This window comes from Chiloscyllium plagiosum, unplaced genomic scaffold, assembly GCF_037043375.1.
Source record: "Chiloscyllium plagiosum isolate Xiang-an unplaced genomic scaffold, Cpla_swu_hap1 HiC_scaffold_34, whole genome shotgun sequence".
Classification (NCBI taxonomy): domain Eukaryota; kingdom Metazoa; phylum Chordata; class Chondrichthyes; order Orectolobiformes; family Hemiscylliidae; genus Chiloscyllium; species Chiloscyllium plagiosum.
The window spans coordinates 11,732,874-11,869,875 of record NW_028270172.1 but is presented as its reverse complement, the minus strand read 5'-3'; the positions used below and the strand labels follow the sequence as shown (position 1 = coordinate 11,869,875).

Sequence of the window (137,002 nt, the reverse complement as noted above, 5' to 3'; positions counted from 1 at the left end):
CTGCTACAAACAATGGCGTTTATTAATGGATGATTGACTGAATATCCAAGCCAAGAATGTCAGAAATAAGGGCAGTTGCTTGGAGTGTGGCGATCTATTTCCATTGGTGCCCTTGCCGTGTGACTGGCTACAGCATGCCTTCCCAAAGTAAGGTCAAAGATCGTGATGCCTACCGAGTCAAATAGCTGCCAGCTTACAGCTGAGGGCACCTCTTTGTGCTGGGAATGCAAGATTCATTAAGGGACTGGGAATGGATGTAATGGGTGAGGGGAGTGGTTTGATGATGCATGGCAAGTATGCTGTGAAAGTGAAATTCTGGTACAATGCATCATTGAAGTCGGAACAGAGAGAGAACCAGGAAGGGAGGAGGTGGAACCTAATGCTAGCTAACACATTCACAGAGAACGGAATTATAACAGATAGCGAGCAGGAACCAGTGTCAAATCCTCTATCTGTGACTAAACCTATTTTAAATAATTGAATAAAACAATTATCCTGAGTCATATTGATGAATCATAGTCATCTTCTTAGTCAACTTAAATTAAAAAAAATATTAGTGACAAAATATACAGGTTGCCAAAGCTTTCAGACTTGTGTTCATCAGGTCAAATGCAAGATGGCCATGGTTTTCAATGCCAGTGTGATGTCAGGTGTGTAGCTAATGTTCCAACGATTGACTGACCAAACACAGGAAAATATTTGTTCCGTTGTTCAAAGTGGGCAGAGTACAGCCAACCGATGGTGCCTACAAAACTTAGAGTTATTAGATGGGATTCCACAATTGGGCACCACTCGCTTAACAATCCCAAGTGTGCCAATGGCTGCATTGACAACCAATTAAAATAACCTGTTAGCTCATCAAGTGTCTTATTTATGCATCAGAGAAACAATATACCTTCCTGTGCAGCCTTGTACCTTTGGGAATTACCCATCAGGCTTTTGGGGCTTATAGTTTCCCATTCGTTTTTCCATTTGTTTATCCATGGCAACGTCTCAACCAATCAGAATGACCAATTGACACCCTTTACATTCTTAGCATAAATTATTGTCATCATTTGATTCTTGCATTCTTGCATTTGTCCTGATGACTGCAAAATGAAAAGATTTGGCAAAATGTTACTCTTGTCAGTGATATTCACCCCTCCACAACCAAACTGGTATAAGTAGCCAATGTCTTTGATCCCCACTCCCCGTTGGTATTTTTAGATTGATTTTCTACACGCCCAACCTTTTGCAGCATGACCACTCACTTCATGTCCTTCACCTTTGGACAGCTATGGTGACGCTAAGTATGATCGAAGACATCAATGATCAGATTGCTCAGATCATTAACGAGGTGAACGTACTGAAGGAGAAACAGGCACTGCAAACAGGTAAAGGGGAGTGGGCCGGGATGGTGCTGGCGGTGAATCATACAAGTGGGGAAGTCTCCTTACGTTTGCGAGACTGTACCTGGTGTACTCTGTACAGGTTGGTCTCCTTGCTTAAAGATGGATAATACTTGCACTGGAAATAGTTCGTCCTGGAATGGAAGGGGTTGTTTCATGAGGAAAGGTTGGGTGGGTTGGGCTGATACTCACTTGGAGGTGATGTTACTGAATGATGAGATTCTGAGGGGGCTTGAAGGGGTAGCTGCTCAGATAATGTTTCCTTTTAGGGGGTTTGGGGCAGTTTCAAAATAAGGAGTCCACTATAGATGGCAGAAATAAGCAGGACTTGTCTCAATCTTTGAAATAGTCTCTGTCAGTGTGCAGTGGAGGCTGGGTCAATGAATATGTTCAAGGCGGAATTATATTAATATTGATTGAGACGGGAGTCAAGGCTGATAGGGGATAGGCAGAGACTTAAGGCTGAGACCATAGCCAGGTTGAAACTTTATTGCTGGAACAGCACAGCAGGTCAGGCAGCATCCAGGGAACAGGAGATTCGACGTTTCGGGCACAGGCCCTTCTTCAGGAATATTCAGACCATAGCCAGATGAGCGAGGAACATATTGAAAGGTGAACATAGAACATAGAATATAGAAAAGTACAGCACAGAACAGGCTCTTTGGCCCATGATGTTGTGCCGGGGATTAATCCTAATGTAAAATAAAATAACTATGCACCCTCTAATGCCTGAACACTGCACCCCACCTTTCTTATAGGTACAGATGAACCTCAATTATCTGGCATTCAATTAACTGAATTTCAGATTATCCGAACAAGATCACAAGATCCCAATGCTTGGCTAACTGTGTTATCTGGCATTGATTATCCAGCATTCGACTAACCGAACAAAATACTCCCTTCCCATGTCCTTCGGATAATCGAGGTTCCTCTGTACATAGAAAATAAGAGCAGCGATAGGCCATTCAGCCCTTCGAGCCTGCTCGGCCATTCATTATGATCCTGGCTGACCATCCAACTCAACAATCTGTTCCTGCTTTCCCCCCATACATTTTGATCCTTTTAACCCCCCAAGTGCTATATCCAGCTCCTTCTCGAAAACATTCTGGGTTTTGGCCTCCGCTGCTCTCTTTGGTGGTCAATTCCACAGCTTCCCCACTCTCTGGGTGAAGACATTTCTCCTCATCTCAGACCTAAATGATTTATCCTGAATCCTTAGACCGTGACCCCTGGTTTTGGACTCCCCGGTCATCAGGAACATGGACTGAGTGAGGTCCCACCTTGGATCCTCACTTGGTCACAGACTATCTCCTTTGGTAGCGCAGGCAGTATTACACATTCTTCAAACTCCAGTGAGGATCCAAGATTTGGCTTTACTCAGGCTACTGATGGAGAGTAGAAGAACCAGGGATGTTCAAAGAGTGTAAGAGACAGGAGCCAGGGTCCACTATCTGACCATTGAGCCTGTTCTGCTAGTCACTAAGTCATGGCTTACCTCATTGTGGCCTTAACTCCACATTCCTGCCTGAGCCTGATCATCTCTCTTGTCAATCAAAAATCTGTCCTATTTGTCCTTGAAAGTGTTCAATGACCCAGTCTCCACTGCTCAGGGTAAGAGATTTCCAAACACGCAGAGAGGAAAAAAACACAATTTACCTCAGCTCTGTTTTAAATGGGAGAACCTCTATCTTGAAATGGTGCCCCTCGTTCCAGAAAGAGAGAGCCTCTCAGTATCTACCCTGTCAAAGCCCTTCAAGATCTTATATGTTCGATACAATGTCTCTGAGTCACTGGTTGGGTATATTCAATGTGGTCCCCTTATGGTTATGGAGGTGTAACAACTTGGACTCAAATATCACGTATGACAAATGATGAAACCGAATAATAATAATTTTAATAACTTGTGAAGTGGCACAGAGAAGCAAAGAATAAAATGACTGGATTGTTATAAAAACTCAATCTGGTTGATAAAAGCAGGCAGTGGCCTAGTGGTATTATCACTAGACGGTTAATCAAGAGACCCCCAGACAACATTTTGGGGACATGGGTTTGAATCCTGCCATGGCAGATGGTGGAACTTGAAACTAATTAAAAAATTCTGGCATTAAGATTCTCATGTTGATTGTTGACCACATTGAAACCCACCTGGTTCACTGAGGTCCCTTTAGGGAAGGCAACTGCTTTACCTGGGCTAGATTACATGTGAGGAGAAAGTGCAGATGCTGCAGATCAGAGTCAAGAGTGTGGCACTGGAAAAGCAGAGCAGGTCAGGCAGCATCCGAGGAGCAGGAGAATCAGCGTTTCAGGCATAAGCCCTTCATCATCATTCCTGATGAAGGACTTTTGCCCGAAACATTGATTCTCCTGCTCCCTCAGATGCTGCCTAACCTGCTGTGCTTTTCCAGCACCACACTCTCGACCTAGATTACATGTGACTCCTGTCCCACAGCAATGCAGTTGACTGTTAACTGGCCTCTGGACAATTAGGGACGGGCAATAAATACTAGTATTGCCAATGATGCCCACATCCTGTGAATGACTAGGAAAAATGAAGGGAGGCTAACTTCCCAGGCTGATAATGGAATTTGAATTTGATAAAAATCTGGAATTAAGATTCTATTGACGACCATGTCAGACCATTGTTGATTGTTGGAAAGCCCCATCTGGTTCATTCATGTCCTATAGGGTAGAAAAATGTTATCCTTACCTAGTCTAGCCCACATATGAATGCAATCTCAGATGATGGCGTTGACTTAATGATCATAAGCAACTAGACATGGCACAATATCTATAATGGTTTACTGGTGTTGGGTGCATCTTAAGAAGAAGCTACACAAAGTCTTCCTTCCAAAGTAAACCCAACGACGTCCACATTAGATAATGTTGGGGAAGCGAGTCATTGCATTATCACTAACCCATCCCACACCCCATGTTCTCTGTCCAGTGTGCCTGAGAGGGCTCAAGGTTTACCGTAAATGCTTCCTCCTCATGGACGGACAAAAGAACTTCCATGAAGCGTCTGACGATTGCATCATGCATGGGGGCATCCTCGGCGTGCCACACAACTACCACGAGAACAATGAGCTGTACAACTACGCCAAGACGACCCTGGGGGACGAGCACGACATCTGGGTTGGCATCACTGACATCGCAACTGAGGGAGACTGGGTGGATGTGTCTGGAAAGGCCACCAACTACACCAACTGGGAGACCATTCGCCGCCAACCCGATGGTGGCACAAAGGCCAATTGCGTGGCAATGTCAGGCCCGGCTAACGGCAGGTGGTTTGACGACTCCTGTGTGCTCCAGAAAAATTACTTCTGTCAATTTAACATTCTTTAATAGCTGCAGAGTTTCACCTCATGTATAGCCTGACTGGTTTAGTCTCGCTACGGATGCTTTGGGGTTTTTGTTTCAGTGATGATACCTTGCGAGCGGTACAGGTACAAAGTGATTCTCATTGACCCAGGTTGACTGTCCTCTTCATTCCTTAACATTCTGTCCATTCAGGACTATGTCTGTTTTGGAGATGGTAGACCAAGGTAACCACCATGATGCCAGGATGCCACCAATCCTGGACCCACATGAATACCACAGGCCATACGGATAAAACCCAGTGGAACGCCCCCTTCTCCCCTGCCCTTGTCTTTCTCTGTGCAGTACAGTGAACATCAGGAGCTGAGCAGAGTAGGGGAGGCTGGAAGGGGCAGTTAGGTTGGTCAAACCAACCCACCCCCATCATCTCTCTCCATGCCAGGCTGCTTCGACACTGAAGCACAGGTACACCTGGTTGTACTCCCCTTCTTGTGGTTTATTTGCTAACTCAGCTGTGCAGGAATTCATAGCTTGCTTGGCTCTGTGGCTAGTCCAGGTTTCTTGCCGTGCCCATTGTAAACACAGTAATGCATGCTACTGTTGTGACCAGAAATAAAACCATTCATTCAAAGACAAAGGAAGTTGCTGTATTGTATTCCCATCCAACTGAGTGTGAGTGAGTGTGTGTATGTATGTAAGTGCATGTGAGTGTGCACCTGTGTATGTTTGTGTGTGAATGCATGTGAGAGCAAATGTGTGTAAGATTGCGTGTATGTCTTGATTTATGTATATGTGTGTGTTCATGTCTATGTGTGAGTGTGTAAGAGTGTGTTTAGGTATGTGCATGGCTGTGTGTGTGTGTGAGTGTGTTTGTGTGTGTGTGTTTTTTGGTGTGAGCGTGTGTGTGTTTGTGTGTGTTTTATTTGGTGTGTGTGAGTGTGTGTGTGAGCGTGTGTGTGTGAGTGTGTGTGTGAGCATGTGTGTGTGAGCGTGTGTGTGTGTGTTTGTGTGTGTTTTATTTGGTGTGTGTGAGTGTGTGTGTGTGAGCGTGTGTGTGTGTGTGAGCATGTGTGTGTGTGTGAGCATGTGTGTGTGTGAGCGTGTGTGTGTGTGAGCGTGTGTGTGTGTTTTGTTCGGTGTGTGTGTGTGCCCTCCCACTAAAAAAGGTAGCTGTAATTCCTTCAGCTGGAGGTGCATCATTTAATCCTCCCTCATCACCACCCCATTTCCCCGGCACTGTCTTGAACACAAACTCTGCCCCTTGCCTCACAGACACACACTCTCTCTCTCTCTCTCTCTCTCTGAAATCTGAATTTACTTCAGGAACTACACACATTATGTCACATGTTCGCTCAAAACCTCCTGAGGGGTTTCCTCAGCTTCAGCTACTATTACAGTTTATTGAAGGTTGCATTATTATTATTACAGTGATGCCCAAAAAGTTATTCCAACCCCCACAATGAATGAATGTTGTCGCAGATCACTACCATTGCTCCTATTTCTCAGACAGCGGCTATTGATAAGATGTTTTGCCTGTGCCATTTGTATCTCCTCCAGCCATCTTTTATTTCATTCCATTACTCTCCCACTTCACCTTGCATCGTCAATAAATGCTGGCCTAGTCAACAACACCCAAATCCCTTGAATGAGAAGGGAATACACTTGTGGGATGTGGGCATTGCTGGCTGGGCCAGCACTTATTGCCCATCCCTAGTTGCCCCTTGAGAAGGTGGTGGTGAGCTGCCTTTTTGAATCGCTGCAATCCATGTGATATGGGTTGACCCACAATGCCCTGAGGAAGGGAATTTCGCGATTTTGACCCAGTGACAGTGAAAGAACAGGTGTTACATATTTCCAAGTCAGGATGATGAGTGGTTTGGAGGGGGGCATGCTGAAAGAGGTTGGTGTTCCCATGTATCTGCTGCCCTTGTCCTTACAGATGGAAGTGGTCGTGAGTTTGGAAGGTGCTGTTCTGAGGATCTTCGGTGAATTTCTGCAATGCATCTTGTAGCTGGTACACACAGGTGCTACTGAGCGCAGGTAAAGGGAGTGGATGATTGTGGATGTGGTGCCAATCAAGTGGGCTGCTTTGCCCTGGATGGTGTCGAGCTTCTTGAATGTTGTTGGGACTGTACCCAGACACATAGGGACTAATCCATCTTGAAGAAGGGCTTATGCCCGAAACGTCGACTCTCCTGTTCCTTGGATGCTGCCTGACCTGCTGCGCTTTTCCAACAACACATTTTCAGCACTAATTCATCCTGCTTATGCTCACTCTCCTCCACCCACCCCATCACAGACTTTATCTTCTGTAGTTACACTCCTTCCCTTGCATTTTATCCCAAATTCTGTTTTGATGAAAAATCACAAACGTAATGTGTTAACTCTCTCTCTCCCAACAGATGTTGCCTGACTCTGTGTTTTAAGCATTTTCTATTTATTTACTGTCAATAAATAATTTGCTCTCTCTAAATCCCCCTAATTATTATTAGCGCAATTGTATCGCAGTAAAAACAAAGGATTTAGGAATAGGAATAAAGAAAGCAGGAAATGAAAAAAAAAGCAAAACAAAAGAGGCCATTCAGCCCCTCCAACCGGTTCAGTAAAGTCATGGCTGATCTGAGCTTCTGCCTCTCGCCATAACCCTCAGCTCTCCAACAGTTCAGCAATCCCTCTATCCCAGATGAAAATATACTGAATTGCCCAGTCTCCGCTGCTGAGTGCGAGAAGATAACCCTCAGCTCTCCAACAGTTCAGCAATCCCTCTATCCCAGATGAAAATATACTGAGTTGCCCAGTCTCCGCTGCTGAGTGCGAGAAGATAACTGTGAAAACGATTGCCCCTCCAAGAGAAGAAATTCTTTCCCATCTCCATTTCAATTCTAGAGTCATCGAGTTATAGAGACATACATCACGGAAACAGACCCTTCGGTTCAACTCATCCATGAAGACCCGATATCCTAACCAAATCTAGTCCCATTTGCCAGCACTTGACCCATATCTCTCTAAACCCTTCCTATTCATGTACCCATCCAGATGCCTTTTAAATATTGTAATTGTACCAGCCTCCACCAATTCCTCTGGCAGCTCATTCAATACATATGCACCACTGTCTGTGTGGAAAAGTTTCCCTTTTATATCTTTCCCCCTCTCACCCTAAACCTATGACCTCTATTTCTGGACTCCCTCACCCCAGGGGAAAAGACCTTGTCTACTTACCCTATCCATGCCCCTCATGATTTTATAACCGTCTATAAGGTCACCCCTCAGCCTCTGACACTCCAGGGAAAAAAGCCCCAGCTTATTCAATCTATCCCTTTAGCTCAAATAGTCCAAATGGCTCAGTGTGAAACTATAACCCCTGTTTCAGATTCTTGCATTTGCTTCAAGACTGATCGAGAATCAAGTAAACCCTTCCTGGAACTCTGCGTCCTTCAAAGCTCACCACCTCCCCACTCCCACCCCTCCATGCCAACACTGGTGGCCTTGTGTCTAACAACCAGGGCCTTGAACCCCAAGGAAGGTGAAGAGGTTTTACAGCATGGGAAGAGGCCTGTTAGCCCATTGCATTTATGTCAAACGTCAAACATCAATCTATTCTAAGAGAAAGCAAAGAGTGCCAATGCTGGAGAATCAAGAGGGTGGTGCTGAATTAGAGAGATGGATCTGGGACAAGGCGGGGGCTGGGGTGATTTGGATGTTGATGCCGTGTGGTTGTAGGATCCCAAGACCCTCTTGATCTATCCTACCTGTCCATCTTCCTTCCCACTTATCTGCTTCACCCTCCCCATCGACCTATCACAATCACCTCCCACTTGTATCCACCTATCGCCATCCCACTTAACATCACCCTGAGTCCCACTCCCCCTAAATACCTCTCAACCACTTTCCCCTCCACATTCCTGATGAAGGGCTTATGCCTGAAACATTGACTCTCCTGCTCCTCAGATGCTGCCTGATCTGCTGTGCTTTTCCAGCACTACATTTTTCAACTCCAATCTATTAGATTAGAATAGATTAGATTGCCTACAGTGTGGAAACAGGCCCTTTGGCCCAACCAGTCCACACCGACCCTCCGAAAAGCAACCTACCCAGACACACTTCCCTCTGACTAATGCATCTATCCCTATGGGCAATTTAGCATGGCCAATTCACCTGACCTGCACATTTTTGGACTGTGGGAGGAAACAGGAGCACCTGGAGGAAACCCACACAGACACAGGGAGAATGTGCAAACTCCACACAGACAGTCACCCGAGGGTGGAATCGAACCTGGGTCCCTGGTGCTGTGAGCCAGCAGTGCTAACCACTGAGCCATCGTGCCGCCCCTAATCCCATTCTAACCCCATTTTCCAGCACTTGGCCCTTAGCATTACATAATAATGTGTACTCATCTAGTTAGTTCTTAAATAGCTTGAGGGTTCTTGCCTCTACCATTATTTCTGGCAGTGAATTCCAGATGCCCATAGCCCTCTGGGTAAAAAAAAATCTCTCAAATCACCTCAGAACCTCCTGCCCCTTTCTATAAAACTGTGCCCCACAATTGTTGACTCCACAAATAAGGGAAAGATTTCTCCATATTTATCCTGTCTATGCCCCTCAGAACTTTGTGCACCTCAACTGCAAACCGCCCTGCTACCCCCCCACACCCAACCTTCAGTCTTCTGTGCTCTGGAGATAACAACCCCAATCTAGCCAGCTTCTCTTCACGGAAACATCCCGATGAGTCTCCTCCGCACCCTCTCCAGTACAATCACATCCTTCCCATAGTGTGGTGACCAGAGCGGCACACAGTCATCCAGCTGTGGCCACACTATTGTCTTATACAGTTCCATTATAGTCTCCTTGCTCTCGTATTCAATGCCCCAACTAATAAAGGAAAATACCCCACATGCTTTCCTGATCCCACTTTATCCTGCATTTTTCAAGGATCTATGGACATGCATACCAAGGAACCTCCGATCCTCTGGACTTTTTATTGTCCTGCCACTCAATGTGTACTCCCTTACCTTGTTAGCCTTCACTATCAAAGGAGGCTAGAGAAGGTAAACCACATCGAATCTGTTGAGCAGCAAAGATTGTCCAAAAGACAAAACACCAAACAACTGAAAGGACGAAATTATTTCCTTCAACCTTTCTACCTCAAGGCCTTGCTGTCCTTCTTTAAAACTTTCTATAGAAGCTGCCTCGTTGACCAAACATCTTGGCTTCCTCTCAAACATATAGAATCCCTACAGAGTGGAAACAGGCCCTTCAGCCCAACAAGTCCACACTGACCCTCCGAAGAGTAACCCACCCAGACCCATTCCCCTATTACTCTATGTTAACCCCACTAATGCACCTCACCTACACACCCCTGAACACTATGGGCAATTTAGCATGGCCAATTCACCCTAATCTGCACATCTTTGGATTATGGGAGGAAACCGGAGCACCCGGAGGAAACCCACGTGGGCACGGGGAGAATTTACAAACTGCATAGAGGCAATCGCCTGAGGCTGGAATCGAACCCGGGTCCCTGGGGCTGTGAGGCAGCAGTGCTATTGATTCGCCCCTGATTCTCACCACATGATTCAGTTTTCACAATCTTGAGGTGTCTTTCTCTGTTGGAGGCCCTATGTCTTTAAAGGTTGTTGCTCCAATATGAGTTATGATTAGAGTGATGCTGGAAAAGCACAGCAGGTCAGGCAGCATCTGAGGAGCAGGAAGATCAACGTTTCGGGCAAAAGCCCTTCATCAGCAATATGAGTTATGTCAACCTACCTGCTGAACCTGTGTTTTTTTCTGCTATTGTTATTTTAAGGAAAAGAGACTGAGAGAGGACAGCATTAGGAATTGAGGATTACGGAATCCATTGCCAAAGTTTCCAGTTCAATACCTTCAGTCACGAACTGCTTAAAATTAACCAAATGTGTGGCTGTTCCTTGGATACTTTATAACCCAGGAATGGGCCATTCAGCCCGACATGTCCATGGCAGCGTTTCTGCTCAGCACTAGCTTCTTCACCTACTATTTATCTAACTTCAATGATGTAACCTAAGAACGTAAGAAATGTGGTGGAGTGCAGCCGATGGAGCACCAGAGGGGTTGGTGCTGGGCCCATAATTACTTCTAATATATATGAGGGCCTTGGATGAGGAAAGTGAATGTACTATTGTCAGGTTGTGGCTGACATAAAGATAGGTGGGAAGGCATGTGGGGAGGATAGCACACAGAGTTTACAGAGGGATATTGACAGGTTAAGAGAGTGGGCAAAAACTTGGCAAATGTAATGTAATGTTGGATAAATGCTCTTCACCGCAATAATTAACTGTTGTTTAAGTGGGGAAAGACTCCAAAAAGTTGCAGCGCAGAGGGATTTGGGAGTCCGTGTGCATTAATCGCAAAAAATGCCAGCATCCAAGTTCAGAGGTTAAGCAAATGGAATGTTGGGCTTTATTTCAAAGAGAATGGAGTATAAAGCCAAGGAGGTCTTGCTAAAGCTACACAAGGCAGTAGTTAGACCACAGTTTTGTTTCCCTTTTCTATGGAAAGATATATTGGCATTGGAAGCAGTCCAGAGAAGATGTATTAGGTTTGATTCTAGCTATGAGATTTTCTTATGAAGAGATTTTTAAGTCGGTTAGGCATGTACTCGTTGGAATTTGGAAGAATGAGAATGGACCTTATTGAAGCAAACCAAATTCTTATGGGGCTTCACAGAATGGATGTGGAGAAGTTGTTTCCTCTTTTAAGAGACTATTAGACCAGCGGGGCTTTATCCCAGAGTAAGGGGTCATCCATTTAAGACAGAGATGAGGAAGAATTTCTTCTCTCAGAGGGTACTGAATCTGTGGAATTCTTCATCTCCGGCTGGATAGTTTAGTGTATTCAGGGCTGAGACAGACAGATTTTTAATCAGCAAGAAACCAAAGGTTATGGGAAAAAGCAGGAAAGTGGAGTTGAGGACTACCTGATCAGCCATGATCTTATTGAATGGCAGAGCACAATTGATGGGCTGAATGGCCTACATCTGATCCTACGTCTTCCATTCTTAAAAAAAGAACATTGAGCTTTTTGAGCCTGCTCCAACATTCAATATATCACGGCTGATCTTTCACATCAATGCTGCTTTTCTGCCATTGTTCCTAAACCTTTTGTACTTTCCCCTCAGAAGAAAAAACCATCAATCTCAGGCTTGGATAGACAGAGGGACAGGGTTAATGTTTTACCTTTCACCCGTGGGCTGAGGATTCTGAAGATCCACAAGAAATTCCACTTTTGTCTATTGAAATCCACTTTCTAATCACACCCATTCTGTAAATCTGTTAATGTCAATGAATGCATTTGATTGGAAGCCTCCTCTGTACTAACTGCAAGCACATAATTTGGTATTCTAAAACAATTTTGAATTTGTCCTTGTGTCCTCAAGTTAAAATTCTTTCTGTAAATTGTTAACAACATGATCCCAGCATGGTCCACGTGCGAGTAACCACCTGAAGCCCATAGTGTCTGATCTTTGGTCATAGCCAAATAATGGTCCATTCTTCCTTATGTCCCCTGATCATGCAGTGTGTCCTCAGTCACAGTGTGGAACCTTATCGAATGCCATTGTGAACAAGCCGAGGAACATATGAAAATTGTGGGAAGATTGAATTCATTGTGCCCTGATGAGTGATTCTTTTTTTCTTAGAGATGAGGGCAGCTTCCTCAACAAAGTGGCAGTGGAAATCTGCCTTCTAAACAATACTAGCTCAATGCAACACAAACTCATCGGTGAGAGAAACATCTTTTGTTCCCATTATCAGCCAGACAAAGTGACAGAAACCACTGACGGAGGAATCCTTAATTTGTTTTGCCTTTTCAGGACACATATTGTTGAAGAATCTGCAAAATCAAGAAGTTATAAGTCATAAGTTATAATTAACTCTTCCTTTGACTAAGGGTGTCTGGCATATACAGACACTCAGCTCCCCACCTATTAATAAAATCCATGCAGACATTTAATTTTCTTGGCGATACAGAACATGACTATTGCTGATCAGAAAGACATGTTGCCAAAGCTTTTCATTTCGCACTCATTAGGACAAACACAAGAATGCCAAATTTCAATCGATCACAAAAATTTATGCTATCAGGAAAAGGTTGGCAACTCTGACTGGCTGAGGCATTTTCATGAAGAAAGCATCAGGAAGTGAAAAGCTTCCCAAGTTTACAGGTAATTAAAAAAAAAGCACAAAAGACTTGAAAAATATTCCTTTTGCTTGAGAATCGGTCCCTGTGTTGCTTCTAGCATAAATATAAATAGGCCACATCATGAAATCGACTTAAATTGGTTGTTAGCACATTGACTGTTTAGTGAGTGTTGTCCAAGTGTTGCCTCGCAGCACATGGTCTGTTTTGGGGTTTATAACCATTAGTAGGTTGTGTCTGGGCACTACTCGAGCTATTACAAACAACTGAAAGACCACAATGTTTGTGTTAATCAGTAAATCATTAAGATGGATGGCTTAAGTATCCCGCATCCAGTCACAGTCACAAACATCATTCAACACATCGTCAGTCCTGACTCCTGAAAAAGCACTCTGACCTAATATAGGCACTCCACTGGGCTCTGTAACACAGTGTGCATAATGTTAGTTAATCAAATTAATAACATTGTCTCCAACACAACCAATGATAATTATTGCCTTTGTTGTCTACCCCAGGAAAGCAATATATTAGTGAATTAAAACAAATGATGTTTTAAATGAAAACACAACATTAATGTCTTCCAGTCACTGTACACTTCTTACACATTGTAATTAATGCCAAGCAATTATTACAGAGACAATATAAATAGAAAATCTTATTTCTTAGATTTTTAGCAGGTCAGGCACTATCTATGGTGTGAGGAACATGTTAGCATTTCAGGTCTTTTACCTTTCATAGACAGATCTGACAATGAATCACAGATCTGAAGTGTTAAATCTGTTTCTCACTCTGCAGAGGCTGCCTGACATGCTGAGTGTTTTCAGCACTTTATGCCCATGCTTCAGATTTCCAGCATCCACTGATACATCTTTAACAGAACAATCTTAGAAATGGTTCCAATTAACAACCGCAGGCTGTAACTCTTTACTAGTTAGACTTGCTGGTTTGAAAGGGTCATGCAGAATTGAACAGAAATGTGTAACTTACCAAAGAATAATACCTACTGTAGCAATGGTGATGTGCCAAAATGGCAGATCCTCTTTTTTCTCTTCAGTTGCCTACAGGAAGTTGGTGACCCACAATATCATTAAGGTCTGGGGGAAATGCTGAACAATCTGTCTTGATCATAGTTATCTGATATGCAGATATTTGATGTTCTTTTTGCTGTGTTTAGACCATAAGACATAGGAATGGAAGTAAGGCCATTCAGCCCATAGAGTCCATTCTCCCATTTAATCATGGCTGATGGGCACTTCAACACCACTTACTCACACTCTCACCATAGCCCTTAATTCCTTGCAAGATCAAGAATTTATCAATCTCTGCCTTGAACATCCCAGCCTCCACTGTGCTCTGTGGCAATGACCATTTCCACAGTTTGCCTGTTGCACATATTTGCCTCAGTTTAAAACTTTCTTTGTCAGTAACCTTTGCACATTGACTTGAGTACGTTTTACTTGTGATAAATTACATGTTCACGTTAATGAAAAAAACTTGGTGGAATTATTTCTTAAATTAAACCAGATATAACCTGAAATCTGTATCAATTGCCATACTGTCACTCTGGTTAAACCTAAGATTTGTTATGGCAAAAGACAGGACTGCAGATGCTGATTGAGAGATGAAAGCGTGGTGCTGGAAAATCACAGCCAGTCAGGCAGCATCCAAGGAGCAGGAGAATCTATGTTTCCGGCATAAGCCCTTCATGGAGGAGTGAGAATAGAAAAATAAAGTCAACCTCAGTTCTAACAGTAGAGTTAATGATTGAATTTTGTCCTCACCCTCTGCGGTGCAGTGAGTAAGTGAATTGAAACAAAGCAATTTAGAAAGAGATGCTTCAGAGATAAGGAGTTTGGCCTCACTGAACAGAAGGATATCTGGTCTTTTGCTGTTCAACATGTCTCCCACCCTCTCTCCATACCCAGTGATCCCTTTAGCTGCAATGGCCATGTCCAGTTCCCTCTTGAATGTATCTAATGAACTGGCCCCAACACTTTCTTGTGGGAGAGAATTCCAAAGGTACCCAACTCTCAGTGAAGAAATTCTTCTTCAACTCAGTCCTGAATGACACTCCCCTTATTCTAAGATTGTGACTCCTGGTTCTGGACTTGCCCAACATTGGGAACATTCTTCCTGCATCTAGCCTGTGCAGTTCTATCTGGATTTTATGTTTCTGAGATCCCCATCCTGATTCTTCTAAATTCCAGTGGGTATAAACCCAGTCGATCCAGTCTTTCCTCGTATGTCAGTCCTGCCATCCTGGAAATCAGTCTGGAGAACCTTCGCTGGACTCCCTCAATAGCAGGAATATCCATCCTCAGACTAGGAGACCGACACTGCACATAGGGGCAGCACGGTGGCTCAGTGGTTAGCACTGCTGTCTCACAGCACCAGGGACCCGGATTCAATTCCCACCTCAGGCAACTGTGTGTGGAGTTTGCACATTCTCACCATGTCTGCGTGGGTTTCCTCCAGGTGCTCCGGTTTTCTCCCACAGTCCAAAGATGTGCAGGTCAGGTGAATTGGCCATGCTAAATTGCCCGTAGTGTTAGGTGCATTAGTCAGGGGTGAATGTAGGGGAATGGGTCAGGGTGGGTTGCTCTTTGGAGGGTCGGTGTGGACCTGTTGGGCCAAAGGGCCTGTTTCCACACTTTAATGAATCTAATCTAATAATAATAAAAAATAATACTCATAGTGTGGCCTCACCAAGGCTTAGGATAGCTGCAGCAAGTCATTCTTACTCTGACACTGACACGGTAATCCTCACAGGCTTGATCAAAGTGGGGATTTGGTGATAACAACTTTTGGGAAGGAGCTGCTGGTAACAATCCTGTGGTTTCCATTCACACCTTCTCTAGGCTCACCGTCGGTCCTTCATTTGTCTGATGGCCATCTCATTTTGCTCTGTACCCTATCCCATTCACCTTTTCAATCTCTACCTCCACCTCCTCACAAACCTTTCCAATTGTTCCTTCTTCACCCTCTCCTTTCCCAGCCCCTCGACGCTAAAACCTGTGACACCTCTCGAACATTTTCCGGTTGAGGAAAGGTAATTGAAAGGTCATAAGGGGAAAGGGGAAGATAAAGAAGTCTGGGCCCCTCATTGAGGCAGAATTGATTGACAGACAAATCCATAGTAAAAAAAGAAAATGACTTTATTAAAACAAAGAACAACTGCAATCCATCATTCCAAAAGTTTATTTTTTTCACGTTTTTACTAGGAAAACGTAACTGTCATTAGTCTCATCTGGTGAGTCATTGTCTCACAAATCCAAGCATTTTACACATGCAGCCTGAAAACAAGTGTTTTTTTTTTAAAAAAAACCATAAATAAATTACCAGTATATACTGTCCAGGGTTTACATGAATTCACATCCCGCCCACCTGTTTCACAATATCTGTCTAAACACGTTTGGTTAAAGTGGGGATTTGGCTGTGACGAATAGTATCTATGAAGGCAGGAGGCTACAAACAATTCAGACTCACTCCAGGATCGGGGGTTGGGAAGTGTCATGTGGAAAGTACAGTGAAAGACAAACACTTCACATTTACACCTCTGGTTTAAAGAGCATGATTACAGGGCAATCCTCTGATCTTCTCCCTCTGCTAATTTTGCCAGAGACTTTGTATAGTTTTACTAACAGTAAAGACTGAGGAATTTAAGGGATGAGCTCAGAATTGTGGTGTCAACATTGGATGTGTTGCTACAATTGGACAATATTTACTGAGCAATTATGTGTGTGTCAGAAATGACACGAACAAGCAATTTAAGGTCATCAGTTGGACTCAGGATGACCGATTGATGGTTAATAGCTAAACATTTTCTTACACAGACCTTCTGCAGACAGAAGGAAATTGTTCAGGTAGTGCACCTTTTGAGTTAAACAAAAATTTGTTCCCCTGGGGCACACCCTGATCACAGTCGATTTGCCTTCTTACAATTTAAACAAAATATTATTTGTGCCCTAGTGCATTCTCCATGGCAACCACTCTCCACTTGCCAACAGATCAGCAATCTGTTTTTCAATCAATATAAGCTGTTAGTCCCTTTGGAAATTGCCATTCTAGCATGTGTCCTAGATACAAAGCTCACTCGGCATCTTTCTATTGCCAATAACTGAGTGCTCATGGCCCAGTAGCTCTCTAACTCATGGTCAGGAGAGTCTGCCTGGTTTTGATTTCCAAGCCAAATCTTTGCAATAGGCTAATGTACAACATGTCAAATTCACACAGACATTCTGTGCTAAGAACTACAGGGTCCTGCACCAACACTTGCAAGTGCTTCACAGGCTACCAGACAGAGAGGTCCACCCAACCTGGACAATTTTTAGCAAGCCATTATTGGGTTTTGGATATGACTGGCTAAGTCAGCTATTATTCCCAATCTCTGGTTATCCTGGAGAAAGTAGTGGCAAGATGCCTTTATGAACCACTGCAGTCCTTGGATGTTGATACACCTACAGTGGTTTTCGGAGATTGAGGAGTGTTACTGTGTGTACAATTTACAGAATTTGGAAGTCACCAACACAACAGGAATTTACCATCATTTCTATTAACTGTACTGACCGATACAAGCTCTAGATAGGTGTAGCCTGCAACACACAACTACAAACTGAGGTACATTTGACACATTAATTATGTATACCACAAAACTCCTGTCACTTTAGGTGCAATAAATCATTTAGTTTTCTGGTACAAAAGGGACAACTTTTTTTTTAAAAAAAAAGACAATTTAAAAAGTAATCTTTACTCTCATCTGCCTCCTGTACAACTCAGTAACTGAAAATGATTTAGCTGTGAAGAGGCAGGAACTGAATCTTCACTGTACTCAGTCAGTGGGCATTCATGTTCCACGTGAACAGGGACGAGCTGTAACCTGGGTAAACCAGTTCAAAAAGATGACAACTAGTTATAATTAGTTTGAAGGACACTGCTCAGAGAGAGAGTGTTGGGTGAAGCGAGGAGCCAGACGTCTAAGAATTATTACAAACCATACGAAATAAAAAGAACAAATGCAATGTCTCGTTCAGTGGCTGATCAGGTTCAGTGTCTACAACAGGCTACATTAAGGAATTTGTGCTAGTCTGGACTTGCAGTCACAGATAATGAGCAGACAATCAAAACTACAGACAAGTGGCTTGTGCTGAATGCAATGCCACTTTCAATTGAGTGTAATGGCAATGGCCATCCCTAGCAATACCACAGAGAGGAGGTGCACCTTTATAAGTTTAAAACACTTCCCTCTGTGTTTCCCATTATCTGTGTTGAAGGGGACCCGTGAACAGTGCAGGTGATGTAAAGGTGATGTTCGGGATGATGTGGAACTAAACCCCACCACGGGACACAGCAAAAAGCAGAAGGCAGAACATTACATCAAAACAAAAATGTCCCAAAATGTTGCCACATTCAAAAAAAGGTTAAAACCAGGGAGGCACAGCCCATCAAAGTATAATTTCTTTGTCGTCGTCATGTGCATACGCACACACAGTTTGTTAGAACCAGGCAAATGGTTTGCTAGGAACTGGAATCTTGTTCACCCTTCTCAAGGATACTTTTCTCCACGTCTTGTTTCCTCACTGAGAACGTATACAGGTCATTGGATACCATGGACATGCCCTCTGGCCAGGTGTCTTTGGACACGGTGCTGCGGGGAGGAGGGAGAGAAGGTGGCACCTCGCCCATCGGACCATCGAAAGAACGATACACGTCCACCTCGGGGACAGTCGGCATTCCTGACTTGTTCAAGTAATCAGCGTAAATACGGTCCTCATCAATCACGGCGTAAATGTGCGATTCGTTGTCCTGTCTCCCCTTCACAAACTTCCGCCTCTGACCCGGCTTACGGCTGCTCACACCAGGATAGTACGTGCCAAGGGCAGTCAACCGTTGTTGCCTTTTCCTGTTTGGGTTAGGATTAAAGAAACCTTCATCCTCAAGGAATGTACATTGCACATTGAAAATTGATAAATACAGATTGGAACCAATTGGAATAGTAGAGAGGGATACAAATCTATGCATCTGTTTTATTCCCTCAAGGAATTGATTACTCCTGCTAACACCTCTCTCCCAAGCAGCCAACCTTACAATTGAATGCTGGAGTCAGCATTTTGAGAAATATAATTATGGTCTTGTTTCAGGATGAAGTTTAGCAAATGGTGGATTGGGAGGTCAAAATTTCAGATTCTGAACCATCTCAAATCTGTCCGTATCTTCTGTTGCGACAGGGACAAGGCATCCAATACAAAACAGCACAGGAACAGGCCCTTCAGCCCACCAAATCTGTGCTGATTCCTAAGCCTTATTTAGACTTGCAACTTACTGCCCATACTTGGTACCCATCCCTCTGTTCACTTCCTGTTCATATGTCTATCAAGATACACCTTAACCATTGCTAACACCACCTGATAGAGGATGGTGAGTGCCTGGAATGCACTGTGTACAAAACTTCCCTCCCAAAAACCTACCCCCCCCTCACCTTGAACCTGTGCCCTCTTAATAGTTGACCTTTACACCCTGGGGAGAAAGCCTGTGACTCTCCACCCTATCTATGCCTCTCATAATTCTGTAGACCTCTATCAGGTCATCCCTCAGCCTCCATCTTTCCAGTGAAATCAGAGATTATCCAACCTTTCCTCGTAATTAAAACCCCCCAGATCAGGCAAAATCCTGGTAAACCTTCTCTGCACCCTGTCCAAAGCATCCACGTCCGTCTGGCAGTGTGGCGACCCAAACTCTACGCAATATTCCAAGTGTGGCCTAACTAAAGTTTTGTACAGCTGTAATAACATAACTGGCTAACCTTTATATTCAATGGTCTGGCCAACGAAGGTAAGCCTGCTGCATGCCTTCCTGACCTTATCCAAACTGTGTTGCCACTCTCAGAGATCTATAGACCTGGACTAATGGAGCAAGTGAAGTCACATGTGTGCAGGGTGTTCTAGCTAGGTGGATAAAAAACTGGTTGAGCAACAGGAGACAGAGAGTTGTAGTTGAAGGGAGTTTATCAAAATGGAGAAAGGTGACCAGTGGTGTTCCACAGGGGTCAGTGCTGGGGCCACTGTGTTTGTGATATACATAAATGATCTGGAAGAGGGCACTGTTGGTATGATCAGTACATTTGCAGATGACATGAAGATTGATGGAGTAGCAGAAAGCATAGGAGACTGTCAAAGAATACAGGAGAATATAGATAGACTGGAGAGTTGGGCGGAGAAGTGGCAGCTGGAGTTCAATCTGGGCAAATGTGAGGTGATGCATTTTGGGAAGTCTAATTCTAGAGCGAACTATACTGTAAACCGAAGAGCCTTGGGAAAAGTTGATGAGCAGAAAGATCTGGAGTTCAGGTCCAGTGTACCCTGAATTTGGCTGCACAGATGGATAGAGTGGTCAAGAAGGCATGTGGTATACTTGCCTTCATTGGACGGGGTATTGAGTGTAACAGATGGAAGTCATGTTAAAATTGTACAAGACATTGGTTCGGCTGCATTTAGTATACTGTGTAGAAGTCTGGTTGCCACATTACCAAAAGGATGTGGATGCTTTGGAGAGGGTGCTGAGAAGGTTTACGAGGATGTTGCCTGGTATGGAAGGTGCTAGCTATGAAGACAGGTTGAGTAGGTTATGATTGCTTTCATTAAAAAAAAAGGGAGATGGAGGGAGGACCTGATTCAGGTCTACAAAATCATGAAGGGTTTAGACAGGTTTTTTCCCCCCAGAGTGAGGAATAATAATAATAATAACAACGCAAGGGCATGCATTCAAGGTGAGAGGAGAAAAGTTTAAGGGGGATATACACGGAAAGAACTTTACACAGAGGGTGGGAGGTGCCTGGAACGCGTTGCCAGCAGAGGTAGGAGAGGCAGGCACAGTAGATTCATTTAAGATGCGTCTGTTCAAATGCATAAACAGGTGGGGATCAGAAGGATACAGATCTTTAGGAATTGGGTGATAGGTTTAGACAGTGGATTTGGATCGGCACAAGCTCGGAGGGCCGAAGGGCCAGTTCCTTGGCAGTAGATTATCTTTGTTCTTTGTACTCTCAGATCCCTCTGTATGTCAATGCTCCTAAGGGTTCTATCATTTATTGTACAATTCATACCTAAATTTGATCTTCCAAAATGCTTCACTTTCAAACTCCATCTGCTATCTCTCTGCCCAAATCTGCAATCTATATCCTTTGACACAATCCTCCTCACTATCTGCAACTCTGTCAATTTTGGTGTCATCCACAACTTACTAATCAGACCACCTACATTTTCCTCCAGATTATTTAGATATATTACAAACAACAAATCCTTGTGGACCACTAGTTACTGATCTTCATTCCGAAAAGTACCCTTCCATCGCTACTGTCTTCGATAACCGAACCAGTTTTGTATCTGTCTCACCAGTTCATCCCAGATCAGAGTTAATTCTGGAATTTTTTTTTTTTTTTTTTTTAAGAACAGTCACCTAGACACCCAGAAAGCATAAACAAACTACAATAATTTACTGCTTTGTTAAATGTAAAATTGATAACATTACTGAGGGAAAAGACATTAACTACATTTTTTTTTGAAAATCACTAGAACATTGGAAAGATCTTAAATTGCAACAAAGATTTACTTAAACCACACGGGTAATTTGAATGATGCATTACCTACGTTTCTGTCACCCTCTCGGGCCTTCCTTCGATTATTAGCCTCAGACAGAAAACCATAAAATAAAACGGAGGCAGAGCACAATAGAAAGCAGTTCAAAGAATTGGGGAAGTTATTGTTGCGATTAATCAACTGTCCAGCTTTGATTAAAGAGCACAAGTTAATAAAACAGAATAATGCAACTGCAGTCTGCAGAGGTGGCAGAGAGATTGATGCAACCCACTTACGCCAACTGAGAGACAGAATCGAGGGAGTCACCTCATCTCATTCTGACCGAGTAATGTGCTGATTGATCCAGTTTAACCAGATCAGTGATTGCACAAAAAGCTCAGATCTTCATTAATCAATTTATAGCAATTACTCTGGAAAAATAGGACTGCAAAGTAGGGCCATAGCAGCAGATCTGGAAATGTGTTGCTGGAAAAGCGCAGCAGGTCAGGCAGCATCCAGGGAACAGGAGAATCGACGTTTCGGGCATAAGCCCTTCTTCGGGCTTATGCCCGAAACGTCGATTCTCCTGTTCCCTGGATGCTGCCTGACCTGCTGCGCTTTTCCAGCAACACATTTCCAGCTCTGATCTCCAGCATCTGCAGACCTCACTTTGTCCCCATAGCAGCAGATGCCAAATTGAAGGGATTATCCCAACAATCTACTAAAACAGTCAAATTGGATCTACAATTAAGCTTTGGTGACACAAGGAGCATGTTAGAGAAATGATAGAGACAATATATTACTGATAAAACACTAAATGAATCTGCTGAAGTACAGACACTGAGTCAGGTGACAAAGTTGTGCAAAGGTCAGGATGATTGAAGAAAAATAGAATATTTAAAAGGTGCTTCATTGTAGAGTTTTATAAAATGTCCCAACTTAGAGATCAATTTGCGAGCAACCTTTTTGAAGGAGAGAACTCACTTTGAGCTGCAAAATAAACAAGCAGCTGTCTTTAAAATAGAAACTGCTCCACGATGGGCAGAAGGGCATCAAAAAGACGCTTTGTGCTTTAGTCGATCCCCTGTGGCAATGCTCATGAGACAGATGATACAACAATTCAAGCAGATCAGGATTCTTTATAATCTCTTATGTTATAACCACAAAATCGGATTATGAAGCAAATATGAAGACTGGCCTTCAAGAATCGATTACTACTTGCTGAGGGAAACTGTCAAATTATGGTCACCAGCTTTGTGTTCAGGCCCAGTAATAAGTGGCTTTTGATAAAAAAAAGTCGTGTGGAATGGTTACAGTACAGGGACAGGCCATTTGCTTCATGTAGCCAATGCTGGCTCACTGCAAGAGAAGTCTTACTCTTCCCCCCTCTCCACCCCTGTAGCTCTGTACCTTTTCTTTCTCTGAAGCTTATCCAATTCCACATTGAAGGCCATGATTTCAGGCAGTGCTTCCCAGATTATAACCAGGCTCTCAACATTACAGTAGTCTCTCCAACCCTGCCTCCCCAACCTCCACCCCCATGTTGACAGATTTCTGGCCATTATGGAAATTAAGAGAAACGTGAGGGGGCAGGAAAGTGGAGTTGAAGTACATAATCAGCTGTTGGTCATGTTGAACTGGACAGAACCGAGGGGCAAAATAGTCTACCAATGCTCCAATTTCTCATTTAAAACCGGTACTTTTAATTATTGGACTTACAGAAGAGAAAAGGTCAAGAGGCTTGGTTCATGGCTAACGCCTGTCATAGAGTCAGAGATTTTTGGCATGGAAACAAACCCTTCGGTTCAATTCGTCCACGCTGACCAGATATCCTAACCTAATCTACTCCTATTTGCCAGAACGTGGCCCATATCCCTCTAAACTCTTCCTATTCATATACCCATCCAGATGCCTTTTGAATGTTGTAATTGTACCAGCCTCCTCCATCACTTCTTCTGGCAACTCATTCAATATACACACTGCCTTCTGCATGCAAAAGTTGCCCCTTAGGTCCCTTTTAAGTCTTTCCCCTCTCATCCTAAACCTATGCCCTCTAGTTCTGGATTCCCCCACCCCAGGGAAAAAGACCTTGTCTATTTACCGTGTGCATGCTCCTCAGGATTTTATAAATCCCAAAGGTCTTCGCTTAGCCTCTGATGTTCCAGGGAAAACAGGCCCAACCTATTTAGCCACTCCCTGTAGCTCAAATCCTCAAACCCTGGCAACATTCTTATAAATCTTTTCTGAACCCTTTCAAGTTTAACTACATCCTTCCAATAGCAGGGAGACCAGAATTGCACAGTGTTAAGTAGAACAGTATGGCCACTACCTGCAAAACTGGAGCAGCACTTGGAGTGGTGCCAGAAAATCAGAGGCCAGTTTACCAACATTTAGAGGATTAGGGTTATTTATTTAATTTGGGTTATTCAAGAGATGGATGGAAAGCATTTCCTGTGCTCCAGATTCAAACTGCTTGTCAAAACCTTTTGGAGTTAATGACATAGAGTCATAGTCATAGAGATGTACAGCATGAAAACAGACCCTTCGGTCCAACTTGTCCATGCCGACCAGATATCCCAACCCAATCGAGTCCCACCTGCCAGCACCCGGCCCATATCCTCCAAACCTTTCCTATTCACATACCCAACAAGATGCCTTTTAAATGCTGCAATTGTACTTGGAAAATGACTGTCATGGGTAGTGGTGAATGAACAGTTTGGGAGCCATTACAGAATATGCCTTGCATATCTGAAATAAAGACATCATTGTTTTGGAACAAATGAATATCTATACTCTATCTTCTTCGTTTTACCAGACCTTTCTCACAAAGCTATTCTTTCTCTCTCCCACTGATAGGGTCATGTGACAGGTGCAACATAGCACAGGTCAACAGATCACAGCGGCCATTTTAAAATGGCAGCACCACTCTCCTGCACTGGGAACACACACCTCAAAACTCATCAAAAACAGTAATTGCAGACTCAATGTACACGCTAACTATAAGTTTCCCTGACAGGCTGATGAGAAAATGTAAAGCGAGTTTGGACAGAGAGAGATGGTTGAAAATCCTGATGTTTTGGCAACTGGGAATTTTTAAACTGCATTTCAGCTGGACCCTCTGTGAGCAATAAACTCCAACCCCTTTAGAATTCCTGGCAAATCCTCCTGAAATTGATGCTGAAAGGAAGCCAAAATACAGAGAGACTTCTGCACCTTCTACATTCTATCTCAATTAATCTAACTGCCTGGGAAATGTTCCAGTTTCGATGGGCTTGGCTGCTGTTATTGTTGGAGCTTCGTCTGCTTCACAACGAGCCATTTGAATGGGTGGTGAAGGCAAGAAATGTTTAAAAGGAATTGAATAAACACTTGAAGCCAAAATGGAACATTTATCAGGCAAAGTACAGGGGAAAGTGAGACTAATTGCATTGAATCTCCACAGTGTGGAAACAGGCCCTTCAGCCCAACAAGTCCACACCAGCCCTCCAAAGAGTATCCCGCCCAAAACCATTCCCTTATCCTATTACTTGACATTTCCCCCTGACTAAAGGACCTAATTGAGAAAAGAAGCAAGTCAAACAGTCAGGGACAAAGCAGAGAACAAGGTAGAACTGATAAATTAAACTGCATTTATTTCAATGCAAGAGGCCTAATAGGGAAGGCAGATGGACTCAGGGCATGGTTAGGAACATGGGACTGGGATATCATAGCAATTACGGAAACATGGCTTAGGGATGGACAGGACTAGCAGCTTAAAGTTCCAGATACAAATGCTACAGGAAGGACAGAAAGGGAGGGGGAGTGGGTTTTTATAATTACATTAAAGACAAAAAGGTAATTAGGGAGAGAATAGGGCCCCTCAAAGATCAACAAGGCGGCCTTTGTGTGGAGCTGCAGGAGATGGGGGAGATACTAATTGAGTATTTTGCATCAGTGTTTACTGCGGAAAAGGACATATTACAAGGAGGAAATGCTGGATATCTTGGAACACATAAAGGTGGATAAATCCTGATGACTTGCTCTGGTGTACCCTAGAACTCTGTGGGAAGCTAGGTAAGTGATTTATGGGCCCATTGCTGAGATATTTGTATTATCGATAGTCACAGATGAGGTGCCGGAAGACTGGAGGTTGGCTAACATGATGCTACTATTGGAGAAGGGTGGTAAGGACAAGCCAGGGAACTATAGACCAGTGAGCCTGACGTCGGTGGTGGGCAAGTTGTTGGAGGGAATCCTGAGGGACAGGATGTACATGTATTTGGAAAGGCAAGATCTAATTAGGGATAGTCAACATGGCTTTGTGAGTGCGAAATCATATCTCACGAACTTGATTGAGGTTTTTGAAGAAGTAACAAAGAGGATTGATGAGGGCAGAGCGGTAGATGTCACCTATATGGATTTCAGTAAGGCGTTCGACAAGGCTCACCATGGGAGACTGATTAGCAAGGTTAGATCTCATGGAATACAGGGAAAACTAGCCATTTGGATACAGAACTGGCTCAAAGGTAGAAGACAGAGGGTGGTGATGGAGGGTTGTTTTTCAGACTGGAGGCCTGTGACCAGTGAAGTGCCACAAGGATCGGTGTTGGGTCCACTACTTTTCATCATTTATATATGTGAATCGAATGTGAGCATAAGAGGTACAGTTAGTAAGTTTGTAGATGACAAAATTGGAGGTGTAGTGGACAGTGAAGAGGGTTACCTCAGATTACAGCGGGATCTTCATCATCTGGGCCAATGGGCTGAGAGGTGGCAGATGGAGTTTAACTTAGATAAATGCGAGGTGCTGCATTTTGGGAAAACAAATCTTAGCAGGACTTATAACCTTAATGGTAAGGTCCTAGGGAGTGCTGATGAACAAAGAGACCTTGGAGTGCAGATTCATAGCTCCTTGAAAGTGGAGTCGCAGGTTGATAGGATAGTGAAGAAGGCCTTCGGTATGCCTTCCTTTATTGGTTAGAGTATTGAGTACAGGAGCTGGGAGGTCATGTTGCAGCTGTACAAGACATTGGTTTGGCCACTTTAGGAATATTGCATGCAATTCTGGTCTCCTTCCTATCGGAAAGATGTTGTGAAACATGAAAGGGTTCAGGAAAGATTTACAAGGATGTTGCCAGGGTTGGAGGGTTTGAGCTATAGGGAGAGGTTGAATAGGCTGGGGCTGTTTTCCCTGGAGTGTCGGAGGCTGAGGGATGACCTTTTAGAGGTTTATAAAATCATGAGGGGCATGGATACGATAAATAGACAAAGTTTCTTCCCTGGGGTGGGGGAGTCCAGAACTAGAGGGCATAGGTTTAGGGTGAGAGGGGAAAGATATAAAAGAGACCTAAGGGGCAACGTTTTCATGCAGAGGGTGGTGTGTGCATGGAATGAGCTGCCAGAGGAAGTGGTGGAGACTGGTACAATTGCAACATTTAAGAGTCATTTGGATGGGTTTATGAATAGGAAGGATTTGGAGGATATGGGCCGGGTGCTAGCAGGTGGGACTAGATTGGGTTGGGATATCTGGTCAGTATGGATGGGTTAGACCGATCCATATCCGTGCTGTATGTCTCAATGATTCTAACCTACACATCCCTGAACACTATGGCAATTTAGCATGGCCAATCCACCTAAACTGCATATCTTTGGATTGTGGGAGGAAACCAGAGCACCCAAAGGAAACACACACAGACGCAGGGAGAATGCACAAACACCACACATACAGTCACCAAAGCCTGGGCTCGAACCTGGGTCCCTGGCGCTGTGAGGGAACAGTGCTAACCACGGAGCCACCATGTTGCCCCCCCCCCCTGCTTGGGCTGCATCAAGAGCTTGCTATCTGTGATTCTACTTTCAGGGAGCTATGAACCTCGCTCCAAGGTCTCCTTGTTCAGCAACATTCCTTCGGACCTTACCATTAAGTGTATAAGTCCTGCTAAGATCTGCTTTCCCAAAATGCAGCACCTCGCAGTTATCTAAATTGAACTCCATCTGCCACTTCTCAGCCCACTGGCCCATCTGATCAAGATCCCGTTGTATCTGAGATAACCTTCTTCACTGTTTGCTACACCTCCAATTTTGGTGTCACCTACAAACTTACCAACGCTTATGCTCACATCCAAATCATTTATATCCAAATGACCTCCCTATCGTGCTGAATTATTCCATGCAGAGGATAGTAGCCTTCAGATTTCACTTCCATTGGAGGCACACAGACACACAGAAAATATGAGGCTTACAGCAGGAGTAGGCCATTCAGCTGTTCGAGACTGTTCTGCCATTCAATACAATCATGGCTGATCATCAGCTCCCTGTTCCTGTTTTTTCCCCACATTCTTTAGCCCCAAGAACTGTATCTAACTCCTGCTTGAAAATATTTTGTGTTTTGGCCTCAACTGCTTTCAGTCACAGAGGAGTCCATAGGGTCACCACTCTCTGGGTGAAGACATTTCTCCTCACCTCGGTCCTAAATGGCCTATCCCATACCCTTAGGCTGTGAGCTCTGGCTCTGGATTCTCTGATCACTGGGGACCATTTAGCCCTGTTAGAATTTTATAGGTTTCAATGATATCCCCCCTCATTCTTCAAAACTCCAGTGAATATAGTCCTATCAGATCTAATCTCTCCTTATACATCAATCCTGCCACCTCAGGAATCAGTCTGGGAAACATTCACTGCCCTCCCTCCATTGCCAGAACATCCTTCCTCAGATAAGGAGTCCAAAACTGCACACAATTCTCCAGGTGCTGTCTCAGCAAGACCCTGTATAATTGCAGCAAGACATCCCTTCTCCTATACTCAAATCCTCTCACTATGAAGGACAACATACCATTTACCTTCTTCACCACCTGCTGCATCTGCAATGTTTACCCTGAATGACTGATATACAAGGACACCCAGGTTTCATTGGGAAAGGGGAAAGTGCAATCTAACACCATACAGATAATAATACGCTTTCCTGTTCTCGCAACCAAAGTGATAACATCACAGTTATCCACATTAAATTGCATCTGCCATGCATGTGCCTACTCACTCACTTTTCCAAATCACACTGAAACATCTTTGCATCATCCTTTGCATCATCCTCCCACCCAGCTTTGTGTCATTATTGAATTATTAATATACAGAGTATCAAAATTCTGGGTTATGGCAATTTAGTCGATTCACCTTGATTAACTTGCACCCATCCAGAAGTTTGTGTATTTTTTAAGCCACGATTTGCAAAAAAAATTTAAAAATATTTCTGCTTTGAAGTGAAGTTGAAACCTTTATCAATCGGTGTGACGTGTCAGAGAGTTGGCCAGCAATAACCCAAGAGACACACGAGATTAGATGTGAAACATTCCCGGAAAGTGACTGTGTGCTGAGTAACAAACACGGGGTAAGCCATTAAGTAGGCAATGATGGGGAGTGGGGAGTGATACTGCAGACAATAAAAACTCCAAGTGAACAGGTACAAGACTGAAATCAAGTCAGGGGATCAATCAGATAGGTTTTGCCTGAACAATTTACAGCGATCATTAAAATGATGTTCTCGCCTGGAGGTCCTCTTGAATGCAGGAACTAACAGTTTATATAACAAACAGTTTATATAACAAACTCAATTCTTCACTAATTTTGAGAGTTTCTAATGCTCATCTTTTCCCCATGACTGTCAGTGGGGCCAAATGTGACTGGACTTAAAAATTCCACAAAATCCTTGTCATTGCACACTGGGTAAGACACCTTATCCAGTCTAGTGTGGACTTCTATTTAAAGCGGTGATTTAAATAGACAATTGTAAACACAATTTTGGTCAAGGGTGCATACATGGGCGTTTCAAAATGCAGATTTTCAGATGAGCAGATTAAAAAGTCTCCACCTTCCCAAACTCTATGATAAAGGTCACGCCCACAACAAACGCAGGAAACACTTGGCTGCTTTTCAAGATTGTTCGAATCCAAGCAACAGCACAAATGGAGAAATTGAAACCGAACAGGAAATTTTAGACCTATTTTGGACAAGGGAGCACTTGAAGGCTTGGCAAACTTGCTGATCCACGCTCATTCTGTCCAGTGGATAAGAAGTTTCCTAAAGTTTTGCTCCATTATTACAACATTTAATTATAAAGTTACAAAGTATTTACTGGACATGCGGCCCAATGGGGAGCATACTGCTGTTCAAGTTCCACACAAACATCCTCCATAATTGAACCCCATCACCATACTCTTTTGTTTCTCTGTCCTTCATGTGTTAATCAAGCTTCCCTTGGAATGCAGCTTTTAAAATTCCATTCATGGCCTTCACTGGTTAGGCCAGGGTTTATTGTCCATCTCTCTTTGCCCTGGGGAGGTGGTGGTGAGCTATATTCTTGAACTACTGGGGATCTCAGGAGGAGGCTGAGATAAATCAGCATTGACAGTGTGGTGCTGAAAAAGCACAGCAGGTCAGGCAGCATCCAAGGAGCAGGAGAATCCATGTTTCGGGCATATGCCCTTCATTAGGAAGGGCTTATGCCTGAAACGTCGATTCTCCTGCTTCTTGGATGCTGCCTGACCTACTGTGCTTTTCCAGCACCACACTCTCGACTCTGATCTCCAGCATCTGCAGTCTTCACTTTCTCCTCCCTGAGATGAATCAGTCACTCAGCACTTCTGGCTGAAGGTGGATGCACACACTTCACTCTCGTCATTTGCACTGAAGTGCTGGGTTCCCCATCATTAAGGGTGGGGTATTCATAAAGAGTCTGCCTCCAGTTTGTTGTTTAAATATCCACTACCATTCCTGACTGGCTGTACAGAACTGCAGAGCTGAGTCCTAATTGATTTGCTGTGGAATTGCTTAGCTCAGTTTATTGCATGCTACTTCGCTGTTCGGCATTTCAGTCATTTTGCTTTGGAGCTTCACCAGGTTTTGTGCTGCTCCAGGCATGGCCTCCTGCACTCTTCATCGAATCAGGGTTGATTGTACAGCTTGGTGGGAATGGTAGATTGGGGAAAATGCATGCTGTGAGATTATACATTGTAGTTGTAAGTCATTTGCAGCTAGCGTAAAATCCCTCAACTTTTGTGGATGCCATTTTGTCACTGCAATAGCACACAAATGACATTCTCTTGATTTAAAAGAATTTGTGCTCTCAGATAACAGTTACTTAGCTTCGTTAGGTTGGCCAGTAGTAACCTCAATCTTCTCATTGTGGTTGTGTGCTTGTTGGATGATCAGAATGACAAGCCTGAGTTAAATTATAACAAGTGACCCCTGAAGGTGTTACTGGGGGAACTAGCGACAATCATTCTTTTAGTTTTAAAATAGTTATGGAAAAGGATAGGTCTGGTCCACAAGTTAAAGTTCTAAATTGGGGCAAGGTCAATTTTGAAGGTATTAGACAGGAGACAATAGGGAAATGACCTCCTTCTGTGCTGTAATAATGCTGAGATTCCAGGAGGTAATTGTCAATATTTAAGAGGAGTTAACAGAAAATAGGTTGGAAAGTAAATGAGCATCATAATTCAATCGAGGTAATTGTGGATAAAGTTATGGGAGTCAAAGTCTCAGCATTTTCAGTATCTTGACAAAGCAAATTTTTGGCATTAGGGAAACGGCAGAAACAATTCATGAGGCATTCAATAAGGTTCCCCACAGTAGGCTATTATACAAAATGCAGAGGAATGGGATTGTGGGAGACATAGCAGTTTGGATCAGTAATTGGCTTGCTGAAAAAAAAACAGAGGGTTGTATGTTGATGGAACATGTTCATCTTGGTGTCCAGTTACTAGCGGCGTACCGCAAGGGTCTGTGTTGGGTCCACTGCTGTTCATCATTTTTATAAATGACCTGGATGAAGGCTTAGAAGGGTGGGTTAGTAAATTTGCGGACGACACTAAGATCAGTGGAGTTGTGGATAGTGACGAAGGATGTAGTAGGTTGCAGAGACACAGATAGGATGCAGAGCTGGGCTGAGAGGCGGCAAATGGAGTTTAATGTGGACAAGTGTGAGGTGATACACTTTGGACGGAGTAATCGGAATGCAAAGTACTGGGCTAATGGTAAGATTCTTGGGAGTGCAGATGAGCAGAGAGATCTTGATGTCCATGTACACAGATCCCTGAAAGTTGCCACCCAGATTGACAGGGTTAAGAAGGCGTGCAGTGTTTTGGCCTTTATTAATAGAGGGATTGAGTTCCGGAACTAGGAGGTTATGCTGCAGCTGTACAAAGCTCTGGTACAGCCACACTTGGAGTATTGTGTACAGTTCTGGTCACCGCATTATAAGAAGGATGTGGAAGCTTTGGAAAGGTTGCAGAGGAGATTTACTAGGATGCTGCCTGGTATGGAAGGAATGTCTTACGAGGAAAGGCTGAGGGCCTTGAGGCTGTTCTTGTTAGAGAGAAGAAGGTTGAGAGGTGACTTAATAGAGACATACGAGATAATCAGAGGGTTGGATAGGGTGGACAGGGAGAGCCTTTTTCCAAGTATGGGGATGGCAAACACGAGGGGACGCAACTTTAAAGTGAGGGGAGATAGGTATAAGACAGATGTCAGAGGTAGTTTCTTTACTCAGAGAGTACTAAGGGTATGGAATGCTTTGCCTGCAACGGTAGTAGATTCGCCAACATTAAGTGCATCTAAGTCGTCATTGAACAGGCATATGGACGTACATGGAATAGTGTAGGTGGGATGGGCTTCAGATTGGTATGACAGGGCGGCGCAACATCGAGGGCTGAAGGGCCTGTACTGCGCTGTAATGTTCTATGTTCTAACTTTCAAAGGTTTATGGGGGTGGGGGGAGGTTGTTCAGAGGTAAAGGGACATCTGGCAAGTAGGAGGCTTTCGAAAGCGAGATAATAAATTCAGTCTGGCAGCCCATTCCATAAAAACACCACTGTGTGTGGAAAAGGTGCTCCTCAGGTCCCTTTTAAATCTTTCCTCTCCCACCTGAAACCTATGCCCTCTAGTTCTGGACTCCCCCACTCGGGGAAAAAGACCTTATTTATGCCTCTAAGGATTTTATAAAACTCAATAAAAGGTTACCCCTCAGCCTTCTACTCTTGAGGGGAAAAAAATCCTAGCCTCTTCTCAAAACTCAAACCTTTCAGTCTCAGTAACATCCTTGTAAATCTTTATTGCACTCTTTCCAGTTTGACAACATCCTTGCTATAACAGGGCGACCAGAATTGTACATAGTACTCCAAACTGTGGCCGTACCAATATCTTGTACAGCTGTAATATGACATCGCAACTCCTGTACTCAGTGCTCTGACCAATGAAGGCAAGTGTGCCAAACACATTCTTCACTGTCTACCTGATGACGCCACTTTCAAGGAACTATTTTTTTGTATCCGTAGGACTCTCTGTTTGACAACACTTCCCAGAGCACTACCATTAACTATGTAAGTTCTGCCCTGGTTTGTCTTACCATAAAGTAATACCTGACATTTATCTAAAACTTCACCAGTCATTCCTCAGCCCATGTCCCAGTGGGATCAACAGCCCATTGTACTCTTAGATAATTTCTTCGCTGTCCACTATACTACCAATCTCAGTGTCATCCTCCTACAATCTCATCCAAATCATTTATATAAGTGATGAACAACAGAACAAGCACTGATCCTTGGGGCAAACTGTTGGTCACAGGCCTCAGTTTGAATAACAACTCTCTACCACTATTGTTGCTTTCCTATCATCAAGCCACTTTTGTATCCAATTGGCCAGCTGTCCCTAGATCCCATGCGATCTAACCTTATTAATATATGGAACGGGTTCCAGAGGAAGTGGCTAAAGAACTGTCTTCAGAAATCCCTATTGAATTTATTAGTGATCGTTCAATATGTACAAACTGGACTTGAGCAGCTCAGTTTTCTTGCCAAGACAAAACAGAAATTGTTGGAGAAACTCAGTAGGTCTGGCAGCATTGGTGGAGACAGAACCAGGGTTGAAATTGAGAGTCCAATACGACTCCCCTTCAGATATTCTGTTGTCGGTCCATCACCGAGCAGCATTCAAGTAAGTGACTGCCAACAAACACAGCACCCATCGTCTAAAGCCGGTTGGGCGGGACACTGTTAAAGAGAGGAGTCTCGAAGGAGAAGTGGGAAGGCAGAGGAAGAGGAGTGAATGGACGTACCGTTGTCTAACACAGCAGATAATCACAGCGATGACAATGAGAAGGACCACACCTCCAGCGACAGCAGCAGCAATCGTTATAATATCCATCGAATCTGTTTCAGAAAGAGAACATTGCTCAGTAACTTGCGTATGAGAAGAGTGCATTGTCTACTCTACATTGATGTCCTGGGTCTAACATTGGGGCATACCCCAGCAAGTGTCAGAACTGAATGGGAGTATACTTTGGCAGGATTCAGCCTCTCAAACCATTTGATGATATCATAGTTGACCTTTATCTCAACCCCTTAAGTTCACATCCCTTCCGTGTTGGACAGCATCAGGTATGAAGACCTCACAGCTGCAAAAGGAAGCTTCCAGATTGAAGGCTAAAGGTTACAGAACAATAGACATGGTTGTAATAAACATCTCACTGGAAAAGTATCAATGTCAACAGCAGTACGACATTGGGTCAATTGGTCCCATGAGGAAGACCAAACTTAGAATCCCTACAGCATGAAAGCAGGCCATTTGGCCCATAGAGTCCATATCAACCTCCTGAAGAACATTCTATACAAACCTATCCCACATACCATGGCTAATCCACCTGGACACTATGGGACAATTTCCCATGGCCATTCCACCTAACCTGCACATCTTTGGACTGTGGGAGGAAACTAGAGCAGACATGAGGAGAATGTGCAAACTCCACACAGACAGTCACCCAAGCAATGGGATCAAACCCAGGTCCCTTGCACTGTGAGACAGCAGTGCTAACCACCGAGCCATTGTGATAGCTATGGGATACTGATCAGAGTGGGAGAAGGCTCATTACTGGGTTTGATCGCTACCGCCGAAATTGTTGAATATTTCAGAAAGGGTTTTCTTTATTCTGAAGACTGCCCTGACCCATCACATCGCCAGCTCCAACAAGGTTGGTCAGTCCTGAATCCATCCCACCTGGAACAGGTAGCAAACCTGTTGTCCCCAGGCTAATCCACACTTCCTTTCAAACATTCCAACTTGTAAGTACAGTTTACGAAAAAGCTGACAACCCAAAAAAACCAAGTACTCTAAAACTAAGCTGATCAAGTTGAATTGTTTTATATTGCATTGAATTTTGATCTATTTTGGGATCACGTTTGGCAATTACATTTGTATACTGAAGCCCTGGGATCTCATGCATTACAAAAACAACATGCAGTATAACGGAAGTGCAGAACAAAGCCCCTATTCTGAATCTTTTGTAATATTTTGGGAAAAATAAAATCAACAAAACAACAAATTCATGGGTCTAAAACCTACCCTGAAAAGGCAATAGCTGTAAGATCGAATTCCTGGGCAGGGTAATGGACATGTCTCTGCTTTCCAGTGCTATTCTGAGTGCACTTAGCAGTACATTAAGAGTTGTACGATTCCTGATCAACATCAGAACACCGACTACACTTGCAAAAGTCCTTAGGAGCAAATTACTGCAGATGCTGGAATTTGAACCAAAAACAAAAAATACTGGAGAAGACAGTGGGTCAGGCAGCGTCCATGGAGAGAAAGCAAGCTAACATTTTGAGTCTAGATGACTCTTCATCAGCGCTTTCTCTCCATGGATGCTGCCTGACCGACCAGGAACTCCAGCATTTTTTGCTTTCGGTTACAAAAATTTCTTTACTGGCTGTAAAACTTGATAAAATGATGGGATTTCACCAACATCGCCATTGTCTTTATCATCATTTTTGTGCTCCCTTGCTTTCATTTTTGTTGCATTAATTGAAAACGTTAATTCTGTAGCTGAAAATAACTCCGATTGTCCGCCTTTGTACCTTTTTATCTGACAGACCTGCACACAAAAGGTTGTATTCTATAACTGCAACATCACTCTCGTTAGCTGCGTGTTGTGTGTGCAGTCCTGGCTCATGCTGAAAACTGTATTAGGCTCCGTCCAATGTCACATTGTAAGAATTTGGGTAGATTAAGCAGCTCAGCATCTGGAAGAAGAGAGGTTTTCCTCCTAGTCGGAGTAGCAATGTCTAATGTATTTTATACCTGATTGCTGTCATGGTAAAGAAACCGACCCATGTTAAGACTATTGAGCGAGTGGTTTTCCTCTGTCACACTAGACAAAGCAGGTTGCAACCTAACAGGAAGATGGTGACAGCCAATCAACAGTCTAGCTGGCTCATACAAAGCTGAGCTGTTAAGTATATTCAAGACTGAACGTAACAACTAGGAGCAGGTGTAGGCCATCTGGCCCTGTGGATTCCTGATGAAGGGCTCCTGCCCGAAACGTCGATTTTCCTGCTCCTCGGATGCTGCCTGACCTGCTGTGCTTTTCCAGCACCACTCTAATCTTGACATCTGGCTCCCCCATTCAATTAGATCATGGTTGATCTTTTTGTGGACTCAGCTCCATCTACCTGCCCATTCACCATAACCTTTAATTCCCTTACTGCTCAAAAACCCATCTTTGCCTTAGAAACATTCAACAAGGAAGCCTCAACTGCTTCACTGGGCAAGGAATTCCACAGATTCATAACCTTCCGGGTGAAGGAGTTCCTCCTCAACTGAGTCATCTAGTCATACAGCACAGAAACAGACCCTGTGGTCCAACCATTCCATGGCAAACATAAACCCCAACTAAACTAGGCCCATGCTATGGAACAGGTCAGACCTCTTCAAAACATTTTAAGGTAGCCTAGACCCGAACATTTTCGTGCTTTAAAGGCAGATGTGAAGTGGATATTCCAGGAGTGATGCAGCTGGTCAAATCACTCAGCTTTAAGCAAAACAGAATTTAGATACACACGACAGTTGAAGCACAGACCAAAGAAAACAGAATTTAGAATAACCAGAACTCCACCTATAAACTCCACCTATAAATAAGGAAGTGGGACATACCACCAGCGCTTCACCAGAGATTCTCACTGATGATGTTACCTAGTGTAGTGACGAAACGTCTGAAAACCAACCTTCCAGTTCAGCAAGCTAATTTACATACTTATCATCAACCTGAGCTACAAATCTTCTGAAAAATTGCTAATAACTTAACTATTTGAAAACCCAATCGAATCAATATCACAACTTAACAAAGGAGCTGTTCCAATCCCTACAACAGCCCTTAAACGCACCCCTTGGCAAATGATAAATTCAAACTCAGATTCTTACAGGCAGGAGAGATTGCAGAAAGGAGAGTCAGGCAAGAAACACCAGTTGAAGCATGGAACTTTGTTTCATAGCAACAGCTTCTCTCCTACCAGCTGTTCCTGACTGCCTGCTAAAACAAACCAAACTAGAAAAACAACCTGAACTGGGAGGACTGGCCACTCCCCTGCCTTTGTTTAAAGTGGGTACCCAGACATATCAGCACCTCTGCCTTTACAACCTCTCTTGAAAAAACTTAGGACTGCATAAGCTTATTAAAGGGGCAGCACTATTACACCCATCTGCCTGCTCCTGGCCCATATTCTACCAAACATTTCATATTCGTGTATCTATCCAAATGTCTTTTGAACATCTAAGTAAACAAGCAGAAGGTTATGGGGAAAGGCAGGAAAGTGGAGTTGAGGGTTATCAGATCAGCCTTAATCTCATTGAATGGCACGGCAGACATGATGGGCCGAATGGCCTCCTCCTCCTCCTATATCTTACAACGTGGACGTGGTGTCATTCTAACAATTTGTTTAGCCACACCATTAGGACAGTTTGGAATCAAAAAGTCTGACATTTTATACATCATGTTACAAATATTCAACACTGGATTTTTACAGCAAAATAGTTACTTGTAATTCAGAGCATAATGTCTCCACTTCCAGTTGCTTTTATGTTCAGCCTCATATAGGATAACATTAATTCACATAAATATTCTGGAGAAAACATAGTACAGAGGAACCTCGATTATCTGGCATTTTCGATTATCTGAATTTCAGATCCCAAGATCCCAATGCTTGGCTAAACTGAGCTGTCCAGCATTCGATTACCTGAACATTCAATTATCTGAACAAAATACTCTCTTCATGTGTCATTTGGGTAATCGAGCTTCCTCTGAATAGAATGTCTGTTTACGGTTAAGATGCGGCTTTCGAGAAAAGCCAATACTTTGACTGCGAATGAATTGTATAAAATACGCCGGTTTTAACTGAAGTGCTACTTTAATCAGGTCACCTTTTAATTAATTTGATGTGACTCGGTGTGACTGCTACCTACCTTCACGTACCAGCACCTGAAACATCAGACTCAGCTGGCCATTTGAAGTCTCACAGTTGGACACATTTAGCCAGAACCTGTGGTGCAGTTCGGGGACTGACTCGGGGATTGTGTCTGATTCCCTGTAGCTCAAGTGGACGCCGTCACTGATCTGCTCGATGATCACAATGGTCACATGCCCACGTTCACACGTGGGGATCAACTGCTCCATAAAAGTAAGCTCAGCCACGTGGTCCGGAGGAACGGAGATATTCCATGACGCAGTTAACCTGTTCGGCATTCCAGGTCCCCAGTTAGGACTGAGGAGGCGCACCGGGGAGTCGACTTCTGGGATAATGTTCATAATGTAGTCCTCTGCCAGACAAAGACAAACAGGTGAAGTGCAATGGGAAGATGATGGTGGAACCCTCTCACCTGGTTTTGTAATGTACAACCACCACCAGGGCCACCCCGCAACCCTTAGTGTAAGGTGACGGCATTGGGTCAACGCCACTGGGCTGGGAATAGAACATAGAATATTACAGCACAGTACAGGCCCTTCGGCCTTTGATGTTGCGCCAACCTGTGAAACCAATCTGAAGCCCATCTAACCTACACTATTACATTATCATCCATATGTTTATCCAGTGACCATTTAATTGCCCTGAATGTTATCGAGTCCACTACTGTTGCAGGCAGGGCGTTCCACACCCTTACTACTCTCTGAGTAAAGAACATGGAAATGCAGAAGTAAAGACAGAAACCATTGGAGAAATTGTTCTGAAGGAGGATCGCTGGATTTGCAACGTTAACGCTGTGACCCAGACCTTACAGGTTTGGCCAGCAATTTCAGTTCACAGTTCTGATTCCCAGCATCGGCAATTCTTTGCCTTATTATTGTCATTCAGAGACCAAAGCTAATGCTCATCAAGACCATGGATTCAAATCCCACTAGACCAACGAGGGGAATTTACATTCAATGAATAAAGCTGGAATATTAAGCTAATTTCAGTGATAGCGACAATGACAACTGCTATCAATAAAGCCCTATCAGATTCAGTAATGGCCTTTATGAAAAGAATCTGCCATCCTTACCCAGTCTGGCCTACATGTGACTCCAGACCACAGCAATGCCTCTGAAATGGCCCCATCAAGCCACTTCGTTCAAGGGGCAATTAGTAATGCCCACATTCCATTAAGAAATGATAAAAACTTTCTTACAAACTATCATAGAAATCAAGGAGCAAGAGAAAGTAGGCAGAAAGTAAAAGACTACCACCACAATTCACTGGCCAACTGTGAACAATAAGCTGCCATTATCTAATGGGTCAAGACTAAAAAGTCATTCTTTCAGAAGGACCAGAGGGGAGAGGAGGATAAATATTTTCACTCAGGACCTTTGGGTTCTGGAACACACAAACAAATAAAAGGTGAGGAAAGCTGACTACGGAGAATCTTTAAAATGATCCTACATTGAGGCGGCATGGTGGCTCAGTGTTTAGCACTGCTGTCTCAAAGCGCCAGGGACCTAGGTTCGATTCCAGCCTCGGGCGACTGTCTGTGTGAAGTTTGCACGTTCTCTCTGCGTCTGCATTGGGTTGCTCCGGTTTCCTCCCAGTCCAAGGATGTGCCTTGCTAAATTGTCTCATAGTGCCTTTAGGGTGGATTGGCCTTGCTAAATTGTCTCATAGTGCCCAGGTAGATTAGCCATAGGAAATGCAGGTTTACAGGGATAGGGATTATGGGGTGGATTTGTGTAGAATGCTCTTTGGAGATAAATTGCCCTTAGTGTTCAGGGATGTGTAGGTTAGGTGCATTAATCAGGGGTAAATGTAGAGTAATAGGGCAGGGAAATGGGACTGGGTGGGTTACTCTTTGGATTGTTGGACCGAAGTGCCTGTTTCCACACTGATTCTACAATTCAAATGATTTTGCAAGGCAAATTACAAAATTTTTAACACTATACCCAACTATTGAGTGAGCAGTATAGTGCAACTCTGTTGAAAGAGCAGAGATGAGCCTTAGCCTGTGTCTCTGTATGACTGTACTAAAGCAAAGAACCGCAGTTGCTGGAAATCAGAAACACGCTTTGAAATTGCTGGTGAAACTCAGAAGGTCTGGCAGCATCCTGGAGGGAAAGCAGAGTTAACGTTTCAAGTCCAGTGACCCTTCTTCAGAACAGTTTCTACTTGACAATGAGGAGATTTCAATTGAGAGACGAGTGTTATGAGATTGAAGGCATGTGCTGTACCTTTAACAGAGAGTGAATGCTGTTCTGAACTAAGAGATTACAAGCACCTGTGTATATGACTAGATGGCAGTCCCACAGTGTACTGGAAAATTGAAAATATGTAACCTTTGCCTGTGAAATGGATAGTTGAGTTTTGGTTGCTGATTTGACAACAATTCAAATTTAACCAACCAATCAGTTTAAATTATGTCCTAGGATGCTAAAAGCCAATCAAGTTTGAATTTATTGTTTTGCCAACATCAAACCAATGAGATGATCCAATGTTGGACGAGTATAAAAATGTGGCCATTTTGAAAATTGGTCAAGAGAGAGAAACTCCTTGAGTGCTAATTGCCCATTTAACATCTTGCTCTCAAAGAAATTTAAAAACACACTCTGTCAGACGTACCTTTTCTTGTGAAACATACCTGCAGTAAAAAGAAAGAGAATGATCCAGACAGATCAGCAGCTGGAAGACTGAAGACACAGAAGGAGATAGAGACTGCGTGGTTTAGAAATTAAATTGATGTCATTTTAATAAGTGTTTTATTGGAACAGCATATTGCTATAGTGTTGGAGGCTGATAGGAAGCAGTTAAGAGAAAGAGGGGCTTAGATTTGTGAACAGTTTTTGTTTAATGTTCACTTTTAGAATTAGATAATAAATTGATATTATTTTCTCGAAGTAGTGGAATTTGGGAGTCTCTGTCACTCATATTTTAACAGACTGAGGTGAGCTTTTCTGGGTGTTTGGTTTAATTAACAGAAGGTTTTGCCTCTGTGTCTTAATACTAGTCTTGATTGCTCTTCCAATGAGCCAGGATGGGTACGACAGGCTGACTGGCCACCTCCTGGGTGGTAACATTCTATAATTCATGATTGACAATATACTCGAGCTGCTGAACTATTTGACAATTAGTTGCGTGGAATTGCTGTGTAATCCTGTAACAGGAATCACTCATGAATCTTGCCCTTATTAACTTTGCAATGTTTGTGCTGGAAAAGGGGAGAATGTACGTGAAAAATATATAAAAAAAGAGAGCAATAACTCATCTTTATTAATTATAAAAATGAAACATGAATAATGTAAAGCACAACTGGGTCTGTTTAACAGAACAATTTTTACATAACATACCCAAGTTAGTTCAGCATTAACTGCAATTTAATTGGCAAAACAACTCAAAGATTCATAATTCAGTGAAGAAAAAGAAATCTTTAAGATCTTTGCATGTTGATCCAGAGGGACTGGATGCCTTGGTGTTAAATTGGGAGTAGGTTTATCTGACTGAGGTATTTAGTGGAAAAGTAAGATGCGAATACCAATGCGATGACTCAATGGGGAGGAAGCATTAATATGAAGCATTAATCATTGTAATAATCTAATGCAAATTACAGAGGCTTCAGAAAGGTTTTTAAACAGTTAAGTTTTAGCTCCATTGGAATTCGAGAACTAGGAAGAAAATAGCCCATCAGAAAAGGTGACAAACTCATCCAAACGTGGAGATATCTCAAAAACCAGCCTGAGGGGGAGAAAAACTCACCTCTTCTCTATTACCAGGATTAACTTACTACAAGTGCAGTATTAAGATCAGCAGTAGTAGATCATCAGTAAATCATCCTGCATAGGCTATTTCACTAGAGTGGTACTGTACTGCTCACTCTATAGTTGGGTGCAATGTGTTAAATGTTTATAGTTCAGTTAGAGATATACAGCATGGATTGCAAAATCATTTGAATTGTAGGATCATAAGTTTGTTTGCCATGCCTTACAGTCTTACCAGGGCAGAGAGCTGCTCTCTCATTTGAGAGAGACACAACTGGTGGTGGTTTAATCTGAGGGTCACCACACCTCTGGTGAGGGAAGAGGTTGAGAAGGAGATTCCTTCATGATAACCTCAGTTGGTGTGGGAAATGAACCAGCATTGTTGGCATCAATTTGCATCACAAACCAGCCATCCAAGCTAACCATTAGCAAACTACCCTGAAATAACTTTAAGTGAAGTGTTGCTTCCAACAGGAATCAGTGTAAAAGCCACAGCTAAGTTGCTGTGGACATCCTTTGCTTGAAAAAAGAAATGGTCAGGTTAAAATATGGTGCATGTGTGGATTGTGTGTTCCTAGCTGAAATAGAAGGAAGAATAAATTATTTGCAAAACTTAAGGAAGCCTTATATAATTAGATACTTCAGGGACTTTCTCTGCAGAAAATAATCTTTAAAAATTATTAAATTGTGCATTCTTAAATGTTTGCATTTATAAGTGTAGTGTAACATATGAAAAGATACAGACCATAAATGCAGGAACAGTAAATACAGCAATTGTTAAAATTACACCTCACCTGAAGTAGTTTTAATAGATCAGGCGCCATCTCATGGCATTCACAGGTCAGTGCAGATCAAACAACGCACACTGATCAGTGCCTGCCCCTAGGTGGAGCCCAGTGCGTTCGGAAAAGCAGCGTATTCCAAACATTTTCTAATCAACCTGTTCAGGGACATTATTACACACACAGATAAGATGTGAGCTGGGACCTCCTGGCTCAGAGGGAGGGACATTACCACTGTACCTCAAGAGGGTGTGAAGTGTTAAATTTTGGGTCACCAGCTAACAGCTGGCCAATTACAGTTTCCATTCACGTTAAAGTACATCATCATGACCAACGTTGCAAGCTACTTGTGTGGATATGTGTAGGCAGATTGTAAAGAGGGAAGACAGCTGATTGAAATGGTTCAGAAGGCGTCTTACCTTTATGAACAGAGGTGTGGAGTAGGGAGGTGATGGTGGAATGGTAAAAAAGTTGGTCTGGTCACTGCAACAGTATTGTATAGCGAGCAGTTCCAGAATCCACATTTTGTTTTTTTTTGGGGGGGGGGGGGATGGGTGGGGTGGTTGGGGAATGTGATGGCATGGGAGAGGGTACAGAAGAGACTCACCAGGATGTTGCCCTGAGTTGGGGAGTAATTGGACTGGGGTTGTTTTCCTTGGAGCAGACTAGACTGAGGAGGAGTGGGGACGATTGAGATGTGCATAATAATGAGGATCATTGAAAGGGTAGACAAGAAGAAACTTTGCCCCTTGAAGGAGGGATCAATGACCAGGGGTACATGTTTAAGGAAGGAGGGTTAGAGGAGACGTGAGGAAAAAATATTTAACTCAGAGGATGGTAGAACTCTGGAAGTCACTGCCTCTTAAGGGTGGTAGAAACCCTCATAACATTTAGATTGGCACTTGAGACGCCAATCACACAAAGGTTATGGGCTAAGTGCCGGAATTACAGTATCATAGAATCTCTACAGAGCGGAAGCAGGCCTCCGAAGAACATCACATCCAGACCCAACTCCTTACCCTATCCCTGTAATCCTGCATTTCCCATGGCTACTTTACCTAGCCTGCACACCCCTGGACACAATGTGAAATTTAGTATGGCCAATCCACCCAAACCCGCACATCCACATATTGTTATGTGGCTGTGTTTGACGAGAACAGACTTGATGGGTGGAAGGGCCTTTTTCTGTGCTGTAGATCTCCAGGACTCTTGTGATTTTTTTCCCTTGGAACAGTGAGGGTTGAGAGGAGACTAAATAGAGGTATTGAAGATTTTTCCATTTAATGGATGGGTCAATAACCAGGTGGTAAGTGGTTTAGAGGGAAGTTGTGGAGAAGTTTGTTTTCATCCAGAGGGAAGTGGGAGTCTGTAAAAGGTGGTGGTCCAGTCAGAAACTCTAACATTTATGCAGTTTTTAGACGCTCACTTGTGTTGCTCCAGGTATAAGAAGCAATTAGCACAGTCAGATCTTTGTTGACTGGTGTCGACATGATGGGCTGAATAGCCTCCTATGCTGTAAATGTCTATGGTTCTATAACATTGCTGTGTTTGTCTGTAACAGCTGGGAGAGCTTTTAATCTGTTTTTATCCTCCATCAACAGCATAGCTTCATCTTGGAAAACCACTGTAATAGGAAGGCCATCCTCACTCAAAATGCACTGAACAAAACATTGACCAACGGCTCAAAATGCAACAACTTAGACTATTAGAATGCAGTAACAGTGCTAGATAAATGAACAGTCTAAGGAGTATCACAGGAACCCTACTGAGACACACAGAGAGTTTTAAGGGCAGATGACCAGAAGTAGTTTTAAAGTACGTCTTAAAAGGGGAAAGAAAGGAAGATAGAGTGAGGCAAGGATGAATAGAGAGGAAACTGCATGAGCTTGAGGCCTAGGCCTGAGACACATCCACCAAGGGTACAGCCATTAAAAATCGGAGATCACTCAAGAGGCCAGAATTGCAGGAGAGCAGAGATCACGGAGGGTTGCTGGGCTGGAGGAGGTCATCGAGGTAGAGGGGGGCAAGTCCACAGAGGGAAGTCAAAAAGAAGGCGTTGCTTGACCAGGAGGATATATAGGTCAGTGGGCACAGGGGTAGCTGGATGACCGGGACTTGGTGCAAGCAAGCATACAGGCACCAGAGGCTTGGACAGCCTTTACGGAGGGTGGGAGAAGGGAGTCAGTTCAGGGGTGTGCTGAAATAGGTGGGTGTCAAGGTAAAAGAGGCATGGTTGAGGGTTTCAAGAGCAAATTTGCAAACTGCATTGTGGGAAGGTTGGGGTCAACATTGGCATATTCCTACAGGAACACAACATTGGCACATGGCTTTCACTTACCATCTTGCACCACAAACAGCCAGAAAGATTCCTATGTAGTGCCAACATGTTCATTTTTGGTCATTCCCTCAGCTATGACAATAAAATCAGTGTAAATTCTAAACAGAACCTTGCAATGTCCCCATGTTTCCATCGATTGACTGTCATGACATATTGGGGCTGCATGGATCAGAAATGGGATTGAGGCACGGGACTGGATTAATTTAGGATATCTGGTCAGCATGGACGAAAAGGGTCTGTTTCCATGCTGTACATCTCTATGACTCTGTAACCTGGAGCAGAAAAGTGGTGCCTGTTTGTGGGGCAAACAACATGGTCAGAAGGATAGGAGGGTGGGCACCTGCAACATGGCATGCACTGTCGCCCCCTGCTTTCCTGCGTCATCAACCTGGCAAAAAGTGACACTGCAGTTGCCCAAGGCATGAGCAGTTGTGCCAGCATTAACCAGGGATCAGTCTCACTGGTTTCTCCTGAAATGCATGCCAGCTGCTTGGATCAATCATTTGGTTACTTAAGTAACTGAACGAGCAGTACATTAATAAGGAATTTTTAAAATTAATAGAAAAGCAAAAGCAGACATGATTTTTTATTATTTTAGCTTCTTTTGCCACCATCTCACCTCTCAAAAGTGCCCTAAAGCTAATTAAACACATTTTTGAAGTGTTGTTACTGTTATAATGTTGGAAACAATAGCCAATTTGCACACAGCAAGCTCCCACAAGCAGCAATAAGGTAATGACCAGGTCAACAGTCAATAGACAATAGGTGCAGGAGTAGGCCATTCTGCCTTTCGAGCCATCACCACCATTCATTATGATCATGGCTGATCATCCTCAATCAGTATCCTGTTCCTGCCTTATCCCCATAACCTTTGATTCCACTATCCTTAAGAGCTCTGTCCAACTCTTTCTTGAAAGTATCCAGAGGCTTGGTCTCCACAGCCTTCTGGGGCAGAGCATTCCATACACCCACCACTCTCCTCAACTCTGTCCTAAATGGCCTACCTCTTATTTTTAAACTGTGTCCTCTGGTTCGGGACTCACCCATCAGCGGAAACATGTTTCCTGCCTCCCGAGTGTCCACTCCTTTAATAATTTTACACGTCTCAATCAGATCCCCTCTCAGCCTTCTAAACTCAAGCGTATACAAGCCCAGTTGCTCCAATCTTTCAGCGTGAGATAGTCCCGCCATTCCGGGAATTGACCTCATGAATCTATGCTGCACTCCCTCAATAGCCAGAATGTCTTTCCTCAAATTTGGAGACCAAAACTGCGCACAATATTCCAGGTGCGGCCTCACCAGGGCCCTGTACAACTGCAGAAGGACTTCTTTGCTTCTATACTCAATTCCTCTTGTTATGAAGGCCAGCATGCTATTAGCTTTCTTCACTTCCTGCTGTACCTGCATGCTTGCTTTCATTGACTGATGTACAAGAACATCTAGATCTCGTTGTAAGAACACCGAGGTCATCTGGCTTTTTGGTGATGTTTATTCAGGAATAAATATTGGCCAGGATACTGGGGAGAATTTACCTGAATGGCACCGAAACAGAATCTTTTTATGTCTGGAAGGGATAGATGATCCTCAGTTTAATGTTACATCTAAAAGGTGGCACCTCCGACAGCATCCGCTCCCTCAGCACTGACCCTCCGACAGCACCCAGTCCCTCAGGACTGACCCTCTGACAGCACCCAGTCCCTCAGCACTCTTGACCATATCCCTCTAAACCCTTCCTATTCATATACCCATCCAGATGCCTTTTGAACGTTGCATTGTATCAGCCTCTACAAATTCCTCTGCCAGCTCATTCCATACATGCACCACTCTCTGTGTGAAAAGGTTGCCCCTTAGGTCCCTTTTATATCTTTCACCTCTCACCATAAGCCTATGCTCTCTAGTTCTGGACTCTCTCACAACTTTGCACATCGATCCTTTCAGCACGAGATGCCATGTTACTGTGACAGGTGGGAGACCCATGCATTGGGCTTCCGATTAGATTGCTGGAGGGTTACGTCAAGGCCCCTTTGTAAAGCTGCTTCTCCGCCAGCAACTTTGAGCTGGTTTAGAAAGCAGCTTCCACCCTTTGCATTTCGCACACCAACGCAGGGTCACCCAAAATGCTGCTGCACTGGGGAGGATGCCCATCGCTGCACGTTTAAATGCCATCCTTGGAGAGTGCAGGATGGGACCAGGGGCCGTTGGATGCCAGCGTCCATCTTAATCCCAGAGAGGGAGCCAGGAAGTGTGACTCAATGCATCTCGAGATGCCCACAGCATCCTGAAAGGCGGCTCACAACCTGCCTCCATTGGCTCTGCAGAGAGACCAGCTGCGGTGAGGTTGGTGGCACCGACTCACCAAGTTCTGGGTTCAAGTCCCACACTGGCGTTTGAGTTTAACAATCCAGGCTGACGCCCCGGTGCCATACTGAGGAAGTGCTGCACTGTCTGAGGCACAGCCTTTGGACAAGAGGTTAAACTGAGGATCCATCTGCCCCCAAAATGGATGCAAAAAATAATCCCACGGCGCTATTACAAGGAAAAGCCAGGAAGGTATCCCTGGAACAAACACAGAGAATGCTGGAGGAACAATAGCAGATTCACTCGGAGAGAGAAACAATAAGGGGAAACTCAGCAGAGGTAGCAGCATCTGTGGGGAAGGACACAACAAAGTTCATGTTTCAATTCCTGGATGACCCTTCTCTGGAATTCAGGATCTTGGGCTCTGGAGAAAAGACATATTGGGTTCAATACTTTAACTCATTTATCTGTCCACAGATGTGCTCGATCTGCTGAGTTTCTCCAGAATTCACTGTACTTGTTTCAGATTTCCAGAATCTGCAGTAATTGGCTTTTATTTGAGATATCCTTGAGATCTTAACCGATATCTATTTCTCAAATCACCATCATGATTATCTGGTCATTATTACATTGCTGTGTGTGGGATCTTGCTCTGCCCAAATTGGTTACTGCATTCCCTTCACCATAAGCATCTACACCACATAGACCTCAGCTGTACAGTTCTGGACACCACAATTCAGGAAGGATGTGATCGACTGGAGACAGATTGAGAGTGTGAGTGTGTGTAACAGGGAGAGCGAGAGAGAGTGAGGCAGAGAGAGAGAGAGAGAGAGAGAGAGAGAGAGAGTCAGTGAGTGAGTGAGAGTGAGAGATTGAGAGAGAAAGGGAACGGGGAGGGAGAGAGAGATACAGAGAGAGACAGAGAGAGAGACATGCAGACAGAGAGGGAGACGCACAGAGAGAGAGAGAAACACAGAGAAAGAGAAACATAGAGAGAGAGAGAGAAACACAGTCATGCAGACAGAGAGAGAGAGAAATACGCAGACAGACAGAAAGAGAGAGACACACGCACACACAGAGGGTAAGAGAGAGAGAAACTGAAGGAGAGACAGAGGTATGCAGACAGAGACACATACGCAGAGAGAGACACGCAGACAGGGCGGGGTGGAGAGAGAGAGACAGAGACAGACAGACAGAGATATGCACAGAGAGCAGAAGAGGTTTGCAAGAATGGTTCCTGGGCTGAGGTTCTTCAGCGATGGAGACAGATTGGAGACACTGGAGAAGAGAAGGCTAAGAGAAGATTCGATAGAAGCTTTTATAAATCATGGGGTGCGACCAGAGTAGATTGTGAGAAAGTGTTTCTAATTGTAAAAGGATAAAAGAACCAGAGGGGTTTAAAAGTAATTCGCAAAAGAGGCAAAACTCCTGGAAAATGGAATCAAGTAGATGGATATTTGATTTGATTTTCCATTTTGATTTTATTTGATGACTGATGGAGACATGATGGGCCAAAGGGCCTCTTTCCATGCTGTAAAAATTGTGGCACTAAGCAAATGCAATTTCAGAAAAGAACAGGACAGTGAGTAGTCAGGATTTGGAAGGTGGAAGTGGCTTTAATCAAGGCATTCTCGAGAGAGAATGGGGTGACCATTTGAAAAATAAAGCAATAATACAGGCTTATGGGGAAATAAAGGAGAACGACAGAGTGAACTGCTCAGTCGGAGAGCCGGTACAGACATCACGGGACGAAAGGCCTTGTTGGAAAAAGTATGTGTGGGGACAGGCTTGATGGCTGCAAAATGCTTTGAGACGTCCAATGGTGACACAAGGGCTTCCTGAGCCAACTGCTTGTGAGGTGAGAAATGAAAGACAAAGGTTCCCCGAGCTGTCACAGAATCCCTACGGTGTGGCAACAAGTCCACACTCGCCCTCTGAAGAGTAACCCACCCAGACCTATTTTTCTACACTATTATTCTACATTTACCCCTGACTAATGCCCCAACCTATACATCCCTGAACACTATGGGCAATTTAGCATGGCCAATCCACCCTAACCTGGCACATATTTGGACTGTGGGAGGAAACCAGAGCAAACCCACACAGACACAGGGAGAACATGCAAGCTCCACACAGACAGTTGCCTGAGGCTGGGATCGAACCTAGGATTCTGGTGCTCTGAGGCAGCAGTGTTAACCACTGAGCCACCAATTACCTGTGAGGCGGGGAATGAAAGACAGTTTGACATCCTGGTCTTTGGAGTCCCAGCCATGTGATGTCCTCAGCTCCAGTAACACGTGGTCAGCTGTCTGGATCCTCTCCATCGCTCCATTGGGACAGAATTGGCCAACCACTGACCTGGCACCATCTTGGCTGAATGTGCTGACATTATACATCAAGTTGCCTTCACACTTGTCGTCCTGGAGCAGCTGCTGCAGCTTCAGATGCTCGGACGCCAACTCAATGGTCAGTTCTGAGGGCTGTGTGAGCACCCACTTGAAGGTCTGATGGGCCACAGGCAGTGTCGAGAGTACAGTGGGCAAGGCCAGGTCCACATTATTCACCGAGCACTCTTCTACATCTTTACAGGCTGAGAGAGGAAGCAACAAAACAAATTTTTAAAAGGTTTATTGAGATTGGAGAATGTTTGCAGCACAGAAAAAGGCCGTTCAACCCATCATACATGCTAGCTCTTCAGCGGAGCGACTCTGAGTCCCACACTCCTGCTCTTTCCTTTTAGCTCCTCAAAACTCTTCTCTTCAGATAATCCTCTTTGGAAAGCCACAACTGTACCTGACCCTGCCTTCCCCACACCTTCTGCCAGTGCGCACCTAGCAACTTGCAATTTTCCTCACGTTGTCTTTGGTTCTTTTGCCAGTCGAAAATCTGTGCCCCTCGGTCTCGAACCTCAGTCAGGAGTATCCCTCAGTTGAAGTCCCCAGTCTCCTCCCAGGCTGACCTCGCCAGCTGCCAGCTTCCAACGAAACCTTGAGAAACTGTGCCCTGTTGTTTGTGCTGGTCTTTCATCGCCTCATGAACCCATGAACCTCAGCAATTTACAATCAAAAAGACTGCACCTTCCCAAGTGCCCCACTTGGGCTTGTTCCATTTCCATTGCACACACTGATCTTAGCATCACTTTCCCATGGACTCGTTTCCAGGCAGCACCTGGTTATGCTGCCAATCACACCTTCTCTGGACCTGGTTTTCTTTGTCTTGGTGCATTCCATTTCCTGCTTGCTCTTCGTGTTATTTAATTAATCCTGTCTTCCACCCGCCCTCATCTTGTCTCTATTTCCAACCTCACCCCATTTTACCCACTTAAAACCCATTACATTTCTAACATTCTGCATAAGGGGAGGTGATGGCCCACTGGTATTTTTGTTGGATTATTAATCCAGAGACGCAGGTAATGTTCTAGGGACCCGGTTTCAAATCCTGCCACAGCAGATGGTGGAAATTGAAAGCAATACTTATCTGGAATTAAGAATCTAATGATGACCATGAATCCATTTTCAGAAAACCCCATCTGGCTCACTCATGCCCTTTAGGAAAGGAAATCTGCCATCCTTCCTGGTCTGGTCTACATGTGACTCCAGACTCACAGCAATGTGGGTGACTCCTAACTGCTTTCTGGGCAATAAATGCTGCTTAGCCAATGATGCCTTCATCCCATGAATAAAGAAAAAAAAAATATAAGTCCTGTGAGGGCTTTACTGGGTGAATATGGGAGGTTCTAGAAGAAGGGGTCATCCACTTAGGACAGAATTGAGAAGAATATTTTTCCTTCACAGAGGGATATGAGGTTTCTCTTCCTCAAAAGGCCGTGCATACAAAGTCAATAGACAATAGACAATAGGTGCAGGAGTAGGCCATTCTGCCTTTCGAGCCATCACCACCATTCATTATGAACATGGCTGATCATCCTTAATCAGTATCCTGTTCCTGCCTTATCCCCATAACCTTTGATTCCACTATCCTTAAGAGCTCTGTCCAACTTTTTCTTGAAAGTATCTAGAGACTTGGCCTCCACAGCCTTCTGGGGCAGAGCATTCCATACACCCACCACTCTCTGGGTGAAGAAGTTTCTCCTCAACTCTGTCCTAAATGGCCTACCCCTTAATTTTAAACTGTGTCCTCTGGTTCAGGACTCACCCATCAGCGGAAACATGTTTCCTGCCTCCTGAGTGTCCAATCCTTTAATTATCTTATACGTCTCAATCAGATCCCCTCTTAGCCTTCTAAACTCAAGCGTGTACAAGCCCATTTGCTCCAATCTTTCAGTGTAAGATAGTCCCGCCATTCCGGGAATTGACCTTGTGAACCTACGCTGCACTCCCTCAATAGCCAGAATGTCTTTTCTCAAATTCGGAGACCAGAACTGTGAACAATATTCCAGGTGTGGTCTCACTTGCCTTCCTTGAAGAAGCTCTCTTCCTCCCTCTCCAAGGTCTGCTTGGCACACCCTCCTCATTCCTGAAGAAGGGCTAATGCCCGAAACGTCGATTCTCCTGCTCCTTGGATGCTGCCTGACCTGCTGCGCTTTTCAAGCAACACAATTTTCAGCTGTGGTCTCACCACGGCCCTGTACAGCTGCAGAAGGACCTCTTTGCTTCTATACTCAATTCTTCTTGTTATGAAGGCCAGCATGCCATTAGCTTTCTTCACTGCCTGCTGTACCTGCATGCTTGCTTTCATTGACTGATGTACAAGAACACCTAGATCTCGTTGTACTGCCCCCTTATCTAACTTGACTCCATTTAGGTAGTAATCTGCCTTCCTGTTCTTGCCACCACAGTGGATAGCCACACATTTATCCACATTAAACTGCATCTGCCATGCATCCGTCCACTCACCTAGCCTGTCCAGGTCACCCTGTATTCTCCTAACATCCTCCTCACATTTCACCCTGCCACTCAGCTTTGTGTCATCAGCAAATTTGCTAATATTACTTTTAATACCTTCATCTATATCATTAATGTACATTGTAAAAAGCTGCGATCCCAGCACTGATCCCTGCGGCACACCACTGGTCACCACCTGCCATTCCAAAAGGGAGCCGTTTTTCACTACTCTTTGTTTCCTGTCAGCCAACCAATTTTCAATCCATGTCAGTATTTTGCCCCTAATACCATGTGCCCTAATTTTGCTCACTAACCTCCTATGTGGGACTTTATCAAAGGCTTTCTGAAAGCCCAGGTATACTACATCCACTGGATCTCCCTTGTCCATCTTCAGAGTTACATCCTCAAAAAGTTCCAGAAGATTAGTCAAGCATGATTTCCCCTTCATAAATCCATGCTGACTCTGACCTATCCTGAAACTGCTATCCAGATGGGTCGCAATTTCGTCCTTTATAATTGACTCCAACATTTTTCCCACCACTGAGGTCAGACTAACTGGTCTATAATTCTCTGTTTTCCCTCTCCCTCCTTTCTTAAAAAGTGGGACAACATTAGCCACCCTCCAATCCTCCAGTCTTGGATGTTTTTTTTAAGGCAGTGGTCGGTAGATTCTCGATAAACAAAGGGTGAAGGGTTATTGGGGCGGGGTGTGTGGGTGAGAACATGGAGGAATCAGATCAGCTGTGGTACCTTCGGATGACACAGCAGGCTGAAAGTGCTGTGTGTCCTTATCTCTGCTCAGAGTTCACATATTTGTACATTAACTTTTCCAAATTCTCACGGAAGACTGTCGACTCCAATCTGCTTCTGCAGATGCTCCCAGAGCTGCCGAGTATTCCTGGCATTTTACAGGATCATAGGAACAAAGGTAGGCCATTCAGCCCTTCAAGCCTGCTCCACCACTCAATAGGATCATGGCCGATCATCCAACTCTGTCCCCTGTTGCTGTTTGCTCCCAAGAACCCTTGATCCCTTTAATGGTTTGGAGATGCCGGTGTTGAACTGGGCTGTAGAAAGTTAAAAATCACACAACACCAGGTTATAGTCCAACAGGATTATTTGGAAGCACTAGCTTTCAAAGTGTTGCTCCTTCATCAGGAGTCATCAGCCAAGTGTTCTGTGATTTTTAACTTTGATCCCTTTGGCCCTGGGTACCATATCTGACTCCTTCGATGTTTTGACCTCAATTGCTTTTTGTGGTAGAATATTCCACTGACTCACCAGTGAACACATTCCTCCCCACCTCAGTTCTAATTGCCTACTCCATATCCTTAGGCTTTGACCCCTGGTTCTGGACACGCCAGTCATCGGGAACATCTTTCTTGCATTTACCCAATCTAGTCCTGTTAGAATTCTATGGGATTTGCCCTCATTCCAGTGAATATGGTCTTAAATGAAACATAACTCCTGCCATCTCAGGAATGGGTCTGCTAAACTTTTGTTGCACCCCTTCCAGAGCCAGAACATCCTTCCTCAGATAAGGAGATGAAAGCTGCACACAATGTTCCAGTTGTGGTCTCACCAAGGCCAGCAGCAAAACATTCCTGCTCCTGTACCCGAGCGAGTGCAAGCCAACAAACCATTTACCTTTATCACCTGCACCCTGAGTGAGTGATGTACAAGGACATCCAGGTCTCATTGCACCTCCCTCTTTCCCAATTTATCGCCATGCCTTCCTGTTCTTGCTAACATCATAGTTAATCCTGTTATAATATCTGTTTTAAAATCAGGAATAACTAGTTGCTCAGTTTCAAATCGGCTCAACCTTTTAAGAAAAAAAACGTTTTATCCTCAGGTAACAAAGATTGCTCAAGCATGCTGTTAATCAGCTGCTTAATCTCAGTTGTATCCAGTTATTTTTAAACTTCCCTAACTCATTCAATTTTAATCTAAAAAGGCCATCCCCTGAGGCAGTCATCGTTGCTAAAAGCTCCTAATTCAATTCCCATCCTGGGTGCCTTTTATTGATCTTGTCTCAGTGACTGGAAATAGTGAGGCAACAAAATGATCAGGCTTCATAAAACAGATGCAGTACAAGATGTTGTACAAATGTACAATGTGAAAATCAGGTGCTCGCACAATACGAACAGGGGGTTGCGTCTTTGAGATCCGAGAGGGAATGATGAGAAACGGCAGGATGAAACTCGAAATGAAACCCAGACCGATTAAACTGGTGATGAGGCAAGGAGAAAGGCAAGTGTGGTCAGTGAGGCTTGGCTTGTGACAGGACAGCAACACGATTGTAAACAGAAATAAGACATTATCAAATATGGCCAGAGGCACCAGGCAGGTTGTTAGCAGAGTAATGCAGTGTGGCCTGGAATTTAAAAGGCTTAAGAAATAGGAGGAATAGGCCATTTGGCCCCTCGAGCCTGCTCCGCCATTCAATAGGATCGTGACTGATCTGACATTCCTCACATTTCTGCCCTTTCCCTGTAACCCTTGGTGCCATGACTGATCAAGAATCTATCTCAGCCTGAGATATACACAAGGACCTCACAGCTCTCTGTGGCAAGGAGCTCCAAAGACTCCCAACTCTCAGAGAGAAGAGATTGCTCCTCATCTCAGTCTTAAATTGGTGCCCCTTTAATCTAAGGCGATGCCCTCTGGTTCTAGACTCTCCCGTGAAGGGAAACGTCCTCCCAGCTGTGTCCCTGTCAAGTCCCAGATTGGGTGGGAAGGGACCGGTGGTTGCAGGTGGGATTGAGAGACCTGGTCAGTTGCTGGAGTACGAGAAGGGAAAGGTGGCTGATAACACGCAGGGTTATCAAGTAGCTAAACTTGTTGGGCTGAATGGCCTGTTTCTGCATGATAGGGATTCTATTCTAATATCATGGAAAGGGCTTAGGTGCATTTGGAAACAACACTGTGTATCTGAAATTAATCACAGGGTAAGGGTCCAATTGTACGGGACAAAAGCAGAGGATAAATGTCTATAAAGCATCGGTTAGGCCAGACTTATAATGCTGTAGTTGCAGCACTGAGTCCCCTCATTCTAGACAGTATACACATAGCCACAGGGGGACAAGGGCATTAGGGACAAACACAGTCTGCATCTCTCTCTGAATCTGACACCATCCCGATTTGGAAACATATCGCCAGGGGGCTGTGCCCTGGAATTCCCTCCTTAACGCATAGTGGGTCTACCTACACCCCTCAGACTGTTCAAGAAGGCAGCTCACCACCACCTTCCCAAGGGCAGTTTTGGGACAGGCAATAAAGGCTGGTCCAACCACACGCCATGAACAAATTACAGAAATACCTGTCAGCGTGAATCACTGGGTTGCAGCTGCTTCTCCAAACACACAGATCACTTCAAAGCTGTGTTTGCTCTTCAATAGTTCTCTTGGACCACACCTCCTCAACCATCATGCTCCTGCTAGATATGGACCAGTATGAATCTTTAAACCACTACCCCACCTCATTCAAGAATTTCTGCTGTGCTGTAGCTGTAGATGGTTTCAAAACTGACCACAATGGGAGCTCTGTACACAATTCCTGTTTAATTCATTCATATAGGCATCACTCCCTGGGACAATATTTACTGTTGCCCCAAATTGCCCAGAGAACATTTCAGAGTCGACCACATTGTTATGGTCACATGCAGACCAGGCCAGGTAAGGACAGGAGATTCCTTTTCCACAGAATATAAGTGAACGAGATGCATTTTCACTGACAATTGGCAGTGGTTTCACAGTCATCATTAGGTTTGCTTTTTTGTGATATTCCAGACTTTTACTGAATTCAAATTTTATCCATCTGCTGTGGTGGGATTTGATCTAATGACCCCAGTACATTAGCCTGGCGTTCTGGATTATCGAATCAAAAGCTGGAAAGCACAGCAGGTCAGGCAGATCTGAGGAGCAGGAGAGTCGACGTTTCGGCCATAAGCCCTTCATCTGAATTATTAGTCTGGTGGCATTATCACAATGCTGCCTCCTCGCCTATCTCCCCCTGCCCCCCAGCGTTGGTGAGTCTACAAAGCGAGAGGTGTAACTATTGGAGTTTCATTATTTGTTGGCAATCTTGGGGCAGTCAGTTACTGCTGGGGATAGAGAGAGATCCATGTTCCACTCCGGCATCGATGCCAGCTGTGACTTATTCCGATCTCACCAGGAACGTGGATTCAAAATATACAAGAAAAGCACCTTTTGGGGAGGCAGGGTGTATAAACACAAGCTGCTTTCGTCAACCACCCTCCTCCCTTTACAGAAACATACTGCCAGCCGCAGTGTTTGAATTACTCGGCAAACTCACAGGAATCTTTTAACAAGGGGTGGGAGTGACAGATGGAGAAAAGTAAACATCAAGTCAAAAAGGGAGAGCTGGCAATATTCACACACAATGGGTTGTTATAATCATGAATCCAGCATCTGGCAATAGCAGAAGGAATTGGATACATAACTATAAAGGAAAAATAAGCTGCAGGGCAACGGGGGACAGAGCAGAGAATTTTGTTTCAATTCAATGCATTTTTCGAAGAATTTGTACTGGCACAATGGGCTAACCTGGGCTCTGCTGCACTGTGTAAGAGGTTGGGAATGGTCCTAAATACTCTCGAATGGGAAGGTGGGTCAGAAGTCACTTATTGGGAATTTGTGTAGCCGCTCCCTCAATTGATTTGGAGATGGGCTCACTATCCAATGAAGGAGAGTGGGCTGGCGCTTGGAGGGAGAGAGCCACCTAGAATCCATCCAGCTTCAGGATGTACTGGACTTGCCACATAAACACAATGGCTACAGGAGCAGGTCAAAGGCTATGAATCCTGCAGCGAGTAACTCAGCTCCTGCCTCCCCAAAGCCTGTCCACTGTCTACACGGCACAAGTCAGGAGTGTGATGGAATGCTCCCCACTTACCTGGATGGGTTGCAGCTCCAACAACACACAGGTAGCTCGATGCCAAGCAGAATAAAGCAGCCCACTTGATTGGCACCACATCCACAAACAACCACTCCCTCTCCCTCTAATACTGAGTAGCAGCAGTTTATACCAATCACCGCGGAAATTCACCAAGCCTCCTTCCAAACACATGATCACTTCCACTGTATTTCCTCATTGCAATTTACCATCCTGTCTATTTTTGTGTGGGCCGCAAATTCAGCTGCAGAACTTTCTATCTCTGCATCCAAGTCATTCATGTAGACTCTAAATAGCTGGGTTCTAAGGACCGAATGGCATCTTCGGGAGGCACTACAGCCAGTGCTGGTAAATGAGGCCCCATCCACCCCTGTTCATAACTCCAGTGGGGTCTTACAATCCTGCCCCTAGCTTTATTCCAGCCACTTGTGTAGCTCTGAGTAAGCTCCAAAAGTGGGGGGCAGCGGGGGAGGGAGGGGGGGGGGGGGGGGGTATGCGACCTCAGCTGTCACATTTTCCAACAAATCCCACAAAGATAAGAAACACTTACAGATATTCCTGGTGGCTTCCACAATGACATCCCGTGTCGGGTCGCATCTGGAGTTGAAAGAGATGTTCGTGTGATCTCCACCTTCCAATCGCAACTCGGTGCCACAGTTGGATGTCAGCTCGGGAGAGGTGCAGATACAAAGCAGGGGAAAGGCAACCCCAGCCGTCTCAGAGATCTGCTTAAATATGATCGAATCACCCTCGCTCACTTTGATTTCATAACTCTCTGCAGGACGGCAAACAAGAAGATTCAGGAGAGTTGCCGGAATATATTTGCATCTTTCTTTGAACAGAAAATCAATTAGATCAATGTCAGCCCTCCCCGGCTGACTTACTGTTGCTAGGTGTAACCAAACAGCTCATTTTTGGGTGAGCTACAATTGAAGGTATGATGTATAAAATTATCAGGAACACAGGTAAGGCAGACAGAAAGAAATCTTGGCCCTTGATGGAGGGATTAATGACAAAGGGGCACAGGTTTAAGGGAAAGGGCAGGAAGATTACAGAAAATGTGGGGAAAATCTTTTCTCCCCCCACCCAGAAGGTGGTAGGAATCTGAAACTCCCTGTCTATGAGGGTGGGAATGGCAGAAACCCTCATCACACTGAGAAAGTATGTGAACAAGACAGAGAAGCTAAAAGCTAAACACTATTGGTGCTGCAAATCTGAAATAAAGGCAGAGAGTGCTGGAGAAACTCAGCAGGTCTGGCAGTATTTATGGAGAGAGAGAGAAACAGAGTTAACATTAAGAGTCCAATGTGACTCTTCACCAGAACGAGGTTTCTATTTTGAGTACAGAAATATGATAGATCAGAACAGAAACCACGGGTCCCTCTCTTGGTTTTCTGCTTTGACCCACTTTGAGTGTGAAGAAAAATTCAGCAGATGCTGCAAGTTGTGACTGTGAATTGGAGAAATCAGAGACCTTTCAGAAATGATCCAGCCACCCTGTACCCCTGCAAATCAAGGGGAAGTATTTGGAGAAAGAAATGTCGAGACGAAACCTTTCAGTCAGCAAGAAGCAAACCATCAGATCTTGTGAAAATATGCAGAACTATTTACCCAACTTCCACTCTGCCCTTTTTCCCCCATCAGGTCATGGGGGAAGCAATGGCCGTGTGGTATTATCGCTGGACTATTAAACCAGAAACTCAACTAATGCCCTGGAGATCGGAGATCAAATCCCACTATGGCGGAGGTGGAATTTCAATTTGATAAATATCTGAAATTAGGAATCTAATGATGATCATGAATCCATTGCTAATTGTCAGGAAAAACCCATCTGTTCACTAATGCCCTTTAGGGAAGGAAATCTGTTGGTCTGGCCTACATGTGACTCCAGACCCACAGCAATGTGGTTGACTCTTAACTGCCCCCTGGGTAATTAGGGATGGGCAATTAATGCTGACCTAGCCAGACACACCCTCATTCCATGAGTGAATAAACTTTCCTCTCTGTGTGTAAGGGGGCATTTGTAAGGCACTGAATTTGTATAATTGATATAGTTCAATGTCATGTTTTACCTGTAGATTAGAATCTGGTTACTTTTAATAAATAGTGATTCTTGTTAAGTACAGAAATCAGGTAAATTGGGGGATTTTGAATATTACTTCTAAAAATCTTTAACTTTTGCACTGACTTTGGAAATAGTCTGGTCTGATTTCCAATACAGCTCCCAGAGAAGTTGAGACAAATGTGTACCTAGGTTTTTTTTTACTATTTTAATTGCTTAAAGTAGTACATACTGAGGATGTGCAAGATTCAATCCATGTAAATGTTATTGAAACATCGAGATTTTGAGGAGACTGGATAGAATGGATAGTGGGAAGATGTTTCATCCTGAAAGAGAGACTAAAACGAGAGGACACAGTTTAAGAATAAGGGATCCTCCTTTTAAGAAGATGTTGAAGGGAAGTATTTTCTCTTAGAGGGTTATGACAGTGTGGATGGACGGCTGGTTTATGATACAGACGAACACCAACAATGTTGGTTCAATACCCACGCCATCTGAGATTAATGTTAAAGGACTCTCCTTCATAATCTGTCCCCTCAGGTTAAACCATCACCAATCGTCTCTCTCCAACGAGAGCAGTTCGTCAGTGCCTAATCTTTTAAAGTATGGAATTCTCTTCCTCAAAGTCGTGGAGGCTGGGTTTTTAAAATTGTTTTGAGGATGAGTCAGATTGTTGATAGACAAGAGAGTTATGGCAGAGTGGGGGAGGGGGCAGACAGGAAAATGAGGTTAACACCACAATTAGAACAGCCAGGAGTTTATTGAATGGTGGAGTAGGCTAAAAGGGCCGAATGGCCTTTCCCTGTTCCAACTCCCACATTGCTGAAGCAGTAGAGTTAATTTGAAAGAAAAAAAGTCATTGGATACAGTCAGTTGGCTTGATGATTGTATTGTGAAGTCTGAATTGCTGGTTTACTTCGAACAGGAGATGCCCTTAAATGTCAATGTAGATTTAGTCAGAATGATTCAGAGTCTTTCCAGACAGTGTGAGTCCTTCAAAAGACTGGAACAGTCCAGACGTGCATCATTTATTCCTAAACTAAAGGCATTGAAAGCACTCAATTTGGCAACAAAGTGTTTAAGGTTTGGCCCAAGGTGGGTCTCGGTCGGTAGCCCCCAAGTTGAAAGGCTTTGGAGTCAAATCCCACTCCAGGACCCAAATGTTAAAAAAAAAATCCAGGCTGACCCCACGGTGCTGTACTTTGGGAGTGTCAGAAGTTCTGTCTCTGTGGTGTGATGTGAAAGCAAGATCCTGCCTGCCCTTGCAATGAATCTGAAAGATCCCAGTGGAACTAATGGGCAGTGTCCTGCTCAATACTGAACTCCAAAACAACTTCACAAAAACACATTGTGGGGTCATTGTCACATTCCTGTCAGACTTGCTGCGAGCAATTTGGTTGCTGGGGTTAAATAAACTATTACAGACGATACACTTCAAATGGATTTGATTGGCTATTCAATGAGTTGGGGCTCTTTTTTTGCTTTAAAGAACTATTCTTGGGATGTAGGCATCACTGGCTGGGCCAGCATTTACTGCCCACCCCTATTTGCCCTCGAGAAGGTGGTAGAGAGCTGCTTTCTTGGATCTCTGGAGTCCATGAGGTTCAGGTACACCTAGCGTCAGGGTCCAATAACTGATGTCCAAGGCCCACTCTTCCTCAGTGAGGGGGGTGGGGGGGGGAATTGGGGGAGAGCTGGGAGCCCAGACCAGGGATTTCTGTCCCAGTCTTCAGTTTGTATTTTTGTGGGTTAGGAGGAGCAGGTACCAGCCCAGTGATTTAGTGACGGATTATTTCGTAATTTGTTTACAAGATGATGGGCGCACCACAGGCTAAACCAGCATTTATTGCCCATCCCCAACTACTCGGGGGAAGGTGGTGAGCTGTCTTCTTGACTAGCTGCAGTCCCATTGGTGCAGGAACACTTACAACGCTTCAGGGTGGGAGTTCCAGGATTTTGGCCCAGCAACACTGAAGGAACGTCAACATATTTCCAAGGCAGGATGGTGACTGACTCAGAGGGGAACTGGCAGCTGGTAATTCTGCCCCATGATATATAAAACCAATGGTCTTCCTTTCTTTCTTTTTAGAAAGTTATCGAAGAATCAGCTGCCTGATCAGAATGACCAGGAGTTATTTATGATACCATAGATTGGGACTGAAGACTTGCTCAAGGAAAAGAGAGAACTTTGTTTTTTGAATTTTTTGTAGTCAAGATTAAATATTTTTCATGAAGGGCAATTAATGACATGAGAAGTAACAAGTTTTTTAAACACTCACCATATGAGCTGCAGTGGATCAAAAATGGTGGCTCACCACTGCCCTCTCAAGGTCAATGAGGAATGGGTATTTCATTGAATCCTTACAGTATGGAAACAGGCCCTTCAGTCCAACAAGTCCACACCAACCCTCTGAAGTGTATCCCACCCAGATCCCTTCCCCATTACTCCACATTTCCCATGGCCAATCCACCCAACCTGCACATGGGAGGAAACCAGAGCACTGGAGTAAACCCATGCAGACACAGGGAGAATGCGTTGAACTCCACATAGATAGTTGCCCAAGGCTGGAATAGAACCCAGGTCCCTGGTGCTATGAGGTAGCAATGCTAGCCGCTCTATTTGCTAGCCTAGCCAGTGTTACCCACATCTCTTGACAGAACACACTTTAAAAAAAAAATCACTATTGCCGAACATACACTTCCTGTCCACAAACATTACTTCCTGTTACCTTCATTATCTGTCACCTTTTAATGACCACACTTATAACCAGACGAACATCAAAAAGGAGGTCAATACACTATCAACATGTTGTTCTTCCAAAAGCCACAATCAGAGCAACTATGATTTTGTTAAATGGTGGAGCAGGCTTGAGAGTCTAAATGGTCTACTGTTCTCAATTCTTAATTTGTTGTGAAACCATTCTGACAGACTTTTCTGATGAAATAACAATCTCCAATATTTATTTGAAAGTAAATGCAGTCTTTTTTTTTCCCCTCAGAAACTAATCCTGGCCTGAAGTCTCCTCTTCCCTCATGTTAGGCCCCAATACCATTCACCTGAAGGCCTGATTGCCCTCTCTGAAGGAGCTGAGCCCTTGCTCTGACTGCTACAAGTGAACAGGACCACGGGCTCTGCTCTACTCAATGGAACCATGTTTACGGAAGTGGCAGACTTTCAAGGCAACATAGAATTGGCAAACGGAAATCTTGATGTTTTCTGAGTGGACTGAATTTCAGAGTTGTTATAGCACAGCAGCTAGTTCTTTGCAAGACTCATGCAATTTTCATCACTCTCGTCCACCCCTACCTTTCCACCACAGCAACTAATTTTTCTTCAGATAATCGTCATTTTGAAAATCTTGATCGAACCAGCCTCAAGCACACGCTCAGGTAATGCCATTCAGAATCTGGTCACTCCATGCCCGAAAAAGAATAGTTATGCCCTTACATTGCCTTTAATTCTTTGGTTCATCACTTTTACTCTCTGACCTTTGTTTCTTGACCTTTCTGCCAATGAGAATGGTTCAGCATTCCTGCTGGAGTTCCAGCAGGAGTTCAATAGACACCCCTTAATGGAATTCAGATGAACTCATCCAGGTGTAAATAACAGAAATCCTGCCTCCTCAACCTGCAACGTCATCGTCTTCCAACTGAAGAATGATTGACAATAAGGTATTGAATCACATTAGTTATTGCAAGCAGACCATTGAAACGGAGGTAATCTCAATAGACAATAAGTGCAGGAGTAGGCCATTCTGTCCTTTGAGCCTGCCCCACCATTCAATATGATCATGGCTGATCAATCTTAATCAGTATCCTGTTCCTGCCTTATCTCCATAGCCCTTGATTCCACAATCCTTGAGAGCTCTATCCAACTCTTTCTTAAATGAATCCAGAGACTGGGCCTCCACTGCCCTCTGGGGCAGAGCATTCCACACAGCCACCACTCTCTGGGTGAAGAAGTTTCTCCTCATCTCTGTCCTAAATGGTCTACCCCGTATTTTTAAGGTGTGTCTCTGGTTCGGGACTCACCCATCAGCTGAAACATGTTTCCTGCCTCCAGAGTGTCCAATCCTTTAATAATCCTATACGTCTCAATCAGATCCCCTCTCAGTCTTCTAAACTCAAGGGTATTCAAGCCCAGTCGCTCCAGTCTTTCAGTGTAAGGTAATCCCGCCATTCCAGGAATTGACCTTGTGAACCTACGCTGCACTCCCTCAATAGCCAGAATGTCTTTCCTCAAATGTGGAGACCAGAACTGCACACAGTACTCCAGATGTGGTCTCACCAGGGCCCTGTACAGCTGCAGAAGAACCTCTTTGCTTCTATACTCAATCCCTCTTGTTATGAAGGCCAGCATGCTATTAGCCTTCTTCACTACCTGCTGTACCTGCATGCTTACTTTCATTGACTGGTGTACAAGAACACCCAGATCTCTCTGTACTGCCCCTTTACCTAAAGTGATTCCATTTAGGTAGTAATCTGCCTTTCCTTTCTTGCCACCAAAGTGGATAACCATACATTTACCCACATTAAACTGCATCTGCCATGCATCTGACCACTCACCTAACTTGTCCAGGTCACCCTGTAATCGCCTAACATCCTCATCACATTTCACCCTGCCACCCAGCTTAGTATCATCAGCAAATTTGCTAATGTTATTGCTAATACCATCTTCTATATCATTAACATATATTGTAAAAAGCTGCGGTCCCAGTACTGATCCCTGCGGTACCCCACTGGTCACTGCCTGCCATTCCAAAATGGAGCAGTTTATCACTACTCTTTGTTTCCTATCAGCCAAACAATTTTCAATCCAAGTTAGTACTTTGCCCGCAATACCATGCACCCTAATTTTGCTCACTAACCTCCTACGTGGGACTTTATCAAAAGCTTTCTGAAAGTCCAGGTACACAACATCTACTGGATCTCCCTCATCCATCTTCAGAGTTACATCCTCAAAACATTCCAGAAGATTAGTCAAGCATGATTTCCCCTTCATAAATCCATGCTGCCTCTGACCTATCCTGTTACTACTATCCAGATGTGTCATAATTTCATCCTTTATAATAGACTCCAGCATCTTTCCCACCACTGAGGTCAGACTAACTGGTCTATAATTTCCTGCTTTCTCTCTCCCACCTTTCTTAAAAAGTGGTACAACATTAGCCACTCACCAATCCGCAGGAACAGATCCCGAATCTATCGAACTCTGGAAAATAATCACCAACGCATCCACGATTTCTCGAGCCACCTCCTTCAGTACCCTGGGATGTAGACCATCAGGCCCTGGGGGCTTATCAACCTCCAGACCTAACAGTCTCTCCAACACCAATTCCTGGCAAATATAAATTCCCTTCAGTTCAGGTCCTTCAGCCACTGTTACCTCAGGGAGATTGCTTGTGTCTTCCCCAGTGAACACAGATCAATTCTTCTGCTATTTCTTTGTTCCCCGTAATATATTCCCCTGTTTCTGTCTTCATGGGCCCAATTTTAGTCTTAACCATTTTTTTGCCTTTCACATACCTAAAAAAGCTTTTACTATCCTCCTTTATATTTTTGGCCTGTTTACCATCGTACCTCATTTTTTCTCTGCGTATTTCCTTCTAAGTAATCCTCTGTTGTTCTTTAAAAGCTTCCCAGTCCTCCGTTTTCCCACTTATCTTTGCTATGTTATACTTTTTCTCTTTTAACTTTATATGTTTCTTAACTTCCCTCGTCAGCCACGGCCACCCATGCCTCCTCCTAGGATCTTTCTTCCTTTTTGGAATGAACTGATCCTGCATCCTCTGCATTATACACAGAAATATCTGCCATTGTTCCTCCACTCTCATCCCTGCTAAGGTATTGCACCATTGAACTTTGGCCAGGTCCTCCCTCAAAGCTCCATTGTTCCCTTTATTCAACAGAAATATTGTCACTTCCAATTGTACCCTCTCCCTCTCAAATTGCAGATTGAAGCTTATTGTATTATGGTCACTACTTCCCAATGGCTCCTTCACTTCGAGGTCCCTGAGCAATTCTGGTTCGTTACACAATACCAGATCCAGAATTGCCTTCTCCCTGGTCGGTTCCAGCACCAGCTGCTCTAAGAATCCATCTCTGAGGCACTCCACAAAGTCTCTTTCTTGAGGTCCAATACCATCCTGATTCTCCCAGTCTACCTGCATGTTAAAATCCCCCATAACAACTGTAGTAACATCTTTGCGACAGGCCAATTTCAGCTCCTGATTCAACTTACATCTGACATCCAGACTACTGTTTGGGGGCCTGTAGATAACTCCCAAGAGGGTCTTTTTACCCTTAGTATTTCTCAGCTCTATCCACACAGACTCGACATCCCCTGCTTCTAGGTCCCCCCGCGCAAGGGACTGAATATCATCCTTTACCAACAGGGCCACCCCCACCCCCTCTGCCCATCAGTCTGTCCTTACAATAGCACGTGTCGCCTTGAATATTCATTTCCCAGGCCCTGTCCACTTGAAGCTACGTCTCAGTTATCCCCACAATTTCGTATCTGCCAATTTCCAAATTGCCTCAAGCTCATCCATCTTATTTCTAATGCTTCGTGCATTCATGTATAGTATTTTTAATTTATTACTGCCCTCACCCTTCCCATCAACTCCTATTTCACTCAACCTTACAGCATGATCCCTTTCTGAGTTTTCTGCCTCATTGATACAGTTGTCTTTCTCAGATCCCATCTCATCAAGTCCAGAATATTAAAGAGGCATATACCTTGCCCTTGTAAGGTCTGAGGTAGCACTGAGATAGAAGCATTTCAATAAAATAAAAGGTAATTATTGGAACAGATTACAAATTGTAATAGGTGTCTCATTTCTTTTTAAAGGCCCTGTGTCACAGTTCACAGGGCAATTACAGTGCAATTACAGTGGCTGTGGCAACTGTTGTGTAAAGGCTTTAGGACCCTGGAGCAGATGGGCGATGATATCTAAGGAACTGCTCCTCAATGGGCATAAATAGCACAGTATGGATGGAGTTAAGGAAGAGGCTAGCAGAAGTCTTAAGTCTAAGCCAAGTGGATATTAAAAACACAACCATGTGGAGGACACCATTTAGAAATATGTGGTAGAGTCTATGGAATAGTCTTTTCATAATATAACTAACTTTAGAGCCTGATATATCCCTGAATATTGTGTGTTGTAGTATTTCCATTTCTATATGTAATAAATAGTGTGGTCTATTAAAACTGAAGATAGTTCCTGACCTTGCCTTCTCCTTGACCTCAAACTCCTGGATGTGCAACAAAATGTCTCAGCAATGCTGCAGCTAGTTGATTGGAAGCGATGATCAAGAATTGAACACTTTTCATCACATGGCTGATCAGAAATTTCTCCCACTCTCAACTTCCTGCTGTTGATAGGTGTAAGAAGGAGATGTAGGTGGATGCAAGACCGGTTGGGCCACCAAGTCTAGGAGTGGGCTTTTAGCTCAGAGGCAGGGACAATACCCATTGCGCCACCTTTGAAAATGTCCCTTCAATTTCCAATGGCCAAGTTGAAATAAAACCACAAATAGTTAGTGTGGGAAAAGCTTACATATTGTTCAAATTGCATCACCAGGTCCTGGAGCAGGTCAAAGATTTATTTCATTCTTCATCAACATGTAGAAATTATATTTAAATGATGAAACAAAAGTGTCATATTAGGATAGTAAAATCAAGTAGTTAATTTCAACCCTGCGGGTGCTGCAGCACTGAAGTATTTTTAATTGACCTTGATTGTTATCTTTCTCAACCTCTCTGCTGCTGAGTAACCATGGCAACGGATTTTTGAAAAACTCAGCCGCAAGAAAATAGAATTTATTTGATATAGCTGTTCAGATCTCTTTTGACAATTAGAAGGAGACACAATTTGTCCTGTTGTAGGAACCGGAGGTGATTTTAAAAAAAAGTTCGTTCATGGGGCCTGGGAATCGCTGGTCCCTAACTGCCCCTTGAGAAGGTGGTGGGGAGCTACCTTCTTGAACTTCTGAAGTCCACGTGCTGTAGGCTGACCCACAATGCCCTTAGGGAGGAAATTCCAGGATTTTGACCCAATGACACTGAAGGAATGGAGATATATTTCCAAGTCAGAATAATGAGTGGCTTAGAGGGGAGCTTGAAGGTGATGGTGTTCCCTTGTATGCGCTGTCCTTGTCATTCTAGTTGGTGATGGACATGGGCTTGGAAGGTGCTGTCTAGGCAGTCTTGGTGGATTTCTGCAATGCATCTTGTAGATGGTACACACTGCTGTTACTGAGCATCGGTGATGAAGGGAGTGGAAGCTTAGACTTTTCAGCTCACTCTGCTTTTCATGGAGATCATAGTTGATCAGCATAATCTCATATACTTCACTTTGTCCTATCTTGTTTACTCCCTTTGACAAAACTCTTATGAACTAGTTTGAGTTTTAATAAATAATTGATCCAACATCAGTGGCCTTGACAGGGTTATGAGGCGTGGTAGTGTAGATTCTTCCCTTTGTGGGAGTGTATTGGACCAGACGATATAATCTCAGAGTAAGGAGTCACACATTTAAGACAGACTCAGAGTCATAGAGATGTACAGCATGGAAACAGACCCTTCAGTCCAACTTGTCCATGCCAACCAGATATCCCAACCCAATCTAGTCCCACCTGCCAGCACCCGGCCCATATCCCTCCAAACCCTTCCTATTCATATACCCATCCAGATGCCTTTTAAATATTGCAATTGTACCAGCCTCCACCACTTCCTCTGGCAGCTCATTCCATACGTGTGAGATAAAGTCGCCTCTAAAGGTCTCTTTTATATATTTCCCCCCTCACCCTAAACCTATGCCATCTAGTTCTGGAACCTCCCACCCCAGAGAAAAGACTTTGTCTATTTATCCTATCCATAACTCTCATGATTTTATAAGCCTCTATAAGGTCACCCCTCAGTCTCTGACAGATGAGCAAGAATTTCTGTGGAATTCTTCATCCTAAAGGGCTGTTGAGACTGGGGTCATTAAGTATGTTCAGCCCTGAGATGTATTTCTAATGAGGAAGGGAATCAAGGGTTATGGGGAAATGGCAGAAAAGTAGAGTTGAAGATTATTAGATCAACCAAGATCTCAAAGAATGACGGGGCAAACTCAGTGGGCCAAATGGCCTACTTCAGCTCCTGTATTTTATGTTATAATCAACTGCTGCTGGCAGAAAGACCTCTGACTATCTACCACCCTGTCTATGTTGAAAACTTCACTCCTGTGAACAACAATTCTAATTTTGATTGTGTCCCTTAGACTTTCCAATTAGCAGAAACAATGCCTCCCAAACTACTCTCTCTGTTCTACCCTTATCATTGCAATACTGTCAAATAAATCAGACCTCAGTCTTCAAAAATAGATGGAATACAGAAAGTGCTGGAGAATCTCAGCAGGTCTGACATCCTCTGGAAAGAGGCACCCCTTTCCCCGTCTGTTTGAACCTCCACAGTTTGTAATATTTATAAAGTAACCAGCGCTGTCCTTTAGGATCTTTGTGACCTTTCATTTATCCTCACTGCAATTCATTTGCCATAGTTTGTCCATTCACTTAACCTATTAAAATTTCTTTGTAAGTTCAGAAATGGAAGTATAATATTACGATGACAAATATCTTTGGCTTGTCAGCAAATTTGGATATGTAGCTTCCTATCCCTTCAGCTAAACTGTTAATAAATGCTGTGAATAGTCAAGGCCCAATCATAAATCCTTGCGGCACACCACCAGTCAGTCATATTCTGCCAATTAAGAATACCTGCTCATTATCCTTACCCTCTGTCGAATGATGAACTCACTTTATAATTATAGAGAGTATTTAAATATGGGCACCCAGAATTATCTGAATTGGAAGCATCTCTTGCACCATAATTCTTTAGCTTTGCTCTTGTACTGGAGCTCAGAAAAGGAACTGTAGCTTCTATAAACTAACTAAACTGGAATCTAACACTGAAGCTGCAAGCAAAGTTGGCTAGTGATCTGTTCATTAGAATGTAATGTTGCATCAGAACCAGTCAAGAATAAACATGTAGAATGAGGATAGTTCTGCTGTGGATTGTGGTCACACATGACTGTTCTGACTTGCAATTCAATATGTCAGACTTAAAGGGGAAATTTTCTTCATGGTTTCTGGTGGTTTAAAGTTTGGAAATTTCTTCCTGGCTGGAAACTCGCAGGGACTGTTGCTTACAGTCGAGTGTTTTGAATTAACTTCCTAGACATTCGCTTACACTTTAACACATCCCTCAATACACACGCCGAGATGCTCATTCACAAGTCTCTTGACAGCATCTTCCAAACCTGTGACCTCCTCCATCTAGAAGGACAAGGGCAGCAGATACGTGGGAACACCACCACCTGCAAGTTCCCCAATGGAAATATATTGGCCACTCCTTCAGAGTTGCTGAGTCAAAATCCTAGAACTCTCTTCCTCATAGCATTATGGGGATCCCTACAACCCATGGACTGCAGGAGATGGACAGCCACCACCTTCTAGAGGACAGAACTGAAAATGTTGTTGCTGGAAAAGCACAGCAGGTCAGGCAGCATCCAAGGAGCAGGAGAATCGACGTTTCAGGCATGAGCCCTTCTTCTAGAGGACAACCAGGGATGGACAATCAACAGTGGCCTAGCCAGCCAGGCCCATGAGTAGACAAAAATAATAAGAGGAGCCCAAAAATAAAAGCTGAACATTATGGGAAAACAAGTAACTAGCTGAAAATACAGTCGTACCATAACATTGAACGAAGACTTTAGGTATGCCCAACATTATCCTCTCTCTTTAAGAGGAAAGCCTGAGCAAGTTCTGATTTGAAAGTATGTCGATGTCTTTCTGGGAACAGGGGAAGACTTTATTTATTTGAACATTTTCCAGTACTCTCACATGTAAATACACATGCTTTATCAATGAAGAGAATGTGATCAATGTTACTAAAGACTGGCATCTATCTTCTATTTCAAAGTTAACTATTTGCTTTTCTATTTTAAGACTTTGCTTTCCAAAGAATACCAATTACTCAATTTGGGAAGAAAATGTTTTAAGCTAACAAATTGAACAGAACAGGGTGTTACAAACCGAAAGACAATCATGATTGTCAGCAAATACGGAATTGTCGCTGTTCCAAATTCTGCCCCTCTCTCTCACTCTCATTTCCGACACCTTTCAATACATTTTTAAGAGATTTTGGGGAGTGATTCATTACAAAGATTTTTACATTACAGTGCTACATGTTCCAACACATATACCTTCCCTTTTTAAGTTTGAAGCTAGAAACAGTGTTCACACTTTCAACAGACTAACTAAGCACAGTCACTATTAAAATTCTTATAGGGCTCAACAGTACAGAAACGGACAAGTTGTGTCTGCTAATGGGAGCACAGTTTCAGAATAAAAAAGGGGACTGAGATGAGGAGAAATTCTTTCACTTCGAGGGTGGTGAATCTATACAATTCTCTATCCCAGAGGGTGCTGAAACTCAGTCAGTATGTTCAAGACAGAGATCGAGAGACAAAAGACATCAAGAGATTTAGCGATAGTGAGGAGAAATGGTGTTGATGGAGATGGTCAGCTATGATCAGGACAAAGTTAAAAATCACACAACACCTGGTTATCGTCCAACAGGTGAATTTGGAAGCACTAGCTTTCAGAGTGCTGCTCCTTCATCAGGTGGTTGTGGAGAATAAGATTGTAAGACACATAATTTATAGCACAAGTTTACAGTGTGATGTAACTGAAATTATATATTGAAAAAGACCTGGATTGTTTGTTAAGTCTCTCATCTTTTAGAATGACCAAGTTGGTTTCAGTTCTTTCATATGTAAATTGCAAAACATTTTTAATAGTTACATTCTCAAGTGCACTTTAACAATAGGTGTCATGTCGGCCCAGATAATGCATTGAAGGTGTGAGGTGCCCTGTGTCAGACTGTGCCACAATGGTCAGACTGATTCTAATCTAAAAAACGGATTTACGGAATCTTACATGGATTCATGCAGTTTTTGAGCAAAGCAAAAATGTAATTCTGCAAGTACTTTTGCAGAAAGTTAGTGCTTCCAAATAAACCTGTTGGACTATAATATGGTGTTGAGTGATTTTTAACTTTGTCCACCCCAGTCCAAAACTGGCATCTCCAAATCATGATCAGGACAGCACTCTATCTTGAAGAGAACAAAGGCGATGGACTTTCATCTACAAATGCAGCTGCATTTTACTCACACTCAGCATGGTGTTTTACATTCATTATGTTTTCTCCTTTGCAATCTATATTCCTCACAATTAGAGAGAAGACTGGCTGGGGATGATTAATCTGGTGACACAGTGGTAGTGTCCCGACCTCATGGCCAGGGGCCCAAGACTCGAGTCACACATGTACAGCTTGATTAAAACAAAAAACTACCTCATTTCAGCAAAGGGCGTAGTTTTGTCAAATTGTCCTGGCTTTGAAAATTGTAAATCCAGGTGGCCCCTACCCTTAGGCCATGGTCTCCAGGTTCCAAACCCTTGGTCATGAGGGGTTATCGGAACCTATCAGATTAATTTAAAGATGTATGGTTCTTTAATCCAGTGAATTATTAACACGAGCCTCTGGGAGCAAGAGAAGAGCGTTCAGACTTCTCCACATGTCAAAGAGAACATGATTGATCTAGTTGGGATCTCAACTTGACTTTTCTGTCTGCTGCCCCACCACCCCTCTCTCCACAAAAAAAAACCCCTCCCAACATAACATTCAGCTCCCTTAACTATTCATCAAACATCTGTCAAACACAGCCTTGAATACATTCACTGACCCAGCCTCCGCTGGGAAAGGGGATTCCAAGTCCAATGACCCTGGAGTGAAAAAATGTTTCAATTTTAAAAAGAAAGGTCTCTCATTTTTAAAAACTGTTCCCCCATCACCCGCCAGTTCTAGTTTTCCCTACAAGAGAAAGCAACCTCACAGAATCCAGCTTGTCAGATCAACTAATCGAGATAATTAATAATCTGCCTTTCCATGTTATGATGGATGAATTATAATGCTGTAAACAAAATGAATGCAGTTTGTATTATCCTTCGAGGAGAGAAATTAAATTCACAATCCTATTCAGTTTAAGGTAAAGGCCGGGAGAGTTGTAGATAATATTGAAACCAATCGGCATTTTAAACACACCTTCACATTCAGAATAGTCAGAGCGCAGCTGGCGGCCATTTGGCCTGTTGTGACATACTGGCTCCGTGAAGGATCAGCTCACCTCTGACCAGTTCTCCGCCTTTCCTCTGTACCCCTGAAAATTCCCCTCCCGATAATTATCCCGACTCCGACCGGAAAGTCACAACAGAATCTGCCGCCATCACACTCTCGGGGAACGCACTCCAATCCTAACCACAGCCTGCTGTAAATTAAGCTTTTTGTTTTATTTTGCCATTGTTTCTGTTGTCAATCACCTTAATTCAGTGTTTTTTGATCCTGGATCATACCTTTTAGAATCAGTCAGCCTGTGCTTTCTCTAGTGAAAACATCTAGAGAAGGAAGATCAATAAGCAGTGTTCTGATCAACACTAAAACCATCTCAACAAGCCTGGTGAACAAGAACCATTCAACTGATTTCCCATTCTTTCCCTTTATCCATAACACCCATGTTTCCCACACTTCCCCCCCACCCCCGGCCTTGTGTGTTTGTGAAAAACCATGTTGATCAAGGAATTAAAGTTTTAACTAGCAGTTAACTACATGCCAACAGTTCATGATTGTTTACCTGTAGCTAGGGTCTGATCACTTGTAATAAATAGCCAATTTTGTTAAGAGCAGAATGCTGGTTCTTATATTTATTTGAGGCAATGGTCACGTGACGGGGAGGCAATGATCTGGTAGTATTAGCATTGGACTATTAATCCAGAAACTCAGCTAATGTTCTGGGGACCTGGGTTCAAATCCCACCATGGCAGGTTGAGCTCACAGGATTAGAAATTCTCAAGTTCTGAGGAAGAGTTGCTCGACCAGAAACCTTAACTCCGATTTCTCTCCACAGATGCTGCCAGACCTTTTCCGGCAATTTCTATTTTTGTTTCAGATTTACCGCATCCGCAGTTTTATTTCAGTTTTTATTTGGAAAATTCTAAATTCTCAGAAATGGCTTGCCTCTCATTCGGAGGCCGTTTTCCGGTGCTGGAATCTCGATGGGCGAGGTGCCATCTGATTCTCACTGTCGCCTCAGAGTTCCACATGCAGGAGTGACTTCCCAAACCAGAAGTCAACAAATCCATACCTGCTTGATGCACGTTGACCCTCTGAGCAACTGGAAGGCCTAGGTGGAACGTTCTCCACCAGAGATCCATGTCATGACCGAAGAGAGAATCATAGAATCGCTACAGTGTGAAAACAAGCCCTTCTGCCCCACAAGTCCACACCTACCCTCCGAAGAGTAACCCACCCAGATCCATTCCCCCCTTTGTCCTACGTTTGCCCCTGACTAACGCACCTAACTTACACATCCCTGAACACTATGGGCAATTTAGCATGACCAGTCCGCCCTAACCTGCACATCTTTGGACTGTGGGAGGAAACTGGAGCACCCGAAGGAAACCCATGCTGACACGAGGAGAATGTGCAAATGCCACACAGTCGCCCGAGACTGAAATCGAACCTGGGTCCCTGGCACTGTGAGGCACCATCAAGGAACAGAGGCACCATCAAGGAACAGAGGCACACTCTCCTAATGTCACTTCCCCTCCTTTTTTCCTGGTGTTTCTGACAGGAATTCCAGGCCTAGGAGCAGGAGGTAGGAGATCCTGACTGACACACAGAGTGGGAGGGGAGCCACCATATTAAATAGTTGGCAAGGCTCCAAAGCTACAGAGTCTCATCTCCCGGCACAAAAGAGCTATTCATTGTCAGGTGTGAATCATTCCCATCTCCCAATCAGTCATGCTTAATGGAGCCTGGGTGGTGCAGGGGACGAGTTAGTGAATCAACTCCAACAACTGCCTCTGTTGATACAGCGATGTTGATTTTTTACTGAGAGGCAGAGAGAGGAGACTGATCTGGGCACATTAATTCACATTCTCTCACTCTCAGCTGCACTCGCTGTTCTCCCACCCCCGCACCCTCCCCCACATCATACTCAGCACCTGTCAACTGGGTCGGGGAGAACAGAAAGCAGGAAGAAAACTGCAAATTGCAAATCAAAGTTTGTCATTTGTGTTCACCGGTGCAAAACATAAACCTCTCGTCACGTCCAGGTGCTGACACCTTACCATGGACTGACCATGTTCCAAGTAGATCACAAGTCCCGTCTGAGAGCTACTCCCAGCCTAGTCAAAGACAAACCCTAACTCTGACAGTTTGACAATACTATGGACACACGTGTGCGCACACACAGAGACTCACGTGCGCACACACAGAGACTCACGTGCGCACACACAGAGACTCACGTGCGCACACACACACACACATACACACACACACACACACACACACACATACACACACACACATGTACACATACACATGCACGCAATGATAAGCTGCTAGGAGGAAAGCGAGCACAGAAACATTACAGAAAAATTAATTCATGTTGCTGTGGCAACAGGGTAAAATGCCAACAAAAGTGCACAACTGCAAACTCTGAACGGGCAGCGATAACAATTAACTGAGAACAGGCTTAGCCAAAGCAGTTATGTAGATGTTCAGTGATTGCCGGAGTACAGGGAGAGTGGGAAAATAGGTTGGTAAAAGTGCCACTTCACCAGGAGGCAGCAACACCCATCTCCCACAACCCAGTTGCACAGTGTCACGAGAGACTGAGAAACAGATCATTACTCAGTCAGAGAGCGATAGATTGGTATTGGGGTAGGGACGAAACCACAAAGGATGGGGAGAGTGGAAAAAGAAAGTAAGAGAGTAAGATTGGAAGAACTGTAACCACAAAGAAAGAATTGCATTCCTGTAGCACCTTTCACAGCATCCCAAACTCCTCCATAACCAACAAAATACTATTGAACTGTCATCATTGGCATAATTAGGAGATGCAAATGTGTGGCACAGTAGGATCCCACTAACAGCATTCTGCCAATGACCCAGTAAATGTTTAACGATGTTGGTTACAGGAGGAATACTGGCCAGAACAATTCACAGTGATATCCATGGGATCTTTAAACTGGCCCAAAAGATGGAAACGCATATTGGGTAAGCCATTTAAGAGTGGGATGGGGAAAAATGTTTCCAACCAGAGAGAGTGGCGAGTCTTCAGAAATCTTACCACAGAGACCAGTTGGAGGGGGAATCATTGAATGTTTTCAGGAAGGATTTAAATACAGTTCTCAGGGGTAAAGGGATCAAGGCAGGAAGAGGGGACTGAGTTGGATGATCTGTCATTATGGAGCGGTTTCAGACGGCTGAAAGTTTTCAAGAGGGCAGACAGAACATCAGAGCAATATCTCATCAGGAAAGCAGCCCCTCGGAAAGCGCAGAAACCTCCCGGATAGTGCAGCAGCCCCTCGGATAGCGCAGAAACCCCCCGGATAGAGCCCTCCCCGGATAGTGCAGAAACCCCCCGGATAGCGCAGAAACGCCCCGGATAGCGCAGAAACCCCCGGGATAGAGCCTCCCCCGGATAGCGCAGAAACCCCCCTGGATAGCGCAGAAACCCCCCGGGATAGCGCAGCGGGCCCCCGGATCGCGTGGCGGCCCCTCAGTACCATCCTGGAGAGTCTGGGACTCAACCCACATTAATTGAAGTCAGAGTGTGCCTGAAGAGAAGCTAGTCTTGAAAAGAAATGAACAACGATTTTCAATCTCCAAAGCACCATCTGATAAAGCAGTGGAAATAGATTCAATGTTAGCATTCAAATCTGAAGTGGTCAATCATTTAATGGAGGGACCGTGAGATCCTTTCCATTTTTAATATATTCTTGGAGTGATGTATCAGTGGCAGGCACAGCATTGTTACCCATCTGTAATAGTCCAAAAGCTCTCAATGAGCCAATCCATCACCTTCTGGCTTCAAAAAGAGCCACACCATAGTAACTGAGAGAATGCTTACCTCTGTGCTGAAGGAGATCAACCCTGAACCTAAAGGTTAGCACTTGGGGACTTGTCTGGTCCATGTCACAGTTCTGTAAAACTATAACAAAATCTGTTCGATGTTTCCCTTCCTTTTTCCCAGTGACTGGCTGGCTTGTGTACACATCCGCCTTCCTCTTGATGCACTGTGGGAAGGTCAAAGTCTCATAGGTGACATTAGCATGGTAGTTGGAAGGGATGGAGAACTGCCAGGACATCAGCTCATCGTTTGGAAAGCCATCGGGCCAATCAGCTGACAGGAAGTTGGCCGGAAAACCTGGCTGCAGATTCACATTGATAACACTGAACTCTGGAATCACGTGAGAAACAAGTAGTTAGATCTCAGAACTTCCAAACAACTATATTAATATCAAGCAATAGATCCATTAAGACTGGCTGTCACCGACCTCACCCCCAGCCAAGGGATCAATCCCACCACATCTCGCCACTTGGCACTTTGACTATGAATGTTTCAAATACAATTGGTTCAGAGCGCAACTTTTACAAGACAGCGAACTTAATTTCCTTGATGCTTCTCATGAACTTTGCTCGATACTTTCAAACATAACCACCTCACTCTCTATCCTTTCAAAAACTGTCCAAGGGATGTAAGTGGCGCTAATTGGGCCAAGAGGAAAGGGTGGGGGTAATCGATCTTTGTGAGCACACAGTTTGGGCTAATTTCACCCACAGTGCTGTTTTATTAGATTCCCAACAGTATGGAATCAGGCCCTTCGGCCCAACAAGTCCACACAAACACTCTGAAGAGTAACCCACCCAGACTTACCCCTGACTAATGCACCTTACACTATGGGTAATTTAGCATGGCCAATTCACCTGGCATGCATGTCTTTGGATTGTGGGAGGAAACCGGAGCACCCGGAGGAAACCCACGCAGACACGGGGAGAATGTGCAAACTCCACACAAATAGTCGCCCGAGGCTGGAATCGAACCCGGGCACTGACAGGCAGCAGTGTTAAGCACTGAGCCACCGTGCTGCCCCGACCCATCAGTCCTGGCTCCCAGTCCAGCAATACCTCAATTAAGAAAGTTAAAAAAAAAAAATCACACAACACCAGGTTATAGAACAAAGAACAAAGAAAATTTACAGTCCAGGAACAGGCCCTTCGGCCCTCCAAGCCTGAGCTGATCCAAATGTACTGTGTAAATCTGTCAGCCAATTCCTTAGCATCTGTATCCCTCTGCTCCCCACCTACTCATGCATCTGCCCAAACGCATCTTAAATGAATCTACCGTGTCTGTCTCTACCACCTCTGCTGGCAACACATTCCAGACACCCATCACCCTCTGTGTGAAGTACTTGCCGCATGTATCCCCTTCAAACTTTTCACCTCTCGCCTTGAAAGTGTGACCTCTCGTTATTGAATCCTTTACTCTGGGGGGGGGGGGGGGGGAAAGCTTATCTCTATCTACCCTATCTATACCCTTCATGATTTTGTAAACCTCAATCAGGTTCCCCCCTCAATCTCCTTTATTTTAATGAAAACAAACCTAAGCTACTCAACCTCTCTTCATAGCTAGCACCTTCCATACCAGGCAACATCCTCGTAAACCTTCTCTGCACCCTCTGCAAAATATCCACATCCTGTTGGTAATGTGGCGACCAGAACTGTACACAGTATTCTCAATGCGGCCGAACCAATGTCTTGTACAATTTTAACATGACCTGCCAGCTCTTATACTCAGTACCCCGTCTGATGAAGGCAAGCATACTATATGCCTTCTTGACCACTCTATCCACCTGTGCAGCAACCTTCAGGGTATAATGGACCTGCACTCCCAGATCTCTGCCCATCAACTTTTCCCAAGGTTCTTGTGTTCACTGTACAATTCGCTCTAGAATTAGACTTGCCTACATGCATCACCTCTCATTTTTTTTGGAGATGCCGGTGTTGGACTGGGTGTACAAATCACACAACACCAGGTTATAGTTCAATAAATCGAATTGGAAGCACTAGCTTTCGGAGCACCGCTCCTTCATCAGGTGGTTGTCACAAAGCTAGTGCTTCCAATTAAACTTGTTGGACTATAACTTGGTGTTGTGCGATTTTTAACTTTGTTCACCTCACATTTGTCTGGATTGAACTCCATCTGCCACTTTTCTGCCCAACTCTCCAGTCTATCTATATCCTCCTGTATTCTTTGACAGTCCCTTATGCTTTCTGCTACTCCACCAATCTTTGTGTCATCTGCAAGCTTACTGATCATACCAACAGTGTCCTCTTCCAGATCATTTATGTATATCACAAACAACAGTGGCCCCAACACTGATCCCTGTGGAACACCACTGGTCACCTTTCTCCATTTCAAGAAACTCACTTCAACTACTACTCTCGGTCTCCTGTTGCTCAACCAGTTTTTTTTATCCCCCTAGCCAGAACACCCTGCACTCCATGTGACTTCACTTTCTCTATTAGTTTACCATGAGGAATCTTATCAAATGCCTTACTGAAGTCCATGTATATGACATCAACAGCCCTTCCTTCATCTATCAACTTGGCCACTTCCTCAAAGAACTCTATTCAGTTGGTAAGGCACGATCTCCCCAACACAAAACCATGTTGCCTATCACTGACAAACCCAATCTTTTCTAAATATAAATAGATCCTATCCCTCAGTACCTTCCCCAGCAACTTTCCCACCACTGACGTCAGGCTCACTGGTCTGTAGTTACCCAGAATACCCCTACTACCCTTCTTGTACAGGGGGACAACATGAGCAACCTTCCAGTCCTCCGGCACCTAACCTGCGTTTAAGGATGCCAAAAAGATACCTGTCAGGGGCCCAGCTATTTCCTCTCTTGCATCCCTCAGCAACCTGGGATAGATCCCATCTGGTCCTGGGGATCTGTCCACCTTAACGACCCCTACCCAACACATCTTTCCTACTTATGTCAATGTGATCCAGAGTAATCAAACTTCTATCTCTCATCTCAACATTCATCATGTTCCTCTCCTCAGTGAACACTGATGCAAAGTAATCATTCAGAATCTCACCCATTCTCGACGCATAGTCTTCCTTCATTATCCTTTAGTGGACCAATCCTTTCTCTAGTTACCCACTTGCTTCTAATATAAGAATAAAATGCTTTGGGATTCTCCTTAATTCTGCTCGCTAAAGCTGTTTCATGACCCCTTTGAGCCTACTTGATTCCTTGTTTAAGACTTGTCCTACTCTTCCGATATTCCTCCAAGGCCCATTCTGTTCTCAGCTGCTTAGACCTTATGTAAGCTTCCCTTTTCCTCCTGGCTAGTCGCACAATTTCTCCTGTCATCCACAGTTCACGAATCTTGCCTTTCCTATCCTTTGCCTTCAATGGGACATGCCTATTCTGCGCTATCTTTAATCTATCTTTGAAAGCGTCCCACATATCAAATATGAACCTCCCTTCAAGTAGCTGTGTCCAATCCACATTTCCCAGCTCCTGCCGAATTTTGATATAATTGGCCTTGGCCCAGTTTAGTTCTTTTCCCTTAGGACCACTCTCATCTTTGTCTATGAGTATTCTAAAATTTACAGAATTGTGGTCACTGTTCCCAAAGAAATCCCCCACTGCAACTTTTACCATCTGTCCTGGCTCATTCCCCAGTACCAGGTCCAATATGGGCCCTTCCCTTGTCGGACTATTGACATACTGCTCTAGAAAACTCTCCTGGACGCTTCTTACAAATTCTACGCCATCCAGACCTCTGACACGAAGTGTATCCCAGTCAATGTTAGGAAAATTAAGATCTCCTATCACTACTACCTTATTGCCTCAACATCTTTCCATAATCTGTTTACCTATTTGTCCTTCTACCTCATTCTCATTCAGGAGGCCTGTAATACAGCCCCAACAATGTAACTGCACCCTTCTTATTTCTTAGCTCCACCTATAATGCCACACGACTCAAGCCCTCCATAGTGTCCTCCTTTAGCACGGCTGTGTTATCATCCCTGACCAGCAATGCAACTCCATCACCACTACCACCACCCCCCCCTCCCCCACTCTCACATTAATACTATCTTCATGATTCTTACAGTCTCCAGTTTCCACCTCGCTGCCTACTTGTTTTCCCTTCTGGTTCCCAGCCCCCTGTCACATTAGTTTAAAACCTCCCCAATAGCAGTAGCAAAAACTCCCCCAAGGACATTGGTTCCAGTCTGGTTCAGAAGTAGACCGTCCATTTTGTAATAGTCTCACCTTTCCCAAAATGGATGGTCTACTTCTGAACCAGACTGGAACCAATGTCCTTGGGGGAGTTTTTGCTACTGCTGTTGGGGAGGTTTTAAACTAATGTGACAGGGGGCTGGGAACCAGAAGGGAAACAAGTAGACAGTGAGGTGGAAACTGGAGACTGTAAGAATTATGCAGATAGTATTAATACTGGGAAGAGTAGGCAGAGAGCTGATGAACGCAGAAGAACTGGTGGTCTGAAATGCATTTACTTTAATGCAAGGAGTATAGCGTGTAATGCAGATGAACGTAGGGTTTGGATTAGTGCCTGGGAATATGACGTTATAGTTCAACAGATTTATTTGGAAGCACTAGCTTTCGGAGCATTGCTCCTTCATCAGGTGATTGTGGATTGAAGGAGCAGCGCTCCGAAAGCTAGTGCTTCCAAACAAACCTGTTGGACCATAACCTGGTGTTGTGTGATTTTTAACTTTGTACACTCCAGTCCAACACCGGTATCTCTAAATCAATTAAAAAATACTCATTTTTGAAAATCCCTGTAAGGCAACAGCCCTCCCCATTCTCGGTATCCTCCTGCAGCCTGGCAATCCTCAGAGATATCTACACTCCGTTAATTCGGTCTTGTTGCAGATCCCAGAGCTCCTCCATTAGAGCTGCTCCACATTCCTACCACTCCTCAAAACCCTCCACTCCCTTATCAATCAATAATGTATCCAATTCAGTCTTGACTACATTTAAAGATCCAGCCTCTGCCTCTTCTGGGAAAGAGAATTCCACACCCCAATGTGAATAAAAAGGAGATCTCTTATTCTTAAACTGTGTCGGCTTTTTGCAGTCACCTTCATGTAAACAGGGAAATATCCCGCAGTATCCACCCTAACAATTGCATTCAAGATTTTTGCTGTTTCAACAGGCACACATTGTACACAAGACAGTTTGAAATCAAACTAAACCCCTGTTCTCCCAAAGATATCGTTAACACCCTCCAATGGGAACAGAGAGACAGGATACACAATACGGTGTGTGAATAATTGCATTTTATGCTAAAAATTAAATGTTTCTAAGTGTAAGGTTATCTTTTGACATTAAGTAAACATGGAACATACTTCCAATAGGAAGAACGAAGAACAGCTGAAATCCTGCACCATCAATCGGCTCAGTCCAGGGGGCTTTTAGCATAACTACAGTTCTGCCCTGGACCTTCACGTTAGAGATGGTGCCATTGCGACAAAAGTTACCAACTAGGACGGCACTTGTGGCCTCAGAGCGTAAGTGGCCCTTGATGGTGTATGTGAGAGAATCCTCGCACTCAACTGAGTCGATCTGCTCCAAGTGATTGTGTTCAAAACTCATGTGCACCCCCACTTTGTAAGGTACAGTAATGTCCCAGATGTAGGTCCTATTGAGCTGTGGCAACTCCGGCAGATTCACTGCATCAGTCAGGTTGGCCTCTTCGCTTTCTGAAAGGACAATTTTTTAAAAATTAGACAGGAGTTTACACTTTCAATTTTTGCTAAATTGTTGCTTCAATTATACAAGATCGCTCCATCTGACCATTACCTCATGTTTACATAGGAGCCTGGCCAAAGACAGAAGGTGTGATGCCCCACCCTTCCTGGAGGTCAGTACCACCATGAAGCAGACTGGGAGCAGTGTGCAGTGTGCTGGCCATATCTGTCAGCTAGGGCTCCCTGATTGGACCATATTAACAGCCCCAATCAGGAAACTCATATTCTATAAAGGCCCAGCTGACACACCTCATTGCAATCACTACATGCAACAGGGCAACATCACTTGGCAGCAGACTGGGAGGAGGGTGCAGCAAGTCGGGGTCTCACTGGGAAGCAGACTGGGAGGAGGGTGCTGCAAGTCGGGGTCTCACTGGGAAGCAGACTGGGAGGAGGGTGCAGCAAGCCGGAGTCTTATTAGGAAGCAGACTGGGAGGAGGATGCAGCAAGTTGGGGTCTCACTGGGAAGCAGACTGGGAGGAGGGTGCAGCAAGTCGGGGTCTCACTGGGAAGCAGACTGGGAGGAGGGTGCAGCAAGCCGGAGTCTTATTAGGAAGCAGACTGGGAGGAGGATGCAGCAAGTTGGGGTCTCACTGGGAAGCAGACTGGGAGGAGGGTGCAGCAAGTCGGGGTCTCACTGGGAAGCAGACTGGGAGGAGGGTGCAGCAAGTCGGGGTGGGAGTGGGAGAGGGAAACCGAAGATCGATAAAGAGCCTTTTCAACTCATTTCTCCTGTCAGAGCCAAAGTGCGAAATCGCAGGAAAACAGTTTGGTAATTGGTGAGTACTTCTTCCACATCTCGATTGGTCAAGTGGTTTAAATGAGGAGACATTATTCCAGTTGAAGATCACAGCTAGGAAATTCACTTTTAAAATACCTTACATCCAAATTATTTCGTTAGAATAGGATAGAGGTAGATGGATGGTGAAGCATTGCGGCTGCAGTATGTGGAGGAGTTAGTGGACCCAGGTGCAAATCACAGTGACCACATTTACTAGAGCAGATTCAGCTCAGATCTGGTGAGCTGAAGACTGGGCTGCTGGCACTATGGCACCTCAAAGAGGGTGGCACTTACCTGGATGCTAATGTTCCAGAAGGCAGTCACACCCTTTAGGTTAATCTGGTCCATGGTCAGGGACAGGAAGGATGAGAAAGCGAATGAGGCATGTATGAGTTTCTAGAACGTAACTCTGGAGGAACCTCAACCAAAGCCCTTATCCAGTAAGTACAAGGTCTTACTCATGATGTAGACAAGGGCAGAAACTGCAGGGAGGATGAGTGAACTGACCACAGCACCACAGACCCGAGAATCTTTCATGTGGGACAGCAAAGACAGATATAGTAATCGAGGATAGCATATTTAGGGGAATGGATACTGTTCTATTCCAAGACAGAGTTCTGACAGCTACATTGCCTACCTGGTGCCAAGGTTCAGGACATCTCTACTGGGGCTGGAGAGCGACTTGAAGTGGGAGGGCAAAGATCAAGTTGCCATGGTCCATGGAGGTACCACCAACACAGGTAAGACTAGGAAAGATGTTTGGCTTTTGGATCATGAAAAGCTCAGGGCTAAGTTAAAGGGTTGAACCAGAAAAGGTGATGCTGTCAGAATTACTACCTAAGCCACGTGCAAATCGGCAGAGCCTAAATATAATTTTTTTTCTGTATTCACTCGTGGGACATGGGCGTCACTGGCTGGCCATTCCCTAGTTGCCTTTGAACGGAGTGGCTTGCTGGGCCATTTCTGAGAGCAGTTGAGAGTCAATCACATTGCTGTGGATCTGGAGTCACATGTAGGCCAGACCAGGTAAGGATGACAAATTTCCATCTCTGAAGGACATTAGTGAGCCAGACGTATTTTTCCAGGAATTGACGGTGGTCAACAGTAGATTCTTAATTCCAGATTATTACTGAATTCAAATTCAAACATCTGCCATGGTAGGATTTGAACCCAGGTCCCCAGAACATTAGCTGAGTTTCCGGATTATTAGTCTAGTGATAATACCATGAGGCCGTCACTTTAGAAAAGTAAAGACTGGCGTGGTAAAAACGCATTCCGATTCATGGGCATTGGCAGCAGTACTGGGACCAGGCAACTTGTATAACTAGGGTTGGCGGTAGGGCCTTAAAATAAATTTTTGAGGGGGAGGGTTCAATTGAAGGACACTTTAAAACAATCAAAAATGAAACAAAACTGCCGAATAATGAAGATTTGAACAATAATTGAAGTGTGAAAGGAAGGGCAGAAAATAAGCAAAGAATTGTAATAGAAATTAGAAACCAATAAATAAGATTGGTAAAACTCAAAAGCTTAAGGTTCTTAGAATGTGTGCATTTGTAACAAGATAGATGAGTTGATGGCACAAATAGAAATAAATGAATATGACTTAATAGCTATTACAGAGACACAGTTACAGGGTGATTTGGATTGGGAATGTAATATTCAAAAGGTATTATATATTCCAGAAGAAAATAGGGAGGAGGAGGAGGTGGGTAGCATTGCTGATGAAGGAAACATCAGTACAGTGGTTAGTAGTGATAAAGATGCAATAGGTTGTGATAGGTTGGGGAGAGGGGGGAGGGGAATAAGAAATAGCAAGGGAAACAAGGAATGGGTTAGAATTGTCTATCAGCTCCCGAAGAGCTGCCTCACTACTGGATAAGTATAAATCAGGAAATAACATAGACATATAATAACAATTTATATGGGTGATTTGTTGTGGGTGATTTTAATCTGTGTATTGACTGGATAAATCAGACTAACTACAACAACATGGAAGACAATTTGTAGGAAGCATCAGGGATTAGCCAGGAACAGGTTATTTTAGATCTAGTGACATGCATTGAGGGAGGATTAATAAGGAATCTCTTCCTATGGCTAACCTACACATCCCTGGACACTATGGGCAATTTAGCATGGCCAATCCATCTAACCTGCACATCTTTGGACTGTCAGAGAAACCAGAGTCTAGATTAGAGTGGTGCTGGAAAAGCACAGCAGCTCAGGCAGCATCCAAAGAGCAGGAAAATCGACGTTTCGGGCAAAAGCCCTTCATCAGGAATAGAGAGCTTATGCCCGAAACGTTGATTTTCCTCGGATGCGGTCTGACCTGCTGTGCTTTTCCAGCATCACTCTAATCTAGACTCTGGTTTCCAGCATCTGCAGTCCTGTTTTTACCTGTAAGAGAAATCAGAGCACTCGGGGGAAACCAGAGGATTGGGAATTCCTTTTTTTTTTAAAGAAAGGAACCAGCTGCAGATGTCTAAAAGGCTAATGCAAAAGGGAGAAAATTGATTACAAAAGTATATGGCAGGAAATATTAAAACCGACCAGCAAGAATACAGGTATATATAAAGAAAATAAGCAGCTAAAGCAGGTAAGGAATACTTTAAGGATGTGACTAAGAAACTGACAATAGGGAAACATGGTATTAGTTTTCTCCATGGAGGACACTATAGACATCAGATAAGCGAGGTGCCAATTGGATAAAAGGGACAAAGTGTTTGATGAACTTAATGGGACAAAAGGCAGATAAATCACCAGTACCCAATGGCCTGTATCTGAGTGTCTTAAAGTAAGTGGCTGCAGAGATAGTGGAATAATTTTTCAAATTATTCCTGAATTCACTGGATTCTTGGATGTTCTGGAGGATTGGAAAATTCCCAATTTGACACCCCTATTCAAGAAGAGAGCAAGACATAAAGCAGGAAACTGCAGGCCAGTTAACCTAACATCTGTCATTAGGAAATGCTAGAGTCTATTAAAGGACATTTGTAAAAGCTTCATGCAATTGAACAGTGTCAACATGGTTTTGTGAAAGGAACATTATGTTTGACAAATCTGCTAGAGTTCTTTGAGGATATAACAAGCAGAGCTGATAGAGGGGAACTGGTCGATGTAGTGTATTACATTTCCAGAATTCGTTTGATAAGCTGCCACATAAAATGTTTAATGCACAATACAGGAGCTCACAGTACTGGGTGCAATGAATTAGCATGCATTGAGAATTGGTTAAGCACACTGAAGGCAGAATCAGGATTACTGGCACATTTTCAGGTTGGAAAAACGTAACTGTGGGAGTGCCACAAGGATCAATTTTAAGGTCAAAGTGGCTCAGTGGTTAGCACTGCTGCCTCACAGCACCAAGGACCTGGGTTCAACTGCACCCTCGGGCAACTGTCTGCGTAGAGTTCGCACGTTCTCCCAGTGTGTGTGGGTTGCCTCCAGGTGCTCTGGTTTCTTCCCACAATCCAAAGATGTGCAGGTTAGAGTGATGGGTCATGCTAAATTGTCCCGTAGTGTCCAGGGATGTGTGGATTAATGTGGGAAATGCAGGGTTACAGGGATAGGATAGGGAGCTGGGTCTGGGTAGGATGGCCTTCAGAGGATCAGTGTGAACTCGATGGGCCAAATGGCCGGCTTCCACACTGTAGGGATTCTATTTATATTGGTGACTGGATGATGGGGCAATGTGTGATGTATCCTAATTTTCTGGTAATACAAACATAGGTGAGAGAGCACACAACGATGATGACATCAGGGATCTGCAGCAGGATATAGACTGTATCAGTGTGTGGGCAAAAACCTGGCATATGAAGATTCATATCAGGAGGTGGGAGGTCATGCACTTCAGTAGGTAGAATCAGAAGGCAGACCATCACTTAAATGGAGAGAGACTCCAAAAAACTGCAATATAGAGGGATCTGGGTGTTCTTGTGCATGAAACACAAAATAACCTTAGCATGCAAATCCAGCAGGTAATTAAAGGTGGCAAATGGAAAACCCTTTCTTGCTAGGGTTTTGGAGTCTGAAAACAGGGAAGTCTTGTTACAACTGCACAGAGATTTGGTAATATTGCACTGGGGTACTGTGCGCCGTCTGGTTTGTTGTATTTAAGAAAGGATGTACTGGCGTTGGAAGCAGTTTGAAGAGATCGCCAAGGCTGATTCCTGGGATAAAGGGGACGACTCATTAAAGATGGCTAAATAGGTCAGCCTTTTATTCATTTGTGTTTAAAAGAGGAGGTTTTGGTCTCATTGCAACTATAAGATTCTGAGAAGGCTTGACAGGGTAGATGTTGAGAAGATGTTTTATTGGTGGAGGAATCTCGAACTAGGGGACACCGTTACAGGATAAAGGGACATTCATTTAAAACTGAGAAGCAAAGGAATTTTATCTCCCAGAGAATAGTGTATATCAGGAATTCTTTAGCCCAGAGAGGTGGTAGATAGATTCTTAAACAAAACTAATCGGGGAATTGTGGGCCGTGAGTTGAGTTCTGGGGAAGAACAGGACAGACTGGAAGGACTGAACAGCCAGTTCCTCCTATTTCTGATGTTTTTAAATTCTTAACGGGAGGGCTGAAGATTCCAATGAACCTTATGCAAATAAAGAGAAAGGAGAATAAAGGAAGGCCCACCCTCACAAAGATTTTGTGATGTCTTGTCAGAACCTTTCAATCAGAGTTCAATGTAGTAAATGAATAAGGTAATGTCTCACCAATATTTATTTGGACTTCAGCAACAAAATTCTGCTCAGGGTCACTGCAGCTAAAGTCAAATTCAAAATCATTTCCTGGATTGACCTGGTAATCGTCATAACATTCTTCTTCCGTGATGCAAATTTTGCAATCAGAAGTCTGCAAACCCCCAGGTGCTTGCTTGATGTTTATAGTCATACCCTCACGGGCAGTGACTGAGATCATTTCAGAGTCTGTTCACAAAACAAAGCAAAAATGAGAAATAAATACTCGAGCCAACGCTTCCTATAAACACTGAGTTATTTCACAAATGTTTCCATTATCCATCAGGTTAAAAAAAAAAAAAATGGGGAATATTTCCTACGTAAATTACATAGGATAATATTTGCCAGTGATTTCATTAAGCAGAGCAGAAGGGAGGAGATGAGCCCTCCTGCATTTCTTAGAATGGCTTTGAGAATAATTCTTCACTGCAGGTCTAAAAACAACATTTTAACACACACATTTTGTTATCCGACAGTTACTGCTCTGTTATGATCATTCCTGTGTGTTCAAGTGCCATACTGGAAGCCTGAGCACAGACATCTAGGCTGACCCTCTAAAGCATCACTCCTTCAGTTCTATGCTGTCAGAGGTGCCACCTTTTCGATCAGTGAGGCAATAGTGCCAAAGACCGGGGTGGGGGGTTATCCTTGGTGTTTTGGCCAATATTTATCATTTATCAAATGTCTGAAAAACAGATCAATTGGCCAGGTTCACATGCTACTTATGGGATTGGATGTGCACAAATTGCAGGATTTCTTGGATTACAACATTGACCCCACCTCCAAACCAGTTGTTTTGAAGGACAGAACTTGAGTAATGCTGACAAATGATACTTTTCAGAAGTTTTTCATTTTTCGTTCATCAGGACAATTCACAAGAAATACCATTTGTAAAAGGGAAGTTGATATTCTATACTGCAAGAGCATAGCATGCTGATTGGTTGATATTTAGATTAGATTAGATTAGATTAGATTAGATTAGATTAGATTAGATTAGATTAGATTAATTACAGTGTGGAAACAGGCCCTTCGGCCCAACAAGTCCACACCGACCTGCCGAAGCGTAACCCACCCAAACCCATTCGCCTACATTTACCCCTTCACCTAACACTACGGGCAAATTTAGTATGGCCAATTCACCTAACCAGCACATTTTTGGATTATGGGAGGAAACCGGAGCACCCGGAGGAAACCCACGCAGACACGGGGAGAATGTGCAAACTCCACACAGAGAGTTGCCTGAGGCGGGAATTGAACTCGGGTCTCAGGCGCTGTGAAGCAGCAGTGCTAACCACTGTGCCACCGTGCCGCCCATAGAATCTCTACAGTGTGAAAGCAGGCCACACCTACCCTCTGAAAGGCATCCCACCCAGACCATTCCTCTTCCCTACCCCTGTAACCCTGCATTTCTCATGGCCAATCCATCTATCCTGCACATCTTTGGACTATGGGAGGAAACTGGAGCATTCCTCCACAGACAGTGCAAACTCCATACAGACAGTCGCCTGAGGGTGGAATCAAACCGGGGACCCTGGTACTGAGGCAGCTGTGCTAACCACCGACCCACTGCACCACCCAGTACAGTATATTCTATACTGTAACAGCATAGCGTGCTGATTGGTTGACAAGTGGACTCTGATTGATCAAGGTATTGCCCTGAAGAATGTGCCATTTCATGCTGATTGACAGTTAACTGACAAACTTTGTTTAAATTTAAACCAGGCAGGTCAACTCTGATTGGTCAAGATTCAGCCCTAAGAATTGCTGGCACCAATTGTGCTGCATTAAAGCAGGTACAAAATGTATAAAGTTGTCACAAAAAAACAAAAAAAAAATGTGGCACCGACCGTTACCGTTGACACCAAATTCACACTTTCCATAGTCTCTACCACAGAAAGCTGCTGAGACCAAAACACAATGTTTTCAAGAAGGGGTTAGATGTAGCTCTTAGGACTAAAGGGATAGGGAGATTTTCCTGCTCCTTGGATGCTGCCTGACCCGCTGCGCTTTTCCAGCAACACATTAAGCTCTGATCTCTAGCATCTGCAGTCCTCACTTTCTCCTATTACCATATTGAATGCTGGAATAGGCTTGAAGGGCTGAATGGCCTGTTTTTGCTCCATTGAATTCCTACAGTGTAAAAGCAGGTCATTTGGGCCATCAAGTCCACACGGACCCTGGAAAGAGCATTCCACCCTATCCCTCTACTTCCCATGGCCAATCCACCTAACCCGCACATCTCTGGACTGTAGGAGGAAACCGGAGCACCTGGAGGAAACCCATGCAGCCACAGGGAGAATATGCAAACTCCAGACAGTCACCTGAGGATGGAATCAAACCCGGCCCCTGGTGCTATGAGGCAGCAGTGCTAACCACTGAGCCACCATGCCTTCTATGTTTCTATGTTCAAGTGCAAATCTTCAGCAAAAGGGACAAATTTAATTCCTGTTTGGTCATTTCCTGTGAATGTATATCTGACCCAAACATCTTCAAACAACACTTTTGGTTTAGCCAAATGCATACAGAGGTATCTGGAAAGAAATCCAATATGATTACAAAACACAAATCAAAATATAATTTGATTTCATCAGAATGTTGTACACACATGAAGAACATAACGCTTTTTCAGTGTGTTTGTATGAATGGATGTAGTTTTCAGTACACACAGATATACAGCACTCCAGGAGCCTGACTGACAATCCTATACTGGATTTCAGGACTATTCTTCACACACTCAGTTCCAAACAGTAGAAAATCATATCAGATCCCTCTGGCTGGTTGCAAAAGCAAGGCTGCTGACTGTACCTAAACAGTCCATGTTCACAAAGCTGGCGGTACTGTATCAGGTCAGATTCCTCAACTGGACATCTCTGGGTTATGTAAATACTTCTGATTCAACAAAAAAAAAAGTGACTTATTCATTCATTTAGCCATTCTCAGGTTCATTTCTCAGGCCTTAACCAACCAAAATTTAAACAAAACTCAGCAATTACCTGTCACTCATCACTAACATGCGCATTTTCCATGGCAACATCTCTACCATTCAGTTATCACCTGTAAATGAATCATGACTTTTGTCTCATGGTAGTACAATTGTTCTCTTTGTTGCTTCTTGGTTGTCTTGATAAGTGCAAGACAAAAGGCTTTGAGAAAGTATATCCTTTTTCAGCAATATTCAACTTTTGCACTACCAAATGACGACTGAATTCAATTTGTAAACCTGGAGTATATAGAGACAGTTGGACATGATTGTCATGACATGAGGGTATCATTGTTTCTTATTAAAAATCCATTTGGTTCACAAATAGCATTTCAGGAAAGAAATCCGCCATCTTTATCTGGTCTGGCCTACATGTGACTCCAAGCCCACAACTGGCTGATTCTTAATTACCCTCTGAATTGACAAGCCACTCATTTCAAAGGCAATTAGTGATGCTGGTCTTGCCTGCAATGCCCACAAGCATATTCAATTGGAGTACACATTCTTAAAAGGTCCCCTGACCTGACAACACAAAGGAGAGAGCAGGCCCCGCTGTTCAAGATGGCGGCACTGGCACAGAAGACCTGGCCACTCAAGGCAGGCCACATCCTTTGTAATTTCCCTCTCTCTTTCCCGTCTTATTTTCTTTTCCCCGGAGATTTGAACTGCGTCAGCGGTGACCGGAGCGGGAACTCCAGCCTTCATTGGCCTGATGCATGGACTCCTGGGATTGGTGACATGGTGTCAGCTGTAGTGAAGAAGTAGCGGGGACTCCTCGGAGACGGTAGGCCCGGGGTGTGGACTTTGAAAGGTCCTGGACACCAGCTGAAGATGAACTCTTATTTAAGTATTTTCTTTTCACTCTTTTGTACTTCAAAATGGTGCCATAGTATGGCGACAGAACACTTTTCAGTGTATCTCCCTAGATACCAGAACAACCTCGATTACCCAAATGCCAATTATCTGAATTTCAGATTATTCGAACAAGACCTCAAGGTCCCATAAAAATGTTTTCCGTTATCTGAAAAAAAATACTCCCCACCTGTCTCTTTCAGATAATCAAGGTTGTTCTGTATATGTGACAATAAATTTGTAAATGATAAATCAATTAGTTTGCAGATTCCATTGTTAACCCCCTTCGAGATGACACTTGTGACCTAGTGTGTAGAAAGTTCAGTGATAGGAGCTGACCATCAGGTCTTCAAGCCTGTTACACCATTCAGTGAGATGATGGCTGATCTATATCCACTGCGGCTGTCATTCATTATGTCTTTGTTTGCCTGGGACACTTTTAAATAGGATCGTCATGTGCATGCAGGGAACCGCAAGGACATTTGGTTGGTTGGGAACTTCTTCACCTGACACAGCAAACAGCCGATACCTGGGAAATCGGAGAACACCACAATGCAGCTGCCGGATATCAAACTCTTTCAATCTCCCCACCTCAATCCACACCAGGATCCAAACTCAGGTGAGCCAGCCCACCCTTGAAGACAGGCCTCTCTCCCGCAGGTTACCGAGACAGGAAAAGACGGATGTAGAGAAACAAACTTTGAGAATGAGTCACTGAATGATATTAATAACAGCCATTTCGAGGATGTCTGTAGCCCAGGGCAAGGAGACAGAAAGATGAAAACGGCCAATGAAAAGACACAGATACAAGCCTTTAATGATTCTAAATATGATTACTATGCAGCTGAACTCAATAAATTTAAATGTTCTCTTGACATGACAAAACAGAGTTAATAAAATACTCCCAGGACCAGAGCTGTGGTGTCACTAGCAACACGATGCAGCACTCAACTTGTGCAATGCATCACTTTCACTTGGCAGTGGGAAGAGTCATAGAGATCTACAGCACAGTAAAAGGCTCTTCAGCCCATCACATCCATGCCGATCAAACACAATTACCTAACAACTCTAATCCCTATGTTCAGCACTTGATTTGTAGCTTGGTCCGCCTTTGTTTCTATGGCATCTTGAACCAGAGCGAGAGAGCGAGAGAGCGAGAGAGCGGTGTTCCTCGGGTCATTATCCCTCCAATATAAATGTCCAAAGAAAGTGGCAAAAAATGCCCCTCTTTTAATGCTCCTGTGACTGTTCTCCAACGTCAGCCAATTTCTAAGACATTGCTCTGTGCGGCCTTGGAGAACAATCACAGGGGCATTAAAAGAGAGGTATTTTTGTCATTTTCTTTGAATCTTTATCTTTCTGAATGTCTGCTGTGAATCCCCAAAACACATTCAGTGTATTTGAGTCAGACACCGAGCGCAGTACTCCCTGCCAGTGTTGTCATTCTGCCCAGTTTGCTGATTACTTATCATGCTTATTTAGGCACCACCATGTTTTTTTTACTGATAGAGTGTTTTACAAACTGTGCATGAGCAGCACTTCCTGCATGTACCATATGACTCCTTCACAACGTCAGAAGTCAGTCTCTCTTTATCAGAAAGAAAATATCAAAAATGGGGAACAAAGCTGTGTGACTGCCATGGCCACCCAATTGGGTGGAGTAATGAGTCTTTTCATGTCCCAATTGGCAGGGGATGACAATGGTGTGTCACACTGATGGATGTCATGGCTCATCAATGGCTGGAGTGCAGAGGCAAGTCATGTGACCAAAACCTCTAGAATACGTTTCATCACAGTTACCAAGTCTTACAACCTGCCAAAGCACTCCGCTTGTGGTTCTACTAATGTCTAAGATAAAAACATATCCAAAAAGGAGCAGGAATCAGCCATTTGGCCCATCAGACCTACTTCACTAGTCAATAAAGTCATAGCTGGTCTGATTATGGCCTCACTAACCCCCATAGCACCCAATTCCTTTTGCAGAGCAAAGCTCATGTGGAGAAAAATGCCAATAAGGACTGATTGGCCTGTTTCAGTCCTGCATATCGTATGTGACACACATAAGCAAGCTTACATAAGTACTATAAATGTGTGACTCTCCGCAAAACTTCAGGGTTATCCCTCTGACATGAGAAACATTTCTTCAGTTTTACAGATTAAGCATCAGCACTTTGCATTCCAATAGGGTTGTTAGCTCATTCAGTGTGATCTCCTGTAATTTTATTTTGCCAGTCGTCAAAAACATCGATGTTCCATTTCATACAACATCCTGCTCTCTGTGCACAGGCTCACCAAATATCACAGAGCAGAAATCACATTCGGCATAGATTAACTGTCACTCTCCAACTAATTAACTGCACCTCACAAAGCCATGTTCCAAATTGCCCGATAAAGCTAACCTGTCACATAGTGGCCATTAACTGACAGCATTAGAACACAATTGGATTTCTAATGGTCAATTAACTGAACATTCTCGCAGATTTCCTATCCAGCAAAAACACCGTAATGCAATTAATTCTATGGCTCGTCTGGCAGCAATTTACTTTGATTTGCTGTGGGTGAACGATCCAAGCTTCAATTCTGAAGGAAACCCCAATTAAAGGTTCTTTTCTGTTTAATTCTGTCAATGCAAGCAATTGCACTAATCTAGCTTCTAATGGATGCACCAATTAAGCACAGAATAGTTTCTAACTAATTGCAGCACGGTGGCTCAGTGGTACTTTCTGCTGCCTCACAGCACCAGGGACCCAGGTTCGATTCCACCCTTGGGTGACCGTCTGTGTGGAGTTTGCACATTCTCCCCGTGTCTGAGTGGGTTTCCTCCAGGTGCTCCGGTTTCCTCCCACAGTCCAAAGATGTGCAGGTCAGGTGGATTGGCCATGAGAAATTGTTCCATAGTGTTTAGTAATGTGTAGTCTCAGTGGGTTAGCCATGGTAAATGTCGGATTAACAGGATAGCAGGGGGATGCTCTTCAGAAGGTTGGCACAGACTCAATGGGCTGATTAGTCTCGATCTGCCACTGTGGGAATTGTGTGAACCTGCTCAGAAACGTTATTACAAACATCTGGAGGAGAGGTTGGGACTTGAATGTGGGTTTCCTGGCTCAGAGGTTAGGACACTCTCCTTGCCTTTTAGCCAGATTGGCGAAATCTCACCTCAGAAAAGAGTTTGTCCATGTTGTTTTTTATGGGACATAACTGTCACTAGGTAACAGCAACTGGCTTTGTCATCTCTATCTGCCTTTGAACAGGAGCAGCTTGCCAGGCAGGGTCAGAAAGGCAGAGATTCTTGCCTCAGAGATGTACAGCATGGAAACAGACCTTCGGTCCAACCCGTCCATGCCGACCAGATATCCCAACCCAATCTCGTCCCACTTGCCAGTACCTGGCCCATGTCCCTCCAAACCCTTCCTATTCATATACCCATCCAAACGCCTCTTAAATGTTGCAATTGTACCAGCCTCCATCACTTCCTCATTCCATACACATACCACCCTCTGCGTGGAAAAAGTTGCTCCTTAGGTCTCTCTTATATCTTTCCCCTCTCACCCTAAACCTATGCCCTCTAGCTCTGGACTCCCCCATCCCAGGGAAATAACTTTGTCTATTTATCCTATCCATGCCCCTCATAATTTTGTAAACCTCTATAAGGTCACCCCTCAGCCTCCGACGTTCCAGGGAAAACAGCCCCAGCCTGTTCAGCCTCTCCCTGTAGCTCAGATCCTCCAACCCTGGCAACATCCTTGTAAATCTTTTTTGAACCCTTTCAAGTTTCACAACATCTTTCCGATACGAAGGAGACCAGAATTGCACGCAATATTCCAACAGTGGCCTAACCAATGTTCTGTACAGCTGCAACATGACCTCCCAACTCCTTTACTCAATACTCTGACCAATAAAGGAAAGCATGCCAAACGCCTTCTTCACTATCCCATCTACCTGTGACTCCACTTTCAAGGAGCTATGAACCTGCACTCCAAGGTCTCTCTGTTCAGCAACACTCCCTAGGACCTTACCATTAAGTGTATAAGTCCTGCTAAGATTTGTTTTCCCAAAATGCAGCACCTCGCATATATCTGAATTAAACTCCATCTGCCACTTCTCAGCCCATTGGCCCATCTGGTCAAGACCCTGTTGTAATCTGAGGTAACCCTCTTCGCTGTCCACTACACCTCCAATTTTAGTGTCATTTGCAAACTTACTAACTGTACCTCTTATGCTCGCATCCAAATCATTTATGTAAATGACAAAAAGTAGAGGGCCCAGCACCGATCCTTGTGGCACTCCACTGGTCACAGGCCTCCATTCTGAAAAACAAGCCTCCACCACCACCCTCGGTCTTCTACCTTTGAGCCAGTTCTGTATCCAAATGGCTAGTTCTCCCTGTATTCCATGAGATCTAACCTTGCTAATCAGTCTCCCATGGGGAACATTGTCGAACGCCTTACTGAAGTCCATATAGATCATGAACCTGGTGGGTTTTCACTAGATTTGATGGCAGTTTCAAGGTCACCATCATGGGGACTAGCTCCTCCTTTGGATTTATTCATGGAATTACAGTTTCACCAGCTGCAGCAGTGCAATTTAAACCCGTGATCCCAAAGCACTGGCCTCAGCCTCTGGACTGGCTCCATGGGGAGGACCATCTACTGTTGGACCCCAGAGGCTCTTGTAGCATTGTTAGACAGCATGGGGCTAATGTTTCAGGCTCTGATGAGGCAGACACAGAGACCCCTGTCCCACCTGCGATCATGGACACAGTCACACTGGTATCAACCTCCATTAGAACCAGGTGGCTATTTAACCAGACATTTACTTTGATTCTGATTCGGATGTTACTAAGCAATTTAACTGTCCCAAACCACACATAGGTGGACTTTCCAGGGTGTGCACTCTCCTGGATGACTTTTCTCTATTTCCAGCATCTCACCAATCTTCCATAGAATCAGTCTCAGCTTTACACACAGGCAGAGGGTAGGACAACAGTGAAGGCAAGGATTTAATACTTGTGGCAGAGACCAGAACCAATGTCTTTAGCCTTCCAAATGTCCAGCCATAACATGTTTAGCTATAGGGAGATTGGATATCAAGCATGCAATCTGAGAGCACACAGACAGAGGGAGAAGCAGAGAGTGACAATAAGAGCGGGAACATGTAACATTTAACCCAGTGTCCGCAGAGAATCAACAATTTTTATCTATGTAGTACCTTTAACATAACAAACCATCCCATTGTTTTGTAACTCTCAAGTGAAAGACAATGTGTGGCATGCAGGAACACCATCCCCCCTGCAAGCTTCACTCTCCTCCACAGTCCATTCTGACTTGGAACTAGATATCACCGTTCCTTCGTTGTCATTGGATCAAAATCCTGGAACTCTCTCCCAAACACCACCGTGGGTGTCCATATTCCCAAAGCACTGCAGCGGTTCCAGAAGGCAGCTCATTACCTTGAAGGAGGTAACAATCATCAATGGACAATTAAAGCCGAGGGAGGATGAGGCAACCACAGCTGACTGGGGAAGTCAGGCATGGCATAAAAACAAACCAGAAAGCATATAATGTGATGAAGGGCAGTGGGAAACCAGAGGATTGAGAAGCTTACAAAGATCAAAAGAGGGCAATAGAAAAAGATATGAGGAGGGAGAAGATTAAGTATGAGGGCAAGCTCGCCAGTAATATAAAGGAAGACTAAGAGCTTCTTTAGATATACAAAGGGCAAAAGTGGACATCGGGTCACTGAAAAATAACACCGAAGAGAAAGTAGTGGGGAACATGGAAATGAATAATTACTTCATGTCAGTCTTCCACCATGAAGACTAACACGAGTAATATCCTAAAAAATCAAGTCAGTGAGGGGGCAGAGCGGAGTGTGGTGGCCATCACCAAGGAGAAGGTGTTAGAAAAACTGAATGGCCTGAAGATGGATAAATAACCTGGACCAGATGGACTACACCCCAGAGTTCTACGGGAGATAGCTGAAGAGATAGTGGAGGCGTTATTGGTGATTTTTCAGGAATTGCTAGAATCAGGGAAGGTCCCAGAAGACTGGAACATTGCTAATGTGACACTCTGTTTAAAAAGGGAGTAAGAAAAAAAAGACGGAAAATTACAGACCGATTTGCTTCATCTCGGTTGTGGGTAAGATCCTGGAATCCATTGTGAAGGATGAGATTCTGATTACTTGGAAGTATATGGTAAAATAGGGCAAAGTCAGCATAGTTTCATCAAGGGGAGGTCATGCCTGATAAATCTGCTAAAATTCTTTGCAAAAGTAACGGGCAGGTTAGACCAAGGAGAGCCAATGGATGTTATCTACCTGGATTTCAAGAAGGCCTTTGACAAGGCACAGGAGGTTACTGAGTAAGATAAGGGCCCACGGCATCAGAGGCAAGGTACTAGCATGGATAGAAGCTTGACTGTCTGGCAGAAAGCAGAGAGCGGGGATAAAAGGGTCCTTCCCAGCTCGGCAGCCAGTGACAAGTGGTGTTCTGCAAGGCTCAATACTGGGACCACAACATTTCACTTTATACATTAACGATCTAGATGAAGGAACTGACGGCATTCTGGCGAAGTTTGCAGACGATACCAAGATAGATAGAGGGACAGGTAGTATTGAAGAGGCTGCAGAAGGATTTAGACAGGTTAGGAAAGTTGGTGAATAAGTGGCAGATGGAGTACAACATGGGAAAGTGTGAGGTCATGCACTTTGGTAGGAAGAATAGAAGCATGGACTGTTTTCTAAATGGGGACAAAATTCAGAAATCTGAAGTGCAAAGAGACTTGGGAGTTCTCGTCCAGGATTCTCTCAGTGTAAACTCACAGGTTGAGACAGTAGTTAGGAACGCAAATGCAATGATGTCATTTACTTTGAGAGGACTTGAATATCAAAGTTGGATGTTCTCCTGAGGGTCTATAAGGCTCTGGTCAGGCTATGTTTGGAGAAAGTGAGGACTGCAGATACTGGACCTCAGAGTGTGGTGCTAGAAAAGCACAGCAGGTCTGGCAGCATCCGAGGAGCAGGAGAATCAATATTTCAGGCATAAGTCCTTCATCAACCCTTCCTGATCAAGGGTTTATGCCTGAAATGTGCGCAGTTTTGGACCCTATATCTGAGGAAGGATTTACGAGAATGGTCCGAGGAATGAAAAGCTTAACAGATGAGGAACATTTGAAGACTCTGGGTTTATACTTGACAGAGTTTAGAAGGATGAGGGACACATGTAACTGGAACATACAGAATGCTGAATGGCTTGGACAGTGTGGATGTTGGGAAGATATTTCCATTGGTAGGAGAGACTAGGAGCTGAGGGCACAGCCTTGGGTTAAGGGAAGACCTTTTAGAATGGAGATAAGGAGAAACCTCTTCAGCTGGAGAGTGGTGAATCTATGGAATTCATTGCCTCAGAAGGCTGTGAAGGCCAGGTCATGAATATATTTAAGACTGAGATAGTGAAGTTCTTGAATATCAAGGGGATCAAGGGTTATGGGAAGAAAGTGGGAGGAAGGGGTTGAGAAGCTTAACAGCCATGATCGAATGGTGGAACAGACTCGATGGGCTGAATGGCCTCATTTCTGCTCCTATGTCTTATGATCTTATGCCGTGTATGAAATTAACATTCCCAGGACTCCCTCCTGAACAATACAGGGGTGTCTCTGTACCCCAAAGACTGCCGACCTTTGAGATGGCAGCTTACACCACTTTCACACAGACAATCTGGAATGGGCAATAAATGCCAGATTAGCCAGCCATGCCCACATCACATCAATGAATAATATAAATAATTGTATCAGATTATCAAAAACATGGTCAAATATAAACAACCATAAGACGTAGGAGGAGATGTAGATCATTCAGCCCATTGAGTCCACTCCGCTATCAAACGAACTCATGCCTGATAGGACAATCCTCACCTCCACTTTCCTGTCTTTTCCCCATGGCCTTTCATTACTCACTAAAAAGTATTGAAAGTAAAAGCAGAAAGTGTTGGAGAAACTCAGTGGGTCTGAAAGCTTCTGTGGTGAAAGAAAACCCAGTTAATGTTTTGAGTCCAATGAGTCATCTTCGGAATTTCTTCAGCCCTTGTAAAATCTTTCTAGCTTAACCTTCAATATTCTCAATGACCCAGCCTCTCCAGCCTTCTGTAGTGAGGAATTCCACAGATTCGTTACCTCCAAAGAGATTCTTCCTCATCTCAGTCTTCATTGGACTTATCAGAGGTGATGCCCTCTCGTCCTTGCCTCTCCCAAAGGGGGAAATGACCTCTTCACTTCTGCCCTGTCAAGTCACCTTGGAATCTTCCTTTACTTCAATACGGTTTCTTTCATTTCTGCTAAACTGCAATGATTACAAGGCTAATCTACTCAACCTCTCCTCATCAGACAGTCCCTCCATACCCAGGATCAAACTAGTAAATCTTCTCTGGACTACCTCCAATACCAGTCTACCTTTCCCCAGATTCCCAAATCCTTCTGTGCTTTTACCCATTTATATAATATTCAGCTTCTTTATTGTTCCAGTCAAGTGGAATGAACTGCCAGAGGAAATGGTGGATGCAGGTACATTTATGACATTTTTTAAAAGAGATTTGGATAAATACATGAATAGGAAAGGTTTGGAGGGATATGGGCTAGCCTGGTTAAGGAACATGGTTAAAATGGACTAATTGGACCGAAGGGTCTTTTTCCACTCTATGTATAACCAGACATGATATTCCATTTGCCAAGTTTGTTTCCCCCACTCACGTAGGCTGTCTATATTCCTCTATAGACTCCTTATGTCATCCTCACAACTTGCCTTCCCACCTATTTTGGTGTCATCCACAAATATTCTAACAGTATAATCACTTCCCTTATCCAAGTCATTAATTTGTATTGTAAGTAAATGTAGACCCAGCACTGAACCCAGTGGAACTCCATTAGTATAGCTGTCATCTGAAAATGACCCCTTATCCCAACATTGTCTTCTATTAGTCAGCCAATCCTCAACCTCCAATATCATGGGCCCTTATAAATAGCCTCGTGTGTGGTACCTGAACATAATTTTTGAGAAATAAGCATCTTCAGAGAGGTGTGAAGTGCAAGGAGGAAATTCCAAACCTTAGGATCCAGGCACCTGAAAGTGTGACTGATTGATGAAAATTGGGTTACACAAGAGATTAGGATTCGCAGCGTGCAGATATTTCAGAGGATTGAGAGACTAGAGGAGATTAGAATGAGGAGGAGTGTTGAGGTTATAAAGGAGTTTGAGAAGAAGGATGAGAACTATAAAACGAAGACGTTGTTTGATCTCGAGCCAGTGCAGATGTAGGTCAGCAAGCACAGGAGTGACAGGGCAACAGGGCATGGTGTAGGGTAAGATACAGGGCAGCAGATACTGGATGGCCTCATGTTTACAGGGGTACAGGAAGATGAGCAAGCGCAGCTGGAGAAAGTCTGATTCTTAAAGGAATCCAGAGATGATCTTGCATGAAACTATTGTTGGAAAAACCCATCTAGTTCACTAATTTAGGGAAGGAAATCTGCCATCCTTACCTGGTCTGGCCTAACAGGTGACTCCAGACCAATAGCAACAGGGTTGACTTTTAGCAGACCTCTGGGAAATTAGGGATGAGTGATAGATACTGGCCAAGCCAGTGATGCCCATGTCCCACAAGCTACTTAAAAAAATTTGATCATTATCACATTATTAATAGGAACCTTCTGTGTCTAAACTGCCAAGGTTTCCTATCTCATACCAGTGATGACAGTAAAATACTTGGAGACATCCATTTGCTGTGAATATTGCTCTTTCAGTAAGACCCATTCTTTCTTTTCAATGACTTCAAAGAAAGCAACATTGATATTAAAACTTGAGAAAACTACCTTGGCACCAGCAAGAGTTTCTGTTTCTGGAAATCAGATTTCAGGAAGGAAGTGGAGGTGGAGAGGTTTCAGAAGAGCTTCAAGAGGATGGTTTCAGGGATGAAAAATTACTGCCCCCGGGATAGACCAGAGAAACTGGGCTTGTTCTCCTTAAGAGTAGACACGGCGAAGAGGACCCATTTGAAAGAAGTAGCCGGAAGCAAGGAGGGTTCAAGGAAAAGCAAAGTCGAGAGAAATAGTTTCAAATGGTGGAAGAGTAGATAATGGGAAAGAAAAACAAAAAAAAATTAAAACGGGTGATTGGAGAATCGGTGGTGACTTGAGGAAAACAAGTGCCTGGCAAGTTGATGAATACAGACTTAATTGTAGTCTTCGAAAGGGAATTGGATAGCTAGTTACAAAAGAGGAATGGATGGATGCCAAGAGACTACCTGGAAATATTCCTCAAAAGAGTGGAAGAGAACACATGACCTTATGCATCAGGAACAAAGGTAGGCCATGCAGCCTCCTAAGGCTGTTTCACCATTCTGTACGATCTTAGCTGGATCCGAATACTCCACATTCCAGTTACCCTAATAACCTTTCACCTCCTTGCTAATCAAAGATTTATTCACCTCTGCTTTAAAAAGTATTCAATGATTCAGTTTCCACCACCTTTTTCAGGAACAGGTTTCTAAGACTCAGCAGAAAACAGTTCATCATCGAATCCTTACAGTGTGAAAGCATGCCATTCGGCCCACACCGATCCTTCAAACAGCACCCCGCCCAGACCTACCCCTGAATTTCTCATGGCTAATCCATCTGGCCTGCTGATCCCTGGATACTATGGGCAATTTAGCATGGCCAATCCACCCAGCCTGCACAGCTTTGGAAGGAAACCAGAGCACCCGGAGAAAACCCACGCACAGACACAGGAATAATGTGCAAACACCACATAGACAGTCACCTGAGGCTGGAATCGAACTTGGATCCCTGATGCGGTGAGGCAGTAATGCTAACCATTGAGCCACCGTGCCCTAACATCTCCTTATTTTGCTCTTAAAAACAAAGGGGGACCCATTTAAACAGTGGACCTAGTTCTGGACTCCCCCACAAGAGGAAATATGCCTTCCATGTCCATCCCATCAACACTGTCAGGATTTCACACTTCTAATCAAGTTCACCCTTACACTTAACAGATGCAATCTTATCTCTGCCCAACCTTTTCCTCATAAATCAACCCACTCATTTCAGGCATTAGCCAAACCAACCTCTTCTGAACTGTTTCCCCACGCATTTACATCCTTCCTCAAAATGAGACGATCAATACTGAACACATTACACCAGGTATGGTTTATCAATACCAGGGGTAACTGAAGTATAACCTCCCAGATTTGTATTCAATTCCTCTCCCAATAACATTCTGGTGTAAACCTGGATCAGCCAAATTAGCTCTGAATTGTTCACTCCAAAGGTATGTGCAGGAGTCGGGGTCAGTCACTGGTGGAGCGAGTTGAAGTGAATGTGGTGGCAAGGGGTGTTAAAAAAAAGAAAGTACTTGCTATTGAGCTTGTTGAATGTTGAGGCTGCACCCACCCCGAGAGAGCAAGACAATGATTTAATCCAACCCAAGTCAAGAGTTTGCACATTCTCCCCGTGTCTGCGTGGGTTTCTTCCGGGTGCTCCTATTTCCTCCCACAATCCAAAGATGTGCAGGTTAGGGGGGACTGGCCATGTAAAATTGCCCATAGTGTCCAGGGTTGTGCAGGTTAGGTTTAGTCATGGGAAATGTCGAGTAATAGAGTAGGGGAATGGGTCTGGGTGGGATACTCTTAAAAGTTCAGTGTGGACTTTTTGGGTAAAATGGCCTGTTTCCACACTGTAGGGATTCTATGATTGTATAAGAACTTGTGGACAGAGGAGAGCTTTTGATTGGGTTGGCATTCGACCTGAAGAATAACCCGAAGGCAACAGATAGTCCCATCTTAATTGTAGAGCTCCAGAGGAAGGGCCAGGAGGTGAAACTAAGCACTGCAGATGCTGGAGATCAGAGTCAAGATTAGAGTGGTGCTGGAAAAGCACAGCAGGTCAGGCAGCATCCGAGGAGCAGGAAAATCGATGTTTTGGACAAAAGCGCTTCATCAGGACTGTACTCTTGTGAACAGTCAATGTTTATATCAAAATGGAACTTGGGGGTTTCAAATTTCTTTTGCCTCAAGTTGGCTTCTAACCCATTTAAAATGGAGGAAAATTAGCTCCACCTTTAGTTCTTATTCCATGTGATTAGACCCATTCTATTAGCCCCCAGTTATATCTTCCAACATCTCATTGGTCTATGTCAGTAACCTCCAATCCTGGAATGGTGAGGAGAGTGGGGGAAATTGACTGTTCTTGGGAGACACTGACAAAGCTGATGCAGGAATTTAAAAGCTGGAAAATTCTCAAAATATGCATATTAACTGTAACAATCTCTCAGATGTTCCAGGTGAGAAGCAATGTGTAGTCGCACCCAACCATTAATTGAGCAAATAATCATTGTTTCGAGCAGCTAGGGGGTTGAACCCATTTCTTATGTTCCCAGTCAGTGCGTTGTCTCGACGTAGCATGCCTTATTACATGTTCTTTATGCAAAGCTGATTTTACGTGTTCAAACAATTCAATATTACGCTGACTCTTTGCAAGGTAATGTGATCCCTGTGTTTGGATCGATGTCTGTACACAGGTGAGTAACTGTTAGCCAACTCCACAAAAGGATTTGGACTTTGTATTCACAATCTGTTTGCATTAACACTATGCAAACACCCACCTTACAAACGGTGAGCATGCTTACAACAGACTGACTTCAATTTCCTTTTCCACCTGGTGTCTAGTGGGACGATGCTTGGTCTGCTCAGAGACAGAAGGAGAGAGGACAATAAGATTACACTGACCTCTAATTGAGCAAGCCTCGCTGATACTAATAGGAATGAGAGATGGCTTTGGAAGTTAAAGCAGTGAAGAAAGGAGATCAGATTTCAAAAAGCTACTTCTTAGGGCCATTGTGACAGAAATATGGACTCTTTACAAGAGTAACCCAGTTCGTTTCACCGCCTGGCCCTTTCTCTGTAGCCTTGCATTTAAGAACATTGGACATAGGAGGGGCAGCACAGTGGCTTAGTGGTTAGCACCGCTGCCCCACAGTACCAGGGACCTGGGTTTGATTCCACCCTTGGGCGACTGTCTGTGTGGAGCTTGCACATTCTCCCCATGTTTGCGTGAGTTTCCTCCCAAAGATGTGCAGGTTAGGGTGGATTGGCCGTGCTAAATTGCCCACAGTGTGCTGGCTCGGTGGATTAGCCATGGGAAATGCAGGGTTACAGGGATAGGATAGGTCTGGGTGGGATGGTCTTTGGAGGGTCAGTGTGGACTCGATGGGCTGAATGGTCAATGTTCAGACTGTAGGGATTCTATAATTCAGCCCCTTGAGTTGACTCCATCTATTGAGATCATGACATTGAGGTAGATGATCAGCCATTTTCTCAAGTTCGCTCTACATATCTTCATGACTTTAATACTGAATCTAGTAATCTATCAATCTCTGTCCTAAACCTACTCAATAATTGATGCTTCCAAAGCCAAATCGGGTAAAGAATTCCACAGATGTCTCACCCCCGAATGAAGAAATTCTCCTCATACCAGTCCCAAAAGGTTGCTCCTTATTCTTAAGCTCCGTCCCCGATTCTAGGTCCCTCAACCAGGAAAACACATTTCCTGATTCTATCCTGTTTAACCCTTAAAGAATTTTGTAAGTTTCAAAGAGATTACTTCTAGTTCTTTGAAGCCCTGGAGAATATAGGCCCAGTATGTCCTCGTAGGGCAATCAAACAATCCCAGGAATTAGTCTAATTAACCTCTGCTGCACTCCCTTTATGGCAAGCGTATCCTTCCTTGGTCAAGGGAACCAGAACTGTACACAATAGTCCAGGTATGGTCATACCAAGACTCTATACATTGATGTAACATATCTTTATTCTTGTAGTCAAATCCTTGAGATGGCACAGTGGCTCTAGTGGTTAGCACTGCTGCCTCACAGCGCCAGGGACCTGGGTTCAATTCCAGTGACTGTCTGTGTGGGTTTCCTCTAGATGCTCTGGTTTCCCCCTCTCTGTTCAAAGATGTGCAAGTTAGGTGGATTGGCCATGTTAAGTTGTCCATAATATCCAGGGAGGTGTAGGATAGGTGGATTTGCCATTTAAGAGTGGGGTTATAGGGATCTGGGTGGGATGCCTTTTGGAGGGTCAGTGTGGACTCCATGGGCTGAATGGCCTGCTTCCACATCATACGGATTCTATTAAAACAGTCAACATTCCATTGCCTCCCTATATGCTTGCTGCACCTCCATGTTAGCTTCCTTTAATTCAGAAGTCTAGAAAATAGGAGCCTATGGAGCTATTCAGCCCTTCAAGCCTGCTCTCCCACTCATTATGATCATGGCTGATCATTCAACTCAGTCCAGTCTTTCCACTTTCTCCCCATACCCTATAATCCTAAGGACTGTATCTAACGCATTCTTAAAAACATTCAATGTTTTGGCCTCAACTTATTTCTGTGGCTGAGAATTCCACAGGCTCACACTCTCTGGGTGAAGACATTTCTCCTCTGTTCAGTCCTAAATGGCTTACCCCATATCCTTAGACTGTGACCTCTAGTTCTGGTCAATGAGAGTATTCTTCCTGCATTTACTGTCTAATCTAGCTAGAGTTTTCCAGGTTTCAATGAGATTCTCCTTTATTGTTCAAAACTCCTGTGAATATAGTTTGAACCGATCCAGCCTCTCTTCAAGCATTGTTCTTATCCAATTGCCTTCTGAAAGACTTGAACAGATTTTCCTTGGCCACACTCTCAAATATTACATTCCAGATCCTCGCCATGTTTTTTTATGGTCATGGGCGTCACTGGGCAAGCACGCTTTTATTGCCCATCTCTGACTTCCCTTGACAAGTTTAAGTGGCTCAGTGGTTAGCATTGCTGCCTCACAGCACCAGGGACCTGGGCTCGATTTGAGCCTCAGATAACTGTCTGTCTGGAATTTACACATTCTCCCTGTCTGTGTTGGTTTCCTTCCACAGTCCAAAGTTGTGCAGGTTAGGTTGATGGGCCATGGGAAATGTAGGGTTTCAGGGATTATAGACTGGGCAGGGGATGCTTTTCAGAGGGTCAGTGTGGATTCATTGGCCCGAATGGGCCTGTTTCAACACTGAAGAGATTTATGAAAGTGATGTTGAGTATTGGGCTTGAAGCACTAATCTAAACAAATCAGCGAAAGAGCAGTTAAATCACTTTGGGCGGCACGGTGGCACAGTGGTTAGCATTGCTGCCTCACAGCTCCAGAGACCCGAGTTTAATTCCCGCCTTAGGTAACTGTCAGTGTGGAGTTTGCACCTTCCCCCCCATGTCTGTGTGGGTTTCCTCCCACAATCCAAAGATGTGCAGGTTAGGTGAACTGGCCTTGCTAAATTGCCAGTAGTGTTAGGTGAAGGAGTAAATGTAGAGGAATCGGTCTCAGTGGGTTGCTCTTCGGAGGGTCGCTGTGGACTTGTTGGGCCGAAGGGCCTGTTTCCACACTGTAAGTAATCTAATCTAATCACTGCAGTCCCTGAGGTGTAGAGACACCCACAACATTGTTAGGGAGGGAATTCTAGGATTTCAGCCCAGCGACACTGAATAAACAACATAAGAACTTGGAGCAGGAGTAGGCCATCCAGCCCATCGAACCTGTTCTACTATTCAATAAGATCATGGCTGATCTTTCTATGGGCTCAACTCCACTTACCCACCCTGTCACCATAACCCTTAATTCCTTCATTGTTCAACAAAAAAAAACTCAGCTTTAAAAGCATTTACTGAATTAGTATCAACTACTTCACTGGGCAAGGAATTCCATAGATTTACAACCCTCTGGGTGAAGACGTTCCTTCTCAATTCAATCCTAAATCTGCTCCCCCTAATTTTGAGGCTATGCTCTTTTGTCCTAGTGTGGAAGTAAAATTTGACACACATTGTCTGGCAGCCATTTTGTCACAAAACTGGTCTCACGTTAAAGCACAGATTGCTGACGTGTTATTTTGGAGAATTGCTCCTGTGTTGGTTTTGCTAAAATATCCTTGCAGCTGCCTGAGAATCTTCGCTTGCCCCCAGACCCTAGACTAGTTCTGCTTTCATAATGATGTATGGCTTATTGTGTCGCTTATCTGTTCTGGTTCCTGCAGAACCTGGTATGGGCTAACATTCGAGCTTGCTTGATTGGGAAACACCTGTGGCAATAACAGGAATTGATCGTTGACTTCACCTGACCCCATGACTTTGTGACTAACTGTCAACCCCTGCCTAGAATGCTATGTAACCTGTATTATTTGCATTACTGCGGACTACGCCGGTCTCTCTCTGTGAGGCACGACGTACTCCCCATGGCCATGTAATAACGACTGTTAATACTCAAGGTCAGACTCCTGAAAATTTCTTCAACACCTAGTTTCACCTGCCAGTGGAAACATCCACTCTACGTCTATCTTATCTATTCCGTTCATAATTTTATATGTTTCTATAAGATCCTTCCTCATTCTTCTAAATTCCAATAAGTATCGTCCCAGTCTACTCAATTTCTCCACGTAAGCCAACGCCCTCAACTCTGGAATCAACCTAATGAACCTCCTCTGCACCCCCTCCAATTCCAGTACATCCTTTCTCAAATAAGGAGACCAAAACTGCACGCAGTACTCGAGGTGTGGCCTCACCAGCACCTTATACAGCTGCTTTTAAACTCAATCCCTTTAGCAATGAAGGAGAAAATTCCATTTGCGCTTTCCTAATTATCTGTTGTACCTGCAGACCAAACCTTCTGATTCATACACCCAGGTCCCATGCTACAATTTTTTTCCATTCAAGTGATAGTCATTTTCACTGTTACTCCTACCAAAAGGGATCCTTTGCCCACTCAAAGTATCTATCTTCCTCTACAAAGTTTCACAATACTCTGCACACTTTGCTTTGCCACTCATCTTAGTATCAACTGCAAACTTTGACACACCACACATGGTCCCCAATTCCAAGTCATCTATGTAACTTGTGAATAATTGTGGTCCCAACACTGATCTCTGAGGCCCACCACTAGTTACTGATTGCCAACCAGAATAGCACTCATTTATCCCGACTCTTTGTTTTCTGTTAGTCAACCAATCCTCTATCCATGCTAATACTTTACCCATAACGTCATGCTTCTTTATCTTATGCAACGATATACTTCCAATTCAGGATGGTGAGTGGCTTGAAGGGGAACTTGCAAATGGACTATTTCCATGTATCTGCTACCCTTATCATCATTTACTACCAAGAATGACATGTGCTTAGAAGATGCTGTCAAAGGATCTTGGTGAAAGACAGAGGTTTCCTCACATCACCATTGCTATTTTTGCCAATCACCTCAAATCAATGTCCTCTGGTTCTTCATCAGTCTGTTAATGGGAACATTGTCTTCGTTTCTACACTGTCCAGGTCCTACATCATTTTAAACACATTAGTGAGCAGTTTCATGTCACTCAGACAAATTCATAGTCAGCTTTGCAGAGACCAATTTTCTCATCCTAAAATGAAAAACTGAATTCAAATTTAAACCCACACAGTTTGTAATACGGGGACATGATAACTGCATCTTTTCTATCTCAGTAACAACTGAAGCACCTCAATAGGAATCAGGACCAAAGAGGGGTCCGTATCTAAGGAACAATATGCTGGAGGCCCAGGGATGAAGGTCTTGTCATGTGGAGTAGTTGTTGAGGTCTTTATTGATGGAGTTCAGAAGGATGAGGGGGCGATTTGATTGAAGGTATTATAGAATACTGAAAGGACTGGACAGACAGGACATGGAGAAGATGTTTCCACTAGTCAGTGAATTAGCATGGAGAAGGAAGGACAAGGGGGTAAAAGTAGGGTTGATGTGAGTTGATGTCAGGCCGATAAAATTGTAAAATTAAGGGGAATGGTGAGGTCCATGGGAGATGGGTAAATAGGCATAAGATGGCAGGGGTATAAGAGGACATCAGGGTGAATAAAGGGGAGTGGGTTGGCATGGAGCAAGTAGGGAGATATGGGTGTGGATGCAAGACAGTGGTGGTATGAGATATGGGGCACTGACCATGCACTGAGAGCAAGGGGGATGGGGTAAGGAGATGTTTTAAACAATGCCTATATGAAAACCTATTTCTTACCTTCTGGAGTAAATCGTCCCATTTATCTGCTCAGTGGTGTTTAAATGTCTGACAGTTAACATCTACAGTGCTTTTAGAAGGATAGATGTAGGATTTCTGCAACATTTTTCTGCTAATGCTGACGTTGGTGACCACTTCCAGCCAATTTAAGTACCAAACCCCGTAGTACCAAGTAGGAATTAATGCAAATGTCTGTATTCTAATCACAGAAGTTAGTCGTATTTCAAACAAGACACACATGAGCTGAAGATTTAATGGGTTCAAATCAGCTTCAAGGCTTAACAAAAAAGTATCCTGAATTAGTCAGCGCTGCTCCCATTCATTTTCTTTGGCACATTTCACAGAACATTTTAAAAAGCAGCAGTTACTGCCAAAGTAAACAGCCCAGCCTAGACATTGGTCTGGTCTCCACAGCCATATATGGATTTTATTAGGTATCAATTTTTACCAAGTCGATCGTCACAGTGTAAGCAGATTGAATATTAAGCAACAGCCACAGCACAGATTCAAAGCGGCTTCATTTATGTCCCAGTTATCTTCCTGTGCTGCACGTATGTAATGTCAGATTGGCTAGCACAACCGAGATCTGGTGAATGAGTTAACTAGAAGCACCCACACTACTGGTATGAAGGGTCGATCTAAATAAGGCTTAATCCCAATGGAGTTCAAATAAAGTTCCACAGACTAAGGATACAGGATTAGCCATTTCAGACTGCAATGCGGAGAAATTTCTTCACCCAGAGAACCCAAGCCTGTGCAATTCGTTATGACAGAAAGCAGTCAAGGCCAAAACATCGTGTGATTTTGAGAAGGAGTTCAGTATACAGGGGGAGTCCTCAGGACCAAAGGGACCAAAGGGTAGGGAGGAAAAGCAAGAACAGGCTATTGAGTTGGATGTCAAAGAGTGTGGTGCAGGAAAAGCACAGCCGGTCAGGCAGCATCCGAGGAGCAGGAGAATCAACATTTCAGGCATAAGCCCTTGATGATCAGCCATGATCATAAAGAATGGTACAGCAGACTCAAAGGGCTGAATGGCCAATTGCTGATCCTATGTCCATGTTTCTATGAATTCACGGATATGCCGTAAAATGCATTTGGTGCTTTTTGGGCACTGAGAGGTCTTCGGAAATTGAATTTCAATCGATCCTCTTCAGCATGAGAAATGACATCACTTGGGCTTTTGCCTCTCGGAATAGGGAGCTGGCCAGGACACTCCTCTAGATACCTACCCACCAAGTACCAAGTGGACTATCGACAAGTGAACCACTCTGAGTCAAAGTAGGATCCAGTCCATCAGAGCATTGGCTATTAGCAGTCAGAACAGAGATGGTATAGTAGTAATGTCACTAGACTAATAAGCGAAGTACCCAGGTTATACTCTGCGGATCAGAGTTCAAATCCCAGCGAGACATTTTCTGGAATTTAAATTCTATTAATACACTGAAATGTCTTTATTAGTGATCATTTAACCAGCACTGATTGTGAGCATCCTGTTCACTAATGACCACGAAAGAATGACAATCGACAGTGACGGGATTGATTCTCGAATGCACTCTGAAAAGTCTGAACAAGCAAAGCTAGGGGCAATTAGGGATGCACAGCTAATGTTGGCATTGCCAGTAATACCCATATTCCATGAAGAAATAAACAAGTGAGGGACAGGGTTACCTTGTTGCAAGCATTAAGGCTTGGTAAGCCCATGAGATGGGTACCAGATAAAGGCATTTGAAACAGATAAGGCCATAAGATGCAGAAGCAGGAGGCGGCCATTCAGCCCCTCAAGTATGTTCTGCCACTCAAAGATTATGGCTGATCTGAATCCACCTTCCTGCTCTTTTCCTGAGAACCCTTGGTTCCCTTATTGGCCAAAATGCTGTCTCTCTCAGCCTTGAATATGATGAACATAATTTAATGACCCAGCCTCAACAGCCCTCAGCGAGGAAGAGGTTATACAAAAAAAAGGTAAGAAAGAACCACTAAACCACACAGAGGGTGGTGCATGTATGGAACGAGTTGGCAGTGGAAGTGGTAGAGGCTGGTACAATTACAACATTTAAAAGGCATCTGGATGAGCACATGAATAGGAAGGATTGAGGGGGATATGGACTGATTGCTGGCAAATGGATATCTGGCTGACACGGACAAGTTAGACAGACGGATCTGTTTCTGTGCTGTATAACCATGTAACTCTACGAGCTTCCAGCTCCTCAAGAATGATCAAGATGGCAGGGGCTGGGGTTTTAGTGGCACTTGGGAAAGTTCCCCACGTTGGGTGAAGGGCAGATCCTGAGCTAGCGCCAGACAGTATGCCATGGTCATTACAAACAGCAGGCTGGATTTCCCCACAGCTGGCCCAATCTAAGGATTGGCAGCTCAACAGCTCCCCCATCGAGGGTTGGTCATTGCTGGAACTGGAAGGTGAAAGGGAGGATGTTTACATTTCAACGCGCAAGGAAGTAGCACAATGATTCAGGTGCTGGGACCAATGGGGAAAAGCCTTGACAGTTGGAGTGTGGGGAATGACAGAAAGGAGTCAGGGTTGTTGAGGGAGCCTTTATAAACAAGGAACCTCTTCTAAAGTCCACAGAACCCCCAAACATATTGTCCCCTCATTCACCCCACCCAGTCAGGCAGTCAAAGAGAGATGGCCTTTCCATGAACCAAAATGGCCACATAATTCTGAGAGAGTCACTGCACTTCCTTTTACTGGTAAAATGACCGATGACTGAGGAAATTCATTGGCACTTTACCGGCCACACACCACTCACCAGTTCACCAGCCACAGACTGATGGCATCTGGTCATAGGGCAGGAGAGGACTTAGCTCAGGAAACAGAGAAACCAAGGGTCAATGTATAAATCAGAGGAACTCTTTGCCCAACAAAGACAATGGCTATTTTTGCCATGAAAATACCACTTAACAGCACAGTGTGTGTTAGCTACCCATGGGGCACCAAGAAGGGCCAAGCAGAAATCCAACTGCAGTCATTTCCCATTTACACAAGGATGGATTAAACTTGAACTCTGCAAAGTACCATGCTCAGAAGGAAAAACAAGTGAAGAGTATTAAATGAATGGCTGGTGTCAAGGTAACAATGCTATTTTCATGAATAATTGGGAATATTTTCAAAACTGCACAGGAAAGGATAAGGGACAAGTCAGGATAAGTGGGCTTGTGGTAACACTGAGGTAATGGACGAGAGTCACCCAGATTAAATAAAAAGGGAGAGTCAGGAAAGAAACACAATGAGATAGAGACATCAGTCAACAGGTAAGATTGGACAGGATCATTGAAATTGGGGCAGAAGGTCGATGCTGGACAGAATATGTATTGGGCATGGAATTCAGAAGTATTCAGAACAACATTTCAGAGTACTAGGGAGGTGGAACGCCCTGGCTTCAACAGTAATAGACTTGCCAACTTTAACGGAATTTAAATGGTCATTGGATTAACATATATGAGAATGATATAGTGTGGGAGAGATGAGCTTCAGATTGGTTCCACGGTTCAGCACAACATCGAGGGCCGAAGGGCCTGTACTGCGCTGTTATGTTCTATGTACTCTCTATAAACCATGGCTAAATACAGGGGAACCGCCATTATCCGAATATTGGATTATCTGAAGGAGACCTTGAGGTCCCAATAGAAACATTACATCAATGATGCGTTTCCAACAGCGATCGCGTCTTTTGTTACAGTGATTAAACAGGCACAGTCTCCAAATGACTGACCTCCCTCCCTCTCTTTTTCTCTCCCCATCCTTTCCCTGGAGTTCTACAGAGGGGTGTACCCTAACCCCTCCCCCCACCCCCGCTTCCCAGGAATAATCTCTCCAACATTGTCCTGCACAGGGCAGAGGTCGAACCTGTCAAAAATTTGCAGTAAATAGTTGTGTGGGGGGCTGTGGCTGTGTGCGCGCCATTTGGAGACTTACCCGACAAAGGCAACTGCAGCAGCAGTCTCATTGTTGGTGTGCAGTCCGGATGCCTCGAAGGGGGGACAGGGTTTGACAGGGGGCTGTGTTGGGGTGGGGGCTTGCGCACTTTGTGCTGGGGGTGGGGTTGGACCGGGTTTGGGGCCGGGGGGGAGTGGTTGGACCAGGTTGGGGGGGTGGGGGGGGGGGAGCGGTGTGGTGCTGGACGGTGAAGGGGGTCTGTATTGGAGGCAGGGGCCTCCGTGCTCTGTGCTGCTGCTAGTCTCCTGAACGGGGAGCAGATTTTAAAACTCCGAGCCCCAGAGGAAAGGCATTTAATCGATTTTCCAAATAATCGATTATCCAAACGAAATAGTGCCCGCCCATCTCATTCGGGTAATCGAGTTTCCACTGTGGTAGGGGTAGGAATAGCAAGGGGGCAGCAAGTGCAAAATGAAAAAGACATTACAACAAAATGTGTTCCAGTATATGCGAGCTCACTTGGCTGGAATTTAATGCAGAATGATGCCAAACTGCAGCCAGCTGAGGTCAGCATGAATTTGCAAATTCTCTCCCCCTGCCTAAGGTATGGTGACCCTCAAGTTAAACAAACAAAGTTGATTTTGTGGAAAGGGTAAATCTATCTAATTAATTATTGTGTCTAAACACATTTAAAAAGAACAAAAATCCAACCAAACCCAAATGCTACGGGTCTCTGGCAGGAATCACCTGGAAGGATTTTATGTCAATGGTAAAGGAAGATCAGTGATGATAATGCCAATTGTAGATGTCAGTCAGTCAGCCAACTCTAAAATGGGGAAAACGTAAATATTTTAGAATCAGGGTTGGTTACTGTGGCATACAGCCAAAGAACCAGGAAGCAATGATAACCAGCACTACAGCATGATCAAATTGCACATGATTTGAATGTGGTAAGCCCTGATGATCTGAAGTCAGATATACAAACTAGAAAAGAGTAATTTACAAGAAATTATGACATCAGTTTCCTGAACAAAAGCAGGTGCGACCCAAGGTAATGTGACGTCATCCAGGAGGAAGGTCAAGGTCAGCCCAAATAGAACAGGGGTCATAGAGTCATACTGACGTACAGCACAGAAACAGACCATTCTGTCCAACTCATCTGTGCTGACCAAATATTCTAAATTAATCCAGTCCCATTACCCTCTAAACCCTTCCATTTAATATACCCATCCAGATGCCTTTTAAATGTTGCAACTGTACCAGCCTCCACCACATCCTGTGGCAGCTCATTCCACACATGTATCACCTTCTGTGCGAAAAAGTTGCGCCTTAGGTCACTTTTATATCTTTCCCCTCTCACCATAAACCCAAGTCCCCTAGTTCTGAACTCCCCTCATCCCATGAAAACAACCTTGTATATTTATCCTATCCATACCCCTCAGGATTTTATAAACCTCTATAAAGGTTTTCCCTCAGCCTCCGATGCTCCAGGTAAAACAGCCCCAGCCTAATCAGCCTCTCCCTATAGCCCAAACCCTGGAAACATCCTTGTAAGTCTTTTCTGAACCCTTTCAAATTTCACAACAGCCTTCCAATAGGAAGACCAGAACTGCACGTAATATTCCCAAAGTGTCCTAACGAATGTCCTGAATTGCTGCAGCATGACCTCCCAACTCCTATACTAAATGCTCTGACCATTAAAGGAAAGCATGCCAAATGCCTTCTTCACGATCTTATCTACCTGCGACTATACTTTCAAAGAACTATGAACCTGCACTTCAAGATCTCTTTGCTCAGCAACGCTCCCCAAGTCCTTAAAATTGAGTGTACAAATCCTGCTCTGATTTGCTTTTCCAAAACGCAGCCCCTCACATTTATCTAAATTAAACTCCATCTGCCACTCCTCAACCCATTGGCCCATCTGATAAAGATCCCGTTGTATTCTGAGGTAACCTTCTTCGCTGCCCACTACAACTCTAATTTTGGTGTTATCCACAAACTTGGTAAAACAAAAATGGACACCATATTACTGCAATAAACTTCAGAGTGAAACCTGGCTTGACAGACCATAGAAGTTACGTTTGTTGGAATTTTGTTTTATGATGGCCAGTTCCTGAACATATTTACAAGCAGCTAACAATGTATTTTTAACAAAAGAGAAAAGCGGTGACAATTTGCACAGATTTTATCATACACAGCAAAACAAAAGATTCATCCCAATTTTCCCTGAAAAAAAATCTTTTACAAATACTCAACCACCAGGGATATGACATCACAAATTTTACTTTAAATTTTCTTATGTAACTGACAAGTTCACAGAGGGAGAAAGTGAGGACTGCAGATGCTGGAGATCAGAATCAGTAACTGTGTTGCTGGAAAAGCACAGCAGGTCAGGCAGCATCGAGAAGCAGGAGAATCGATGTTTCAGGCAGAAGCCCTTCATTAGGAATATCATTATGCCCAAAACGTAACTCTCCTGCTCCTTGGATGCTGCCTGACCTGCTGTGCTTTTCCAGTGCCACATTTTTCGACTCTGACAAGTTCACAGTGTCCTTTTGTTAAATTTCTGTCGCATTCTACAGATGTGATTCTGTCTGTTATAGTTTCTTTTTGGATTCAGATATAGGTGGACTCACAATCCTTATTGAATTCGAAGAAAGCTCAGGGCATTTTCCAATCCTGCTAAAACAGTGGAGCACTCCTTTGCAGATCGGATTGCCTGGAGACTGAAAAGAAACTTAACTGTCCTTCTGCTTATATGGATCTTTCATTTGGAACTGAAACTAATTCAGGCCTTTCTTTCTACAGTCTTAAAATCCCAACTTAGTAAGCTTTTCAGCAATTATTTCACGAGGTAGTTTGTCAATAGGGGTGGCAAGGTGGTTAGAAGTTAGCACTGCTGCCTCACAGTGCCAGGGACCCAGGGTTGATTCCAGCCTGAAGTGACTGTCTGTGTAGAGTTTGCACATTCTTCCTGTGTCTGTGTAGGTTTCCTTCTGATGTTCCGGTTACCTCTCAAGTCCAAACATGTGCAGGTTAGGGTGGATTGGATAGACTAATTTGATAAGGTTCCCCATGGTAGGCTCATTCATAAAGTCAGGAAGTATGGGATACAGGGAGATTTGGCTATCTGGATTCAGAATTGGTTGGCAGACAGAAGGCAGAGAGTGGTTATAGATGGAAAGTATTCTGCCTGGAGGTCAGTGTTGAGTGGGGTCCCGCAGGGCTCTGTTCTTGGGTCTCTGCTTGTTGTAGTTTTTATAAATGACTTGGATGAGGAGGTTGAGGGGTGAGTTAGTAAATTTGCAGATGACACAAAGGTTGGAGGTGCCGTTGATTGTATCGAGGGCTATTGCAGGCTGCAGCGTGACATAGACAGGATGTAGAGCTGGGCTGAGAAATGGCAGATGGAGTTCAACCTGGATAAATGCGAAGTAATGCATTTTGGAAGGTCGAACTCGAATGCTGAATATAGGATTAAAGACAAGATTCGTGGCAGTGTGGAGGAACAGAGGAATCTGGGTGTGCAAGTACATAGATCCCTCAAAGTTGCCACCCAAGTGGATAGGGTTGTTAAGAAAGCATTTGGTGTTTTGGCTTTCATTAAAGGGGGATTTAATTTAAGAGCTGTGAGGTTTTGCTACAGTTCTACACGTCCTTGGTGAGGCCACACTTGGAATATCATGTTCAGTTCTGGTCGCCTACTACAGGAAAAATACAGAGGCTTTGGAGAGGGTGCAAAGAAGGTTTACCAGGATGCTGCCTGGACTGGAGGGCTTGTCTTATGGAGAGAGGTTGAATAAGCTCGGACTTTTCTCTCTGGAGAAAAGAAGGAGGAAGAGAGGTGACCTGATCGTGGTATACAAGGTAATGAGAGGAATAGATAGAGTCAATAGCTAGAGACGTTTTCCCAGGGCAGGATTGACGGGTACGAGGGGTCATAGTTTTACAATATTAGGGGAAAGGTATAGAGGAGATGTCAGAGGTAGGTTCTTTACACAGAGAGTTGTGAATGCATGGAATGCGTTGCCAGCTGTGGTGGTGGAGGCAGAGTCATTAGGGACATTTAAGCGACTGCTGGACATGGACATGGGTAGCAGTGAGTTGAGGGGTGCGCAGGTTATTATTTTTTACATTAGGATTAACCCTCGGCACAACATCGTGGGCCAAAGGGCCTGTTTTGTGCTGTACTTCTCAATGTTCTACCCATAATGTCTAGGGATATGAAGGTTAGTGGATTGGCTATGGGAAACACAGGGCGATGGGGTGGTTTTGGGTGGGATGGTCTTTGGAGGCTTGGTCTAGATTCAATGGGCTGAACTGCCTGCTTCCACACTGTAGGGATTCTACGATTTTCTAACCTCATAGCTTGTGTTGCATGACCTCTTGGAAATGATGTTTTCACCCACTGCAACAAAAAGTTTCTGACCTTCAAAATAAAAACACAAAAGACTTCAGAGAAGTGAAAATGAAAACCTCATTTACCTCTACTTTAGGAGGTTTCCAAATAATGTCCAAGCCTTTATCACAATGTACAGAGGTATAGTTGAGCTGGACTTCACAACCTTCATTATGTAGGTCCCAGTCTGATGGGATCTGTCATCACTGATTATGCAGTCTAACTATTAGTGCAATGTTATTATCCCCATACACTACAATATTCTGAATGGTTACATTCATCAAATTTTACAAAGGCAAATACGTGCTTGTTATCCCTAAAGGTGAGCGAATGGTCTAGACAGAGTGGACGTTGGGAACACGTTCCCATTGGCAGGAGAGATGAAGACCCGAGGGCACAGCCTTAGTGTAAAGCTAAGACCTTTTAGAATGGAGATAAGGAGAACCCTCTTTAGCCAGAGTGTGGTGAATCTGTGGAATTCATTGTCACAGACAGCTGTGGAGGCCAGGTCATCGAGTGTATTTCAGACGGAGATCGATAGTTTTTTGATTACCAAAGGGATCAAAGGTTACAGGGAGAAAGTGGGGAAAATGGGGTTGAGAAACCGGTCAGCCACGATTGAATGGTGGAGCAGACTCGAAGGGCTGAATGGCCTAGTTTCTGCTCCCATGGTCTTATGGTCTAAAATTAAATTGCTTTGATACAAAATGAGATGGAAATTGATGAAAGGAGACCAGGAGAGGGATCTGTGATGCACTGACAGTCAGCCAATAGAACACTGGAAGCAAACCATTGCAGTTCCTTATTAACAAAAAAAAAAACAATATCAACAGACTCACCAACTCAGGTCTGTTCCTTGCAAATCCAGAATTAGTCATCAAGAATGAACGATGAGATTCCACAAGCACACAGGTGAATCGGGAGCAGATGTAGGCTCTTTGACCCCTCAGGTCCGCTCCAGGTTTCAATAAGATTGTGGCTAACCAATTACCCACAATCCCAACTGCTCCTGATAGCCATTCACTCCCTCACTGATCAACCTCGGTCATAAAACCCTCAAAAACCCGACTTCCACGGCCTTTCCAGAAAGTTAGTTTCAGAAATTCACAACCCTCAGATTTTTAAAGATTCATTCACAGGATGTGGGTGTCACTGGCTGGGCTAGTGTTTATTAATTGCCCTTGAGAAGGAGGTGGTGACATGCCCTCTGGTTCTACTACAGTGCTCGACGTAAGGAGAGAAATTCCAGAATTGTGACCTACCAGGAGTGAAGGAACAGTGATATTTTTCCAAGTCAGGATGGCGAGTGGCTTGAAGGGGAATTTGCAGGGGTTGGTGATTCCATGCATCTGCTGTCCTTGTCCTTCCTGATGATAGTGGTCATGAGTTTTGAAGGTGTTGTCTAAGGAGACTTGATGAATGTCTGCAGGGCATCTTATAGATGGTAAACACTGTTGCTACTGTGCTCCTTCATTGGTGCAGGGAGTAGGTGCTTGTGGATGTGGTGCCAATCAAGTGGGCTGCTTTGTCCTGGATGGTGTTTCTCGAGTGTTGTTGCAGCTGCACCCATCCAGGCAAGTGGGAAATATTCCATCACACTCCTGACATGCTCCTTGGAAATGGTGGACAGATTTTGGGGAGTCAGGAGTTGGGCTACTTGCTGCAGGATGCCTAGCCTCTGACTTTCTCCGGTATCCATTATACAAGTGGTCCAGTTCAGTTTATGGTCAATGGTAACCTCCAGGATGTTGTGTAAGAAAAAGAAAATTTTCCCCTCCAAGCCTTAAATGGTTGATTCCTTACTTTTAAACAGTGACCCCCAGTTCAAGATTGTCCCACGAGAGAAAACTTCTTATCCATCCTCCCCCTTAGCAAAGGCCCCTCCAGAATCTTATATGTTTCAATTAAGTCCCCTCTTACTCTTCTAAACCCCTGCCTAGCCTGTCCAACCTTTCCTCATTAGACAATACACCCATTCCAGATAGTATTCTGGTAAATAATTTCTCAACAGCACTCCAGACATGACTCACCATTGTTTTAATTAACTGAAGTGTAACATCTCTAGTCTAATGTTCAATACTCCTTGCAAAGAACGATAATACTCCAGCTTTCCTAATTACTTGCTATAGATGTATACTAACATTTTGTGATTAACACTGCAGGACACAGATCTCTCAAATTCCTCACCATTTTGATCTGTGTTTTTTTTTAAAAACACTTAATGCCATAAAAGGATTATTTTCATTTTCTTTTACTAAAATCGAATTGCCGCGTCTTTGCTCACTCAGTTGTTTATACACTCATTCACAACTTATTTTCCTGTTTATTTTTGCATCATCTGCAAGAGATAGTCACCACATGTTCACTCCCTTCATCCAAAATCACTTCTACAAAGTTATGCAAAGATGAAGTCCCAGCACTGATCGCTGAGGCACACCACTCATTACATCTTCCCAATCAGAAAATGTTCATCTATGTTTCTTGACAGCTAGCTCACCTCTTATGTTACCCCCTAAAGCATGAGCTTTTATTTTCTGCAAACAACATCAATCTGTAATTATTATTTGTAATGGGAGACTCGTAAGTCAATTTTAATGGGGATCCACTAAAGGGAGATCATATCTCTTCAATCTTATCTGTGTGGAAGCCATCACCATTTCCAGAATCATGGTGGTTCTACCTTACTGTATAGATAGATTTTACATTGCTCAGGTTCTGACTTGTACCAATCCCATTCATCACATCATCCCCAAGCTCAGTGACCTTGGGTCCTGCTTATTCTTCCAAGGTCTCACCTCTTACCATCTCTACCATGACCAGTTTCACAATCACAATCATCTGGCGTATCTGCACTCCAACAAAGCTGACCTTTACAACAATCTAGAGTTTAAATCACATCCCCATTGGCAGCTATGCCATCAGCTACTTGGGTGCCAAGTTCTGGAATTCCCACCCCAAGTCTTTCTGCCTCTCAACCTTCTTTAAGGCAATCCTTAAGTTGTATTCAAAGTTCCCTTCCAATATTGGTTTCCTACTGGCACCATGCCAGTACTTAGCCTTAGATGCGATTTACCAGCCAGACTGGGCTGCTCTCATTTCAATCCAGATTCAAGACGACTCAATCACAACCTCATACTGTCAACGGGCTAAACCTCCATCAGGAGGACTTGGGCTCCACAGCATCATTGAAGAAGGTCCTTTATTTATCTCATTTACCCCACTCAACAAGTGAGCAGGGATTCAGCGTGGGGTCTTTTCTTTTAGACCACACTTGCTCATTTCCTTTCCTCTGCCAAGTATTACACTAAAATTGGGAGGGGGTTGCAGGTCTGATCTGAAGTCATAGAAAAATCTAGCACTTTGACTTTTTGACCACCTACCTATATCTTGCCTTACGTGGCTCGGTGTTAGAGTCTGCTCTATACCATGTGAGATTTTATTATATCAAAGGGAATACATAAACATAAATGATTGCTCTTGTAAGCCTACACGAAAACCTATTATTGGAGATTCTGGGTAATCCCCGACAATTGTTAAGAACCTGGTTGAAAACAGAAAGTAATAAGCTCTCATTGTGGAGATAGGCTGGATTTGGGGGCGTATTAAGTACAGAGTGGGTAGCAATGGAACTCACTTACATAAACCACTACTTTATAAAAGTGAGAAACAGCAGTTCAACATAAAGTGGGCAGATATATTGTTGACAGCAAATTAGGAAGGGCAGTGGGATCAAAGCAGACAACACAAAGGGATTTGGGCAACTAGGTGGCATATAAAATTTATTGCAAACAACTTCAAAGTTTTACACAGGCAGAGACACACAAGGAAAGACATACATGCGCACACAGGATAAGGCTCAAAAGCAAGAACCTGTGGAGTTTGATATTCCAAACCAGGAACCAAAGCTCGAGTTGTGGAAATGGATATGGTGAAAAAAGAATGAGAGACGCAGCATTGGAAACAATATATCTAGAGGCTTCGAGTGGATGAACTAATATCTGATAACATCTTCTTCAGCGATAGTCATTTTAGGATTTTCCAATCTCTTTTGCAAGGCATCATTTTCTTTAAAATTAAGAAATAGTTATAAACAAATGATGGAATATTGCTCCAGTTGATCCTGTCCCTCTGTGTCTTTAAATAGACTGCACACACTTGTCCAATGTCCACACACATGCTCGAAACTGTAACTTGCATTGTCACCCTCGGCACTAACAGCAGGAGCTATCAAACACAACATTCAGACGTAAATACAATTCAGACAGTCGAAGAACAAGACCATCCAGACCATTAGGTACAGAGTTCAATTCAATATCATCCCAGTGTTGTTAAATTCTCAACCTACCATTGACTGAAACCTGGAAACAGACTCACCACCGCAGCAAATATAAATGGCTTATTAGTGCATTTGAAGTTGAAGATTTTAGTAATATTTGGACAGCATTGCAGATTTATATTATGAAGGTCAAGGGCCAGGAATAACCACACTGTGTTGGAAGCCAATAATGTTCATTGATTTCAGTGTGGTAAACAACCGAGCTCACATTTTACTTCCTACATATTATCTGAAATCATGTCCCTTCAGGCAATGCTCAAAATTCAGCTGTCAGAGCATCAGTCTTGAGGGATATAATTGCTTAGCTTTTTTCCCCTCAAAATATTAAAATCCTGGGATTTCAGCATGACCTTGTGTTACAAAGGCAGGGAATGCATTGTCTGGACAGCCACTTTCAGGTGAAGATAAATTGACTGAACTCAATAGTTAATTTGAATAACTTGCAGAACTGATGTAGTAATCACAGAAGCATTTTAGTGGAGATAAGTGTTAGGCAAAGCAGTTTGGTAGGAAGGATAAAGAAGGAATACTTGTTGGAAAATGAGTCCAAATAGGGTAGAGCAGCAGAAGAATCTCATACATCGTGATAACCCCTCCAAGGCCCATAGGGAATCACTAATTAATCTCCCTGTGGAGCTCATTGAGCACAAGTTCCCTTGGTAACGAGCAATGGTCTGCCTGGCTGGAATTCATCAGAGTCCTTTAGAAACTGAACCCAGGACTTTGCACATGAATCTGTAATTGGGTGTTTTATTGGTGATGGTTTAAAGGAAAAGAAAATGCAAAAATAAAAGTCTCAGTGATTTTGGTCATGGGAAAGTCACTCAGTTGTGTGTGAAATCACTCCTGGGTATAAAAGGAATGGAAAACAACCCGAAGGTGGATACTGTAAATACTCAATTGGCTACACAGGTGCTTTTACTCATAGAGAATAGTCATTTTGAAAAAAACATTTAAAAAAGGTGGTGGGAAAGTCACTCAGCAGTGAGATGGGACTTCAGAGTAATGAAACCAACAGGCAAATCCACAGCTTGTGTTGCTCATTGGTCTCAGGGTATGATTCTTGCTTTGGGATGGCGCATGAGAGGTGTTCAGCTCAAATCCCATGCAAGCCCTGGTTATTCAAGAGCTGGGTATGTGTTTGAACAAAAATAAATTTAGGAGGGTTCTTGTGGCACAGTAATAGTATCCCTACCTCCAAGCCAGGAGGTTCAAATTCCAACTGCTCCAGATGTGAGTAATAATACTTCTGAACTGGCTGATCTTATAAGATAAAGCAGACCCAGGGATCATTCTCAGCCATCTTCCTCCAGGAGGATTTCAGCCATTTAATAAGCAGCCACAGTCTCAAGTGGAGATGGAATGTTTTTGAACACTTGTTTTCCCAAGGATGGGCAGAAAAGGCTGTGGACTTGGTTCAACCAGCCAGAAACATCCACAGGCCTGAAGCACAGTGGGCTAAAGCACACTGCATTGTTCAGTGTCCAGTTACTAGGCCCCTCTGACCAGTTGTTAGGTGTCCCATTGATAGGTACCGCACTGGACAAGGCTTCAGCCTGGAACAGCTGTGGACATCAGGCATTAACAGGAGAGTTAGCATTGCTGTTGATCACTGGTCAACTGGATCTATTCAGTGTAATGTTCAATGTCTGAAGGACTATCCCTCTAAGCTGACAATCTTCCAAAGAAAGGCTTCAATTCAATAACACGGGAGATTCTTCTGCAGAAGAAACTGAAGTGGAAACTCAGCTAACTGAACCAGTCATGCCAATCATCTGTACACACAAAAAAAAGGAGAGAAGGCGTGGGTGATCTCAAAGGATGAGAAGAATTTCAAAGCTTTTGCAAGCCCCTGTATGACCCATGTCAATGTTTGGAATCCGTGCTAAGAGGCAAAAGGAGCTGCAGGACATCATGTCGAGGAGAAAAAATATAACGTAAAATGTCTGAAACTATTTGATAAATAATGGCCATTTTAAAAAGGAAAATAAAGCAAACCCAGATGGTTTGGGCTGCCCTTAACAGGCTTGGGATGGAAATGTCCAACTGGCTACACAATCCTCGACGGTGATCTGATCTCACCAGGTCCAGAAAGATTTCAATTCTGGTTATGATGGCCCCTTTGTTTCCCCCATCACCACCAGCTGGATAAGTACTCAATCCCTCACATAGGGGGACTTCTACATACAACTGCCATGGGCCGAGGCAAGCTTAATCTTCACAAAGCTACTCAGAGTCATAGAGATGTACAGCACAGAAACAGACCCTTCGCTCCAACTCGTCCATACCGATCAGGTATTCCAGCCCAATCTAGTCCTACCTGCCAGCACTTGGCCCATATCCCTTCAAACCCTTCCTAATCATACACCCGTCCAGATGCTTTTTAAATGTTGTAATTGTACCAGCCTCCACTACTTCCTCTAGCAGCTCATTCCATACATGTGAAAACGTTGCCCCTTAGATCTCTTTTATATCTTTCCCCTCTCACACTAAACCTATGCCCTCTAGTTCAGGACTCCTCCAACCCAGGGAAAGGACTTTGTCTATTTATCCTATCCATGCCCCTCATAATTTTAGAAACCTCTATAAGGTCACCCCTCAGCCTCTGACGCTCTAGGGAAAACAGCCCCAGCCTATTCAACCTCTCTCTATAGCTCAAATCCTCCAACGCTGGCAACATCCTTGTAAATCTTTTCTGAACCCTTTCAAATTTCACAACATCTTTACGATAGGAAAGAGACCAGAATTGCATGCAATATTCCCAAAGTGGCCTAACCAATGACCTAGCTGCAACGCGACCTCCCAACTCCTGTACTCAATACTCTGACCAATAAAGGAAAGCATACCAAACACCTTCTTCACTATCCTATCTACCTGCGACTCCATTTTCAAGGAGCTATGATCCTGCACTCCAAGGTCTCTTTGTTCAGCAACACTCCTTATGCACTTAATGGTCAGGTCCTAAGTCCTGCTAAAATTTGCTTTCCCAAAATGCAGTACCTCACATTTATCTAAATTAAACTACATCTGCCACTCCTCAGCCCATTGGCCCATTCGATCAAGATCTGATCAAAATCTGAGGTAACCTTCTTTGCTGTCTACTACACTCCAATTTTGGTATCATGCTCACATCCAAATCATTTATATAAATGACCCATATCCCTCTAAACCCTTCCTATTCATATACCCATCCGGAGCCTGTTAAAATGCTGTAATTGTACCAGCCTCCACCACTTCCTCTGACAGCTCATTCCACACATGCACCACCCTCTTGCCCTTTAGGTCCCTTTTAAATTTTTCCCCTCTCACAAACCTGAGTCCTCTAGTTTCAGACTCCCCACTCCAAGGAAAAGGCCTTGGGCATTCATTCTATCCATGCCCCTCATGAGTCTATAAGATCATCTCTCAGTCTCTGATGCCCCTGGCAAAACAGCCCCAGCCTACTCAACCTCTCCATGTAGATCAAATCCTCCAACCCAGGCAACATCCTTGTAAATCTTTTCTGAACCCTTTCAAGTTTCACAACATCCTTCTTACAGAAGGGAGGCTAAAATTAAATGCAATATTCCAACAGTGGCCTAACTAATGTCCTGTACAGCCGCAACATGACCTCCCAACTCCTGTATTCAATATTCTGACTAATAAAGGAAAGCATACCAAAGGCCTTCTTCACTATCCTATCTATCTGCGACTCCACTTTCAAGAAGCTATGACCCTGCAGTTGCGATACGAGGAGGATTCCTGGAAGTATGCTACAATTAATACCATAAAGATTTTGAGAGAGTGCCATTTGGGTTATCATCTGCCTATGCCATTTTCCACTGGACGATGGGGAACATTTTACAAGGTTTACCCTAGGTCACCATTTAACTGGATGAAGTGCTAATAACTGGGAAGACCATAAAGAGCATTTTGAGAACCTGGACATAGAGCTTAAATGTTTCTCCAAGACAGGAATACACCAAATGAGGGAGGAATGTGTGTTCCAAGCACACAAAGTGATCTATTTGGATACAGAGTTGACAAGACTGGGTTACACCCTTTGGAAGATAAAGTGAGGGCAATCAAAGGTACCCCAGCTCCCATACCTACATCAGAACTTAGGTCTTTCCTTTGGCTGGTGAACTGTTATGGAAAATCCATACATCAACTGGCCTCCATTCTGACACCCTTACACTTGCTGTGGGAAAAGGGTCAGCCTTGGAAATAGTTTCATAGCCAAGATGTGGCCTTTAGGGAAGTGAAGAAGCAGCTGTCATCGACTAAGGGGTTGACACACTACAATCCTAAGTGAGATGTGGTACTGACATGGGATGCCTCCCCATACAGTATCGAGGCGGTGTTGGCTCACTGTTAGTCCAGCGGAGAGGAACCCCCAATAGTTTGTGCTTCCCAGACTTTGGCTGATGCTGAATGACGACATGTCCAGATGGAGAAGGTAGGTTTGGCGGTCATCTTTGGTGTGAGGAAGTTCCACCAGTACCTTTATGGATGTAAATCTGTGAGAGTAACTGACCAAAAGCCCCTGCTCAGGATACTTAAAGAGGACATGGCTGTGTCATCCACAACTTCAGGTCAAATTCAGCTGCGGGCCCTTATTCTGAGTGCATACAATTACAGGTTGGAACACTGTCTGGGAGGCCAAATGGTAAATGGAAGTGCATTGAGCTGCCTCCCTCGGGCAGATACATGAGCAGTGGTGTTGCCACTGGAAGAGACCATTCTACTTTTAAACCTTTTGGACACGTTCCCGGTCACCGCTGACAATATCAGATCATCGACACAAAAAGATCCCATCCTGGCAAAACTAAAACAGATGGTGGTGATAGGGGAAACCAAAAGGGCCATCACAACCAGGACTGAAAATGTTCTTGACCCGGAGAGACCAGACCACTGTAGAGGACTGCATATTATTATGGAGAGCAATGGTAATTGTCCTGAGTAAAAGTCACTGTCAGATATTGGCTGAACTCCACCAGGCTATCCAGGGGTTTCCAAAACAAAGATGTTGGGGAGAAGTGATGTCTGGTGGCCAGGATTGGATGGTTAATGTTGTTGCCACATTGGTTGGACAATACCCAGAGTCCCAACAAGGACATAAATCACCACCAGCAGCTCACCTGGACTCTTGGGAATGGCTGGGTAAACCCTGGACTCTGTTACACTTCGACTATGCCGGTCTTTCCACGGGCTCTCCGTTTTTAGTCATTGTGGGCACCCATTCAAAGTGGTTGGCTGTGCATCATTCATCAAACACGGGGACAATTATTGAGAAGTTTCCACTTTCCCACACTACTCCTTGAAGGCTTTCATATCCAGAAGTGCATCAATCTCTAATCTGAACATAATCAAGTCTCCACAGTCCTCTGGAGGAGAGAATTAATCATCTCTGAGCAAAGAAATTTCAGTCCTCTTGCAAACAGGCCCAAGCTCCACCCTCTCTCCACCCTGACACAATCCTGTCATCTCAGGAATGATTAAAAGACCATTTAAAAAAGAAAATAAAGTTGGGGGCTATTTCTGGAGGAATGGATTTGAAAAGCACAGAACTTATGTTTAACAGGGTTTATTCAAGTTTAACCATACTTCAGGATTGGTTTTAGTCTCAATATTAAAAAGAAAAGCTGAACAAGCTTTTGAAAATAGATTGATACCAGAACTAAGAGATTACTATCACCAGATTGGATTGATCAGGCTGGTCCCTTTCTAAAGAAAAGAGGGGCTCAGGATTGACCAGCTAATGGTCTTTAAGAGTGTAAAAGGGTTTAACAGCTCCATGGAGGTGGTGTTTGCAGTGAACGGAAAAAATTCACAGGGCCAAGAGTATTAGACTGAAATCCAGTTGGGAGAAACTTAGAAGAAACTTCATTATTCATGACAGTGGTGAGAATGATGGATATAATACAATACCATAGGACATAGGAGCAGAAGTTGGTCCTTCAGACCTACTCCATCATTCAATGAGATCATGGCTGATCCAGTAATCCTCAACTCCACTTTCCTGCCTTTTCCCTATAACCACTGATTCACAGGTGCATTTAAGGAGGAGTTGTAAGTACACAAGGGAGAAAGGAATAGAATGAATAAGACATCTCCTTTAAACCTGCCCCCCCAACACACACACACTTTAAACCTATGCCTCCTTTTTTCATTTGACATTTTCACTCTGGGGAAATAGACTGACTATCCATCCCATCCATGCGTCTCACAATATTATATACTCATGAGGAACATGGATGGGTTGGATAGTCAGTCTTTTTTACCCCCAAGAGTGGAAATGTCACATATTAGGGGGCATTGGTTTAAATTAGGAAGGGGAATGTAAAACGAGATATACAAGGCAAGCATTCTTGACACAAGAGGGTTGCTGTCAGGAACATGCTGCTGGGGAAGGTGAGAGAAGCAGATATGTTAGTAACATTTCAGAGGCATTTAGACAGACACATGAAACAGGCAGGGGATAGAGGGAGCTGAAAAATGTGTTGCTGGAAAAGCGCAGCAGGTCAGGCAGCATCCAAGGAGCAGGAGAATCGACGTTTCGGGCATAAGCCATTCTTCAGGGAATAGAGGGATACGGACCACGTGCAGGTAGATGGGATTAACTTAGACCCGCAGCGTGGTCATGTGGATTGAAGGGCCTGTTACTGTGCTGTACTGTTCTACATTTTATGTTAAGACTTTAAACTTTTTTTCCACATTATTAGTTCTTTCTTATTTAAAAAAAATCACATTAATATCACACCTTTTTGTGACCAGTTGATGTACATATTTTTGAAGTGTTGTAACCATTGTGAAGGTAGGAAGCCTGGCACTCAATTTCTGCACAGCAAGATCCCACAGGCAGCAAGAGAATCTGCTTCCCGACGTTGACTGTCACACACTTCCAAGACTTTACTACTATTCCTCAAAGCAGTTCCATGGGATCTTCTGAGACCATGTGTGTATGGCGAGTAATACCTCTGCTTAACAGCCCATGTGAGAGACAGCACCCTGAGCCGTGCTCTGGGCTGTTGGTTAGCAGTTCAGCACTCCAGCCCTGAATCGAAGAGAGCGAGAATGAAAGACAGAGACAGAGGCAGAGACAGAGACAGAGGTAGAGGTAGAGGTAGAAAGCCTACCAACTGAGATCCGGCCGGCTGGGAGGGACTTATTTCAAAAGTCAAATTTCAGTCCCTAGGAGAAGGCTGTACCTGAAGTCAACACCTCAGCACAAAACAAAAATCGACATTACAACTTTTGTATTTTCTAAACAGCAACGAGAAGCGAGTGAAGTGACAACAGTCGATTTGTAAATGTCCCCAATAACCAGGTGAGCTCTTACCTGTTAGTAGGAGGGAGCCCATTAACAGCAGAAAGCACACCCCAGCGAACCCCATCGCCCCTCCGAACTTTCAAACAGGGGGAGAGGGTGTTTTCCAAAGTTAAACCTTTCACCAATTGTGGGCGTCTATTTTTATTTCCCCTCCTTTCTTTTTCTCTTTCCCCGCCACATCGGCCTCTGCTTTCCTGTTCAGGTTCCTCCTCTCTCGCCCTCCAGGTAGGTCTCAGGCGTGTCTCTCAGACAGCCCTGTACAAAGCTGTTGGGCGTGTTCAGAGAGCCGAGTGCAAACGTGCTGTGTTCCCAATAAACACCGCCTCCACAAGTTGGGCAATTGGACGGAGGGGAAGGAGCAAGGATTGAGCTCTGTCTGGGACTAACTGCGTGGAGTCACCCAGAAATGTTTGGGTTGGAAAATCCAAGTTTTGAAACTTTTCCTTCATTAATTTCCATCTTCTATGCCTTCAACTGCCTTTATGATTTTAATACAACTTTTATTTAGAGTTGTTTTTCTGAAGCAGTTGGGACACACTTTGGGGACAAGTGGGACTTCAATCTGGGCCTCCTTCCTCAGAGGTTGGGATGCTACCATTGCACGACAAGAACCTTTATTGTCTTCTCAAAATCCTCTCTTTACTGAGAAATTACCCAACATTGCTTCAGTTTCAGCTATTGGCTACTGAAATCCACATGATTGTTTTCCTGAGCTCCAGCCTGGACTATTCACAGTCTTTGCACACTGGTCTCCCCTAATTTCACTCTCTGTCAATATGAGGTCATGTAGAGTTCTGCATCTTGAACCCTAATTCCCGTCAAGATCCTATTCTCCTCTCCCCACGGCTGTGCCAACTGACCTACACTGGCACCCAGTCAAGAAACATTTTGATGCAAGGTTTGTAGCTCAGGTTGAGGTTTAGGGTGTAGGTTTGCTCGCTGAGCTGTCGGTTTGATATCCAGACGTTTCATTACCTGGCTAGGTAACATCATTAGTGGCGACCTCCAAGTGAAGCGAAGCTGTTGTCTCCTGCTTTCTATTTATATCTTTCTCCTGGATGGGGTTCCTGGGGTTTGTGGTGATGTCATTTCCTGTTCATTTTCTGAGGGGTTGATAGATGGCATCTAGATCTATGTGTTTGTTTATAGCGTTGTGGTTGGAGTGCCAGGCCTCTAGGAATTCTCTGGCATGTCTTTGCTTAGCCTGTCCCAGGTTCCAAGCTGTGGAATTCCCACCTTATACCTTTCCATTCCCCCACCCTCACTTCCCTCCCTCAATATTCCTCAAAAGCTATCTCTTTGGTCACCTGTCCTAATTGTGCCTCAGTGTCCTGGTTTGCTTTATAATGTTTCTGGACCAAGTTTCATTATGTTAATGGCAATGTGTAGATGTGAGTTGTTGTAGGAAAATGTTATTCATAAAAACTGACAGGGTCTGAAGAGAGGGATGTTGGGTTCGAACGGTTGTTTAAAGGCGTGAGTTGAATGGGGAGTGTTGGCCAAACAAAGGGGTTTAAAAAGAGATCTCCAAAGCTTGGGACATTGGCAGATGAAGGACTGGTTCACAGTAGTGAGTTGAAAATATTGGTTGGGGAAGGGATTTCCAAGACATAAACCTAATTAAAAAATAGAAAATAGGAATGCGCCATTTGGCCCTTTGAGCCTGCTCCACCATTCAATACAATCATGGCTGATCATCCAACCCAGGCCCCTGTTCCCACTTTGTCCCCATACCCCTTGATCCTTTTAGCTCTAAGAACTATATCAAACTCCTTCCTGAAAACATTCAATGTTTTGACCTCAAACACTTACTGTGGCAGGGAACTCCACAGGCTGACCACTCTCTGGGTGAAGACATTTGCTCAGCTTATTCCTAAATGACCTGCCTCTGTTCTTGGTCTGTGACCCCTGGTTTTGAACTCCCTGGTCATCAGGAACATCCTTCCTGGGTTTAACTTTAAAGTGTTTTTCCTATGTGATCCCCCCCTCATTTGTCTAAACTCCAGTGGATATAGTCCTAACTATTAGACCATAAAATAAAGAAGTAGAATTAGGCCATTCAACCCATCTAGTCTAGTCTGCCACTTGATCATTGCTGATATGTTTCTCAACCCCAATCTCCTGCCTTCTCCCCATAACCCTGGATCCCTTTACTAATCAAGAGCCTATCAATCTCTGTCTCAAAGACACTCAGTGACTTGGTTTCAACAGCCTTCTGCCGCAATGGGTTCCGTAGTTTGACCACCCTCTGGCTGAAGAATTGATCCAGTCAGTCCTCATACATCAGTCCTACCATCACAGGAATCAGTGCGGCAAAACTTTGTTTCACTCCCTTCATCGTCAGAACATCGTTCCTCAGATAAGCAGACCACTTACTGAGTGCAGCAAGCATTACCCAATGTTGTGAGGATCTGGCCACAGTGAAGAAGATCCTTTTAGGAGGCTAGTCTGCTCCGAGCAGTCTCTATTAATGTCAGTTGTATTAATATGCTCCAATCAGTTGTAGTCAGCGATAAATTTCATGTTATTTACTCAACTTGACTCCTCTATTTGGATTAGAAAGCTGGCCTACCCTCAGACCAGTTTGAGCTTGAAACAGTTTATGGACACAAGTGAGCAGAGTTGGAGCAGTATAATGTTTTTGATGGATTCTAGCATGGTCTCAGGATCACACTTTAGGGGGGAATCATGAACACAAGGACATGAACTTTTAAATCAAAATGTGAAGGAGGCTGAGAGGTCGTGTATGTCCGAGGGCAAACAGATGGTGGCGCCAGTATGATAATGGCAGCAGCATTTTGAAAGAGTTGCAGTTTAAGGTGGTTGGAAGATGGGAGGCCAGACTGAAGAGTAATAGGACAGTCTGATCAAGAGAAGGCTGAGGTTTTAGGTGACAAGTCTCTTGAGATCAAGGCAGACACTACTGAGGCCAAAGTAGTGTGGTAGAGAAGCTGTAGGTTTGAGAGCTTATCTTGGAATTAACCAGACCATTGGGACAAGCCAGAATGAATACCAGAGAGAGGGGGTGGCATCAGTCTAAGGAAATGGCATTTGTGGATGTTGTCAAGTGAAAGGAGACTAAATGTATCCTGACTAACCTTGACCAGTTTGCAGTAACCTGTTTTAACTCAGACACATTGTGTGGTGAGAAGACGAGAGTCGGGGAAGGTTCAACACAACTTTATTGAACATGTTATCAAGAAAAAACAATATTTGTCAGACTCTACTATTGTACTTTAATTAAATTTTATCATACTCACAGGTCTCTTCAGTAAACAGTCATAAATCCTATACAGTCTCAAATCTACAGTAGCTATCTACTTCTGACACGCACCTCTAAGGATTCACTACACCCTATCCACAAGTCCCTAATGTTGTATTTGAACTGTTTGTCTGAAAGGACTAGTAATACCCATTCAATAAGGTTGGGGCAGGCTGTTCCTTGGTCTTTCAGGGTTGACTAATCTTTCAGGATTTGCACTTGGTTGATTTGGGTTTCCCCTCTTGTCTAGGGCTGGTCCCAGTCTCTGGGTCATCTCACCAGGTAGACCTAGGTCTGTCTCAATGGCGAGTTGATAGTCCAAGGTCTGACATTATTAGTGTGCTTTGTTCCAACTCTGCAGTTTGCAAATTGCAGAGTCCGGCTAGATTTAAACTTGGCTTCCACATTACAGGATTTTATTCATGCTCATGAAAAAAAAAAATCAATATTTCTGTAAGGTCGCAGGTCACCTGGCCACACTGAAGACAATAACCATAATATTCCCAGTGATGAGCAAGAATTGGTTTCATTTAGGATAGGCTGTCCAATGAGCAGTGTGATATCAATGTACTGATGTACATACTGACATCATGTCTTCAGACTCAGGTTTGACTGGACTAGTTATAGAGAAACAAAGGCGACAAGAACAGGTCAGAGGCTGGGAATTCTGCAGCAAGTTACACAACTTCTGTACCCCCCCCCCCCCCCCCCCCCCCCAAAGCCTATCCGCCATCTACAAAGCATAAAGTTAGGAGTGTGATGGAATACTCCTGACTTGCCTGGATGAGTGTAACTCCAAAAGACTCTCAAATCCCAACAACTATCAAGCACAAAGCAATCCACTTAATGGATATCCCATTCACAATGTTCAACATTGACACCCCCACCCCCACCACTGATGCACACTGGCAGCAGTGAGTACTATCTCCCAGATGCAATACAATAACTCACCAAGGCTCCTCTGAAAGTACCTTCCAAACCTACAACCACTATCAAAAAGGACAAGGGCAACAGATAGATAGGATACTGAAGGTCTCGACCACCCACCCCCAAGAGGGGTCTCTCAGTTCCGAGATCGGTCAAAAGAATCACGAGGAGTACGGTCTGCTTTAGCAAGGTTCATCATCTTATTATGATTCCAGACACGAGTTTGTCCAGTAACACAGAGGTTAACAGTTTCTGTGTTCCTTGGAGATAACTGCACACTTGAATTTGAACAATAAGCAATTTTGTATATTTCTTAAAAAACAGTACAACCTTAATTACAAAGAAAAACCAATGAAATGTAATAAGCTAACATAATGGACGGCAGGTTATTCCAATGATATTTCCTGGGAAACGGGTATTGTCTTATGCAAATTGTCGTCTCATGCTTGTGGTTCAAGGTTAGTCAGGGTGGTCAGTTAATGTCTTATGATTCATTTTACAAGACTTGATTGTCTGCTTTATCTTTTCATTCAACTAGCTCAGCAAAGCAGGAATGCAGCTTCCAACCATTTTACTACAGTATTAACCTGAAGCCATTTTGTTGTTACTTTATATTGAAAAACCATTTTGTGGTTAATAAAAGCTTGCATAGATTTGTTGCTCCTGACAAAAGCCTAAATCCAGATATTAGATCCTCAGTATCATCCCCTGCAAACTCCTCTCCAAGCCACTCACTGTCTTGACTTGGAAATATATCTCCATTCCTTCACTGTCGCTGGGTCAGAATCCTGAAACTCCATCCTTAAGAGCATTATGGATGACCTACAACACTCCAGGGACTGGGGTGGACAAAGTTAAAAATCACACAACACCAGGTTATAGTTCAACCTTCCACCCCACCAACCTCCGGATACATCATATCATCCTCCATCATTTCCGCCACCTCCAAACAGAACCCACCACCAGGGATATATTTCCCTCTCCATCCCTATCAGCATTCAGGAGAGACCACTCCCTCCACGACTCCCTCGTCAGGTCCACACCCCCCACCAACCCAACCTCCACTCCCGGCACCTTCCCCTGCAACCGCAAGAAGTGCAAAACCTGCGCCCATACCTCCCCCCTCACCTCCCTCCAAGGCCCCAATGGATCCTTCTATATCCGTCACAAATTCACCTGCACCTCCACACACATCATTTACTGCTTCCGCTGCACCCGATGTGGTCTCCTCTACATTGGGGAGACAGGCCACCTACTTGCGGAATGCTTCAGGGAACATCTCTGGGACACCCGCACCAACCAACCCAACCGCCCCGTGGCTGAACACTTTAACTCCCCCTCCCATTCCGCCAATGACATGCAGGTCCTTGGCCTCCTCCATCGCCAGACCCTGGCCACACGACACCTGGAGGAAGAGCAGCTCATCTTCCGCCTAGGAACCCTCCAACCACACAGGATAAATGCAGATTTCTCCAGCTTCCTCATTTCCCCTCCCCCCCACCTTATCTCAGCACCGCCCTCTTGACCTGAATCTTCTTCCTGACCTCTCCGCCCCCACCCCCTCTCCGGCCTATCACCCTCACCCTCACCTTCTTCCACCTATCGTATTCCCAGCACCCCTCCCCCAAATTCCCTCCCCCCTACCTTTTATCTCAGCCCGCTTGGCATACCAGCCTCATTCCTGAAGAAGGGCTTATGTCCGAAACGTCGTTTCTCCTGCTCCTCGGATGCAGCCTGGCCTGCTGTGTTTTTACAGCACCACATTTTTCAATTCTGGTTAATTTGGAAGTACAAGCTTTCGGATTGCTAGTGGAGCAGGACAAGTTCTGTGTCCAATCATCCTGCTCCACTAGCTGCCTGATGAAGGAGCAGCGCTCCAAAAGCTAGTGCTTCAAATAAACCTGTTGGACTATAACCTGGTGTTGTGTGATTTTTTAACGTGGTTCAAGAAGGCAGCTCACCACTGCTTTCGAAAGGCTGACTGGGGACTGGCAGTACATAATGCGCTTGCCAGCAAAACCCACGTCCCTTTAAATAATGAATGAAACCTTTATTGTTTTAAAAAGAGACATTTATGAATTAGTTTGAAGCTTTCCTACCTTCTGAAGGTGGATAAATAGCAAGGAATCATTTGCAAGGAACAATATATGGAGCAGATTCCAATATTTGGAGACAGTGATGGCCCCCTTCCTGATGAAGTGCTTAGCCCGATATGTCAATTCTCCTGCTCCTCAGATACTGCTTGATGTGCTGTTCTTTTTTCGCGCTACACCCTCAACCCAGATTCCAATATTTGTTTTGTTGCAAAATGTTATTTCTTTCAGTGCTTGTTAGAATTGTATCAGCATGTTTCCTGACACAGTATTCTAATTTCATCCTATATCATGTGGGGGTTAGCGGTGGAGAGAGGTGTGAGTTAGATCCCAGCTCCGAGAGTCCAGCCAGGATTTTGCCTTACCCACTAAAATTCAAAAGCAATGCTTGCAACATTCAGACTACCGTGTAAAATCAGTTTTCATTGTGTAGAAAAGAAACAAAATGAAAGTTCAGAATATCTTTTAGTTATTAATGGAAGTTAGGTGTCTGGAAAAGACTACACCAGACTCCAGAATTTAGCCAGCCATATTATTAATCTCTCAGTAAGTTTCTGCTCAATAGCAACCCCCAGGATGTTGACAATGAGAGATTCCATGTTGATGTCAAGCAGAGAAGATTAAATCCTCTATTGTTGGAACTGATTATTTAAAATTCACTCCAGGATTTAGGGCATCATTGGCCACGCCAGCATTGGAGGGAGTGGTTGAATAGGCTAGGGCTGTTTTCCCTGGAGTGTCGGAGGCTGAGGGGTGGTCTTATAGAGACTTTTAAAATCATGAGGGGCATGGATAGGGTAAATAAACAAGGTATTTTTCCTGGAGTGGGGGAGTCCAGAGCTAGAGGGCATAGGTTTAGGGTAAGAGGGTAAAGGTATAAAAGGGACCTAAGGGGCAACTTTTCCACACAGAGGGTGGTGCATGCGTGGAATGAGCAGCCAGAGGAAGAGATGGAGACTGGTACAATTACACCATTGAAAAGACATCTGGATGGGTACATGGATAGGAAGAGTAGAGGGGGATATGGACCAAGTGCTGGCAAATGGGACTAGATTAATTTAGGATATCTAGTCGGCATGGACGAGTTGGACCAAAGGGTCTGTTTCCATGCTGTACATCTCTATGACTCTCTGACTCTAATTCAATTCCTGCTTGATGGTAACTCTATAGGATGGTGATGGGGAATTCAGCCATGGTAATGCTGTTGAGTGTCATGGGGCGATGATTGGATTCTCTCAGTATCCTTAACTGGGCTCCACCGAATTTCTGTGCAGTTACTTAAAGCAGCAGAGCACCCTGCAAGTTCCTACAAGTTGCTCAACACTTTTGTCATTTTTTTTTAATTGGGGAACTTCCAGAATAAATCAGATGGGAGCAGTATAAGATGTCTCTGAATAGCTCGCTTGCTGTTCCCCACTCCATTTTTATTAATTGTTTTATTTTGTTACAGACTGCACGAAATAAAAACAGAGAGCACTGGGGAAACCCAGCAATTCTGGCAGCATTAACCAGAATTAGTGCATTTTCATTAATCAAAAGATGTCAAGAAGTGATGACCTACCTTTGGCTCTTAGATATGGCTCATCATTTTAAAACTAGTATGTATCTGCATGATAATGGTTTGTACATGTTCAGTCAGGAATTTTATCCCCCATCCCCCAACATCGTGAGAAGCATACCCTCCAGGGACTTAGCCTGATTACAACTGGCAATTATTGCTCAAGCTGTTGTACATAGTTTGAGGTCGCTTTCACATAATTTGTGCAGTAATTTTCAGACAATTGTTGCTGATGCTCTGAAACACGCAGCCACGTGTCAGTAATTTACATTGCACCGTACACGAAAATGTGCTTTTAAATAATACAGGGAAAAGACAGGAGATTGGCACTAAT

At 44.0% G+C, this 137,002-nt stretch overlaps 2 protein-coding genes and 1 pseudogene across 2 annotated transcripts in view; 2 read left to right on the top strand and 1 right to left on the bottom strand.

Moving 5' to 3' along the window:
* clec3ba (C-type lectin domain family 3, member Ba) overlaps positions 1–5,340 on the top strand; it is a 7,651-nt gene extending 2,311 nt beyond the window's left edge. Inside the window, exons 2-3 of the mRNA XM_043719576.2 lie at positions 1,275–1,373; positions 4,333–5,340. Of these exons, the coding sequence (XP_043575511.1) occupies positions 1,275–1,373; positions 4,333–4,730 (497 nt within the window). The 3' untranslated portion in view covers positions 4,731–5,340. The remainder of the gene's footprint in view (positions 1–1,274; positions 1,374–4,332) is intronic.
* Positions 5,341–16,055: 10,715 nt separating this feature from the next.
* LOC122564531 (CUB domain-containing protein 1-like) lies at positions 16,056–129,037 on the bottom strand. Its single transcript, XM_043719577.2, has 9 exons — positions 128,838–129,037; positions 86,946–87,158; positions 81,044–81,397; positions 75,719–76,048; positions 57,186–57,410; positions 49,090–49,464; positions 37,706–38,059; positions 33,531–33,624; positions 16,056–18,774 (listed from the first exon to the last, which is right to left on the bottom strand). Exons 1-9 carry the CDS (start codon positions 128,890–128,892, stop codon positions 18,390–18,392), a joined length of 2,385 nt encoding a protein of 794 aa, XP_043575512.2. The 5' UTR covers positions 128,893–129,037; the 3' UTR covers positions 16,056–18,389.
* Positions 118,071–123,457, top strand: LOC122564576 (large ribosomal subunit protein eL13 pseudogene; annotated as a pseudogene).
* Positions 129,038–137,002: the final 7,965 nt, after the last annotated feature.

What these genes read in the sequence shown, in the direction of transcription:
- LOC122564531 (XM_043719577.2), bottom strand. Translation starts at nt 128,892, where the DNA reads ATGGGGTTCGCTGGGGTGTGCTTTCTGCTGTTAATGGGCTCCCTCCTA. An exon ending in TGAAGTCCAAATAAATATTG is followed by an intron (nt 81,398 to 86,945) that starts GTGAGACATTAC and finishes TTGTCCTTTCAG; the next exon opens with AAAGCGAAGAGGCCAACCTG. An exon ending in ATCTGCTGTGTTAGACAACG is followed by an intron (nt 18,775 to 33,530) that starts GTACGTCCATTC and finishes TAACCCAAACAG; the next exon opens with GAAAAGGCAACAACGGTTGA.